Here is a 144,179-nt window from a genome sequence, read left to right as displayed (position 1 = left end):
CGCAGCTACACTTCCTGCCACATGCTATTTTATATTGGGAGTCTATTTGCTGTCTGTTCTGGGCAGCTTCTGCACCTATCCAATGCTTATTCCAACCCCTGACTCTGAAAAGTCAATTGATTAATTATTGTTCACTGTGATACTATTTTTATGTGAGTATCAGGAACTTACCTGTGCTCTGTTTGCTGTGTCTACCTGTTGCATTTGCTGCTGTTCCTTCTATCCTCCTTGAGTCCCAGTGCCTGCCTCATTCTGCTGTTGTGTTTGTTTCCTTTCCTGCAGTCATGGATAGCACCATTAGTGGCCAGTCCATAAAGGGCACAGGGGCACGGCCCCCCAAAGTTCCCAATGTTAGTTTGTCAAAGAAGAAAGCTACTTTAACATGTTAAAAATTGTTAGTCATATTATCATTTATTAAAAAAATAAATCGTTCATATGTGTGTGCACTGTGGGGGTAGCCAGACTAATGAGTGTCTATTAGGTCCTTAAATTTTTGAAAAGCATGTGATTTGAAGCTGAGGCTCTAATTGGCTTGTTTCAGGTTGTCTTTAAGGTGCCCCCTCCCACTTTTAATTTTAGCGAATCAATATTCGCCATTGCATCACTTCCGCAAGGCATCCTCTGATGAGTGCAGACCTAGAAGGGTTTGTTTGCGCACCCCCAAACTCCAGCCAAGCCAAACTCCAGCTAACACTTTATAAATAGTTACATTAAACAGTTATTCCTTTTGGGGTAAAAGTTTTGTACAAATAAATAAAAGCTGACCATTGTAAGCACCCTTGTCAGTGCTAAATGGTTTGACCATTTCAGGTCAGACGCTTTAAAGTCTCTTAAGCCTAGTACACATGGGCCAAATGTCAGCCAGCATTGGCCGGTTCAATAGAAACCAGCTTATGACCACAAAAGGTCTGCTGACTGGCTCTGCCGACCGGCTCAGAGTACAATAACACAGCAGGGGAGATCTCTGTACTAACATCGGATTGTTAGTACAGCGGCTCCGACCTGAGCTGTCAGATTTTTTTGGTAAACAAAAAAAAAACTTGTGGGGTGTACTAGGCTTTATCTATGTTCTTGCACAATTTATCTGTTCACGTGGTCTGTGCACATGCACTGATGTGGCTAAGGGCACACCTCCCAATTTCTCTGTATTTCTCTAAAAAGATTATCCATGATCCAGTTGCCCATTACAGCATCAAGTTAAGGGGTGTATCCCCGATCTCAGGTATCTATTTTGTACCCCATATTCTTGTCTTATTCCTAGTTCTGGCTCTTGTTGTCCTGTCATTGAAGCATTCCTAGTTCCATTCCCTGTACTCCTCTTAGTTTGTTTTCACTCCTGATTCCAGTCTAATTCTAGTCTTTGTTAGCTATCTTGCCTGTTATTCATGACCTGCTGTATTTGACCACCTGTAACTTGACCCCACTAATACTCCTCCTGCCAAGCTCCAAACTGCCTTAGTTGCTAAGCTGTTGTTATGGTAATGACTTTGGCTACTTACCTTGGCTAATCCAGTCCTTAGATCACCCCAACTTAACCCTTTTAAGTTCTAAAAAGCTGTCTGAGTCTGGCAATACATTTCTGAGGGTATCAAAATATGAGCTATTCACATAAAACGTTCCGGAACAGTGGCTGCTAAGTATGCATTGAATTGCCGCTGTTGTCATCAGACCTCAACAGAATTCCAACCCTTACAGGGACATATGTAACTTACTCCAAAACTATAAAAAAAATCAAGACCTGATTGTTAAATAGCTGGAGAAACAGATACATCTAAAGTGCCCCAGCACTTCATATTCCTGATATGTGGCTGCTGTACTATGTACTTGTATGAGAACGTATCCTGTTCTCTTTTAATGCTTCCTTTAGGTGAAATCCCTGGTGTTCCTGTCAGTCCCTCTGCTTTCCTACTAAGATGACCACACTAAGCAGGAAAGCACAATGTGGCCAGTTCTCTAACTATGCTGTGAACTCAGTGTATTCTCCTCCAATGATCAGACTTGTCCTGACACGCCCTCACTGCACAGCCTGTCACAGGGAAGCTCAGTGAGCTGCTGCTTCTCCCCCCCCCCCCAGCTCTTATGCAGCTGGTTACAGAAGAATGTGATCACTTATAAAAAAAAGGGAAAAAAAGGTATTTATATTTTTTTATAGCTATACAAAAATGTTTTGCCTTTCATTTCTACTTTAAACTGAATGGGTCGTTTTACAAGGTGATTGTTTACAATCACTTTAAGAACAAACTAAAGTCCATCAGGTATTAAAGCTAGTAGGTACAGCAGCTTTCTTACACAAATCCCTTAACTTAAAAAAACACACATTAGGTAAAGAAAAAAATACAGAAATAGACAAAATGAGCACTCAAGTTCAACCAAGAGAGCCAAACCTCTAATGAATAAAAAATAAGCTGAATGGTTCTCATTCAAAAGTGTTGTATTTTATAGCAGAACCTTTCATCCAATGCATTTCAGCCAATTAATACATCCCCTTCATCAGAACTGTAAATTTAAATATTGGCACACTGCCATACTTAAATGTTCTGAAAACAAAAGCAGATTTATCACCATATTTTGATGCAGTTCTCTTTTATGATTTATATCACATTTTGTGATTCTACATTTTTGACATCTATTATAATATTTTGTTAACAATTCAGTCTAAAGACAATTCATTCATCATTTCAAATACTGATATAGTATTTTATTTGCAAGATGTCTACTTTTAATGCACGTTAGATGTTTTATTGTTTTCAGAAATACCCCAATTGCATATTTAATATTCTAAAAATAATGTATTCCAACTGGTAGAGTAGCTACTGTTGTAATGACCAGGACAAGTACAAATATCTGAGAAGTTTTGGTGTGCTGTCAGAAAGTGCACCACACCTGCAGGATATAATAGAAGTCTATGGCAAAGTGCAGCTAACCCAGCAGCGTTATAGGGGGCTGAGAACAGTAAGGGTTCATTTACATTTTCAGTTTGGGGGTTGGTGTTTTTACCATCCCTGCCCCAATCTTACTCCCTTTAGCTGTAGCGGCCAGTGTACACATGTCGCAGCCGCAGCATGGGTTTTTCGCCTTGTAATGGTTGGTGGGTGTTGCACCTGCCAAACATGACCCATTCAAGTGAAGGAGACCACTCTGAAAATGCTCTGCAACTTTTTGCAGTACAGGAAATCAGGAGTTAAAGAACGCAGCTTTGTGTTGCTTTCTCACCACCTGCTTTAACTCCTTGGACCCTGCAGAAACATGCAGTTGCGGGGCACTTGCAGAGTGGCCCCATTTACTTGAATGGGTCTCGATTGGCAGGCGGTAGCACCCGGGGGTTTAATACCTGCTGCAGCATGTGTACAGTTTTGGCTGCTGCTTCAGCCTCACCTGATTTAAAACCATGATTGCCGTGCACTACACGTGATTGCGACACGCTAGTACGGTAAATTGAGGTTTAAATTCGGTGTGAGGAGGCAACACTGCTCGGTAATCTTTGACTTCTCCCATGTTGTTCAGATAGATCTCTACCTCTTTATCTCTCCACTTTCACTTTTAAATTGTTTTGAGTAGCTTGCAGTCAACTAGAAAGAAACAATTAGAAAGGCAAGGCATCTTTAAAAAAAAATAAATAAAAAAGAATATTTTTTGGTATTTTTGTAACTGAGAACACATAACAAGCACAAAGTGGGGGTTTCTCAAATTTGACTGGCAAAGGTGGAACTACATTTTACGAAAGCTTGCCCCATTTATATTACCCAACGCCCCCACTTCCTTTCATTTTCCAAAGAGCAGTGTCCATTCTTTCCGTCTTTCCTCCACCCTTTCCCTCTCCATTCACATAAAGGTTTGTGCTCAACCAAGCTGGCTGTACAAGTTTATGGAATGCTCTGCAGCACAATTATAATTATCTATGAGTATTTGTGCAATGCAGTAGCCTACAGATCATTTTGACATTGTATTTCTGCTTGATTGACAATAATTTGTTATATCTAGAACACTTGAGACAGGTACTTGAAATTCTTTTAGCAAGAGATTCATCATTTGGTGTAAGAGCTTCATGTATATCCTCTTAAGCTTGTGTGAAAAATGAAGTGCTTCTTCTATTTATTTACTATTTACTGAATTTCTGTGTATAAGCAGGCCATATTGAGTAATAGGGCAAAATGTCTCCCCGAAGCATACTTACATATAAGGCACCATCATCTTTTTGCTCATACAGCAGGGAAAAGACTATACCAGTTCAATAAACAAGTTGTAAAAAAGGTTTTATGCAACATTAAAAGGTAACATTAAAACATTTATTAAACAAGATACTGAACTGCCTGAGTGTTTTCTCTCAAATTTAAGGCGATTACTGTTCAATGATGACATTGTTTAACTCAACACATCAATATATTTATTTAAGTAGGTGAAACTATTACAGCTTTGTATATTTATTAGATGTATCTGAAACTTCATAATAAAGTAAATGACCTTCCCCAGAGCAACATCTTTATCTTGGTTATCTTCAGTTTTGCATAGCTTCTAAAATTTGCACACATATATCTGCAGATGTTATTATAGCAGACCTATGCTGTTCATTTCGCTATGTGTTGGTTTACAGCATCTAGAACCCAAAGCTGGTAGTTTTTGAAGTAGAGGATTTAGTGCTAAAATCAAGTGGGAAAAATGTGTTCCACCAGATTCACTGATCTCTAACCTTTACCTGACCCTTCACATTTAACTTCCCTACATCCCTAAGCCCTAAAGTGTATTTTAAAGTGATATTAAACCCTCGTTTTTTTAAGCACTTTCAGCAGCTGATTTAATCATCTACTGGTATGCAGTTTCTTTATAATTTAAGTCCTTCATATGTCCCAAATTAGGACGGTACCATGATTACTTCCCTATTGTTTCAGTGCGGCTCCTTTCTCTTGGAGTCACCTTAGCATGCAGGGACTAGAGTTGTGTCTGCCTACACTGTATGCATCAATAGAAACACACAATCCTGCTGCACTATAACCGAATGATGGCTACAGCACGACCGGCCAGTTCTGGGAGGGCGTCATATGATATCCTCCCGAAATCGCGCCCGCTGCGGCGCACAGGCAGTACGCTCTGTGATCACTGTGTCCTCTAGGCACAGCTGATCACAGATCGAGGTAAAGAGCCAATCAGCAGCTCTTTACCACATAACCAGCTGTGTCTACTCGCAGCTGATCATGATGTAAACACAAGCTGGTTATCAGCATTCCTTTCCTCACACTAACAGCATGAGGAGAGGAGAGTCGACAACCGGCTTGTGTTAAAGGGACATCTACACTGATAATCAGGGCACTGATTATCAGTGCAGTCCCAACAGTGTTGCCTATCAGTGCCCACCAGTGCTGCCAAACAGTCCCCACTAGTGCTACCAATCAGTGCCCATCAATGCTGCCAATCTGTGCCCATCAGTGCCTCCTCATTAGCGTCACCTATCGGTGCTGCTTATCAGTGGCCATCAGTGCCGCCTATCAGTGCCCATCGGTGCCACCTATCAGTGCCTACCAGTACTGCCAATCAGTGCCCACCAGTGCAGCCAATCAGTGCCCATCAGTGCCTCCTCATTAGTGTCATCTATCAGTGCTGCTTATCAGTGGCACCTATCAGTGCCCATCAGTGCTGCCTATCATTGCCACCTATCAATGCCCTTCAGTGCCGCCTATCAGTGCCCATCAGTGCCACCTATCAGTTCCTCCTATCAGTGCAGCCTCATCAGTGCCCATCAGTGCCGCCACATCAGTGCCCTTCATTGCCCATAAGTGCAGCCTATCAGTGCCCATGAGGGCAGACTCATCAGCGCACATCAGTGTAGCAGAAAAACTGCCTATTTGCAAAATGTTATAACAAACTGTGAAAAACAATTTTTTTTTTCAAAATTTTTTGACTTTTTTAGTTTATTTAGCAAAAAAAATAAAAACCCTGTGGTTATTAAATACCACCAAAAGAAATCTTTATTTGTGTGAAAGAAATTATACAAATGCCATATAGGTAGAGTGTTGCATGACCGCGCAATTGTCATTCAAATTGTGAGAGTGCTGAAAGCTGAAAAGTGGCTGAAAAGTGGCCTGGGCAGGAAGGGGGTAAGAGTGCCCAGTAGACAAGTGGTTAAGAGGGAATGAGGGAGAGATGAGGGCGCTCTGGTGAGGCTGTGTATCCAGTCCTTATTAACAGTGGAGAGATGGCACTGAAGGCAACACTTTGTAAAGAAGAAGCAGCTCTGGAGGGTCATAAAGGAAAGAGAAAAGCGCCTCTAAGTGCAGTGGATACAAGGTTTATTACAGGCACAATGGGATTAAAAACACTTACAAGATAGTAAGAGGTCATAGGCATATAATGATCTGTCCTCATGCGGATCGCTGTAATCCTCGTATTTCTGGGGGAGAGAGAGCCGCCCTGCATTCCCTGGTGACATGGATTGGCGAGGAGCTGAAGATGCGATGAGGCGGCTAGGGTTCTGGAACCAAGCTGAAACGCACGAAGTCGATGTGACATCAGGTGAAGGTGGTGGGCGGTAGCGCATTTCAGAGCATGCACAGCTCCTTCGTCAGAGGCCCGAAGGACCAGTTGTGCGACATTAGCGAATTAATATTCAGTAATGTCTTCTTGTTTCTCCTTCTGGTCAATCAGGAAGCGGGTCCTGAGCCGAGAGTCCTAAGACCCGATTGGCCGCAAGTCCTGATTGGCAAGGAGGAGAAGCGACCACCGGGACTCGGGAAGAGACACAGAAGGGGAAGCCACCAAAACTGCGACCTGGATGGGGTAAGAGCAAGGGGGCGGGGCTTTGAGTGAGGCACGTGGTAGCCGAAGAATAATTTTGTGAACATAATTGGAATTTATTGGTTTCCATTAGATACAAACAAGGTACATTGGATAAAAATACATTGAGGTAGTGCATAGGTAATACAGTACATTTCAATAATAACTAGAATATCATATGGAACAACACACAATACCTTCCAAAGTGCACCAAAAACATAAGGGTAAAATTGTAAAATGTGGTAATGCCTGCAAAAACTCAGGCCTCTTGGATCCTTGGGTAGGGTATAAGGTTAGCTAAAAAAGCTGTATGAGTATTGATGAATAACAGAGCGTATGGCAGGTCTACGCGTTTCGTGGCTGAAGGGCCACTGGTCAGGAGCCAGCACTTGATGTTTCTAGGAATAAAGATATTGACATTAACTTAAATAGTAAAGTGAATGCAATTGTGGACAGGGGTGAACCTAAAACCCCCCGTACCTCATGCAGTTCAACTTACTCAAGTTCATCAGATGGTGGTGTGGTGCCGGACAGTGCAAGCCGTCCGACAGTAATCCCCACCGGGAGCCGCGGCAGGCAATCCAGTGGGGGTGCCCCACAGGCACCAACTAGGGTGGGCACGAAACTAAGGCAACCTGGTTGAAAGTGAAATATAGGGTATTCACATGAGGAGAGTGAAGGCGTGAGGGAGTGGAGGAAGGGAAGGGTGGTAAAGGAAGGGAAGTGGTGGTGAAGGCTGACACTGGAAAAAGTAGTGGGATGGAAGAATGAAATAAACAAGATACCGCCAATGAAGAGGAATGGTGAAAGATGGGACAAGAAACAATTGTGGAAGCGACTGCATACCTGAGATAGAAAATTCAACTGAATGAAAAAAGAAAACCTGAGCTGTGTGTAGACCGGTGTGAAAAGAGCCTCGTGTGCCAAACACTGCCCAGAGGAGCCCATATGAGCGTCACCATGGGACCGCCCACCGGCGTCATACCGCGTAGCACGACAAGGGGAGGGGCAAGACAAGACGGGTATCAAATGTCCGGCCAGCTTGCACCAAATTGCCCCAGTCCGCTCGCGAGCGTAGCTCCCATGTGTCTGGGCGCAACGGCACCCACAAGGGCGCCACACGCCAAGCATGGCATGCGTGATGCTGATGCGCTGTGGTGGCGCCCACACCCCCCCAGGCGTGGCAAAGGCAGGGAGTGGGAGGAGGCCCGCCAGGTACATCATAGCTTCCGGGTACGGTAAAAACAGACCAGATGGCAAGATAGCCCGGCCACATTTCCCACCACCCCAGAAATGAACCGAGACATATTTGAAGGTACAATATGAAAATATAAAGGGGTACTGAAAATGAATTAAATTGTAAAAAAGTTACTACTAGTAAAAATGGTAAGTCAATGGATCTACAGAGGCTATCCTAGAGTCTAAAAATTGCATGATGGATAACAAAACTGAAAAATAGAGCGTTACCACGTGCTTCCATCCCTGATTCTAGTATTAATAGTGAAGCTGGTTTTTAGGGACTTTAAATGAAGGCATAACCTGGTAAGGCCAGTTCTTCCATCCCTCGGGTCTTTGAATGAAATTGTGGCCCGATAAGGTCACACATTTCCATCCCTGTTGTAGTAAAAAAAAAAAACCCCTCTCCTCCCTTTTTTTGACTACAACAGGGATGGAAATGTGTGACCTTACCAGGTCATGCCTTTATTTAAAGTCCCTAAAAACCAGCTTTACTATTAATAGTGGATGGGGTAAGTGTGGGGCTGGCTGGGGGCCTGGCGGATGCTGGGTGAGCGATGCGGTGATCGAACGATGGGAAGGGGAAGCGGCGATCAAGCGAGCGAGCGCCAGGGGGTTGTAGGGGGTGTTTATCTGGTTTGACTGGCTGGCTGGCTGCCCCCCCCCCAAGAAAATTGTGCACCAGCCGCAGCCCTCATCTCTCCCTCCTTTCCTCTTAACCACTTCCCTATTGGGCACTTTTACTCCCTTCCTGCCCAGGCCACTTTTCAGCTTTTAGCGCTATTACACTTTGAATGACAATTGCGCGGTCATGCAACACTCTACCCATATGGCATTTGTATTATTTCTTTCACACAAATAGAGCTTTCTTTTGGTGGTATTTAATCACCACTGGATTTTTATTTTTTTGCTAAATAAACTAAAAAAGTCAAAATTAAAAAAAAAAAAAAATAGTTTTTCACAGTTTGTTATAAACATTTTGCAAACAGGCAATTCTTCTCCTTCACTGATGTGCGCTGATGAGGCTGCACTGATGGGCACTGATAGGCTGCACCTATGGGCAATGAAGGGCACTGATGAGGTGGCACTGATGAGCACTGATGAGGAGGCATTCCTCTGCTGCCTGTTAGTCCCCGTGGGAAGAGGAATAGAGGAGAGAATACTGCAGCTGGGTACAGTGCTGGATCGATCCAGTTGTGAGGTAAGTGTTTAGAGGGGGGAGGGGGGCACAGCCAGTTCATTTTTTACCTTAATGCAGTGAATGCATAAGGCCAATGAGGATTATATTTAAAAGAAACGTTTGTGTGCCTGGAGTTCAAGTGCTTCTAAAGGCCCAAAAAATAACAAACATATTATACTTACAGAACCTGCATTGCACAGAACAGCCAGGAACCTCCTTTTCTGGGGTCCCCCACTGGCACTCAAAGCTTCTTCTGATCTGTGTCTGCCATCATAGCAAGCCACTTGCTATGTGAGAAGACATGCAGGCTCAATTCTGAGCTGGGCAGTGAATGCATAAAGGTAAAAACATTTAGCTTCAGTTTTAGCCACTAAAACCTCCATGTATACTAGTGTTTTTTTTAAGCACTTAGAATCTATTATTAGCATTTTTTTCTGCTCCTAGAAGCTAAATAGTGTTATCCTATGTGTCCATGCACACTACTTTAGGCTATTAGTGTTTTTTGAGCTTCAGCGCCTAGGAGCAGAAAAAAAATTGTTTTTGTAGAGTTTTTGGGAGTGTTTTCCCAGCAGAAAAAAAAAAACGCTAAACGCTTCTAAGCACTACTAAATGCTAAAACAGCTTTTTTTGAGCATTTTTTTTCTTTTTCTTCATATACTATAAAAACGCTATTAAAATGCTATAGCTCCTAAAAGCTACTAAACATCTACAAGAAGCCGGCACAAAAACGCTATTATCAGTGTTTTTCATCCAGCGTTTTTTACTAGTGTTTTTTTGAGCTTATAAAAAATGCTAGAGTGCATGGAGCCTAAAACTAATGCTTAAAAACTTAATTTGACTCTAACACATCCCTTAATCTGAACGATAGGTGAAAAGGCAAATACAAAGATGAAATACATATATGAAAGCTATTTTATTTGCCAAAAGAGTATTTCTGTTTATCCATTCTTCTTCTGCCAGACAGCACAGCCAGCCTGGAGAACTCACTTTTAATTGTGTTTATTATGAAATTGTTTAATTATTTCATAAATGAAATAGAGGATGCAATGCCGAGCTGCAGCAAGCAAAGCAAACAGAATATAACAATGCATAAAAAGGGGCATTTACTCAAGATAAATCGTGTAAACCACTTTAAAGGACTCTGGTCCAGCCGCATCTTGAGTATGCTGTCCAGTTCTGGTCACCAATTCTCAGGAGGGATGTGCTGGAACTGGAGCGAGTCCATAGAAGGAAACAAAGCTAATAAGGGGACTAGAGGACCTCAGTTTTGAGGAAGGACTACAAGCAGTATTCTCCCTGGAGAAGAGATGCTTGAGAGGAGATATGATAGTGATATACAAAGACCTCACACAAATACCTCAACGGTGATTCTAGTATAGGAAAAAAATGATTCCGTTTCAGGAAACTTAACAAGACATGCAGCCACTCATTGAAATTGGAGGAGAAGCGGTTTAATCTTAAACTGCCTAGAGGGTTCTTTACTGTCAGAGTGGTAAGGATGGGGAACTCCCTTCCACAAACGGTGGTGTTAGCGGGGAGTGTAGATGGGCATCTTAGCGAATGCAATATACATGGATATGGGAATTATTATTGTCTAAACATTAATAATTATTACTGCTCACACATATACACTCACACCATTCATCCTTACCAACTACAGTATGTAACTATGTTACGTTTCTCTACTGCATTTAAATAATACAACTAGGCCTCCTTCCCTACCTCCATCCTGGGACTGGACAGTAAAGGAGAATAAGCAGGCTCTGTTATTCTGTCCTTAGCTTCTGTCAGCATTCCTTATTGGCATATCAGCTCTTCGGTACACCTGGCTCTTTGTGTTGCTTTTTCCTCTCCCGATCTAAAGTAAGGGATTCCAAGAGGCTAATACCAAGTTGCCTTCAAGTATTTACACTAATTGCTTTAAAAATACACTTATTCCATTTTTAATAAATACATACCTTCATGAATATTTGCGTTTTTATCTACTTGGAGTTCAGCTAATCCTCACTGTAATCCTTTACCCTACACTTAAAGTGGAAGTTCAGCCTAAAACAAAAATCTCTAAATCTAAATCTAATCTAAATCTATTTGCAGCCACAATCTAAGACTAACCTATCTATCCCTGTAAAGCAAAAATCACTATATATACCTTTTCCAAAGCCACTCCAGTCTCCAGCTGCGGAAGATAGCCGATAACGGTTGGGAAATGCCTGGGAAGTGACATTACCCATAGAGTTACTATGGGGCTTCCATTGTCTGTTGCGTCTTCTGCACACTCCCACACAGAGAAGCCACCACTGACAGGTCAGCATGGGACCAGGCCAGAGTGGCTTCAGAAAAGGTATGTATAGAGATTTTTGTTCTACAGGGCTAGATTAGGTTAGTGTTAGATTGTGGCTGCAAGTAGAATTAGAGATTTCAGTTTTAGCCTGAACTTCTACTTTAACCACTTCAGTCCCGGGAGAATTTACCCTCTTCCAGACCAGGCCATTTTTTGCGATACGGCACTGTGTCACTTTAACCACTTCAGCCCCGGAAGGATTTACCCCCTTCCTGACCAGAGCACTTTTTACAATTTGGCACTGCGTCGCTTTAACTGCTAATTGCGCGGTCATGCAATGCTGTACCCAAACGAAATTTGCGCCCTTTTCTTCCCACAAATAGAGCTTTCTTTTGATGGTATTTGATCACCTCTGCCATTTTTATTTTTTGCGCTATAAACGGAAAAAGACCGAAAATTTTGAAAAAAAATTATATTTTCTACTTTTTGTTATAAAAAAATCCAATAAACTCAATTTTAGTCATACATTTAGGCCAAAATGTATTCGGCCACATGTCTTTGGTAAAAAAAATGTCAATAAGCGTACATTTATTGGTTTGCGCAAAAGTTATAGCGTCTACAAACTAGGGTACATTTTCTGGAATTTACACAGCTTTTAGTTTATGATTGCCTATGTCATTTCTTGAGGTGCTAAAATGGCAGGGCAGTACAAAACCCCCCCAAATGACCCCATTTTGGAAAGTAGACACCCCAAGGAAATTACTGAGAGGCATGTTGAACCCATTGAATATTTTTTTTTTTTTTTGTCCCAAGTGATTGAATAATGACAAAAAAATACATTTACAAAAAGTTGTCACTAAATGATATATTGCTCACACAGGCCATGGGAATATGTAGAATTGCACCCCAAAATACATTCAGCTGCTTCTCCTGAGTACCAGGATACCACATGTGTGGGACTTTTTGGGAGCCTAGCCACGTACGGGGCCCCGAAAACCAAGCACCGCCTTCAGGATTTCTAAGGGCATAAATTTTTGATTTCACTCCTCACTACCTATCACAGTTTTGAAGACCATAAAATGCCAAGATGGCACAAACCCCCCCCAAATGACCCCATTTTGGAAAGTAGACACCCCAAGATATTTGCTGAGAGGCATGTTGAGTCCATGGAATATTTTATATTTTGACACAAGTTGCGGGAAAGTAACAATTTTTTTATTATTTTTTATTTTTTTGCACAAAGTTGTCACTAAATGATATATTGCTCAAACATGCCATGGGCATATGTGGAATTACACCCCAAAATACATTCTGCTGCTTCTTCTGAGTACGGGGATACCACATGTGTGGGACTTTTTGGGAGCCTAGCCGCGTACGGGGCCCCGAAAACCAAGCACCGCCTTCAGGATTTTTAAGGGCATAAATTTTTGATTTCACTCCTCACTACCTATCACAGTTTTGAAGGCCATAAAATGCCAAAATGGCACAAAACCCCCCCAAATGACCCCATTTTGGAAAGTAGACACCCCAAGCTATTTGCTGAGAGGCATGTTGAGTCCATGGAATATTTTATTTTTTGACACAAATTGCGGGAATGTGACAATTTTTTTTTTTTTGCACAAAGTTGTCTCTAAATGATATATTGCTCACACAGGCCATGGGCATATGTGGAATTGCACCCCAAAATACATTTAGCTGCTTCTCCTGAGTATGGGGATGCCACATGTGTGGGACTTTTTGGGAGCCTAGCCGCGTACGGGGTCCCAAAAACCAAGCACCGCCTTCAGGATTTCTAAGGGCATAAATTTTTGATTTCACTCCTCACTACCTATCACAGTTTTGAAGGCAATAAAATGCCAAAATGGCACAAAACCCCCCAAATGACCCCATTTTGGAAAGTAGACACCCCAAGATATTTGCTGAGAGGCATGTTGAGTCCATGGAATATTTTATATTTTGACACAAGTTGCAGGAAAGTGACAATTTTTTTATTATTTTTTTTTTTTTGCACAAAGTTGTCACTAAATGATATATTGCTCAAACATGCCATGGGCATATGTGGAATTACACCCCAAAATACATTCTGCTGCTTCTCTTGAGTACGGGGATACCACATGTGTGGGACTTTTTGGGAGCCTAGCCGCGTACGGGGCCCCGAAAACCAAGCACCGCCTTCAGGATTTCTAAGGGCATACATTTTTGATTTCACTCCTCACTACCTATCACAGTTTTGAAGGCCATAAAATGCCAAAATGGCACAAAACCCCCCCAAATGACCCCATTTTGGAAAGTAGACACCCCAAGCTATTTGCTGAGAGGCATGTTGAGTCCATGGAATATTTTATATTTTGACACAAGTTGCGGGAAAGTGACAATTTTTTTATTATTTTTTTTTTTTTGCACAAAGTTGTCACTAAATGATATATTGCTCAAACATGCCATGGGCATATGTGGAATTACACCTCAAAATACATTCTGCTGCTTCTCTTGAGTACGGGGATACCACATGTGTGGGACTTTTTGGGAGCCTAGCCGCGTACGGGGCCCCGAAAACCCAGCACCGCCTTCAGGATTTCTAAGGGCGTGAAGTTGTGATTTCACTCCTCACTACCTATCACATTTTTGAAGGCCATAAAATGCCCAGATGGCACAACCCCCCCCAAATGACCCCATTTTGGAAAGTAGACACCCCAAGCTATTTGCTGAGAGGCATGTTGAGTCCATGGAATTTTTTATTTTTTTTTTGCACAAAGTTGTCACTAAATGATATATTGCTCAAACATGCCATGGGCATATGTGGCATTACACCCCAAAATACATTCTGCTGCTTCTCCTGAGTATGGGGATACCACATGAGTGGCACTTTTTGGGAGCCTAGCTTCATACGGGGCCCCGAAATCCAATCACCGCCTTCAGGATTTCTAAGGGCCTAAATTTTTGATTTTTTGATTTCACTCCTCACTACCCATCACAGTTTCGAAGGCCATAAAATGCCAAGATAGCACAAAACCCCCCAAAATGAACCCATTTTGGAAAGTAGACACCCCAAACTATTTGCTGAGAGGCATGGTGAGTATTTTGCAGCTCCCATTTGTTTTTGAAAATGAAGAAAGACAAGAAAAACATATTTTTTTTTTCTTTTTTCAATTTTCAAAAGTTTGTGACAAAAAGTGAGGTCTGCAAAATACTCACTATACCTCTCAGCAAATAGCTTTGGGTGTCTATTTTCCAAAATGGGGTCATTTGGGGGGGGGGGGTTTGTGCCATCTGGGCATTCCATGGCCTCCGAAACTGTGATAGGCAGTGAAGAGTGAAATCAAAAATTTACGCCCTTAGAAAGCCTGAAGGCGGTGCTTGGTTTTTGGGGTCCCGTACGCGGCTAGGCTCCCAAAAAGTCTCACACATGTGGCATCCCCGTACTCAGGAGAAGCAACAGAATGTATTTTGGGGTGTAATTTCACATATTCCCATGGCATGTTTTAGCAATATATCATTTAGTGATAACTTTGTGCAAAAAAAAAAAAAAAAAATTTGTCTTTTTCCCGCAACTTGTGTCACAATATAAAATATTCCATGGACTCGACATGCCTCTCAGCAAATAGCTTGGGGTGTCTACTTTCCAAAATGGGGTCATTTGGGGGGGTTTTGAACTGTCCTGGCATTTTATGCACAACATTTAGAAGCTTATGTCACACATCACCCACTCTTCTAACCACTTGAAGACAAAGCCCTTTCTGACACTTTTTGTGTACATGAAAAAATTATTTTTTTTTGCAAAAAAATTACTTTGAACCCCCAAACATTATATATTTTTTTAAAGCAAATGCCCTACAGATTAAAATGGTGGGTGTTTCATTTTTTTTTCACACAGTATTTGCGCAGCGATTTTTCAAACGCATTTTTTGGGGAAAAAACACACTTTTTAAAATTTTAATACACTAAAACACACTATATTGCCCAAATGTTTGATGAAATAAAAAAGATGATCTTAGGCCGAGTACATGGATACCAAACATGACATGCTTTAAAATTGCGCACAAACGTGCAGTGGCGACAAACTAAATACATTTTTAAAAGCTTTTAAAAGCCTTTACAGGTTACTACTTTAGATTTACAGAGGAGGTCTACTGCTAAAATTACTGCCCTCGATCTGACCTTCGCGGTGATACCTCACATGCATGGTGCAATTGCTGTTTACATTTGACGCCAGAGCGACGCTTGCGTTCACTTTTGTGTGAGAGCAGGGGGGGACAGGGGTGCTTTTTTTTTTTTTTTTTTTTCTTTATTATTTTTTTGCTTTTTATCTTATTTTTAAACTGTTCCTTTCATTTTTATTTTTTTTTAATCACTTTTATTGTTATCTCAGGGAATGTAAATATCCCCTATGATAGCAATAGGTAGTGACAGGTACTCTTTTTAGAAAAAATTGGGGTCTATTAAAACCTAGATCTCTCCTCTGCCCTCAAAGCATCTGACCACACCAAGATCGGTGTGATAAAATGCTTTCCCAATTTCCCAATGGCGCTGTTTACATCCGGCGAAATCTAAGTCATGAAATGCTCGTAGCTTCCAGTTTCTTAGGCCATAGAGATGTATAGCCACTTAAGGACCAGCCTCGTTTTGGATTTTAGGTGTTTACATGTTTAAAACAGGTTTTTCTGCTAGAAAATTACTTAGAACCCCCAAACATTATATATGGTTTTTCTTCTAACACCCTAGAGAATACAATGGCGGTCATTGCAATACTTTTTTTTGCACCGTATTTGCGCAGCGGTCTTATAAGCGCACTTTTTTTGGAAAAAATTCACTTTTTTGAATAAAAAAAAAAACAACAGTAAAGTTATCCCAATTTTTTTTAATATTGTGAAATATAATGTTACGCCAAGTAAATTGATACCCAACATGTCATGCTTGAAAATTGCGCCCGCTCGTGGAATGGCGTCAAACTTTTACCCTCAAAAATCTCCATAGGCGACATTTAAAAAATTCTACAGGTTGCATATTTTGCGCTACAGAGGAGGTCTAGGGCTAGAATTATTGCTCTCGCTCTACCGGTCGCTGTGATACCTTACATGTGTGGTTTGACCACCGTTTTCATATGCGTTCGCTTCTGCGCGCGAGCTCGTCGGGACAGGGGGGTTTTAAAATTTTTTTTTTATTTTTATTATTTATTTTAAAATATTTTATTTATTTTTACACTGTTTAAAAAAAAAAAATTGTGTCACTTTTATTCCTATTACAAGGAATGTAAACATCCCTTGTAATAGAAAAAAGCATGGCAGGACCTCTTAAATATGAGATCTGTGGTCAAAAAGACCTCAGATCTCATATTTACACTAAAATGCAATAAAAAAAAAAAAAAAAAGTCATTTAGAAAAATGACATTTGAAAAAATATGCCTTTAAGAGGCGTGGACGGAAGTGACGTTTTGACGTCGCTTCCGCCCAGCAGTATCATGGAGACGAGTGAGCGCCATCTTGGCCTCACTCGTCTCCAGACACACCAGGCAGAAGGACGCGATCGCCTCCACCGCTACCGACGGCTCCGGTAAGCGGCGGAGGGCACCGGATCGCGGCGGGAGGGGGGGGCCCCTCTCCCGCCACCGATAAAAGTGATCTTGCGGCGAATCCGCCGTAGAGACCACTTTTATCTGAAAGCCAGCCGCCGCACGAAAACGGGGATACTGGGGTTATGGCAGCTAGCTGCTGCCATAACAACGATATCCCCGTTCAAACTTAGGACGTATATAGTCGTGCGGCGGTCGGGAAGTGGTTAAAGCCATTCTGGTCTCTGATCAGCTCTATGGTCAGCTGGCTGAATCACCGGCTGCATTCTCAGGTTCCCTGTTGGGACAGGAGAGCCAGAGAAAAACATGGAAGAAGGTGGGGGGGCATTCCCTCCCACTGCTTGTAAAAGCAGTCTAGAGGCTAATTAGCCTCTAGGATTGCTTTTACATGAAAGCCGACCGCTGGCTGAAAAGAATGATACCAAGATGATACCTAAACCTGCAGGCATCATTCTGGTATAACCACTCAAAGTCCAGCAACATACCAGTACGTTGCTGGTCCTTGTTGGGCATACATTGTAAACTTTTTTTTCATGCAGCTTGTGGGCTGAACGAAAAAAAGATATTGATCGGTGGGTATGCCCACCATTAGAATACCTCCCTTCATCCACCCACTTCTAATGATGGGCATACATGCACCATATATATATGCCGAAGCATGGGGGCATCCTCTCGCAAAAGGCAGGAGCAAATCGCTCCTCCACCCACTGCTGCCCCCATGCTTTGGTATATATGCTGAAGTATGTAGCTGTGGTGGTGAAATCACCTCCGACAGCGCTGGAGTCACGGCTTTATGTATTGTGGGAGCAAACGCTGTTGCTGTCAAGATAAATAAATCCGTGCTGCAACTGAATGGCGTACCTGCTAAGCAAATGATGGTTAACAAAAAAACTAAGTAACATTACAGTATAACAGTAATACTTACCATACCTGCAAAGCAAAATACAAAAAAAAAACATAGTAAAAAATAAAACATTTAACGCAACCTGTGCCTACCTAAAATATATATATGCCAAAGCATGGGGGCATCCTCCCGCAAAAGGCAGGAGCAAATCGCTCCTCCACCCACTGCTGCCCCCACGCTTCGGCATATATGCTGAAGTATGTAACTGTGGTGGTGAAATCACCTCCGACAGCGCTGGAGTCACGGCTTTATGTATCGTGGGAGCAAACGCTGTTGCTGTCAAGATAAATAAATCCGTGCTGCAACTGAATGGCGTACCTGAAAACAAAAAAGTGGTTAACAATAAAAAAACAAAGTATAAAAAAATTGCATACCTATAAAGCAAACATGATAAAAACATAACAATAAAACATTGCAGTATAGAATGCAGAACAATAGAGAGAGAATAGTGAGAGAACAATAAAACAACAACTATTTTTGTTTTTTTTTATTTTATATATTTTTTTGTGTTTTTTTCTTTTTTTTTACTTTTTTTTGTTTTTTTTACACTTTTTTTTGTAACTTTAACTTTTTTAACTGGTACCAGGTTTGGGTCTCTCAAAATGCGACAGCATCTTGGGAGACCCTGTGAAAGTGTGTCCTAGTCTGTGCAGTGCTGTACCCTACGCTAATACTCCACTAATGTATGGTAGCATTCAAAACATTCACCAATACAAAGACCAGGATTGCCAGGACAGAGGGGACAATAATACCGGGTGTCACGCCTAAATCCGCGCTTGCTGCAGACACGACATCTTTTTGGGGGGGTTCGTTGGGTAGGGGTACTCGGGAGGGCATAAAGAAAATGCCTCTCATGCAGCCGGAAGGTGGGGAAGGTGAGGTGGAGCACCGTCTGGAAACAGAAGGGCTCTGACGATCTCTTCCTGGAATTTAAGGAAGGATCCAGTCCGTCCTGAAGCTCTGTATAGCACATGAGCGTTCAGCAAAGCCAATAGAAATAAATAAACAGACACTTTTTTGTACCAGCGTCTGGCCTTACGGGCAATTAGGTACGGCGCCAACAACTGGTCGTTGAGGTCCACCCCTCCCATATTAAGGTTATATTCGTGGACACAGAGGGGTTTCTCCACAACACCAGTCGCCGTAGGAATTTGGACCGTCGTGTCTGCATGAAGGGAGGTAAGAACGAAAACATTCTTATTGTCCCTCCACTTCATAGCGAGCAAGTTATTACACTGCAAGCAGGCTCTCTCCCCCAGCCTAAGACGGGAATCTACAAGCCGCTGGGGAAAGCCCCGGCGATTAGGTCGCACAGTGCCACATGCTCCAATCTGATGATCAAAAAGGTGGCTAAAAAGTGGCACGCTCGTGTAATAATTGTCCACGTACAAGTGGTACCCCTTTCCGAATAAGGGTGACACCAAGTCCCACACTATCTTGCCAGCGCTTCCTATGTAGTCAGGGCAGTTTGTCGGCTCTACATGACTATCTTTGCCCTCGTAAACCATAAAACTACATGTATAGCCTGTGGCCCTGTCACAGAGCTTATACATCTTGACCCCGTATCTGGCACGCTTGCTGGGAAGGTACTGTTTGAATGACAAGTGGCCAGAAAACTTAACCAGGGACTCATCAACGCAGACAACTTGATGGGGAGTAAACAAGTCTGCAAAACGTTGGTTGAAGTGGTTTACGAGGGGCCGAATTTTGTAGAGCCGATCGTATCCAGGGTCTCCACGAGGACGACCCTGAACCACAAAATCTGCTCGTATCGTGCCCTGGCCATGGAAGCAGAGAACAAGGGCGAATGGTAAATTGGGTCAGTGGACCAATATGACCGCAACTCACTCTTTTTATTCAAGCCCATGAGGAGGGAAAGGCCCAGAAAGATCTTAAATTCGGAAACCTTAATTGGTTTCCAATCTCTGGCAAGGGAAGACTGGGTATTAGTGGCGATGTGTTGACCAGCGTATAAATTGCTTTGGTCCACAATAGATCTATAGAGATCTTCGGTGAAAAACAGCGAATAAAAATCCAGTGGCATAAAGTCAACTGTTTCCACCTGAATTCCGGGTTGGCCAGTGAAAGGGGGAAGTACGGGTGCTGCAGAAGTGGTGGGTACCCAATTCGGATTGGTGAATGCAGCAGGAAGGGCACTATGGGCACGACGGGCCTGTGTTCGTCTTCTTGGTGGCAGCGGGACACTACTTGTGCTTGCCACCTCGCCAGCTTGAACTGCACTTATGGGACTCCCCACGTCACCAAGTGTTACTGCAGTGCTGGATGTACGACCAGGGTGTACTAGGCCGCTGGTGCTTGCCAGTTCACCAGAAGGAATAGCGGCACTAGTACTTCTCTGCTCCATACGAGAGCCCTGCGGTTCTTGCACTTTAAGGACAGAAGAAGTTCAGGGTCTGGTACGCCTGACCTTAGCAGGGACCACAACTCCTAACTAGCGTCACCTGTGTCACTAATACAGCGATCAGAAAAACGATCGCTTAGCGACACTGGTGACGGGGGGTGATCATGGGGTTAACCTTTATTAGGGGGGGTTAGGGGGGTACCCTGGACCTAAAGGGGGGTACCCCAGACCTAAATGGGGCTAACCTAACTGTCCTAACACTTATAACTGTCACAAACTGACACCAATGCAAAAAAAAAAAAAACTGCTATTGGTGTCAGTGTGACAGGGGGTACAGGGGGGTGATCGGGGGGTGATCAGGGGGTGAAGGGGGGTGAAAAGTGTGCCTGCATGTTCTACTGGAAGTGTAGTGTTGGTGCAACTTACTTGGATGTCTTCTCTCCTCGGCGCCGGATCGAAAAGACCGGCTCGAGGAGAGATGACATCACTTCCTCTCCCTCTGTTTACATTACAGAGGGAGAGGAAGCATTTGATTCGCTGGGAGCGATCGGGAGGGGGTGGCCATCAATGGATGGCCTCCCCCTGACCTCTCATCGCCCGCGAACAAGAGCCGACCGCCTATGGCACCGGGGGGGTCCGATCGGACCCCCCGCCCGCGGGAAGGCATCACGTATCAGGTACGTGATTTTGCCTGCCCGTGCCATTCTGCTCACGTATATAGGCGTGAGGCGGTTGGCAAGTGGTTAACTGACAATTGCACAGTTGTGCAGCACTGTACCCAAACAAAATTTACATCCTTTTTTTCCCACAAATAGAGCTTTCTTTTTGTGTTATTTGATCACCTCTGTGGTTTTTATTTTTTGCACTCTAAACAAAAAAAGACAGACTATTTTGAAAAAAAGCAATATTTTTTACTTTTTGCTATAATAAATATCCTCAGTTTAGGCCAATATGTATTCTTTTACATATTTTTGGTAAAAAAAAATCGCAAAAAGCCTATAGTGATTGGTTTAAAAGTTATAGCGTCTAGAAAATAGGGCATTTTTTATGGCATTTTTATTATTATTATTAGTAATGGCGGTGGTCTGCGATTTTTATTGGGACTGCGACATTGCGGTGGACAGATCGGACACTTTTCACACTATTTTGGGATCATTGACATTTATACAGTGATCAGAGCTATAAATAGCCATTGATTACTGTATAAATGTGACTAGCGGGGAAGGGGTTAACACTAGGGGGCGATCAAGGGGTAAATGTGTGTCCTAGGGAGTGATCCTAACTGTGGGTGGGATGGGACTGCCTGGGGGAGGCGACCGATTGTTGTTCCTAAGCAGTAGGAACAATAGATATCTTTCCTCACCCCTGACAGAACGGAGATCTGTCTGTTTACATTGACAGATCTCCGTTCTCTCCTTCTTAGGAGCAATCGTGGGGTACGGCCGCCGGCCACGTGCATGGGCTACTGCGTCACGCGGAGCGCGCGCACGCTATAATCCTTAAAGCGCCTGCCATACAGCTACTGCAATTCGCGCAGGAGTGCCATTCTGCCACCATCAATTGATGGTGGGCGGCAAACAGTTAAAATTAATACATAGTTCTAAAAGGTAGCACAACACTAAATCCCCCTACAACCCAACATTTACCATAATCCTGAGAGACTTACTTTAGAGTGGGCAAGAATCTCCTCTCAAAGGGACAACCATACATGGAAAGAGTTTTAGTTGTGGCCAAAACATATAAAAAGAAATCAGAAATCAGAAATTTCTTTTCTATTGTACTAATTATGTGTTTTTGTCTTTGTCCTCTTTGGAAAGATTTCCAGGAAGGAAAGGCAGATCTGCCCATTAAAGACTAAAAAATTATAATCCTCACAGAGTCTCTAATCCTGTCAGCTCTATCCAAAACATAAAAAAAATCATAAACATAATAAAACATTTGGGATAGTGTTGGAATGTAATTGTAAGCCCTAAACCCTGATCCAAACCCTAACACAAACCATCAATGGCCAAAACAAAGCAAGATTCTGATTCAGAAAATGATTGCTTATTCTCATAAGCACTTTGTTTGGATTCCTTTAAACTTGTCTCCCATTAGAGGCCTTTCATGTGCCTAAATTTTGCCACATGATTTCAGCTGTAGTTGGTTTTTTGGCGTGACATTTGGCAAAACCCAGCTAACTGGTGCCTTGCTGCTCACTAATTGCACTCCTGTGACCCATAGGAGAAGCCCAGCCTAAAAAGCTAAGGCGGCTGGACTTCTCCTTTAGGCCTTTAAGGATCATGAGAAGTATTTGGACCCTGGGTCTCCTTTTCGAATAGAAAAGGTTTTGATTATACCGATTGTGCCTCACCACTGAAAGCATCAATAATATATATTTTTTTTACTTATTAACACAACATATTCTGCCACTTTACATAACATAAAAAAATAAAAGCATCTTGTCATGCTCACTGGAAAACAGAGATGGCTCCAGACACTGATCAGAGGGAAGTGTTGAAATTTTAATATGTACAAGCCCTTATTATGAAAGAAATCATAGGACATGCTATATGAAAGATATGTAGGGTGGCATATAATTCATTTTGGTGAGGCATCACCTTCCTATGACTTCAACTGTTGGGATATGCACCAATGTCTTCACCTGAACTTAATTTTCTCTCTTGTGTGGGTGATATTTGTACAACTGATTTTCAGTTGGAAAGGTTAAGGGCCCTCTACACCTCTGGGCCCTGGGCTATGACCTAGATTGCCCATGTTGTAATCCACCACTATTCCAAACATTCCAGTGAAAATGTCACAGAATGACAGTTCTTGAAGTAGATAATCTCCTGTGCATTATATGTGACATTTTTAAATTTTGAAACATAAAATGTACCTTTTCTAAACACTTATACCAAAATAAACATAGCTACACACACACATATATATAGATATATATATATATATATATAGATATATATATATAGATAGATATAGATCTATATCTATCTATATCTACATAGATATATATAGATATATCTATATACCGTATTTATCGGCGTATAACACGCACTTTTTTCCCCTTAAAATCAGGGGAAAGTCGTGGGTGCGTGTTATACGCCGATCCCCGCTATCGCTATGTGAATGTCGGCGATCGCCGCCGACATTTACATAGCGAGTAGTTTCAAATATGGCGCCGCGGACTTCGGAAGGACTGAAATCACAGAGCCGAGATACACATAGTCGGGTGTATTTGGCTCTTTCCGGTGCCGCTCACTGTCACGCCCAGTCCCGCCATTGGACCTGTGTTATGTCCATCATAGGGCGGGACTGGGCGGGACTGTGAGCGGTGCCGGAAAGAGCCGAGAACCCTCGGCTATGTGTATCTCGGCGGCGTTCGTTCACTTCCGCCGGCGCCGAGTCTCTCCGAACTCCGCGGCGCCATATTTAAAACTACTTCTATGTGTATGGCGGCGGCGGCAGCGGCAGGAGGCATGGACACTAGGCTGCACTGGGGACAAGGCTGCATTGATAAGGCTGCACTGGGGACAAGGCTGCATTGATAAGGCTGCACTGGGGACAAGGCTGCATTGATAAGGCTGCACTGGGGACAAGGCTGCATTAATAAGGCTGCACTGGGGACAAGGCTGCATTGACAAGGCTGCACTGGGGACAAGGCTGCATTGACAAGGCTGCACTGGGGCAAAGCTGCACTGACAAGGCTGCACTGGGGCAAAGCTGCACTGACAAGGCTGCACTGACACTGAAAAGGCTGCAATGACACTGAAAAGGCTGCAGATGAACACTGATGAGGCTGCATTGATGGGCATTTTAATGTAAGTTTCTTTTCCTTAAACTTCCCTCCTAAAAGTTTTTTTCCTTAAAATTCTCTCCTAAACTTGGGGTGCGTGTTATACGCCGGCGCGTGTTATACGCCGATAAATACGGTATATAGATATATATAGATATATCTATATATATAGTACCTTGAACAAGTATTCACACCCCTTGAAATTTTCCACATTTTGTCATGTTACAACCAAAAACATAAATGCATTTTATTGGGCTTTTATATGCTAAAGTCAAAACAGTCCGGTGCTAAGAATCAAATGTTGAGTATTGACATATCAACATACTGTGATATACAAAATAAATTGTGATTAGCATATACAAAAAACTCTAACACCATCATCTGATTGAGAGGTGTCTCTAAATAAAGTGCACTGTTCAAATTGTAAATCAACATTAGTAGTATAGTCCCATTGGTGATTAAAACATTAATCCATAGTATATATTGATGGGAAGGAATCCAGGAGTGTAGGACTAAAGGAGTCACCGCTGTGTGTGCATCCACCACCCAGGGGAAAAGATTAAATATGCTTACCAGAAGGTAGCATCAATCAGGCATGTGATATCAAAGCTCTGAATAGCGAATGCTGCAATTCCTCCTCCTCAGCTGAGCCACCTCAGGCATCCTCGACCCGGCATGTGAGAATATGGATCAGGATGGCAATGTCCCAGATGGTAAAAAACCTCCTTCCACCACAAAACCGTTTGGTAGGTTTATGGTTAACAGCATCCATAAACAACAGAAAGCCTCCACATAGTGAAAAAACGTATGGTTACGGGTTTATTTGGAATAAAATAGCCTTTTTAGATTCCAAGATGTATTGCATCAAGTAAAAAATCTCCTCTGTGTTCACAAAAGATAAAATTCAAAAAGGCGCAATGGCATGGAAAGGACTCATCAAACCAGATGCGTTTCGTCTACAAAGACTTAAACTGATGTATGCTGTTATATGATAGACCAGCACAAAGTGGCACGTAATTGTGATGTAGAAGGAAAATGATAACAGTTTTTTACATTTTTTTACAAATAAATATCTGAAAAGTGTGGCATCCCTTTGTATTCAGCCCCCTTTACTCTAATACCCCTAACTAAAATCTAGTGGAACCAATTGCCTTCAGAAGTCACCTAATTAGTAAATAGTGTCCATCTGTGTGTAATTTAATCTCAGTATAAATACAGCTGTTCTGTAAAGCCCTCAGAGGTTTGTTAGAGAACCTTAGTGAACAAACAGTATCATGAAGGCCAAGGAACACATCAGACAGGTCAGGTATAAAGTTGTGGAGAAGTTAAAAGCAGGGTTAGGTTATAAAAAAATATCCCAAGCTTTGAACATCTCATGGAGCACTGTTCAATCTGTCATCTGAAAATGGAAAGAGTATGGCACAACTGCAAACCTACCAAGACATGGCTGTCCAACTAAAATGACAGGCCGGGCAAGGAGAGCATTAATCAGAGAAGCAGCCAAGAGGCTCATGGTAACTGGAGGAGCTGCAGAGATCCACAGCTCAGATGGGGGAATCTGTGTACTCCACAAATCTGGTCTTTATGGAAGAGTGGCAAGAAGAAAGCCATTGTTGAAAGGAAGCCATAAGAAGTCCCATTCGCAGTATGCGAGAAGCCATGTGGGGGACACAGCAAACATGTGGAAGAAGGTGCTCTGGTCAGATGAGACCAAAATTTAACTTTTTGGTCTAAAAGCAAAACTCTATGTGTGGAGGAAAATTAATACTGCAAAGCACCCTGAACACACCATCCCCACCATGCAGCATCATGTTGTGGGGATGCTTTTCTTCAGCAGAAACAGGGATTTGGTCAAAGCTGATGGGAAGGTGAATGGAGCCAAATACAGGGCAATCTTAGAAGAAAACCTGTTAGAGTTTGCAAAAGACTGAGGGCGGAGGTTCACCTTCCAGCAGGACAATGACCCTAAACATACAGCCAGAGCTACAATAGAATGGTTTAGATCAAAGCATATTAATGTGTTAGAATGTCCAAGTCAAAGTTCAGACCTAAGTCCAATTGAGAATCTGTGGCAAGACTTGAAAATGCTGTTCACAGAAGCTCTCCATCCAATCTGACAGAGCTTGAGCTATTTTGCAAAGAAGAATGGGCAACAATTTTACTCTCTAGATGTACAAAGCTGGTAGAGACATACCCAAAAAGACTTGCAGCTGCAATTGCAGTGAAAGGTGGTTCTACAAAGTATTGACCCGGGGAGGGGGGGGGGCTGAATACAAATGCACGCCACATTTTTCACATATTTATTTGAAAAAAAAATTGAAAACCATTTATCAATTACCTGCCACTTCACTATTATGTGCCACTTTGTGTTGGTCTATCACATAAAATCCCAATAGAATACATTTACGTTTTTGGTTGTAATATGACAAAATGTGGAAAATTTCAAGGGGTATGAATACTTTGTTAAGGCACTATATTATATATATATACAGACAGACAGACAGACAGATAGACAGATAGATAGATAGACAGACAGACAGACAGACAGACAGACAGACAGACAGACAGACAGACAGACAGACAGACAGACAGACAGACAGACAGACAGACAGATAGACAGATAGACAGATAGACAGATAGACAGATAGACAGATAGATAGATAGATAGATAGATAGATAGATAGACAAATAATTAAATAAATATACATCTATCTAACAGTACATATATGTACCATATATCTGACTTGATATTCCACAAAATGTGAATTTTGGTATGTTATTCAATGAGTACTAGCCATAGTTTATATTTATTCATAATGCATCACTATTTAGTACCAGATGCCAGATTTTCAAATGATCTTTACAATAACTATGTGAAAAGCTTGTGAATGGCTAAGAAACATAGATAAAGATACAGGGTAGGGTTGTTCTGCCCCTTAGAAACCAATCAGATTAAAACATGCACTGGAGAATTGCATTTGAAAAATGTAAGGCAGAATCTAATTGGTTGCTATGGGGCAAGACAGACAGCTTATATTTCAGACTGTGATAAATGAGGCTGGTCATTTTACATACATAAATAAGCCTATGTTTTTGTATAATCTGTCTTGAAAAAAGATCCAGACCTATGACTGAAATATCAATTGTTTTAGTGCTGTAATAAAGTTTATACTTTATGGCGTCATCAGCCATTTATTTAATGTGCTGATAGATCTGCACCTTAGAATGAAAATGAGACAAGTCTTTGCTATTTGTGGAGCTGATTTTGGTTGTAATTGAAACCAAATGTAACAAACATTGAGCAAAGTAAAGGAGGTTTTTTTACTTTCAAATAGAGAATGGAGAAACTGTTCACATCAACTACCTCTCCCCCCAACACCTACTTATACCAGCCTAAAGTGCAGTTTTATGTTAGGCACAGCACTAACCCTGTTTGAACCCACCTTTAAGTGTATCTAAACCCAAAAATAAAAATGTATTTTACTGCAGCCTACCAGTTCTTAGATGTGATGGCTGCATTTCCTAGAGTGCAGTGGCGGCCCGTGCACTGTGGGCGAATGGGCGCCGCCCCCCCATCCATGCGCCCGGCCCCTTTCAGGATGCTGGACATATGGATTCCTATGGTGGGGGTGGGAGGGGGTGATACTTTTCCAAGCACCTGATTAGAGCCAGAGGCTCTAATAGGCTTCAAAATAGGGTGGGCTCAGGGTGCAGAGAGTGTGCTCTGATCCCACCCAATTGTATGACGATAGCAAATTAATTTTTGCTATTTTCACACTAATCCTCCTCCCCGCCAATTAGGAGGCAGGGTGGCAGACCTGTTTACTGATTGGCCAAAGCACCAGGCCACCCCCAAGTGCGGGGGGGTGCTGCCAGAGCCACGGGGGGTTGGGTGCCAGAGCCATGAGTGGGGGGGTCCGTGGGCACAGTGGCTGCATATGATGGGCACAAATGGCTGCATATGATGGGCACAAGTGGCTGCATTTGGTGGGCACAAGTGGCTGCATATAATGGGCAAAAGTGGCTGCATTTGATGGGCACAGTGGCTGCGTTTGATGGGCACAGTGGCTGCATATGATGGGCACAAGTGGCTGCATATGATGGGCACAGGTGGCTGCATATGATGGGCACAAGTGGCTGCATTTTATGGGCACAAGTAGCTGCATTTGATGGGCACAAGTGGCTGAATATGATGGGCACAAGTGGCTGAATATGATGGGCAGAAGTGGCTGCATATGATGGGCACAAGTGGCTGCATTTGATGGGTGCAAGTGGCTGCATTTAATGGGCACAAATGGCTGCATATGATGGGCACAAGTGGCTACATTTGGTGGGCACAAGTAGCTGCATATGATGGGCACAAGTGGCTGCATATAATGGGCACAAGTGGCTGCATTTGAAAGGCACAGTGGCTGTGTTTGATAGGCACAGTGGCTGCATATGATGGGCACAAGTGGCTGCATATGATGGGCACAGGTGGGTGCATATGATGGGCACAAGTAGCTGCATTTTATGGGCACAAGTAGCTGCATTTGATGGGCACAAGTGTCTGCATATAATGGGCACAAGTGGCTGCATTTGATGAGCACAGTGGCTGTGTTTGATAGGCACAGTGACTGCATATGATGGGCACAAGTGGCTGCATATGATGGGCACAGGTGGGTGCCTATGATGGGCACCAGTAGCTGCATTTTATGGGCACAAGTAGCTGCATTTGATGGGCACAAGTGGCTGAATATGATGGGCACAAGTGGCTGCATTTTATGGGCACAAGTGGCTGCATATGATGGGCACAATTGGCTGCATTTGATGGGCACAAAATGGCTGCATATGATGGGCACAGTGGCTGCATGTGATGGGCACAAGTGGCTGCATATGATGGGCACAAGTGACTGCATTTGATGGGCACAGCGGCTGCATATGATGGGCACAAGTGGCTGCATATGATGGGCACAAGTGGCTGCATATGATGGGCACATTGGCTGCATATGATGGGCACAAGTGGCTGTATATGATGGGCACACGTGGCTGCATATGATGGGCACAATGGCTGCATAGGATGGGCACAATGGCTGCATAGGATGGGCACAGTGGCTGCATATGATGGCCACAGTGGCTGCTTTTGATGGGCACAATGGCTGCAATTGATGGGCACAGTGGCTGCATTTGATGGGCACAATGGCTGCATTTGATGGGCACAGTGAGGCTGCAATTGATGGGGGGGGGGTTTCAGTATTTTTCAGTTTGTTTGCGCCCCCCCAAAAAACATTTGAGCACCAGCTGCCACTGCTAGAGTGACAATGCTCATATTCTGTATCTACAACATGAAACACTTCCCCTTTACCTTATATCTAGTATATGCTTCTTTGTAGTTTATAAAAGATAGTAAGGGAGTTGAAAAAGCTGATAATATTATCTAATGATTTCAGTTTAGCCCACAGGAAGTTACAAGGATACATGCTTCTAGGAAGATCAGCAAGTATGTTTCTGTACTTACAGAAAGTTAAAGCAGGCCATAGATGATGCAACTTTCTTTTCTGCAACCATGGGTTGCAGGAAAAAATATTGCTTGACTCCCCCATCAACACAGTAAGTAGGAGCAAAGAGTTCAAGGTCCAGCAGAAGTCAAGGAACAAGGCAGGTTTGTCCAATGGTACAGAGAGGGCACTGTCCAGCTTCTCAGGTAGCTCAGCGAGAGGAGTCATTGCCAGACACAGCAGAGGGCCCAGGTTCAAATCCAGTCCCTGACACCATAGATGGTTCAAATCTAGGTCTGTCCCTGCTGAACCGTCCAAGGTCCAAACCATCTATGGCCTGTGGTACTTACCCTAACCCCTTGCTGCAAGGCTGAGATCTCGGTCATTGCTGCATCGATGACCGAGATATATCTTTTTTTAGAGCCGGTGATGCTGAACAAAGTAAAATGTTGTTCATCCCTTGTGATAGCAATAAAAGTGATAAAACAAATTGAAACGACAGTGCAAAAATAAAACAATTTAAATAAAATAAATAATATTTTTTTTAATTGTTAAAGTGCCCCATCCCCCCGTGCTTTCAAGCAAATGAAAACACGTGCATCAGTCCCACACACAGTGTAAATGGCAATTGCATCACACATGTCAGGTATCACCACAAATGTCAGAGTGAGAACAATAGTTTAAGCACCAGACCACCTGTGTAACGCTAAACTGGTAACCTGAAAGGTTATTAAACCATTGCCTAGGGAGATTTTTAGGCACCATCGTTTGGCAACGTTACATGGGTGTACATACTTTTAAAGTTTGTTTGGTATCTATTTACTCAGCGTAACATTATCTTTTATGTTTTGCCAAACAATTGGGTATTATATAGTGTTTGTGTGTACTAAAATTCATCAAAGTGAATTTTTTTCCAAAACATTGTGTTTGAAAAGCCATTGCACAAATACCGTGTGATATAAAAAATTGCTACACCCCCATTTTTTTCTGTAAGAAGAAGAAGAGTAACAGCTGCCATTGGAGTAAGGAATAAAGCAAGTATTTGTACTTCTTATACCCGTATAAAATAAAGGTCCTTTCACACTGGGGCGGTTTGCAGGCGCTATTGCGCTAATAATAGTGCCTGCAAACCAACCCGAAAGTGCCGCTGCTTTGATTCCAGTGTGAAAGCCCCGAGGGCTTTCACACTGGAGCGGTGTGCTAGCAGGACGGTAAAAAAAGTCCTGCTAGCAGCATCTTCGGAGCGGTGAAGGAGCGGAGTGTTTACCGCTCCTTTACCGCTCCTGCCCATTGAAATCAATGGGACGGCGCGGCTATACTGCCGGCAAAGCGCCTCTGCTGAGGCGCTTTACGGTGGTTTTTAACCCTTTCTCGGCCGCTAGCGGGGGGTAAAACCGACGGTAAAGCGCCACTTACAATAGCGGCGCTTTACCGCCGACACCGCCCCCGCCTCAGTGTGAAAGGGCCTAACTGTTAGACAAAGAACACATTAGATACCAGATACAAAGTACAGCCTGCAAAGTTTAGCATTAGCAGCCAGGACTAGGTCAAATACAACATAGCATACAGACAGTAATGTACATAAGTATGTAAAGTACAACATAGCATATAAAGTAGACAACATATCATGAGGAGCAACTTTGAAATTATTAATTACTTTGCCCTTGCAACTTCAGCAGACTAGAATATACACACCAGTGCATATACACATGCACACATACATTCTCTACATGACAGTGGGAAACTCTTATGCCCCGTACACACGATCGGACATTCCGACAACAAAATCCACGGATTTTTTCCGACGGATGTTGGCTCAAACTTGTTTTGCATACACACGGTCGCACAAAGTTGTCGGAATTTCCGATCGCCAAGAACGCGGTGACGTACACCACGTACGACGAGACTAGAAAAGGCTAGGTCAGAACCAAGCGTGGCACCCTTTGGGCTCCTTTTGCTAATCTTGTGTAAGTAAAAGTTTGGTGAGAGACGATTCGCTCTTTTTCAGACTCGTGGTTTTCAGATCGTTTTCTGCTGTTCAATTTGTGCTTGTGGGTTTGTATCTGCTCTTCAGTGAGTGCAGTCAGTTTGTATTGGAATTTTCTGTGCGATCTTGTCCGCTCGTTGCTGTTTTTCAGGTCGCTCTTCACAAGCCTTGCTGTTCTTCAGTGCGTTCTGTTACTTCGTTCTGAGCAGCCGACCATTTTTTAGCCATGTTGCATATACATATTCCTTGTAGAGTTTGTGCTGTGCGGGGGCTTGGTGTTGGGGGTTCTTACCTTGATACAAGTCCAGTCCATGAACAGGGTGGGGAGGAGTTCATGGACCAAGAATTGGTTGCTCCAGCGTGACCAGTTCTGTCATATGCCTTTGCTCCATGAGATCCGTGAGAATAATTCCGACGATTTCAGGAACTTTCTCCGGATGACGGACCCCGTATTTCACCGTTTGTTGGCTTTGCTGACCCCCTATATCAGCAGGCAGGATACCTGCATGAGGCAAGCCATCACTCTGGAGCAGAGGCTAGTCGCCACCCTGCGGTACTTGGCGAGGGGGAGAAGCCTGCAGGACCTCAAGTTCTCGACAGGCATCTCCCTCCAGGCTCTGGGGATCATTATTCCAGAGACCTGTTCTGCCATCATCCAGATCCTGCAGAAGGATTATATTAAGGTAAGATTTTTATTCTTTAATATCACATTTTATTGTACAGAATGTTTGATAATATATTGTATTTCTTTTCTCATTCCCTAATTACCATGATTGGAATATGCTGTGAATGTCCCCTTTGTCCTCATGCATGCTGGATTTTTATGTAATTTTTTTTTTTGTCCTTCATACATATTTGCCTTCACTTACCTCCCCAGCATGGTCTGCTGGCCCTATATTCACCTCATGTAGTCACTTAACAATGTATTTTGTCAGCTCCATAGTAGTGCTTTACCCTAAATACCCCCTAAAACGTGTCAAAATGTGATTTGTGCTTTAAATTCAGGCAGAGTGTTCGAGGCTTTTTTTTGGGTCTCCAAATCATTTGGAACCCTCCCTCCCCCCAACTGCTAAGTCAACTGATACCAATTCTCTATCTATCCTCAATCATCTATCTGCTGACTTTGCCAAACCCATACACACTATACCCATCTCTTTTGTGGTCAGATTTATGGATGAATTCCCCAAAGCATGTAGTGCAAGGGCCCGCCTGTATACTTTCAAATGGTACTGTTTCAAGTTTTTTATTCTATTAGTATCTTGATTGGTAATAGCAGAATGTCCAAATGTGCTAAAATGTGTACAGTATGTATTTATATCTTTCCAATATGACACTTCTTACCTGTCCAGTGGGCTGTCAATAGTGTAAGTAAGGAGGGGCTGGCCAACGTAATATACATTATTTAGGCATTCATCTCTCAATGAAGTGGAGAGGGTTACCTGTCCAAGAGCCCCCCCCCTAAAATGTTAGAAATGGCCCATGAGAGGGTGGGGGTGGATCTTATACCTTGGTCTTTCCAAACTCCCTAAAATAAATGTTATACTGATGTTGGCCAAGAATGTTTGTGTCTAATCTGCTTTCCCTGTTTAGGTGCAAAATGATTAATTGTTTTTCTTGTTTGACTCCACAGTTTCCTTCCAACCCACAGGAATGGCAGACTGTGGCCTCCCACTTTGCCCAGTGGTGGAACTTTCCTAACTGCAGAGGGGCAATTGATGGGAAACACGTCCACATCATCCCACCACCCAACTCGGGGTCATACTATTACAACTACAAGGGGTTCAATAGTATTGTGATGTTGGTAGTGGTGTCAGCTACTTACGAGTTCCTGTATGTGGACGTGGGGAAGAATGGCCAGATGTCTGACGGTGGAGTCATCGCCCAGACGGAGTTCTACAGGCGTCTGCAGAATGGCAGCTTGGACTTGCCACTTCCAGAAGACAATGTGGAAGGACTCCCATTCGTCTTCGTTGCTGATGAAGCGTTTGCACTGGGGGACCATCTTATGCCGCCATTCCCGATGAGGACCCTCACCCCGGACCAGAGGGTTTTTAATTACCGGCTGGCCAGAGCCAGAAGAGTGGCGGAGAACACATTTGGAATCATGGCCAGCCAGTTCCGCCTATTTCTTACACCCATACACATTGCGGAGTACAAACTGAATCATATTATCCTGGCATGCTGTGTTCTACACAACTATGTAAGGCAAAATTCTGCCAACTATGTTGGCTCAGTTGGGCCTGAGGCCGGAATTCATAATGAACCAACTCTGATGGCGTTTGAAAGTGCCCGTCCTGGCTTGCCCGACCTGAGTGCCCGTGAGGTCCATCTAAGATACCTTGATTACTTTGCGGGTAGGGGGGCCATCAATATGCCAGACAATGTCTGAAACATTTTTAAAATAAAAAAATCATTTGAACTACTAAAATCTTTGGTGACATTTACTGCTTGTGTTTATTTTAACTGACCCTGACAGAAATGTATGTGAGTCCTGAAAATGGCGTGATTGTGTAACATTACAAAGCACTGTTGGGTGTTATTTACTAAAGGCAAAGAAACTTTGCACTACAAGTGCAGTTGAAACTGCACTTGTAGTGCAAAGTGGATTTTCCCTTAGGAAATAACCCCCATTGTCACAGAAAACACCAATTTGAGCACAACAAAATTTTAGGAGCGTTGAAACAATAATCCACACATTCTTGAGTATAAATCTTTTTAATACCAGCACAATCACATGTGCATTTAAAAAAGGTTTTTAAAACAAACCAACATGTTTGTTGTATAACAATTTTTGTGGTCACATTACTAAAAAAAGAAATGTCCATTTAGGATAAAACAGGCATGTTTAAAACCAACAAGAAAGACACAAATCTGGAACTTACAAAGTTCAACCTTTCAAGAAATTGAAGGCAATATCAGACATGAGTATTTATAAACTGTTTGATATTACGTTCAGATGGGGTGAAGCCACCCCTGGAAAAGCCAAATTTTGAAGATGCACACAAATTTGCGAATGTCAACATGTGCTCGGGTTGTGGGGATCAAGGGATATGTTTTGGGGGTGCAACCCCTTCCTCCCATCTACTTTGTTATTGAGGAAGGGGCTGAACCCCCAAAACGCGCCCCGCCTCCCGTGATGGCAGATAGCACATGTTGACACACTGTGTGCATCTTCAAAATTTGGCTTTTCGAGAATGTCAAAAAATGTTAGAAATTTTTTTAGCCCAAAAAGCACAAAAAAGGGAAGGGATTTGGAGGGGTTTTAAACTCTCCCTAAAACATCAATGATGTTCTTCATTTTTTTTGAACATCATTGATGTTTTTCTGGATGTTTTCCAAGTCCCTATTACACCCCATGATCTCCCCAATCAGGATCTGTGCACTTTCTGAGGTGAAATGATCTGGATCCACAACATCACGATCACCTAAAAAGATAGAAACAAAAACACACCATGTTACATAGTTACATAGTAGGTGAGGTTGAAAAAAGACACAAGTCCATCAAGTCCAACCTATGTGTGTGATTATGTGTCAGTATTACATTACATATCCCTGTATATTGCGGTCATTCAGGTGATTATCTAATAGTTTCTTGAAGCTATCAATGCTCCCCGCTGAGACCACCGCCTGTGGAAGGGAATTCCACATCCTTGCCGCTCTTACAGTAAAGAACCCTATACGTAGTTTAAGGTTAAACCTCTTTTCTTCTAATTGTAATGAGTGGCCACGAGTCTTATTAAACTCTCTTCTGCGAAAAAGTTTTATCCCTATTGTGGGGTCACCAGTACAGTATTTGTAAATTGAAATCATATCCCCTCTCAAGCGTCTCTTCTCCAGAGAGAATAAGTTCAGTGCTCGCAACCTTTCCTCATAACTAAGATCCTCCAGACCCTTTATTAGCTTTGTTGCCCTTCTTTGTACTCGCTCCATTTCCAGTACGTCCCTCCTGAGGACTGGTGCCCAGAACTGGACAGCATACTCCAGGTGCGGCCGGACCAGAGTCTTGTAGAGCGGGAGAATTATCGTTTTATCTCTGCAGTTGATCCCCCTTTTAATGCATGCCAATATTCTGTTTGCTTTATTAGCAGCAGCTTGGCATTGCATGCCATTGCTGAGCCTATCATCCACTAGGACCCCCAAGTCCTTTTCCATCCTAGATTCCCCCAGAGGTTCTCCCCCCAGTGTATAGATTGCATTCATATTTTTGCCACCCAAATGCATTATTTTACATTTTTCTACATTGAACCTCATTTGCCATGTAGTCGCCCACCCCATTAATTTGTTCAGGTCTTTTTGCAAGATTTCCACATCCTGCGGAGAAGTTATTGCCCTGCTTAGCTTAGTATCGTCTGCAAATACAGAGATGGAACTGTTTATCCCATCCTCCAGGTCGTTTATGAACAAATTAAATAGGATTGGTCCCAGCACAGAACCCTGGGGGACCCCACTACCCACCCCTGACCATTCTGAGTACTCCCCATTTATCACCACCCTCTGAACACGCCCTTGTAGCCAGTTTTCAATCCATGTACTCACCCTATGGTCCATGCCAACGCACCTTATTTTGTACAGTAAACGTTTATGGGGAACTGTGTCAAATGCTTTTGCAAAATCCAGATACACCACGTCTACAGGCCTTCCTTTATCTAGATGGCAACTCACCTCCTCATAGAAGGTTAATAGATTGGTTTGGCAAGAACGATTCTTCATGAATCCATGCTGATTACTGCTAATGATATCATTCTTATTACTAAAATCTTGTATATAGTCCCTTATCATCCCCTCCAAGAGTTTACATACTATTGATGTTAGGCTAACTGGTCTGTAATTCCCAGGGATGTTTTTTGGGCCCTTTTTAAATATTGGTGCTACACTGGCTTTTCTCCAATCAGCTGGTACCATTCCAGTCAATAGACTGTCTGTAAAAATTAGGAACAACGGTCTGGCAATCACCTGACTGAGTTCCCTAAGTACCCTCGGATGCAAGCCATCTGGTCCCGGTGATTTATTAATGTTAAGTTTCTCAAGTCTAATTTTAATTCCGTCCTCTGTTAACCATGTAGGTGCTTCCTGTGTTGTGTCATGAGGATAAACACTGCAGTTTTGGTTACTGAAGCCCCCCGATTCACTCGTGAAGACTGAGGAGAAGAATAAATTCAATACCTTTGCCATCTCCCCATCCTTTGTAACCAGATGTCCTTCCTCATTCTTTATGGGGCCAATATGGTCTGTCCTCCCTTTTTTACTGTTTACATACTTAAAGAATTTATTGGGATTTTTTTTGCTCTCCTCCGCTATGTGTCTTTCATGTTCTATCTTAGCCATCCTAATTGCACCCTTACATTTCTTATTGCATTCTTTATAAATTCTGAATGCTGTGGATGATCCCTCAACCTTGTATTTTTTGAAGGCCGCCTCCTTTGCTTTTATATGCATTTTTACATTGGAGTTAAGCCATCCAGGATGTTTGTTCGCTCTTTTAAATTTATTACCCAATGGGATACATTGGCTAATGCCCTTATTTAATATGCTCTTAAAGCAAACCCATCTCTCCTCCGTATTCTTTGTTCCTAATATTTTATCCCAATTTATGCCTTTTAGCAAGGTTTGTAGTTTAGGGAAGTTGGCTCTTTTGAAATTCAGTGTCTTTGTGTTCCCTTCATGTCTCCTATTTGTGTGATTTATACTGAAACTAATTGACCTGTGATCGCTGTTACCTAAATTGCCCCGTATTTCCACATCTGTTATCAGGTCTGTATTGTTGGTAATCAGTAGATCTAGTAATGTTTTATTTCTAGTTGGTGCGTCTACCATCTGACCCATAAAATTGTCCTGCAAGACATTAAGGAACTGGCGAGCCTTAAATGAATGCGCGGTTCCCTCCGCCCAGTCTATGTCTGGATAATTAAAATCCCCCATTATGATAACACTTCCCATCCTTGCTGCTAATCCAATTTGTGATAGGAGATCCGTCTCCACTTCCTCCCTCAGGTTAGGGGGCCTATAGCATACTCCCAGTATTATTTTCCCCTTAGCTTCATCCCTTTGGAGCTCTACCCATAAAGATTCCACCTCCTCCCTAGCCCCCTCAGTGATGTCATCTCTCACATTCACTTGTACATTATTCTTGATATATAGGCATACCCCTCCCCCTTTTTTACCCTCTCTATCCTTGCGGTATAGGGTATACCCTTGAATGTTTGCCAGCCAATCATGAGAGCTGTTGAACCAGGTCTCTGAAATTCCCACAAAATCCAAATCCTCCTTGTACAACAGTATCTCTAGTTCACCCATCTTGTCCGCCAGGCTCCTGGCATTGGTGAACATGCCACATAGTTTAGACCGGTCGCATATTGTCCTCGTATTGGGTGTTTCAAGATTGCAACTTGGACTTGCTACTATACTCACCTTGTGTTTTTGTGCTTTGGTTAACCTACCACTAATGCCCCCAATACTACCCTCTGGAATATCTTCCGCGCTGGCTATCACTGTCTCTGGACCCTCCCCCCCCATCGCCTAGTTTAAAAACCCCTCTAACTTTTTGGCCATCTTCATTCCCAGCAGATCTGCACCCTCCTCATTTAGGTGCAGTCCGTCCCTTCTATAGTACCGGTTACCGACTGAGAAGTCGGCCCAGTCCTCCAGGAACCCAAACCCCTCCTTACTACACCAGCTCTTCAGCCACTTGTTTACTTCCCTAATCTCCCTCTGCCTCTCTGGTGTGGCTCAATGTACCGGTAGTATTCCTGAGAACACTACCTTGGAGGTCCTTTTCCTCAATTTAGCTCCTAAGTCCCTAAAATCGTTCTTTAGGACACTCCATCTGCCTCTGACTTTGTCATTGGTGCCAACGTGCACCATGACAGCCGGGTCTTCCCCAGCCCCTCCCAGTAATCTGTCCACAAGATCCGTGATGTGCCGAACCCGAGCGCCCGGTAGACAACATACTGTTCGGCGCTTCAGGTCTTGGTTACAGATTGCCCTCTCTGTCCTTCTAAGAATTGAGTCCCCTACCACCAGAATCTGTCTTTCCTTTCCCTTTGCTGCCCCCCCACTCTCACTGGAGGAGTTCTTCCCCTGGCAGCTAGGAGAGTCCCTCATCTCCAGCAGTGCTGGTCCCTGACTGGTAACACCAATGTCACTCAATGGAGCGTACTTATTGGGATGCTCCACTCCTGGATCGGCCTCCCTGGCACTTCCCCCTCTACCCCTCCTGACTGTCACCCATCTACTCTTTGCTAGTGCCTGCACCTCTTTGTCTCCACCCGCCTCTGTGCTGGCCCCTGCCGGCACCTGCCGTGTACATTCCTGGCTCACCTTTAGTATGGAGGGACTTCTCAGTGCTGACAGTTGCTTCCCCAGATTCAGAACCTGGGCTTCCAGGGAAACAATGTGCTTACATTTTGCACAGCAGTATTCGCCCTCGATCGGATGATGTATTATAAATATGCCGGCATCCATCTCTTACCTGAGCCTGTGGTCGCAGACACTCACCTGTTGTGATGACAATTTCCACCACATCTCCTTCCTCCTCCTCCTGTTGTCTTTGGTGGGTCTCCACTTCCTCATTAGGTGGGGGGTCTGTTATCTCCTCGGATGAGGGGTGTCCTCCAAGTCTTTTATCCCCTATGTAAAAAAAAAACGTATACTTAGCACACAGATATTTGATGGCAGAAATAGGAATCTTAAACATTGTTTGGAAGTGGGGTACAATTGTCTATTTTGGAAGAGTTCCAAGATTAAGAATTTTTTTTGCCTTTGTCAAGCTTGAATACTTACCTGTTTTGTACAAGCTTCACAGATGGCGACCCCCCCTATAGTATACACTGGAGCACCTGTGTGGGACCCCCTAATAAAAAGGGTGTTCTTGTGTCCCACACTAGTGCTCCTGTGTCCAGATGTGAAAACTGCTGCTGAGTGTCCTCTCCTTACCCAGAATCTAGTTTGCATTTCATTCTAGTTACAAACCCATCTACACAACCAAATTATTTTAAGAGAAGTAGGCTATAAAAAATGTATTCAAATGCATATGGCCAAAAAAATGGTGTTTTCTAGGCCGAACGAACAATGTGAAAGCTGCCATTTTAAACTGTACAACAGTTAAGAAAAGCACATGGAGCAGCACGAACGTAATAAAAATAAAGAATAGGAACACAGCACAACTACTTACTTTTTTGCAGCACTCTCCTGATCCTTCTATACTGCTCGTGCTCCCTTAATTTCAGGTCCGACCACCGCTTCCTGAGCTGGTCCTTCGATCATCGTGCCCCAAAATTCCGGTGCAGACTCTTGACTACTTTCGCCATAATCTTGGCCTTTCGGACATTGGGGTTGGGGTAAGGTCCATACTTCCGGTCATAGTCGGCCTTCTTCAGGATGTCCAACATCTCCCCAAAGGACATATTTGAGGCCTTAAATCGTCTCCTCCGGGATCGTGACGTTTCTGGCTCCGGGCTTTCCTCTTCCTCCTCCTCGTTGCTGTAATTAGCACGCACCTGCTGTGTCTCCGCCATGTGCTCTTCCCCCACTGCGCCGAATGAGAAGGGGCGGGGAATAGACTAGAAAGAACGTCAGGGGCGGACAGAGTCTCACACATGCGCAGTGTATATAAAGCGTAACATGCGTGCGTAGTACGTACGATCTGTGAGCGGAGGAAGGAGTATCGGAGGCGCCGATCGTGATAACGAAGGTAAGATCTAAACTTGGGCCTATACTGCTTCTAGATTGAGGCCTATATTGTAACAAGATTAGGAGAGTTTCGCCTGACATTAGGGTTTGTGTTGTCTTGTGTCTTGCAGATAAAATGGATGGCTTCAATGACCACAACTTCCTCCCCCTCTTCATAGACAAGTACAGGGAGCTGCCCTGTCTGTGGCACATTCTGTCCTGTCTGTCCACATTATAATCATAAACAAAAGAGGCAAACAGCACTGGAGAAACTGCTGGAGTTGGTGAAGCCGGTGGTCCCCACAGCAACCATCCCCTATTTAAAAGCCAAAATTGGTGGCCTGAGGAGCACTTATCTTAGATGGGAGCGCAAGAAGGTCACGGATTCCCAGAGATCCGGAGCTGCAGCAGATGACATTTATGTCCCCAGGCTGTGGTACTATGAGAGACTGCGATTTCTGTCAGACCAGACTGAAGTCAGGGAATCCCTCTCAACCCTTCCTTCCACTCTTCCTTCCACGCCAGCTGAGGCTTCCGATGTCCAACCTGGGACTTCCAGCCAGGAAGAAGTGAAGGAGCCCAGCTGGAGTCAGGTATAGCATTCTTCTACAGATTTCTGGTCAATAAATAAATGATGTTTACTAGATGTTATTATTGATCACTAATTGCTGATTTAATAAAGTGTTTTACATATCAATAGACAGTAGTGGGCAAAAATAATTGGGACAAGAATGAAAAATGCTGGGCTCAGAATGATAATCTGTTATATTTGTTAACATTCAATTTGCAACAATCATGAGGTGAAATTTGTGTGTGATTGATGAAAAAACTAAAACTATGTCCCTTTTTCATACACAGGAAGACCTCAGCCAGGACGAGGCTCTGGAATGTGGCACACAGGAGGGGGCTGTGGAATGTGGCAGCCAGGAGGAGGCGGGCCTTAGTGGCAGCCAGGAGGAGGCAGGGCTAAGTGGCAGCCAGGAGAAGCTGGGGCCCAGTAGGAGCCTGACAGAATCGCAGGTCTCTCCCCTCCGCCTTCCAAACAAAAGACCCAGGAAGGGGAGTCATGTGTAGGATTCAGCACTCAGGCTGATTCAGGAGGCTTCTGCGTCCCTCAGAGCCACGCCCACTCCTGAAGAGGCCTTTGCCTGCATGGCTGCCACCAAACTGCAGGGCATGCAGGAGGGCCAATGCCTCCTGTGTGAGGACCTTATTTATAAAGGCTTAACTAAGGGGGTGAGGGGCGAAATCACACCCAATACCCACCTGAGTGAGTTGGACCATCCTCCTCCTCCTGCCACAACTCCACCACCACAGCCACAGCGTGGAAGGAAGCGTGGAAGGAAGACCAGAGAGTGATGACCTGGGTTCAGTCTGGTCTGGCAAAAGATGCAGCCTCTTGTATGACCACAGCCTGGGGACACAGACGTCATCTGCTGCTTTCATGATCTCTGGGACTTCTGGACCAGACTGCACTCCCTTAGATATGGACTCCTCAGGCCACCAATTTTGCCTTAAAATAATTGATGTGTGCCCTGGGGGCCAAAGGCTTCACCAACTTCTGATGTTTCTCCAGCGTTGCTTCCCTCTTTGTTTGGTTCTGAGCCCTTAATAAAGGAATTTTTGTTTCAATTATACTCGCCTATGTGTGTTTTCCTTCAAAAAGGACAGTTTGTTTGTGAGGAGGCAGGTACATTTGAAAAATACAATGTGAAATTAACAAGAGACACCAACACCAAGCAACCTCCTTGAGATTAAAGATTAAATAATACAAGATAATAATGGTGTTGTGGTAACTTGACACACAAAACACACACACAAATATTCAGGATGTAAAATAAAAAATAAAAAAAATTAAAAGATCAGGCTTAAAAACAATACAAACCAAAAAATATATATATATTTTTTTTCAGATGTGACAAATCTAAATATATTGATGAAATCACGATAAATAAAAAAAGAAAGAAGTTTGTGAAAAGTCTATGTGAATATGAGCAGAAAAAATACTTCATTCTTCTAGCATTATAAAGAAGAAGAGAGTGCACTGTATTAAACAATTTTAAACATTGCAGCCTGACGAAAGTGCTCTATCCATTCCGAATGCTAATTTTACCTGACTGAGCTGTTCCGTCTCGGAATTTCTTCTGAGCATGCATGGCACTTTGTGCGTCGGAATTGGCCACACACGGTCGGAATTGACGCAATCAGATTTTGTTGTCGGAAAATTTTATAGCCTGCTCTCAAACTTTGTGTGTCGGAAAATCCGATGGAAAATGTCCGATGGAGCCCACACACGGTCGGAATTTCCGACAACAAGCTCCGATTGCACATTTTCCGTCGGAAAATCCAACCGTGTGTACGGGGCATTAAGTTTACAAATAGATATGTAACAAAGTTGCAACGCTAGAAATGAGTGCATCATTCAGATCTTGAAAGATGGTTCTTCTTCTATATAGCTTTCAATGTAATGATCTTGAGCAATAAAGGAGGTCAAAGTGAAAAAGAGATATAAAACATCCAATTGTGACTAGAGTCCACAATGTAATCGTGTCAGGTCACCACGTCCACCACGAATCAGGACAGATCAACAGATCAACTTGCGCTTAGTGATCTCAGCAAGCAGAACACACAACCAGTCATCCACAATCTTCCTAATAGTGTTATACATATAAGAGAAAAATATTCTGAAAGTGTAATAAAGTTTTATTTTAAACATCTCCATAATGATAAAATAACTGTATAGGTAAAAAGCTAGCACACAGTTACTCATATGAGATGCTGCCACTTTGAGTGTGCCAACAGCGTTTGACATTAGTACGCAAATCTCTTCCCAAAATGTTTCATCCTACGGAACATCATTAGGGGTTGGTGTTACTGACCATTGCCATGGTTAGCCACTTGCGGACTGCCCACCAAACATATACGGCGGCAGGGCAGCCACTCTGCTTCAGATCACGTACCTAGTAAGTGACACTTCCAGTCTGGGGCACGCTGGCCACCTGCTTCTGCTGTGATTCTACACAGTGGGAACCCAGCAGCTAGTACCACAGACTCGATGTTTGCCGGCGCCCGCCGATTAGACAGGACACAGGCAGAACAACAATCTGCCTATGTAAACAAGGCAGATTGTCGTTCTGTCAGAAGGGAAGGCACTGATCCTGTGTTTCTGCTAAGTAGGAACATGGATATTTGCCTAGTATTAGTGAGACACCACTCCGGATGAATGAGAACAGGAGGCACAGTAGAAAATGACAGTGTCAATCTGGGGGGAGGGGGTGTTAAATGTATTAGCAGATTTAAATACACCAACAGACTAAAGCCAAACTCCAGCTAATACCTTACAATCAGTTACAGCTGTTTTTTTTCCTTTTGGGATAAAGGTTTTACATGAATAAATAAAAGCTGACCTGATTTTGAAAAGCAACAGACTTGATGGCTGGATTACCAGATGAAAATAGACAAAAGCCTACAAAAGAAAATGACTGCAACCATCACATTTAAGAATTGGTAAGCTGCAACATTATGAATGTTTGCTTTTGGGTTTAATACCACTACGCAAATAAATACATATAACATAAATGAAACCAACGCTCATAAGGTGAGCCACTTATGCCAAAAAATTATATCATCAATGGTATTTTTTAAATATTTACTAAATATATGTACCCTTTAAAATTTAAGTTTACAAACAACTTCAGGTTTATTTAAAAAGGCAATGCAAAGAGTAAAGAAAATGTGGAAAGTGTACATACTTATAGCAACCAATCTGATTCCAGCTCTTGCCATTATCCTTCTATACTCTGTCTTTTCAGAACAGCAACAAAAGCTGAAAACCCACTGTGAGATTCTACTATCTCTAGGGTACTTGCACTTATCATACCCATGGTGGTACACATTTGATGGAAGATGCAAATAAATTCAACACTCCTTTGATCTTATTTTAGCAAATAAAATGCATTAGAATTTCAATGCAGTAGAAAGCTGTGATATGAGGACCCCTTTAAGGCCTCTGGACGTTATAACAAAGCCAGTAGTGTTAGCTGTAGAAGGTTGCAGCTGTAGAATGAGTTTTTTAGTGTTTTTGCAGTAGCATTTTTCAGTGTTTTTTTTAGCGTTTTTATGCTGTAGCGTTTTTTAGCTTTTTTTTAACAAAATTATACTCCCACAAAGGGTTATGGTTTAAAGACGCTGATAAATGCAGAACAGCCACATTTGTCGGCATTTTTTATGGCGTACAGTTGAAAAACTCCTCTCAAAACACACTAGTTCTGGGGGGTTTTTCCAGCCAAAAAATGCCCCCTGTCAAAAACTGCTGATAACAGCCTATGTGAGCATAGGATAACATGCTGGGGAGTTTACTGGCTGCAGAAAAAGTGTCTGAAAAAACTGTAAAAACATACAGTGTGCATGAGGCCTTAAAGGCAACATAATGTCAAAAGAGAATGTAATAACAACAAAGAAAAGTAATGAACCAAAAGAAAAATTGTTTCCGACATTATATTGATATCATAATCACAACTCAGGATGGTCTTATTCAATTTTCTTCAAGATAATACGTAGCTACAAATGTTCTTATTCTTTCCAAAAAAAATTTGATATTTGCTCATTCATGTGTTTGTTTTTTTTCTAATTTGCTTTTCTCAGTAAATTGGACAAGAGCTCTGAATCCAACTCATAGCAAGTTAAATATCGGAATTTAAAACAATTGGTACAAAAGCTCCTTTTTGCCTGACTGTTGCACAATCTACATCTTATTTCTGTGGACAGTTAATTGGCCTTGCTGATGTTTGCAAGCTTGATATATTGGTGTGTATCATTAGTATCAGGACCCAAACATTTTGCCTATTCCCACAATGATGCATGCTGGGATGACACCAGCTTAATGACTTTTGAACTGGAGTTCCAGCTGGCGAGAGCAGCAATCTCATCTTGGGTTGCTGATTCTTGCAATAGCTGCTTCTGCGGGAATATCATTTCCTGGATTACTAATGTAAATACAACTTAAAATAGGTAGTATTTCAAAAGCTGGCACCGTCTGGCCTATGCTAATAATAAAATACAGTCATCTTTCATGGTATATTTAAGAGTCATCAAACAGGAGGGAATGCACCTGTAATCATATTCAGCAGCAGAGTTTTCTCAACAGACCTCATATAATAATCATTTAACAGCCTCGACTGTAAATCCTTTACTTATAGCAGAGGTAACAGCACACAAGCAGGTAACCTGGGAATGCCAAACCATAAAGAGAGAAAAGTATGAATCATGATACAGAGCAGATAGAAAGGTTTTGAAAAGGTTACAGCAACACAAAAACTGAGTTCTGAGGCTTATGCCATCATAAGTTACATGTGTTAACAAAAGCTGAAACATTATTCAACATCCTACCACTGGACTCAATTTTGCAATAATTTTGTTACATCAAGCCAATTAACTTTCACAGCAATGATTATTAAAGAACTCCACCCAAAATGAGTCATTTTTTCAGCAGAAGTGAACAGTTAGGGTGGCTTTTGTGTTAACACTGATTTTCAGCCTTCATCTCATTAAAGAAGTTCCACTAGAAGCTGAAAGACCTTGTTCTATTCCCCAGGGGACTCATAGCAGATAGCATTGGGACCCCTTCAGATCTGTGCAGTGATTTTTAGGCAAGTGTGGTCAGCAGCTCCCCCCATTTCTGTGTGACTATTCTACCCACAAGGAGACAAATACATAGTTCAACTTCTGAGTAACAGGCACAGAGAGGAGAGGGGGCAAGACAGATGTGCACAGAGAAGAGCCTGCATAAGACCCACCACCAGGTTTGGACCCACACATTACTCTGGTGGTAGAATGTAACACTGAGATTCTGTATAGCTAGTAGAAGGAAGCAAGGGAGTTTCAGTGGTAGGATCCCAGGGCAGAGGTGAGTAAAATGTATCTATTGCTGTCATTCTGCAGAAATCCTCAAATTACTTTCTAAGAGAGTTGGATAGGTATTACAGTACTAACTGGCTGCTTGTGTTGTGAATAATGGTGCTCTGGAGAAGAGCGGTGTCATGCATAACAACACAAGCCCACAGCAACACATGCCAGCTAACACATGTAGTCTCTTTCAGACAGGCACCTGAGCCCAAACCTGCTAGCTTGATTTTCTTGGGAGAGAGAATAGAGTAATGACATCAGAAATGTAAAAAAACGTAGACGCACTCTTGAGTCTGTGGCATATAAATCTGCCTTCCAAAAATACAATTCTAGCCCCCACACTGCCAAGCGAACCTATTTTATAATTCTCATTAACACCTTCTCAACCAGTCCCTGTCAGCTCTTCTCTACCTTTAACTCTCTACTTTGTCCTCCACTGCCCCCACCCACTAACTCACTTGCTGCCCAGGAGATTGCAATCACTTAAAAAATAAGATTGATATGATTTGTGATGAAATCTCCACTCTACAGATATCCCCTCCCACCCTTAACACCTCATGTCCACAGGTACACTCAACACTTCCCTTATTTAATCCTGCTACTATAGATGAGGTTGCTAAACTTTTTTCTAATGCCCACCTTACCACCTGCCCCCTAGACCCTATTCCTTCCCAAATACTACTGTCACCCTCTGGTGTATCCTACACTCTCTAACTCACATCTTTATTTTCTCCCGCTCTTTTAGTATATTCCCCAACTCTCTAAAACATGCACTAGCTGTCGGCTAATTGCCAGCTCCTATCTCTCCACAGTGACTCACCTGTTGATGATATCCTGCTCGTCAGTCCTGCCTACTTAAGCCGTCCAGTCCAGATGATCTCTGCCTTCGCCTTAGTCACATCTCTAGAGTTACTCTTCTGTGTTCCTGTTAAAGACTTGCTTGGCTGACATTCCTTCTGGCTCCAAATCCTGCTTGTTGCTCTACTACACTGTTCTCTGGCTCCCTGATGTTTTGGCTTTCTGACTATCCGTTCCGGTTCCTGAACTCTGGCTATGTTTTGACTACGTTTACTCTGTTCACCTTTTTTTATTAATATTAAACAAGTGTGATTTAACTGTACTTCTGTCTCAGTCTAATTCATGGTTTCTGACAGTAGGTGAAGGCCATGAATTCAGAAGATGCAGTCAATCCACTTGTTGGTAATATTTTTTCCAGATTGGATGAGCAGGATCACTGCATGGATCAGTTTGCCATGGTGTTACAAACGCTCCTGAGTCACACGGCTCACCTGGAATCTCCCACTGTGGCTGCTCCGGTACAACCTGTGTTGCAGGCAATTCCTGCTGCTGCTCCAGTCTCTGTGCAGGCACAGGCCTCGAGTATTACCTCTATAAGAGGTATGTGTGGTTCCGCTCCACTTCCCCAGCGATTTGGGGGCAAACCAGTCCAATGCAGAGGGTTTCTCAACAAGATTGAGATATACTTTGAGATGCTGCCCAAGGTGTTTCCCATGGATAGAAACAAAGTAGGTTTCGTGATATCTTTGCTTTCTGAGAGAGCCTTGGCCTGGGCAAACCCTCTATGGGAGATGCAAAAACCTGTTGTCTTGAGTTATCTTGAATTTGCAGCTTCTTTTAAAAGGGTATTTGATGTTCCCGCATGCTCTGCTTCTGCTGCCAAGTGCCTCATGTCCATCAAACAGAGTACGAGAACTGTTGCCGATTACGCCATTGAATTCCGTACTCTGGCAGCAGAGGTTGAGTGGAACAATGAGGCCCTCGTGGCTGCTTTTTCTCATGGTCTGTTGGATACCATCAAGTATGAGAAAGCAGCCTGAGATATACCCACTGAGCTGGTGAAGTGGATCACGTTTGCCATCCTCATTGACTTCAGACTCAGAGAAAGACTTCCTTTTAAGGAGCGCTTGCAGAAGCCTCCTGTACATTTGTCTCTAAACTTTGCAGCCCCACCCTTGCCTCCCTCACCTCCCATGCCTCCTGGTACCGAGTCGGTCAGTGAAGATGAACCCATGCACTTAGGCTTCACGGATCTCTCTGAGGATGAGAGAACCCTTAGGAGGAGGGAGAGATTGTGCCTTTATTGTGACCAGGCAGGTCACTTTTTGAAGTCTTGTCCTATCCATCTAGGGAACGTCTAAACCTTGAGGTCCTGTCACGGACAGACCTTTGGTGGCATTGTTTCATCCCCAGTTATCCTGGAGGATAAGTCCCTAGTTTCGGTTACCCTTTCTTGGGCTGAGTTGTCCGTCGAGATACAGGCTGTAATCGACTCTGCAGGCCTGTTCATTGATGCTGTCTTTGTATCAAAGCACTCGATTCCGCTGCAGCTGCGTGACACTCCACTTGCCATTGAGGCTCTAGATGGGAGACCTCTACAGCCTGCCCATGTGACTCATGAGACTGTTCCGTTGTCCATGGCCATAGGGGCTCTTCACCATGAGATAATCCAATTCCAAGTTATTTCCTCACCTAAGTTTCTGCTGGTTATTAGTTATCCTTGGTTACAGAGGCACAACTCCTCTTTTGATTGGCTCCATGCTGAGGTTCTCTCCTGGTCGCCACAATGCAGTAAGACATGCTTCCAGAAGGTAGCCAAGGCCCTGTGCAGCTCTTCATTCTCCTCCCTGCTGGAGGAGTACCATGATTTTAGCAATGTCTTTGACAAAGGTCAAGCTGGTAGTTTGCCTCCACACCGGTTAAATGATTGCTCAATTGACCTTCAACCTGGCGCCATACCCCCTCATGGCCGGATTTACCCCTTGTCGGTTTCGGACGATAAGGCCATGGAGGAGTATGTTGCAGACGCACTTTCTTGAGGTTTCATCCACAAATCCTTGTCTCCTGATGGTGCTGGTTTCTTCTTTGTGAAGAAGAGGAGTGGTGAACTGAGACCTTGTATTGATTATAGGGGTCTCAGAATTAGTCATTTCTTTCATGAATAAGAATGACTATCCGACTCCGTTGATTACGGAGTTATTTGACCTCCTCAAGGGAGCAACGGTTTTCACGAAGCTTGATTTAAGAGGGGCATATAATCTTGTGAGGATTATGGAGGGAGACAAGTGTAAAACTGCGTTTAATACAGAACAAGCTATTATGAGTACCTCGTAATGCCTTTTGGCCTTTGTAACGCCCCAGCAGTTTTCCAGGAATTTATTAACGATGTCCTCTGAGTTATGTGTGGTGGTTTATTTAGATGATATCCTCATATTTTCCAAGTCCCTGAAGAGCCACCACACAGATGTCTGTCGTGTGCTTCAGAAACTAATAGAGAACAATCTCTATTGTAAATTGGAGAAGTGTGAATTCCATAGTGAACAGGTTAAATTCCTGGGTTATGTCATTTCCACTTCTGGTTTTTCGATGGACCCAGAGAAACTTTCAGCAGTCCTACAGTGGCCCCGACCCGTGGGCTTACATCCTCTGCAGTGTTTTCTTGGCTTTGCCAACTATTATCGGAATTTTATTCGTAACTTCTCGTCTCTGGTCAAGACCCTGACTGATATGACCAGAAAGGACTGTAACCCACAGAGTTGGTCTCAGGAGTCCATTAAGGCCTTTGAGAGTCTCAAGGCTGCCTTGTTTCTGCTCCTGTGTTGGCACATCCTGATCCTACGTTACCTTTTATCCTTGAGGTTGATGCTTTGGAGATTGGAGTTGGCACCCTTCTGTCTTACCTCGGAGAGCGCTATGCATCCTTGTGGTTACTTTTCCAAGAAATTGTCACCTGCAGAGTGCAATTACAAGATTGGTAACAGATATCTGTTAGCGATCATTTTAGCCCTGAAAGAATGGAGACATCTCCTTGAAGGTACCACTGTGCCGGTTCTCATTCTTACTGACCATAAGAATCTCACATTCTTGTCTGAGGCTAAACGTCTCTCTCCCAGGAGGGCGCGATGGGCTCTTTCCTTGTCTAGTTGAAATTACATTGTCTCATTCTTACCCGATACTAAGAATGTAAGGGCTGACGCTTTGTCACAACAATTTTCCTCCACTTCCAAGATGGAGTCGGTTCCGGTTCCTGTGATTCATCCTGCTCGTATTCTGGCTACGGTTCGCACCAGTCTCACTTCTCCTTTGGGTGACAAAATTCTTGCTGCTCAGGTCCATGCTCCTACTGAGAAACCTTGTGACCGCTGCTTTGTCCCAGAGAGTCTCTGTACTGCCGTGATCCAGACTTACCATTCTCCCAAGGCTGCTGGCCACCCTGGGAAGAATCAACTCTTTTGGGCCATTTCCCAACAATTCTGGTGGCCTAGTCTACGTGCTGATGTAACTGCCTTCGTAGCTACCTGTTCCGTGTGTGCTCAGAATAAGACTCCACGAAACCTTCCAGTGGGCCTCCTACAACCCATACCCAATGGAGAGAAGCCCTGGATCCACCTTTCTATGGATTTCATTGTGGAGTTACCCAACTTCCAGGGCAACACAGTTATCCTTATGGTGGTTGACCGGTTCTCAAAGATGTGTCATTGTATTCCACTTAAGAAGTTGCCCACTTCTAAGGAACCGGCTTCCATTTTTTCTCGGGAGATCTTTCGCTTACATGGGCTACCCAAGGTGATTGTCTCAGACAGGGATAGTCAGTTTGTGTCCCGGTTCTGGTGAGCCTTTTGCGCACAGTTGGGAATTCAGCTTGCTTTCTCTTCCGCGTATCACCCGCAGTCTAATGGGGCCGCAGAATGAGCCAACCAGTCCTTAGAGCAATTCCTACGTGGCTATACTTCTGACCATCATAACAACTGGTCAAACCTATTATCGTGGGCAGAGTTTGCTCACAACAGTGCCTTGAATTCTGCTTCCCAATTGTCCCCGTTTATGGCGAATTATGGTTTCCAACCTTCCATGTTGCTTGACTCGTTTGTTCCACAGAATATTCCTGCGTTAGAGGAGCATCTCCATGGTCTTCGTTCCACTTGGGCACAAGTCCAGAAGGCTTTGCGGCATGCTAATGATAGGTACAGACTCCATGCTGACCGCAGACGCCTGCCTGCGCCTTTCTACCAGGTTGGGGACAGGGTCTGGCTGTCATCTCGCAACCTCCGACTTCGTGTTCCCTCACTGAAGTTCGCACCCCGGTTTATTAGGCCTTTCCGTATTCTTCGCAGGATTAACCCAGTGGCTTACGAATTAGACCTTCCTTCTAATATGCATATTTCAAATGTATTTCATGTCTCCTTATTAAAACCTTTGGTCTGCAACCACTTTACCACCTCAGTGCCACATCCTCACCCTGTACAGGTTGAGAACCATGAGGAATATGAAGTACAGTCCATTGTTGACTCCCGTAGGTTTCGTGGGCGCATACAGTGCCTGGTGCATTGGAAAGGGTACAGTCTGGAGGAACTCTCTTGGGTCTCATCCTTAGATGTACATGCCCCTGTCTTCCTCTGTGATTTCCATAGATGTTTTCCCCTCAAGCCTGGTGGTCCTCCAAAGGGGGAGGGGTCATTGAGGAGGGGGTACTGTCAGGGCTGGGCTCAGCCCTTCCTTCTCTGAGCTGGCAGCTCAGCTGTCAGCTAATTGCCAGCTCCTATCTCTCCACAGTTACTCAGCTGTTGATGATATCCTGCTCGTCACTCCTGTGATCCTGTTCAAGACTTGCTTTGCTAACATCACTTCTGGCTCCAGATCCTGCTTGCTGTTCCACTACATTGATCCCTGACTTCTGGCTTGGCTGACTATCCGTTCCGGTTACTGAACTTTAGCTATGTTTTGACTATGTTTGTTTTTTTTACTTTTATTATTAAGCAAGTGTGATTTAACTGTACTTCTGTCTTGGCCTGATTTCATTGTTTCTGACATTCTGGTTCCTGCAAAGTCCAAGTCTCTTCAGTTTTTCTGCTTGTTTGGCTCCTTGCTGCTGGCAGGGGGCTCACACAATTTGGTAAGATCATCTTGTATGGTGGTGGCTGCACACTGGATGGTGAATTCTTTCCATGGTGGTTTCCTTTCCCAAGGGGCATAGCGGATTTTTTCCATGGTGGCTCTCCTTCATAGAGGCAGAACATTCATCTTCTAACATTTTTTAACTGTTTTTCTCTTCAAGTCACTTTTACCCGTTCCAAACCTTTCATTTCCACTGTCTCTGAAATATCCTTTAAGCAAAACTAAATGCTTAGTATGTAATGTTTGCTGCTAAGAGGGAATACTTTATTAGTGGCAGAGAATATTTTCTAAATAAATCAGGCCCAAATGATCTAGAAGTAATTCTAAGAGCTCAAAGAGAGTGTCTATTTGGATGTGGGCTTTCTTCTATCACTGATCTTCTGGAATTCTTAATGAAAGATCACCAATAAAGACGATTAATTGTTTTAGGGTTGTGGCATGGTATTAAGTTAATTGGTGATTATACATTTACTGGAAGTGAGTTGTGGTTAAGTTCATAATTGGAACCAATGAAATCGTAAACAGTGGGATGGGACCAATGAGGTTATAGATGGATTAGAAGTGAATAATAACAGATTTATAACAACTGAAGCAAAATGCAAACTCCAATGGGTATTACAATGGAGGTTTCAATAGCAGGATGTTCAAAATAAATGTACATTTATTATCTCATTATATGAAAATTCATTCTATATTGCTGTTCTGGTCTTCAAATATTTGCATACCCATCACTACATAAAAACAATTGGTCATTAACCTTAAAGTATTTCTAAAATCTAAACATTTTTACTATAAAAAATTCCCTGCATTAAGATTAAAAAAATGCCCCGCTACCTGTCCTACGTTCTCCACCTGTCCTTAAACACCTGAACCCATCTGCTATGGTCAGTCAAGAAGCAGGTGTGTGCTTACTGCCGATGGGAGTGCGCTTGCATGGGTGCCTCCTTAGCACCTGGCTTGCTAAAGAGGCACCGGAAGGAAGAAAGAGCCTACAACAGAGGAGGAAAACAATATTTCTGTGCATTATCGTGGCACAGAGCAGGTAAATGTTACTTCTAGTTTTATTTATTTATTTTATTTAGACTTTACCGTCAAAAAAATTGTTATAGAAATTTCTGGGGTGTGACATCTGAAAATTCTTGGCTGTCTGTGGCTTGTTCCAGGTTAGTAACTCAGTACTTATGAAACCACCAAATCAGCAAGATAGCCAGGGACCTGACATTATTGGAAGTAGAGGTCATCAATAAAAACTTGCATACACAGTATAATTTTCCTTTAGAGCAGGGGTCTCAAACTGGTGGCCCTCCAGCTGTTGCAAAACTACAAGTCCCATGAGGCATTGCAAGGCTGACAGTTACAAGCATGACTCCCTCAGGCAGAGGCATGATGGGACTTGTAATTCCACAACAGTTGGAGGTCCACCAGTTTGAGACCCCTGCTTTAGAGAGACGCTGTCACCAACTTAAAGTATAACTAAAGCAAAAACTTTTTTTTTTAGTTTTGGACAGAGTGGAGATGGATTAGAGCACCTCTCAGATTTCATTGCTGTCCCTGCCCCCGTTATGGAGAGTCTCCCTCTCTGTTTGTCCTGTTTACAATTATTATTGAAAGTAAAAGTAAAAGAAAATCCCACATTTTGGGTTGTTCAGAGAACAGTAATAGAGGGGAAATCTTCCAATGGTAACACTAGTTCCAGGGACCCGGGAGTCCCCAAAAAACTCCCTTAATTTGCAGGGATTCCATCTAAATTCCTTTTTGGCTATGATACAGGAAGTGAAGGGAAATCTCCGCAATGGGACACAGATGGCAAAAAAAAACAAATCTGATGGGTTAAAACTCTTCCTTACTCTATTCAAAATGAAAAAAAAATGCCTATAGTTCTACATTAATACTTGCAAGTAACAGTCCACAAAAATCAAGCATTTTGTAAATTGTAAACTGAAAACCGTATAAATCTATTGTACTTACAGATAGGACTCTTTACTCTGTAATTGATACATGGCTAACTTCTGTACGAAGAAAACTCTAATTTTAATAAATTGTTTTTGGGGAAAAAAACAAGAATTTTAAATGCCTACTTGCAGTATTTTTCATTTGCATAAATTATTTTTTATTCACTTAATATGTGTTAGCACTTGCTTGAAAATATGACTACTCCAGGAAGAATCAAATCCCTAGCACAGCCCCCTCCCTCCTTTCAAGTCACAGCCTTCTCCTCTTCTGAGAGTTCCTAATTAGGTTGTGTGCTGGCCCAACTTCTCTGCATCTCACCTGTCAACATATCATTTGTGTAGCAGCCAGGGGAGGAGCAAAGGTAAATACTACAGAGTGTTATCTGAGTTACATCTTTGGGGCTGCTAATATCACATCCAAGATGGCTGTGCCCAGCAACAGTCCTAGGGCTTTTGAATGTCCACACAAGAGAAGTTTTTGGGGTAAATTGAATGCATAAAATACAGTATGTTAAATGTGTTAAGAATTACTAGCACTGTGAATTCTTCTGGCATTGGATATAACCTTGAGATTTCGTTTCATAACTTATCTACAGACACCATCTTGTCATTTCTTATTTCCATTTTACCTCTGCACATGTATCTTTGAAGGATGAGAATCACGATCCCTATCTCTATTTCAGGAATATCTGAGTACTGTCCGTGATACTTTTTTTTTTTTGTTATTTGCACTAACATACAATTTTTCAGGACAAGCTTTCGGTTATGTCCCCTTCTTCAAGGCCCAAGCAGTACTGATTCACAAAGTAGTCAGGAATATCTAAAAGTCACGCTTCTTATATTTAGCCTATACAGTACATTGGGTTATACAGTGCCTTGAAAAGTATTCATACCCTTTAAAATGTTCCACATTTTGTCATGTTACAACCAAAAATGTAAATTAATTTTATTGGGCTTTTATCTGATAGACCAACACAAAGTGGTACATAATTGTGAAGTGGAAGGAAAATGATAAATGGTTTTCAATTTTTTTTTTTTACAAATAATTATCTGAAAAGTGTGGCATGCATTTGTATTCAGCCTCCTTTACTCTGATACCCCTAACTAAAATCTAATGGAACCAATTGCCTTGAGAAGTCACCTAATTAGTAAATAGTGTGTAATGTAATCTCTGTATAAATACAGCTGTTCAATAGTGCCCTCAGAGGTTTGTTAGAGAGCCTTAGTAAACAAATAGCATCATGAAGGCCAAGGAGCACACCAGACAGGCCAGGGAGAAGTTTAACCACTTCAATACAGGGCACTTATACACCTTCCTGCCCAGACCAATTTTCAGCTTTCAGTGCTGTTGCAGTTTGAATGACAATTGCGCGGTCATACAACACTGTACCCAAACTAAATTTTTATCATTTTGTTCCCACAAATAGAGCTTTCTTTTGGTGATATTTGATCACCTTTGCGGTTTTTATTTTTTGCGAAAAAAATAAAAAAAGATCGAAAATTTTGAAATAAATAAAAGTTTTGCTTTTGTTTCTGTTAAAAAATTTTGTAAATAAGTAAGTTTTCCCTTTCACTGATGGGCACTGATAAGGCGGCACCGATGAGGTGGCACCATTGAGCGGGCACTGACGATGGGCACTGATATGCGGCACTGATGGGCATTGGTAGGCGGCACTGATGGGTTGTCACTGATATGCAGCACTGATGGGCATTGATAGGTGGCACTGATGGGCACTCATGGGTGGCACTGAGTGGCACGGGTGGGCACTGGTGGGCACTGATAGGCGACACTGATGGGCACTGAAAGGCTGCAAAGATAGGTTCTTATGGGTGGCACTGAGGGGCACTGATAGGCGGCACTGCTGGGCACTGATAGGCGGCACTCCTGGGCACTGATGGGTACTGATATGTAGCACTGATGGGCACGGATAAGCGGCACTGATATGAGGCACTGATAGGCATCCCTGGTCTACTCGGTCTAAAAAATATCCCAAGCTTTGAACATCCCACAGAGCACTGTTCAATCCATCATCTGAAAATGGAAAAAGTATGGCACAACTGCAAACCTACCAAGACATGGCAGTCCACCTAAACTTACAGGCCGGGCAAGGAGAACATTAATCAGAGAAGCAGCCAAGAGGGCTATGGTAACTCTGGAGGAGCAGCAGAGATCCACAGCTCAGGTGGGATAATCTGTCCACAGAACAACTATTAGTCATGCACTCCACAAACCTGGCCTTTATGGAAGAGTGGCAAGAAGAAAGCCTTTATTGAAAGAAATCCATAAGAAGTCCTGTTCTCAGTTTGCGTGAAGTCATGTGGGGGACACAGTAAACACGCAGAAGTAGGTGCTCTGGTGAGATGAGGCCAAAATGTAACTTTTTGCTAAAAGCAAAATTATATGTTTGGCGGAAAATTAAACACTGCACATTACCCTGAACACACCATCCCCACCGTGAAACATGGTGGTGGCAGCATCATGTTGTGGGGATGCTTTTCTTCAACAGAGACAGGGAATTGGGTCAGAGTTGATGGGAATATGGATGGAGCCAAATACAGGGCAATCTTAGAAGTAAACTTTTTAGAGTCTACAAAAGACTTGAGTCTGAGGCAGAGGTTCACCTACCAGCAGGACAATGACCCTAAACATACAGCCAGAGCTACAATAGACTGCACGCCACACTTTTAACATATTTATTTGTAAAAATTTTTGAAAAACATTTATCATTTTCCTTCTACTTCACAATTATGTGCCATTTTTGTTGGTCTATCACATACAATCCTAATAAAATACATTTACGATTTTGGTTATAACATTATTATTATTATTATACAGGATTTATATAGCACCAACAGTTTGCGCAGCGCTTTACAACATGGGGCAGACAGTACACTTACAATACAAATCAATACAGGAGGGATCAGAGGGCCCTGCTCGTTAGAGCTTACAATCTAGAAGGGAGGGTCAAGTGGAGACAAAAGGTAATAACTGTGGGGAATGAGCTGATGGGAAAAAAAAAAAAAAAAGTACAGTTGTTAGGTGTGGGTAGGATAGGCTTCTCTGAAGAGAAGGGTTTTCAGGGATCTTCTGAAAGCTAATAAAGTAGGAGATAAGCGGACAGATTGGGGTAAGGAGTTCCATAGGATTGGAGAGGCTTTAGAAAAGGCCTGGAGGCGAGCATGGGAGGAGGTGACAAGGGAGCTAGAGAGCAGGAGGTCTTGAGAGAAACGAAGAGAGCAAGTAGGTTGGTATTTAGAGACTAAGCAAGTGATGTAGCTGGGGGGCGAAATTGTGGATGGCTTTGTACGTAGTTGTTAGAATTTTGAATTTAATTCTTTGGCCGAGCGGAAGCCAGTGGAGGGATTGACATAGAGGAGTGGCAGACACAGAGCGACTGGTAAGGTGGATGAGTCTGGCAGCGGCATTCATAATGGTTTGAAGAGGTGATAGACTATGTAGAGGTAAGCCAATGAGAAGGGAGTTGCAGTAGTCAAGGCGAGAGATGACCAGCGAGTGAATTAAGAGCTTTGTTGTGTCATTGGTTAGAAAGGGGCGTATTTTGGAGATGTTGCGGAGGTTGAGGCGGCAGGATTTGGACAGTGATTGGATGTGTTGCTTGAAGGAGAGTTCAGAGTCTAGGACTACACCTAGAACCTTGGCATGTGGGGATGGGCTTATAGTTGTGCCATTGATTTTGACAGAGAGATCAGGGGAAGAGGCATAGGGGGGAGGGAAAATTAGAAGTTCGGTTTTGGCTAGATTGAGTTTAAGGAAGTGGTGAGACATCCAGACTGATATATCTGAGAGTAAATTACTGATACGCGAGGAGACAGAGGGAGTGAGCTGAGGGGTAGAGAAATAGATTTGGGTGTCATCAGCGTAGAGGTGGTATTGGAAGCCATGGGAGGCTATCAGTTGACCCAGGGAGGCAGTGTAGATTGAAAATAGTAGAGGTCCAAGAACAGAACCCTGAGGGACCCCAACAGAGAAAGGAAGAGGAGAGGAGGAAGTAGAGTTATAAGAAACGCTAAAGGTGCGGTTGGATAAGTAGGAAGAGAACCAGCGAAGTGTACAGTCACGGAGACCAAAGGCGTAGAATTTTTTGAGGAGGAGGGGGTGGTCAACCGTATCAAAGGCAGCAGAGAGGTCCAGGAGTAGGAGTACAGAATAGTGTCGATTGGTTTTGGCCGTTAGTAGATCGTTTGTTAGTTTTAGGAGAGCAGTTTCTGTGGAGTGTTGAGGACGAAATCCAGACTGAAGGGGATCGAGAAGGCCATTATTAGAGAGGTGGACGCTCAGTCGGTTGTAGACCAGACGTTCGAGGAGTTTGGATAAGAAGGGGAGCAAGGAGATGGGGCGTAGGTTGTTAAGATTGGATGGGTCCAGTGAGGGCTTTTTAAGTATGGGTCTGACAAGTGCATGTTTTAGAGAGTTAGGGAAGATGCCAGAAGAGAGGGAGAGATTGAAGATGTGGGTTAGAGAGTGTAGTATAGGGCCAGAGGGTGAACGTAGCATTTGTGAGGGAACAGGATCCAGAGGGAAGGTGGGAAGGTGGACATTAGCAAGTAGCTTAGCAACTTCGTCTGTAGTGGTGGGGTTGAAAGAGGGAAATAATGATTGTGCCTGTGGGCATGAAGTGTAAAGCGTGGAGGGTGTCGGCACAGTAGAGATCTCAGCGCGAATAGTATCAATCTTCTGTTTGAAGTGATTGGCGATCTCCTGTGCAGTGAGTGAGTTGGCGGGTGGAGGCGGTGGAGGACGAAGTAGAGAGTTGAAGGTGGAGAAGAGTTGACGGGGACAGGATGATAAGTTGCTAATGAGAGTGGTAAAATAGGTCTGCTTGGCAGAGAGGAGGCTGGAGTTGTATTTTTGGAGGGCAGATTTATATTGGTAGAAATCTCTCTGGGACTTAGTCTTACGCCACAGGCGCTCCAGAGCACGACTACGTTTTTTAAGACTTCTAGTATCATCTGTTTGCCAAGGTTGAAGGGGTCTGGGCTTGATTCTGTGTGTAGTGGGGGGGGCAAGTGAGTTCAGTGAGGCTAGAAGTGAAGCGTTGTACACAGAAGTGGCTAGGTTGGTGCAGGATAGGGGAGAGATTTTGTCGTAGAGGTTGTTGATGGCAGAGTAGAGAAGAGAAGGGTTGAGATGACGTAGGTTTCTGCGGGTAACTTTAAGGTGGTTGGAGGGAGAGGAGGTGAAGGAGAGGGAGAGAGTGAAACTAATAAGGTGGTGATCAGAGAGAGGGGATGGATAGTTAGAGAGGTTGCATGGAGTGCAAAGGCGAGAGAACACGAGGTCAAGGATATTGCCTTCTGAGTGAGTTGGAGCATGTATCCACTGCTTCAGGTCAAAGGAGGATGTTAGGCTGAGAAGTTTGGAAGTGGAAGGAGTGTTAGTATTAATAGGGATGTTGAAGTCCCCGAGAATGATAGTGGGGATTTCAGAAGAAAGAAAGTAGGGTAGCCAGGCAGAGAAGTCTTCAAGAAAGGTTGATACTGGTCCAGGGGGCCTGTAGATCACAGCTATCCTTAGAGAAATTGGAGAGAAAAGGCGAATACAGTGTGCTTCGAAAGAGGAGAGTGACAGAGAGGGAGGTGGCTGAAGTACCTAAAAGGTGCTATGTGGGGCTAGCAGGATTCCGACACCTCCTCCTTTACGTCCGCGGGATCTGGGGGAGTGAGTCCAGAGAAGACCACCATGGGATAGGGCAGCAGAAGATGCAGTGTCGGATTCGTGGAGCCAGGTTTCGGTAATGGTGAGTAGGTTAAATGAGTTGGCAATAAAGAGGTCATGGAGAGAGGTGAGCTTGTTGCAGACAGAGCGCGAGTTCCAAAGGGCACAGGAGAAAGGGAGTCTGGATTTGGGAAGAATAGAAATTAGAATTAAATTGTGTTGATTGCGGTGGCTGCTGCCAGGGGGTGCAGGGTGATGGGCGCATGGGGTACAGTTAAATGATGGAGGCCCAGGGTTTGGGGATATATCTCCAGAGGTTAGGAGAAGCAAGAGGGTGAGGGAGGTAATATGGGAGTGGGATTTATATGAAGTGACATGCCCCAGGGTCTTGGAGATTTTTAGTGTATGTGGATTTAGAATTAGCAGAAGTTGGTGGGTGCAGTAATAAGGACAGGACAGGAGTGAGGGTGATATATATATGCTGTGGGGGGGAGAAGAGGGGTGAAGGAGAGATAGTTTAAGGATGGAGGACAGAGTTGTCAAAAGCAGTGGTAGAGAAAGCATGTTCCAAGGAAAAAGAGCTAAAGGAGTAAACAAGTTCACCTGATGTCTGTGTGCTGGTTTTCAAAGTGTTTATCTTGTGTACTTTCGCTTTGTGCCTTCGCTGAAGTGCAGAGTCAGAAGTGCATTTCACTTGTAGAAATCGCCACTTTGAGAAAGAGCCAAGTTGCAAATGTGTACCCCCTGCAAATGCTTCCCCCAAGAGAAGCTTAAATATATACTGATAGGGGTAGTGTGTGGACAAAATATGGAAAATTTCAAGGGGTATGAATACTTTTTCAAGGCACTGTAGTTTCACTATCACCAATGTATAATGTATAAAGAAGAGTGTTTTTGCCCAATATACAGTCAGGTCCATAAATATTGGAACATCCACACAATTCTAATTTTTTTGACTCTATACACCACCACAATGGATTTGAAATAAAACGAATAAGATGTGCTTTAACCTCCCTGGCGGTATTCCCGAGTGTGGCTCTGGGTTAAAATTCAGTACCATTAGCGGTAACCCCGAGCCACACTCAGGATCGCATTGCAGGATCCTGGGGCGGCTTTACTTACCTTGTCCCCGGGATCCTGCGATGTCCCCCGCAGTGTCCGAGGGCTCCGTCCTCCTCCGAAGCCTCTCCGTGCCAGGCTCCGTTCCCTACGAGCGGCGCGACGCACGGGGGCGGAGCCTGGCGGCAAATTCAAAAAAATGTCAAAATCATAACACATACAGTACTGTAATCTGTAAGATTACAGTACTGTATGAAATGATTTCACATCCCTTTTGTCCCCAGTGCTCTGGCCCATGCCCTGCATGCAGTTTTACATGATATACACTGTTCTTTCTGCCTGGAAACTGGAGATTGTCCATAGCAACCAAAAAGTGTCCCTTTACGTCAAAAGTGGCTTTAGACCAGCTAGAAAACAGCGATAGTAAATTAGAACACTTGCAGAATTGAGCGATAGTGAATTGTGGGGAAATTTATTTTATTACTATTTTTTTAAATTTTTTTAAATTATTTATTTTTATTTATTATATTATAATTTATGTTTTTGTGTTTCAAACTTTATCATACCCGGGATATCTACTAGACTCTGGTTTGGACAGATTTAAGTGTGTTATTGTTAAGATTTACAGACCTACAATATAAAACGCCAAATTTCCATGCAAAATAATTGTACCGCTTTCAGCACCTAAAATCCGAAAGAATCATCCCGCCAGGGAGGTTAACTGCAGACTTTCCGCTTTAATTTGAGGGTATTTACATCCAAATCAGGTGAACGGTGTAGGAATTACAACAGTTTGCAGATGCTCCTCCCACTTTTTAAGGGACCAAATGTATTGGGACAGATTAACAATCATCCATCAAACTTTCACTTTTTAATACTTGGTTGCAAATCCTTTTGCAGTCAATTACAGCCTGAAGTCTGGAACGCATAGACATCACCAGACGCTGGGTTTCATCCCTGGTGATGCTCTGCCAGGCCTCTACTGCAACTGTCTTCAGTTCCTGCTTGTTCTTGGGGCATTTTCCCTTCAGTTTTATCTTCAGCAAGTGAAATGCACGCTCAATCGGATTCAGGTCAGGTGATTGACTTGGCCATTGCATAACATTCCACTTCTTTCCCTTAAAAAACTCTTTGGTTGCTTTTGCAATATGCTTCTGGTCATTGTCCATTTGCACTGAGAAGCGCCGTCCAATGAGTTCTGAAGCGTTTTGCTAAATGTGAGCGGATAATATTGCCCAAAACACTTCAGAATTCATCCTGCTGCTTTTGTCAGCAGTCACATCATCAATAGGGATGAGCTTCGAGTTCGAGTAGAACTCATGTTCGACTCGAACGTTGGCTGTTCGCAAGTTCGCCGAACAGCGAACAATTTGGGGTGTTCGCGGCAAATTCGAATGCCGCGGAACACCCTTTAAAAGTCTATGGGAGAAATCAAAAGTGCTAATTTTAAAGGCTAATATGCAAGTTATTGTCATAAAAAGTGTTTGGGGACCCAGGTCCTGCCCCAGGGGACATGGATCAATGCAAAAAAAAGTTTTAAAAACGGCCGTTTTTTCAGGAGCAGTGATTTTAATAATACTTAAAGTCAAACAATAAAAGTGTAATATCCCTTTAAATTTCGTACCTGGGGGGTGTCTATAGTATGCCTGTAAAGGGGCGCATGTTTCCTGTGTTTAGAACAGTCTGACAGCAAAATGACATTTTGAAGGAAAAAACTCATTTAAAACTACCCGCGGCTATTGCATTGCCGACAATACACATAGAAGTTCATTGATAAAAACGGCATGGGATTTCCCCAAAGGGGAACCCCGAACCACAATTAAAAAAAAAAAATGACGTGGGGTTCCCCCTAAATTCCATACCAGACCCTTCAGGTCTGGTATGGATTTTAAGGGGAACCCCGCGCAAAAAAAACCAAAAAAAAACGGCGTGGGGTCCCCCCAAAAATCCATACCAGACCCTTATCCGAGCATGCAACCTGGCAGGCCGCAGGAAAAGAGGGGGGGACGAGAGTGCGGCCCCCCCCTCCTGAACCGTACCAGGCCACATGCCCTCAACATTGGGAGGGTGCTTTGGGGTAGCCCCCCAAAACACCTTGTCCCCATGTTGATGAGGACAAGGGCCTCATCCCCACAACCCTGGCCGGTGGTTGTGGGGGTCTGCGGGCGGGGGGCTTATCGGAATCTGGAAGCCCCCTTTAACAAGGGGACCCCCAGATCCCGGCCCCCCCCTGTGTGAAATGGTAAGGGGGTACAAAAGTACCCCTACCATTTCACTAAAAAACTGTCAAAAATGTTAAAAATGACAAGAGACAGTTTTTGACAATTCCTTTATTTAAATACTTCTTCTTTCTTCTATCTTCCTTCATCTTCTGGTTCTTCTGGTTCTTCTGGCTCTTCCTCCGGCGTTCTCGTCCAGCATCTCCTCCGCGGCGTCTTCTATCTTCTTCTCCTCGGGCCGCTCCGCACCCATGGCATGGGGGGAGGCTCCCGCTCTTCTCTTCTTCTTCATCTTCTTCTCTTCTTCTTTTCTTCTCTTCTTCATTTTCTTCTCCGGGCCGCTCCTCACACATGCTAGCATGGCGGGAGGCTCCCGCTGTGTGAAGGCGCTCCTCGTCTGACAGTTCTTAAATAACGGGGGGCGGGGCCACCCGGTGACCCCGCCCCCTCTGACGCACGGTGACTTGACAGGACTTCCCTGTGACGTCACGGGGAATGCCACAGGGAAGTCCCGTCATGTCCCGTGCGTCAGAGGGGGGCGGGGTCACCGGGTGGCCCCGCCCCCCGTTATTTAAGAACTGTCAGACGAGGAGCGCCGTCACACAGCGGGAGCCTCCCTCCATGCCAGCATGGATGCGGAGCGGCCCGGAGAAGAAAATGAAGAAGAGAAGAAGAGAAAAAGAGAAGAAGATGAAGAAGAAGAGAAGAGCGGGAGCCTCCCCCCATGCCATGGGTGCGGAGCGGCCCGAGGAGAAGAAGATAGAAGACGCCGCGGAGGAGATGCTGGACGAGAACGCCGGAGGAAGAACCAGAAGAGCCAGAAGAACCAGAAGAACCAGAAGATGAAGGAAGATAGAAGAAAGAAGAAGTATTTAAATAAAGGAATTGTCAAAAATTGTCTCTTGTCATTTTTAACATTTTTGACAGTTTTTTAGTGAAATGGTAGGGGTAAGTACCCCCTTACCATTTCACACAGGGGGGGGGCGGGATCTGGGGGTCCCCTTGTTAAAGGGGGCTTCCAGATTCCGATAAGCCCCCCGCCCACAGACCCCCACAACCACCGGCCAGGGTTGTGGGGATGAGGCCCTTGTCCTCATCAACATGGGGACAAGGTGTTTTGGGGGGCTACCCTAAAGCACCCTCCCAATGTTGAGGGCATGTGGCCTGGTACGGTTCAGGAGGGGGGGGCCGCACTCTCGTCCCCCCCTCTTTTCCTGCGGCCTGCCAGGTTGCGTGCTCGGATAAGGGTCTGGTATGGAATTTAGGAGGAACCCCACGTCATTTTTTTTTTTACATTTTGGCCGGGGTTCCCCTTAATATCCATACCAGATCTGAAGGGCCTGGTATGGAATTTAGGGGGACTCCCACGTCATTTTTTTTTTTTAATTTTGGTTCGGGGTTCCCCTTTGGGGAATTCCCATGCCGTTTTTATCAATGAACTTCTATGTGTATTGTCGGCAATGCAATAGCCGCGGGTAGTTTTAAATGAGTTTTTTCCTTCAAAATGTCATTTTGCTGTCAGACTGTTCTAAACACAGGAAACATGCGCCCCTTTACAGGCATACTATAGACACCCCCAAGGTACGAAATTTAAAGGGATATTACACTTTTATTGTTTGACTTTAAGCATTATTAAAATCACTGCTCCTGAAAAAACGGCCGTTTTTAAAACTTTTTTTTGCATTGATCCATATCCCCTGGGGTAGGACCCGGGTCCCCAAACACTTTTTATGACAATAACTTGCATATTAGCCTTTAAAATTAGCACTTTTGATTATTCATGTTCGTGTCCCATAAACTTTAACGGTGTTCGCGTGTTCGAACGAACTTTTTTCCTGTTCGCATGTTCTGGTGCGAACCGAACAGGGGGGTGTTCGGCTCATCCCTAATCATCAATAAATACAAGAGAACCAGTTCCATTGGCAGCCATACATGCCCACACCATGACACTACCACCACCATGTTTCACTGATGAGGTGGTATGCTTTGGATCATGAGCAGTTCCTTTTCTTCTCCATACTCTTCTCTTCCTATCACTCTGGTACAAGTTGATCTTGGTCTCATCTGTCCATAGGATGTTATTCCAGAACTGTGAAGGCTTTTTTAGATGTTGTTTGGCAAACTTTCATCTGGCCTTCCTGTTTTTGAGGCTCACCAATGGTTTACATCTTGTGGTGAACCCTCTGTATTCACTCTGGTGAAGTCTTCTCTTGATTGTTGACTTTGACACACATACACCTACCTCCTGGAGAGTGTTCTTGATCTGGCCAACTGTTGTGAAGGGTATTTTCTTCACCAGGGAAAGAATTTGGTCATCCACCACAGTTGTTTTCCGTGGTCTTCCCGGTCTTTTGGTGTTGCTGAGCTCACCGGTGCGTTCTTTCTTTTTAAAGATGTTCCAAACAGTTGATTTGGCCACACCTAATGTTTTTGCTATCTCTCTGATGGGTTTGTTTTGTTTTATCAGCCTAATGATGGCTTGCTTCACTGATAGTGACAGCTCTTTGGATCTCATATTGAAAGTTGACAGCAACAGATTCCAAATAGCACACTTGAAATGAACTCTGGACCTTTTATCTGCTCCTTGTAAATGGGATAATGAGGGAATAACACACACCTGGCCATGGAACAGCTGTGCAGCCAATTGTCCCATTACTTTTGGTCCCTTAAAAAGTGGGAGGCGCAGGGAAGTGTAAATACCCTCAAATTAAAGCTGAAAGTCTGCAGTTAAAGCACATCTTGTTCGTTTCATTTAAAATCCATTGTGGTGGTGTATACAGCCAAAAATATTAGAATTGTGTTGATGTCCCAATATTTATGGACCTGACTGTAGTTTCTATACCATATAGGGAGACCACGGGGGAGTTACCAGAAAATATAGATTTCTGTTGGCCATAACAAGAACTGTGCATCATGTCTACGTCATTTTCTGGTATACATGTCATTCTGAGAGCTACTGAGCAGCAAGCATTACTACATTACTATCTGAAGTTACTCACATGCTGCTATGTCATTCCACTATGTTAAAGAATAAATCAAGCCAGATGACAACATCTGGAGCTGAGCTATCAACAAAGAAGTCTTGAATCGAGTTTGATTGACATTAATAACATACACATATAATCTTAAGGAATGTTTTTTTTTTAAATGTATGGTCTGGCAAGAGGATCTCTTTAAGGTTTCTCCCTTAGGTTTAGTAGCACCTTGTGATCCCTTATACTAGGTGTAGTCATTCAGAAAACATAAAAAAAATTTAAATAAATGACATCAGATGAAGAGGGTGCTGGTTATAACTGACACTAACCAGTGTCATCCAGAATATTCTGAAAATGAATATATAACAGGATGGCTTGAGATTCAGAATGCATAATGTGTTTAGAAATGACCAGAAGAACAATTTAGTTAGAAGAGAATGAAATAGTGTAGTTTGTAAATAATGGAGGTTTTTGGAGACTAATAAGGATGAGCTTGTGTTTACCCAGTAGATTGTTATGCAAGCTCAGTGTTAGGTAATAATGTAGCCTTTAATGACTGGATGATGGAGCTGCCAGATAGTAGCTCCTGCTATAGACTGCTTGCATTTTCCTGCTGGTGACTACAAAGATATCCATCTGGGAGTTATTACCATACCCTCGTCAATTCAGAACGGCTTCAACATAATCCATATTTGCTGGAAAAACTCCAAGAGCAGCCAGTCACATGACAGAATGACACATATCAGGCTGCACACACATAAAGTATGCTTGGGCGGCTAAGCAATTCAGTAATGCAAATTGAGTAGATGTTCCCCTGACTAGATAAAAAGGACAAATCCTTTTCCTAGACATACATTTGTGTGTATTCTAAGTACTCTATGGGTCAAGGAATGACTGAGGAGAAGAATGAGATACACTGTTAGTTACTGACTTTATTTTTTGCAACTTGCTTATTCTGAAATTATTCCTGGAGTGTCAGTCGTGTGTAAGTGCATATTGTATACTGTCAGTGAGTCTGGTGCTGGTACTGTGACAAACAGAAATTATTAGCAATGTGACCTTGTATGGGTACATATGTACAGTATGACAGCAAAATGTGCATGAGCCTTTTCAGATTTTTTTCTACTGCAAGCAAAGTCTACATTTTAAATGGTCTTGGAAATCAATCATCATAAACGTGGAAATAGTGGTTACATTTGGAATTACTTTGTCTCCAGATTAAAGCATGACTATGAAACATTGTTTAGATGGTATACAAATATTCTGTTGATATCACTTACCAAGACTGTAATGCAAAGATTAAAACAAGTGATATTAATTGATGCGGTTCTTTACCTATGGATTAATTGCAGAATTTCTTAACTGATTTATTATATCTTTTTAGAATATAAACATCCAATGAATTAATTTAAAGTACTCCCAAACCCTATCCAATTTCTTGAAGGTATACCCTAAATACTGAAAGTATTTTTTACTTTAAACAATTAAAATATAAATCGATGAGGTATGTGTCTTCCAGTAAAACAGTTTGCCATTTTTGCTAATATGTTCAAATAATACACGCAAATATTGGTGTGTGTATTATTTGAACATATTAGCAAAAACGGCAAACTGTTTTACTGGAGGGCACATATCTCGTCGATGAAGATACACCTGCTCTAAGTTCCCACTATGTTCTTGAGAAATTTGATGGCTCCAGCCATTTAGTGCTAACCTTGTGCACTGAAAAAGATACCAAGGATCAATTGCTAGATCTGCAATTGATCCTGTGCCACAGAAAGGCATACCGCAGTTTTCCAGATGAGACTTTTGCTTGTCATGCAACCTTAGCTCTTTTTTAGCTTTTCTTCAACATATCACAATGATGTACGGCATATGTTATACCCCTTCATCATCTCACAGGTCTTTCTTTAAATCTACTTTTGACCTTTTTTTGAAAGTTATTATAGAAAGGCAGCTCTTGGAAGTAATAAAACATTCATGTATAAATTATTGCCAGGCAAAAACTTTTGCACTAATGTTTCCACATTAAAAATATTAGCCAGATTTGAGAAGACGAAAAGTTGCATTCCACATACAGAACATAGTGCCCGGTCTTTCACATGTAAGGCATAATGTTGCTGTCCAAAATGGCTTCCAATCCAACATTTAATTCCTGGTACAGAACAAAAAAGGACAGCGGTAACAAAATGATCACATTCATCCTCCTATTAGATTTGGCTTTACATTCATGCTCTAAACTTGTCCAAATATACTTGCCTCATACAAAAAATAACAGTATAATGCCGCGTACACACGATCGGACTTTACGGCATACTTGGTCCGGCGTACCGGATTTCGTCGGACAATTCGATCGTGTGTGGGCTCCAGCAGACTTTGTTTTCTCAAAAGTTTGACGGACTTAGATTTGAAACATGTTTCAAATCTATCCGACGGACTCGAGTCCGGTCGAAAAGTCCGCTCGTCTGTATGCTAGTCCGACGGACGCTAGGGCAACTATTGGCTACTGGCTATGAACTTCCTTGTTTTAGTCCGGTCGTATGTCATCACGTACAAATCCATCGGACTTTGGTTGATCGTGTGTAGGCAAGTCCGTTCATTCGGAAAGTCCGTCGGAAAGTCAGTTGAAAAGTCTGCCAGGCAAAGTATGCCGTAAAGTCCAGTCGTGTGTACGCGGCATAAGTCAGACTAATGACACTTCAAGGAATCAGCCATTAGAACTAGAATGAGGTATTGCTGTTTTGCTTTGAATCTCTTGAATTCCTTTCATTGCTAATTTCAAACCAATAACGTATTTTCTTCTGCAAACTATACCACAGGAGAACTGTACCCAGTTTTAGCCAAATTAACAAAGACCTACATTCTACGTTTTGCATATAGTGGTTGCAAAGGGAAAACTTTTTTTTACCTTAATGCATTATCTGAATTAGGGTAAACATCTTTTAATAGTAGCACATTCCCTAGCCCTCCCTTAATACTTACCTGAGCTTGTTCATGATCCAGCATTGTGGATGTCTGCAGCAGCTCTTGTCTCGCAGGCCTGGCTGAGAGCAGCAGGAGTCATTGGCTCCTGCTGCTGTCATTTAAAACTTGTGAGCAGAGTGAGGCCCAGTTCACACTAGTGCGACATGCACTCCGATTTTGAGAGCACTTGTCGCATTACATATAAAAATCAATGTTTCCCCATGAGAGCCGTCTTAACTGGTCCGACTTGTATCTGTCCGACTTTGGAAAAGGTTCCTGCACTACTTTTTTACAATTTCAGCCCATAGAATTGAATAGAAGTCGCATCCAAGCCTGGTTCTCATCTTAATTGATGTAATTTGGATCCGACATTACAGGAAGTTTACATTCCCTAAAGTTGCTTTGAAGTTGCTTCTAATGCCGCGTACACACGATCGGATTTTCCGACGGAAAATGTTGGATGTGAGCTTGTTGGCGGAAAGTCTGACCATGTGTATGCTCCATCGGACAATTGTTGTCAGACTTTCCGCCAACAAATGTTAGCTAGCATGTTCTCAAATTTTCCGACTTTCCGATCCTGTTAATTTGGACAAAAGTCCAAAGTACAAACATGCATGCTCGGAATCAAGGACGAGCCAGAAGCACTCGGTCTTGTAAAACTAGCGTTTGTAATGGAGATATCACATGACTATTGAACTTCCTTTTTATTGGCTCGCCGCACATCTTGTACGTTACTACGTTCATAATTTTTGGCCAACATTTGTGTGACTGTGTGTATGCAAGACAAGTTGGAGCCAACACCCTTTGAACAAAATTCCACTGTTTTGTTGTTGGAAAGTCCAATCGTGTGTACGGGGCTTAAGTCGTGTCGAAGTTGTCCCGAAGTCGCCTGGCAAAATCACGCAACTGCTCTGATGTAACTCATGTCAGAGCAGTGTAAACCTGGCCTGAGAGGCAGGGTTCAGCCGGGCTGTGTGTCTGAATAGAAGCAAACAGCCCAGCTCTGGATCGAGCATGCATGACTAACCCCATAGGAAGTAGCTTCCTATGGGTGCACTTGGCAGAGGGGGTAAGCCAAGAGTGCTGGCGGGGGGACGCCAGAAGAGGAGGATCGGAGCTGCCCTGTGCAAAACCATTGCACAGAGCTGGTAAGTATAACATGTTTGTTGTTTTTTTTTTAAGGGCTTTATAGTCACTTTAATAAACATTTAAAATGTCCATACCACCTCTCACATCTGCTATCACTGTGTGACACGATGAAAATAACAAATATCCTATCCTCCATCTCTTCAACCTAGTCATTTATGTTTTAGACCAGTTTTTGTTTAAATGGGGAGAACTGGGAATGGTCCGGGGTGGAAAGTGGGGTCCCCCAGTGTTCTGTGCTAGGACCAATCCTATTTAATGTATTCATAAACAGGTTAATCTCTGTATTTGCGGACTATACTAAGCTAAGCAGGGGAATAACTTCTCCGCAGGATGTGGAAACCTTGCAAGAAGATCTGAACAAATTAATGGGGTGGGCAACTACATGGCAAGTGAGGTTTAATGTAGAAAAATGTAAAATAATGCATTTGGGTGGAAAAAATATGAATGCAATCTACTCACTAGAAGGAGAACCTCTGGGGGAATCTAGGATGGAAAAGGACCTGTGAGTCTTAGTAGATGACAGGCTCAGCAATGGCATGCAATGCCAAGCTGCTGCAAGCAAAGCAAACAGAATATTGGCATGCATTAAAAAGGGGATTAACTCCAGAGATAAAATGATAATTCTCCCACTCTACAAGACTCTGGTCCAGCCGCACCTGGAGTATGCCGTCCAGTTCTGGGCACCAGTCCTCAGGAGGGTGTGGTGGAACTGGAGAGATTCCAGAGAAGGGCAACAAAACGAATAAAGGGACTATGATTTCAATGTACAAATACCATACTGGTGACCCCACAATAGGGATAAAATGTTTCTGCAAAAGGGAATTTAATAAGACACATTGCCATTCACTAAAATTTGAAGAAAATTGGTTAAACTTTAAACTGCATAGAGGGTTCTTTACTGTAAGCGCGGTTAGGATGTGGAATTCTCTTCCCTCGGCAGTGGTTTCAGCGGGGAGCAACGATAATTTCAAAAAACGATTAGATAAGCACCTGAACGACCACAACATACAGGGTTAAACAATGTAATACTGACATAAAATCACACACATAGGTTGGACTTGATGGACTTGTGTCTTTTTTCAACCTCGCCTACTATATAACTATGTAACTATGTCTAGTTTTTGTATTGTTTTGTATTCTTACTGGTGGCACCAGTAATTGTGTTTTGTGTGATGTTTGTTGGTTACTTAATACCCTGTTTTATACTTTTGATTGTAAAACCAATAAAAAATAAATAAAAAAAAGAAACCCTAAAGCTTTATGTCAATATAGTTGAGCCATGACATTTTAGTTGTATTCATTCCATCTTTGCAAAACATGGGATGACATCTTTGCTCTCATACATCCTTCAAGATGTACCTCAATCAAGACTTACCTCTCAAATGAATGTCTAGGGGCGACTCTTGAGCAAAGTACCCCTTGGTATAATGCTTAAGAGGCGGAACTGAGTATCTCCAAGTATTGAGGACATCTAAATATTGTAAACAATGTGTACAATGGTCAAGAAGGAAATTAAAAAATATTATGACAAAATATACTGTAGGCCACTACAGGTGTCCACAAATACTGCCTTTCAATATCAGACAATAGTTGGGACATGCTATAGTAGGAACAATGTCCCACATTTGATGAGAATGTCCACTTTTAAATACCTTTTCAGAAAATTAATTGTCAATTAATATCATAATCAGATCTCATAATGAGCATAATGAGCAATTGTGAATGACTATCATATTCAGATCTGTGGAGATTATTTTCCAGTACCCATGTGAAAATGTATTATTATCTATCATACCAGGCTTGGTTGCCCTATCAAAGGAAGTATTAGGCAAACACTTTCCCACAGCAGCTCACAGTTTTATATCACTGGAGCTTTTCTGTAAGACTGATTGTTGCAAAATATGCTTTTCAACCAGATAATGCAAAGCTCATCTTGAATATGCAGTTCAGTTTTGGCCACCAATCCTCAGGAAAGATATTGCTGAATTAGAGTTCAGCAAGGACAACAAAATTAATAAGGGTGATAGAGGACATCAGCTATGTGAATCGATTGCATAGGTTATATTTATTCACTCTGAAGAAGAGGCGCTTAACAGGGGATATAATTACAATCTATTTATACAGGCATTTCATATAGCACAGCACACTCAACGCTTTATATATACAGTATTTATTGTACATTAACATCTGCCCCTCACCTCAAGGAGCTTACAGTCAAAAGTCTCTAACTCACATTCATACATACACATACTAGGGTAATTTGGACAGGAGACAATTAATCAGCATTTCTTTGCAGTGTCGGGGAAACCGGAGTACCTGGAGGAAACCCACTCAGGCACTGGGAGAACATGCAAACTCCATGCAGGTTACAAATATATCAAAGATGACTCCAGTAATTGTGATCAACTGTTTACTGTAAGGTATGTGAAGAGGTAATGTGGCCACATTTTGAGGTTAGAAGAAAATAAAATTAACCTTAGATTATGTAAAGGGTTCTTTACAGTGATAGCAGTAAAAATGTGGAATTCTCTCCCCAGGGAGTGATACTAGCTGAGCGTGTTGAAGCAGATTTGACAGGGTTACAGGAATTGTTGTAATATAAAGCTCATATGCATATTCACGCTCATAGATTGAACTGGATGGTCCTGTGTCTTTTTTTCAACTTAAAAGAGAAGTTCGGTATTTAAAAAACAAAAATTATATTCACCTAGGTGGATGTAGCATCGATTCGATGCTGCATCTGTCCCCTGCCAGCTCGTCAGTGAGAACTGAGCGATCAAACAGTTCCCCCCTCTACTCTGAGCAGAGAGCCGTGAGTGTCAGACAGCGGCTTTCTGCTCTCCCTTCCAGTGCTCACTGGAGTGCTGGGCTGTGGAGGGGTTGGGAGTGGCTGACTCAGCCTCTCAGTGGATCACTGAGAGGCTGAGCCAGGTGCTGGTCCAGGGTTCTGGGTGGATCCAGAACATATGATCTGGATCTTTCCCAAGCCTGGACTGGCTGAGTGACATCAGCCGACAGCTGACTAAAGCGAACTGTACTCCTGTGATCCATAGGAGAAGTATGGCCAAAATAGGTTTGGCCATACAGTACCTCTCCTTTAATAAACTATTAAATCTGTAAATAAAGACTTTGCCCAATTTTGAACCTGTTTAAACTACCTTGAATTAATTTCATGCCTCCCAGATGGTGACCGGTCTTGAACTGTTATAGAATAAATTATTACACTTGTCTAAGAAAAGGGTTTATACACCTACCACCCTCCACCCTTTTTTCTGTCCACTTTGCTTGTTTTTTTTAATTTACTCTTCCCACAGTTTTTTCATTTTTTCAACACTGCCATTATGCATACATTTTTTAAATAGGTTCTTGCATCTTGTTCATTATCATTAGTAACCAGCTAATCAATTTGATCTGAACTAGGTCCTTTTGCAGGAAGAAGAATTATGTGAACTTTTGACAGTTTTCTTGAATTGATATTGCCATTTTTGTCTCTGCACATAGTTTTGGTACAGTGGGTTCTTTGTGATATTCTCTTCTTCCTCCTGCTTATGCAGCAGCCAATCAGTAAGGGTTGTGTCATGAGGATGCATCATTTTCTATGTGCATTGGAGGAGGTTACAAGTCAGAGTCTGCTCAGGGATGCATTGCTGCACTATAGGGGCAAAGAGTGTATGGGGTGTCTGCTTCCACTCCTCATGATCATCCTTAGCAGCAGCATTGCTTTGCTCACAGCAGGAAGCCATCACAATTTTATATCAGATTGTCAGTCTCTAGCACAGGGTTTGCTGGGCTGGCTAGTGCCACACACAGAGGTTGGCAGGTGACAGGCAGGGAACATTTTTGTGTCTCCTAGTAACAGAATCAGTGCAAGCAAAAACTGAATGTGGAAAGAAGCTTAAGTGAATAAAGGAACATTATATGCTCAGCCTTTTGCTTTCAATCCCAGAAAAAAAAAATAACTGACTGAGCTGTGTGTGCCAGCAGGCGTCAGTATGTCAGAACAAAGCTACCATATCTTTTTTGGCTCTTTGCATACATACAGTCAACACATTTATAGTGCTCTTTCACTTTTTACACTATGCTGACTATAACAATAAAAATAAAATAGAACGGTGCATGTAAAGGCTTTAAAGGTCTGGCCAACATTTAAGTTTTTTTGGTTAAAAAAACAGTGCTTTTGAACAGAGCCACTCTAGTCCTTTAGTAAATGCTGTATGAACACAATCATCATTTCCATTTTTCATATTTTATTGAGTATTGGTGGAAAAAATGAATTTGTATTGCAAATTAGTAAAAACCATTAAAAATCATATATTATTTTACATTACTGTTGTGTACTGAGACATGCCTATTTGTTTTGTGTTAAAAGTTGCTATTTGAAAAGTTCAGTGTAATAAAAACGAACTTTACCTATTTTGCATGTAATTATTGTCATGCTCACATTATCAGTATTTATTGTCAGCCTAAATATTTAGGCATAATATACATATAGCAGTAATTATGATTTAACAATTCCCATACCCCCTTATTTTCACCTAAAAAGAAGGGTGGTAGTGCAAGTATTACCAGCAGATGTCATGCCAGTGCCCATTACTCCAAAAGAAATATTGATAGTGTGAGAAAAAAAAAGAAGCAAAAAAGTGAGGTTCCATACCAATTGGTCACAACTAAACATCTGACAATGTCAGTTCAATGCAGAAGGAAGATAATGATGATGATGAACACTATACTTTGACTTGGAGCAAGGGAACTACTCATCCTTACTCCTTATTTAACCAAGGAAACCTTACAATAGTCTAGGTCAGTGTTTCTGAACCAGGGTGCCATTTGGGTTCCCCCAAAGTGCTGCAGGGAGGGGACTTTGTTGTGATGGGGGGCTCTGACTCTGTAATGGGGGAACTTTGACATGATGGGGTGACCTCTGACGTGATATCAATTTTATCAAGGTGGTTGTATCCTGTTGCCTTATGAGTTTATGTGAAATCTCCATTAATAGCTGTAAAATAATTGTAATTATGAATATATTTCATTTAGATTTGTATCTATGTAGGTGTGTAACATAGCTTCCCAGAAGGCCCTGTTATACAGACGATTCAGTGCTTAAGCTTGTGTATATAAACAATGGGACCCAAACCTCTTTGTTCTATGAATATTCACTTGAAAGGACCCCTCATTTAGATGTGCAATTAAGGTGGCCAGTTCGTCATCAATACTTACCTTCCCTGAAAAGGTCAAGTTAAATCTCCCGCTCAAAATAGTCTGTGCCAAGGATTTGCATTTAAGGGGGCTGACTTATGCAAAGTATAGGGATTGGAGATGTAGCCAATCCTTAACCAGGAATAGGGAGGCCCACCAATCAGAGCCACACCATGCCAACCAATGAGGCATCAGCCTGTAATGATATACACAGACTAGATGGGAGGGGAGAGCACACACTCCCTGGTAGAGCAGTTACCAGAATGGAACCTTTGTGGGTAGTAGCATGGTAATGGTAACTATGGGAAATCTCCCTTCAACTTGTATCTAAATGTTTGTCTTATGACTTTTCTGTCCTGTTGTTTTGTAGATTAATGTCTTGAGTATTATACTCTGTATTCTTTTTTTAACCTAAGATTTTCTTCTTTTGTGTAGGCTATAGATAGATTGCTGTGTATTAGTTTAGACTTTCTTACTACTTACCAATACATTTTTGTTATTGTGTTAAAGCTTTCACTCATGGTCAAAGAACTCTCATTAACTCAAATCATATCTGAGAGATATTAAATATCAAATTTAACTTACAGTTAACAATCCATTGTCCCAGACTCAGGTTTTCTATTATTATTATACAGGATTTATATAGCGCCAACAGTTTATGTAGCGCTTTACAACTTGAGGGTAGATAGTACAAATACAATACACTTTAATACAGTAGGAATCAGAGGGCCCTATTGACAAAATAACATTTATGTTTTTTACATTTTAGACTGAGGTGCCTCGAGAATTTGCATACTTTTAAAGGGTACTTATATGTATAAACCTATAGAGGATACAGTGCTTCCAAATTCCACATCACCAGTAACATATACAACTCAATTAATATGAATGTGCGCTGTAGCAATCACTTTCCATTCAATAAAGAGCAATCACTCAGTTCTCAGTGTTGTGTGTTATTCTCCATCCATCCACAGGAAGTGTAACCTCTCATAATAAAGTTCAATTGTGAAAGTTGTGTCCGCGCACAAAAATCCACTCCATGTAACCCCCCCAACTTCTCCTGCACTCACTGGAGATATTTTACGCCTTACTTTAACAAGAGGTTTGACATGTGCCTGATAATCTCCAAAGATGGACAGCGCCAACATTCCCACTTTACTCCAGCACCACTGCACTCACAGATCCAGGAATTCTTACATTAGGTAGAAGAGGGTATGATATGCACAAAGGAAAGAGAGAAAGCATCAAATTTGAATCCAGGTATGATAAATAGGAGAAGGCAGAGAGCCTTATTTTGCCATTGGTGGCAACACTTGTAGGAAAGGTGAAGAGAAGCAAGTTGAATATGATGCCACAACTGCTGCTTATGACACACTATGGGGTTGATTTACTAAAACTGGAGAGTGCAAAATCTGGTGCAGCTGTGCATGGTAGCCAATCAGCTTCTAACTTCAGCTTGTTCAGTTAAGCTTTCACAAAAAAACCTGGAAGCTGATTGGTTTCTATGCAGAGCTGCACTAGATTTTGCACTCTCCAGTTTTAGTAAATCAACCCCATCAGTTGATGTTAATATACTGGTGTAAGGAACGTAGAAACCAGTTCAAAGGGATGATGATGAGGCTCTACTATTGATCAATTAACAGTTATAATTATCTGAGGGTATAGTTCCTGCTGAGATGTGCAGCACTTGCACTGATGATGCTGATGTTGTCTCTCACAACTTTGGGTGCCAGTTTGGAAGATCAGAGAAAGGTTTGCCTCTTCCATTCATAGATCGCTTTTTATTGATAGAAGCAATAGTACAGCTTCTATGAATGGAGAAGAGGGATTGGAAAGCGCGTACATAGTAGGCTCTCTTGTGGCAAGTCTAGAACTGGGTTTAACCCCTGCAGCACCTGAAGATTACAGCTGCAGGGATATGAGGAGGCAGAGGACTTTGGGTTTCAACTAGGGCAACCGGCATCAACAAAAGGGACACTTCTCATTAAATGTAAGTACCATTCCGTATGCTGGCCTAAGTTGGCTATAGATGGGTAGAATTTTGAACAAAAATTCTTAGTAAAATAATTTTCTAAAAAAGTTAGTTAATTTTTCTAATCATTATTGGGTCAAATCAACATTCATTTTCAACCACAATGATGAGAAAATTCAAAGGAGCAAAATGGAAAAATTTTCTCGAACAAATTTCTTACAGTGTATGTGGATTTCATTCGGTAAAGTAATTTCATTCCAAAATCAAATGTTAAAAGCAAAAGAAATCTTTTCAGCAACAATTGCATGTTCAGAGAATTTTTATAAGACTTTTCCTAAGAATTTTCATTTGTAATTCTATCCGTCTATGGTCAGCTTTAATCTTTAGGTCGGGTTCACATATGTGCGGCCGCAGGTTTGTGCCTGGGGTCCGGCGCGTGCCTGTTCCGTTTAGGTGCAATTCAGGTCTGAATTTTTGCCTGAATTTGCACCTGAACCGAATCCAAACACGCACTGGACCCTTTTTTAATCTGGATCGCGGCCGCCCCGGACATGTGTGAACTGGCTCTATTGAGAGCCGGTCACACATGCCTGTTATGCAAATTGGATGCAGGGAAACCCACATCCAATTCACATATGTGTAAACCCAGTCTCAGGCTTTAAAATAATAATGTAACTTTAGGTGCAATGTTCTATATTTTAAGTCTGCCGCTTTCAATAAAATAATACCCAGTGATCCTGCCATGAAGCTCCTGGTATAGTGTGACAACGCTCTGTCCCTGTTTTCCAGTTTTGCTCCTGTGTTATCATTGGATTGGTCTACAAGTGGCTATGCTGAGGCACATTGCAGAGGTAAGGTTCACTGTCCTCACAATAAGATCCCTTTCACACTGGGGTGGTTTTCAGGTGCTTTAGCGCTGGAAATAGTCCTAGCTAAGCACCTGAAAAACACCCCCCATTCATTCAAGTGGGACTTTTCACACTCGGGCGGAGCGCTTGCGGGACGTCCCAAAAAGTCCTGCAAGCAGCACCTTTGGGATGGGTTGGTTGCACTGGATTTAGCGCTCCCAAAATGCCCTGCCCATTGAAATGAATGGGCAGCTCTTCAGAAGCTCTGTAACATGGGTGTTTTTAACCCCTTCTTTGTTAAAGGCACCCCACTAGTGTCCGAAAAGCACCACCTAAACAGCGATAAAGCGCAGCGAAAACGAGCGTCACTTTACTGCGAACGCGGCCGCGGCCCCAGTGTGAATGGGGTCTTAAGAACCCACAATTAGTAATGCCATGCAGACATCACTGGAGAGCAAGCCTGGAGACAGAAGATGGCTGCATAGAGGATGTAGAAGATCAGCAGCGCTGATATGCAACAAAGAATGAAAAAATTGTAAAAACAGTATTTCATTAAAAAAAAAAAGTCAATTGTTTATGCTACACATTACTTTAACCTCCCTGGCTGTTTTCCCGAGTGTGGCTCGGGGTTAAAATTCAGGACCATTAGCGGTAACCCCGAGCCACGCTCGGGATTACATCACAGGATCCTGGTGTGGCTTTACTTACCTTGTCCACGGGATCCTGCGATGTCCCCCGCTGTGTCTGCGGGCTCCGTCCTCCTCCGAAGCCTCTCCGTGCCAGGCTCCGTTCCCTGCGAGCGGCGCAACGCACGGGGGCGGAGCCTGGCGGCAAATTCAAAAAATTGTAAAAACATAACACATACAGTACTGTAATCTTACAGATTACAGTACTGTATGAAATTATTTAAAATCCCTTTTGTCCCCAGTGCTTTGTCCTATGCCCTGCATGCAGTTTTATGTTATGTATACTGTTCTTTCTGCCTGGAAACTGCAGATTGTCCATAGCAACCAAAAAGTGTCCCTTTACATCAAAAGTGGCTTTAGACCAGCTAGAAAACAGCGATAGTAAATTAGAACACTTGCAGAATTGAGCGATAGTGAATCGTGGAGAAATTTATTTTATTATTATTATTTTTTTTTTTTTAATTATTTATATTTATTATATTATAATATATGTTTTTGTGTTTCAAACTTTATCATACCCAGGATATCTACTAGACTCTTATTTGGACAGATTTAAGTGTGTTATTGTTAAGAATTACAGACCTACAATATAAAACGCCAAATTTCCATGCAAAATAATTGTACCGCTTTCTGCACCTAAAATCCGAAATAATCATACCACCAGGGAGGTTAAGGCCCATACACATGATAAGAATATCGAAAGTAAAATTTCGTCCGAACGATTTGCCAATTTTCAGATCGTAAGTTATGGTGCTTTCAACAGCCGGTTACGACTTTTCGGACGACAAAACTGTATGGGCAGGCTATAAAATTATTATCGTACATGAACACAACATCCGATTTTCATTTAATTAGTACAGTTTTCATCCAAATAAAATCGTAAGAGCAAGACTACACATGCTCAGAAACATAAAAATACATACAAAACAATTCAACACATGACATCACTTCTGACTTTGAATTCTGTCGTAGGAGAATTTTCGTATGAACGTAACCTCTTCACTTTCGACATGAGACTAGCATGCAACAAAAACAACACATATCTATTACATTGGGGTTGATTTACTAATCTACAAAATCTGGTGCAGCTGTGCATCATAGCCAGCTTTTAACTGCAGCTTGTTTAATTAAGCTTTGACAAAAAGAAAACTGGAAGCTGATTGGTTTCTAAGCAGAGCTGCACCCAATTTTGCACTATCCAGTTTTAGTAAATCAACCATTGTGTTAGTATTGTCAAATGAAGGTAGAGCTGTCTGTTTGTAGTATCTCCGTAATATGTACGAAAGCTATTTTGTGGCTATTATGTGTTTTGTAGGCTTCAGTAGCCTAAACATTCCCCATTTAGGTCTTACAATGATAATCATTTATTAGAGGCTACCAATTTATTTATGCTATTTATCCAGCAAGCTTGGCAGTTTAGTCACATATTTCCGTGTAGGCTGGCATGCTTTATGTTCCAGGTTCTTTTTCAGTTTCAGTTTGGTCCTAGCTTAAAAAACTTTAAACCTATTGCCAGTTATGATTCATGATGATCATGTTCTGTCTGTAGTGATTATTTTGTGCAATCCCCAATACTTCTGCATGGAAATCCCCTACAAGTATATGGTACAGCAGGCACATATCAGGAATATGAAGTGTTGGGTTAACCAACGCTATTAGTCATTTTAAGGCCTTTTGCACACTGCAGCTTGAAAAAGCTCAGCACAGCTTTTTTTTTTTACTGAGCTAAGATACAGTCCATTAATTGTAATGTGCCTATGCACATAGGCAATTAAACAAGCGCCGTGCATTCTTCAGTAAAAAAAAAAAAGAAAAAGAAAAATCTGCATTTTTGGTCAGTTATTTATGCCTAATAGGCGCAAATGCCCATGTACAGTATTGTGTGCAAGAGGCCTTATAGTTATGAGTCCGTATTCTTTTGTTAGCTTTTATTTACCCATTCATGCCAACGTCATTTTCTGACACTTGTTGCTTACAAGGTAAAATCTGTATTTTTTGCTATAAAATTACTTAGAACTCCCAAACATTATTATATATATATATATATATATATATATATAGCGCTGGTAGATTTTTAATTTACTGCTGATAGGTAAATCTAGTGGGTTACTTGTTAGGTGAAGTTAGATTTGCCTCTGTTTCAGCTTGGCTGAGTTGCGTGTAGTTCCACACTGCACCGGTGGGTGTCGTTGTCCCCATGGGCCAGTGTTGGAAAGGCAACGTGTTGAAGCGTATGAGTGCTCCTCTGTCCCGGGGACAATTCGGTGGAGGTGGTCCTCCGAGTTGCATTCTGGAGGAGGGTATTTATGGGACAGACGCCATGTTTAGGGGTTCGTTTTCAGCCACCTGCTGGCCCTCCTGGCTGACAGGTGTGCATTAGGAATACCACCCCGTGGTCCTCCGTGCCGGAGGCCCACATCGCTGCGGCGTGTGGGTGGGCCCAGGAGCCTGTCTGGGGCCTACCACAGCGGCACAGGAATGGTCCTGAGCTGTCTATCCTGAGTGAAGAAGCTGGACAACTGAGGAGATCCCAGGGGAGGACCCGTCATGAACGGATCATGCAGAGTGCTGGTCTGGAGAGGGGCCTGGTGACTCGGTTGGAGGACATATCCTGAAGTAATCTTACTGCATAGTACTGCCGGGTTGGCTTAAAGGTTCAAGTGCTGTGGCTAATATTCATCGTAAACCATTACATCCTGTGGCAGAGGATCGTACCAGTTTTGTTCCAAACAAGTCTGTGGCAGAGACTTTTGTTTGTGCTACGTACTGGCTGCTAGGCAAGTGAAAGAGGCCTATCCAGGCGGGCAAAGATTGAATTCCACAAGGGGAGTGCATTCGACTACAAGTGTTCAATTCCTAATAATGTTCTAAAGAATACTAAGGAAAGGTATTTGAGCTTCCCTGCAACTTTCCTTCTGCCTCTTTCCTGCTACTTCCTTTATTACTTGTTCATTAAAGCATTGGAAAAAATACTCAAGTGTTTGGTGCCTACATCGTCCAGAGGTAAACTCAACGGGACCCTAGACCAGATGCCGGTGAAACAGAGGTGGCGAGAGTGAAGGTAACAGCCCGCTTTAAACCAGCAGCTCCACCGTGAGTTATTGCTACATATATATATATATATATATATATATATATATATATATATATTTTTTAGCAGAGACCCTAGAGAATAAAATGGCGAACATTGCAATATTTTATGTCACACTGTATTTGTGCAGTGGTCTTTCAAACGCTTATTTTTGGAAGAAATACACTTTCATGAATTAAAAAAAAAAAAAAACAGTAAAGGTAGCCAATTTGTTTGTATAACATGAAAGATGATGTTACACCGCATAAATAGATACTTAACATGTTATGCTTTAAAATTTCGCACACTGGTGGAATGGCGACAAACTACGGTTACAGAGTTACAGAGGAGGTCTTGCACTAGAATTATTGCTCTCAGTCTAATGCTCAGGGCAATACCTCAGATATATGGTTTGAACACACATTTGTGGGTGCGACTTACGTATGCGTTTGCTTCTGCGCGTGAGCATGGAGGGATGGGGCCTTTCTATTTTTTATTTTTGATCACTTTTATTGCTGTCACAAGGAATGTTTACATCCTTTGTTACAGTAATAGGCAGTGACAGGTACTCTTTATGGGGGGGATCTGGGTCTATAAGAAAACTCCAAAATTGGCTGTTTTGAATACTGTCATTTTTTTTTTTTAAGTGATGGAAGTGATGTCATGACATCGCTTCTGGGTTACTAGATCCGAGACCCAATCAAAGCCAATTCCGCTCTGGCCTCCCGGTGGGACGGGAGAGGGGTGGGACATCCCCTCCCACTGCTTGTTATAACAGCCGAGTGCTGATTAGCCACATCAGTTGTTATTACAAGAAAGTAGACCATCCCCACTAAAAAAGAGTATTGGGGTGATGCCTGCGGCTGCAGGCATCTAGACAAAACACTGCAGGCATCACCCCGGTACAACCCCATGAAGTCGAAGGCCGCATATTTGCGTTAGGCCAGCGTCAATGGGTTAAACATACCTTGTAGGCACAAATAACTACAATTGCTTTGACTCAAGTGTTCTGTATCATGATCTACACATGCCTTTTTTTAAAAGAACATAGGAGACTATATTACAGAGAACATTTTAGACCCCATTTGCTGAGCTAAAAATGTCAATCAAACTCGAGCCAAAAATGTTACAGTATCAGACTGTATCCTGTGGGGATAAAAATCATTGTGCTCTTGTACCAAGAATCATGAGCATCATTTCACAAGGGATGCTGCAAGTGTTATTGTTCTAGAGACAGAGGACGGTGTAAAAATTATTGCTGCTCTCCAGTGCTAGAATTCTTTTCTTCTAATAGTTTCCTTCTAGCGGGGGGGCTCTTCTGAATCCAGAACAGAGTATGTTATTTGAGTTTATACAGGCTCACACTGGGACGATGTGTATAAAAGCAATAAAAGAGAAAAACTGTGGTGTGGGTCATTTGCAAACAAACCGAAGTGCGCTTTTGTAAACTCACATCTACTGTCTCATTGATTGCTATGCACTTTACTACCATTACCTTTCCTTAAAGCGCTATTAAACCCAAAAAAATAATAATATACTGCATTATATATATTGCAGCTTACTGGTCCTTAACCCCCCTGGCGGTTTTCCCGAGTGTGGCTCGGGGTTAAAATTTAGTCCCATTAGCGGTAACCCCGAGCCACACTCGGGATCGCATTGCAGGATCCTGGGGCGGCGTTACTTACCTTGTCCCCGGGATCCTGCGATGTCCCCCGCAGTGTCCGAGGGCTCCGTCCTCTGCCCGAAGCCTCTCTGTGCCAGGCTCCATTCCCTGCGAGCGGCGCGACGCACGGGGGCGGAGCCTGGCGGCAAATTCAAAAAACTGTAAAAAGCATAACACATACAGTACTGTAATCTTACAGATTACAGTACGGTATGAAATTATTTCACATCCCTTTTGTCCCCAGTGTTTTGTCCAATGCCCTGCATGCAGTTCTATGTTATATATACTGTTCTTTCTGGCTGGAAACTGGAGATTGTCCATAGCAACCAAAAAGTGTCCCTTTACGTCAAAAATGGTTTTAGACCAGCTAGAAAACAGCGATAGTAAATTAGAACACTTGCAGAATGGAGCGATAGTGAATCGTGGGGAAATTTATTTTATTATTATTTTATTTTTATTTTTTTAATTATTTATTTTTATTTATTATATTATAATTTATGTTTTTGTGTTTCAAACTTTATCATACCCGGGATATCTACTAGACTCTTGTTTGGACAGATTTAAGTGTGTTATTGTTAAGAATTACAGACCTACAATATAAAATGCCAAATTTCCATGCAAAATAATTGTACCGCTTTCAGCACCTAAAATCTGAAATAATCATACCGCCAGGGAGGTTAAATGTGGTGGCTGCATTCATTTTCTTTTAGGTTTTTTTCCCTTTATTTCAGCCTGAGGATCAGGCCAGTACCACACTTCTTGTCTTAGGGTGGCTCCACTCTGGATGGAGAAGCAATGGGTACAAGGGCACAAAATGCCATGAGTGCCTCGTAGTTCGTGCCAGCAGCTGTCATGGGTAGATAGGCTGAATGACAGCATAGTCAGACAAGGCAGCAGGCAGATTGTCAGCAGAAACTAGCAAGGCAGAAGGCAGGTGATCAGCAGAGACTGGCTGGCAGCAGGCTGAAGATCAGCAGAAACTGGCTGAGCAAAGGGGAAGATGATCAGTGGAGACAAGCTGAGCCCAGAAGATAGATGATCAGCAAAGTCAGGCAAGCCTTCTTAGAAACTGATGATGGAATTGAGTATAACTATGTAAGCAGAAGAGTTGAATTCAGGCTGGGGGAGTTGGCAATGGCTGAGCAGGTCAGAAACAGAGCCAGGCAGGGGTGTAGTCCAAGTGCAAGCCAGGGATTGTATGGGTTTGTATGGGTGGATATCAGAAGTAGTCAAGCCAGGCTATGTCAATAACAGATAGTCAGATACAGAGTTGCAAATAGCAGGTTTCAGAGAAAGACAGCACTGGCCATGTGCAGCAGATCGGTTTAAAAAGCCTGCTTGGTGCCAACATTAGTGACAGACATGTGCACACATGATCATGCATGCAACTTGTATCAGCCTGCACACATATGTTCATCCAGATGCACCATTATATATACTGGCATGGAGAGAGAGTAGTGTTAGACTAGCAGATTTAGATGTACTTGACTAACAAATCAAAGTGATACTAAAGGATTTTTTTTTTAATAACAAACATATACTTACCTGCTCTGGGCAATGATTTTGCACAGAGCAGCCCCGATCCTCCTCTTCTCAGGTTCCCTGCCGGGGTTCTGGGCCCCCCCCTGCTGAGCAAGCTGTCCCATAGCAAGCTTGCTATGGGGGCACTTATGGGGGCTTGCTCCTGTCCTGCCCTTGCTCCCTCCTCACTGGCTGTGATTGACAGCAGTGGTAACGAACGATTCCACTGCTGTGTCTGAGCAAATGAGGAGGGAGAGAGTCGGGAGATCAGCTGTTCTCATGCACATCGCTAGATTAAGACCAGGCTCAGATAAGTATAAGGGAGACTGGAGAGGGAGCTGAACACAGAAGGTTTTTTTGCAGATAAAGAAATGTGCATTTATTTTTTACTTGGAGCCTGGAAAGCTTTGCAGACTTTGTACCTCGTACGGCAAGGCAGATAGACACTGACAGGAAGAATCAATGAACTACCAGCTCTCAACAGCGCGATGGTAGGTCATTGAAATTTACAAGCCAACAGCTACAAAGGCTGTCGGGACTTGTAGTTTCCCATTCACAGGGGACTGTGAACGGATGATGTGGACAGGCAAGCGGAGCCATGTTTTTTTCAGTGACAGTGGGCTCATGGAGAAGATGCCTGCCCACTGTCACTAGGGGGGAGGGGGAATGGGCTCAGATGTTGAAACATGTTACATCCCCCCCCTTAGATAAGGGGGGGACTTGTAACATGTTCTAAAAGGTGAACTTATCCTTTAAAGCCTTAGTAAACTCCACTTTTTATCTTGTCCTCACAGGTAAGCCTATGATGAGGCTTACCTATAAATACAGTAATTATCTAGTAGATATTTACATGTGTAGCAGCCAGTAACATCATCAGCGCATGCACACTGTGCTCTCAATGAATGGCATGCTACCCATGTCCTTTTTTACAAAGTTTGCAAATTGGCAACTTTTTTGTGAACATTCACTGCTTGGTTAGCTTATTACTAGTAGTTATCATATTTTGATATTCCAATTACTATAAATGTAATGGCAGTTATTATGATAAGTCTAATCTTTCCTTACTTTATATATATATTTATGATCAGAAAACCATATCAGTATGTGTTAATGTTTTAAAAATCTTATATTCATTTACATACCCACTATAGTTAGGGATGAGCTGAACTGTTCTGGGTCTGGTTCGAACAGTGCAGAACCAAAACACCATTGAAATCAATAGGAGTCCAATCTGTCAAATCAAAATTGCCCATTTTCTTGACTAATAGGCAAAAACTTGTAAAAAAAATATAGACTGAGAGGTTGGAAAGGGGGGGGGGGGCACAGTGCTGCCAAATGTAATTTCCCATCTGCCTTCCACTACAAAAAAACACATACACAGATTCAAAGATCTTTGTAAGGTGTGTTTGTTTTTGTTTTTTTGTTTTTTGTTTTTGTCATTTCATTTTATTCTTTATAAATGCCACTTTTGCTGTAGCACATCCTACAACAAGAATGCAAAAAAAAAATTACACAGTGTTACCATTTGAGTCTGGTTCAAATTTTAAGAGTGCTTTATTGAAAAACAACAAAAAAAATGTGTGAGGTCTGCCAGGAAATCCTTACCAGACCGTTTGGGTTAAAAGGGAAAAAAATGTATGAAGCCCCTATAAAAAAAATCGATAACAGACCCTTAACCTCCCTGGTGGTATGATTGTTTCAGATTTTTGTGTCTCAAAGCGGTACAATTATTTTGCATAAAAATTTGGCGTTTTATATTGTTGGTCTGTAATCCTTAGCAATAACACACTTAGATCTGTCCACCAAGAGTCTAGTAGATAGTAGGTATGATGAAGTTTGAAACACAAAATCATAAATTATAATATAATAAATAAATATAAATAATTTAAAAAAATATATATAATAATAATAAAATACATTTCCCCAAGATTCACTATCGCTCAATTCTGCAAGTGTTCTTATTTACTATCGCTGTTTTCTAGCTGGTCTAAAGCCACTTTTGACGTAAAGGGACACTTTTTGGTTGCTATGGACAATCTCAAGTTTCCAGGCAGAAAAAACAGTGTATATCATATAAAACTGCATGCAGGGCATGGGCCAAAGCACTGGGGACAAAAGGGAAGTGAAATGATTTCATACAGTACTGGAATCTGTAAGATTCCAGTACTGTATGTGTTATGATTTGGAATTGAAATTTTCCAACAACAAAATCCGTTGTTGGAAATTCCGATCGTGTGTACACAAATCCGACGCACAAAGTGCCACGCATGCTCAGAATAAATTAAGAGACAAAAGCTATTGGCTACTGCCCTGTTTATAGTCCCGATGTACGTGTTTTACGTCACCGCGTTCAGAACGATCGGATTTTCCGACAACTTTGTGTGACCGTGTGTATGCAAAACAAGTTTGAGCCAACATCCGTCGGAAAAAATCCATGGATTTTGTTGTCGGAATGTCCGATCAATGTCCGACCGTGTGTACAGGGCATAATAGGTTCTTTGAACTAGGTGAAAATATTTAAAAAAGTGAAAATATTCAATAAAACAGCACAAAGTGGCTGAATAAAGCACAGTAATCTATGGCAACCAACCAAAAATAATTTTGTACAACAAAACAAACACTCTTGCGCATAAGTGTGTAGGCCCGACAGTTCAAAGTTCAGGATAGATGGTAGCTTTCGGCCTTGCTACCCTCAAGGATAGGGATATCCTAGCAATCTAACAAAAACAAAAGAGAGGGCGCACCGGCCTAGTGCATTATCCTTAAAAAAGTTTATTAAAACGAACACAAAAAACAACTACTCACAAAGGTAGATGAAAGACACGCTAGAATAATCTTTTGGGCAGTGTTGATCAATCCACTGATAGCAGTCTCCAGATCCTACAGGGAAGATGTGCAAATCGCTGGTGGCTGACGCGTTTTGAAGGTAGCACCTTCTTCTTCAGAGCCTAAAAGTATTCATCTCTTACAGCTACTTATATATAGATGCTCATCAGGGAGGCACAAATCAGACTGACTCAAAAGCGGTCCAGAGGCGAACCCTGACATTGCACCATGGAAACAGCCTGTGTACACATATACACACATCCACATATAGGGATGCCCAAGGGGCATAACGTCCACAACACATAACGCTTCCACTAAAAAGGAAGGAGGGAAAAGGGGAAGAGGAAGGAGGGGGAGGGGGGAAAGAGAAAGGAAGGAGAGTCTCCCTGTAACCAGCCACCAAACAATGATCATAAGGGTTGCACACATAGGCAGATCTACACATAAACACCCAGCGACACATCTAACAGCCAAGCAAGCTCATAGAAACGGTCTCTTACAGAAACTAAAGCAAAAATATGTATATGGGTGTTGTACTTCAGTTTGCACATAGAAGACAATAGAGGAAGACCTGAAATGCCTGAAGACAGCAGGGGCACTTGTACTGGCATCAGTATGAACCCAGCACGGCCACATAAAACTGACATCAAGGGGAACTAGACACTTAATCTCCAAAACGAAACCGCATGCTTTAAATAGCAGATGTGTCTTACCTAGAGGACGCTGTGATGGCTGTAGGCGGCGGGTGGAACGCACGCCATATTTGTTGTGATGCTTTGTTGTCCAAGGGGCGGAAGTGGAGACCCAGTGTCACTTCCTGTGCGCCCGCTGTCGCGCTGATGTGTGTCAGCAATGGGAAATGCTTTCCACCATATTGATGAAGGCATACTATTGAGGCTTGGAGAGGACACATGGCTGAACGGACAGCGGCGAAATCGTTACATCAAAATAAAGGGATAATGAAAGACAAAGGAAAAGGAAAGTATAAGTGAATGGTTGAAGGGAAAAATAATCTAAAAAAATATATATAAAAATGATATTAACACAAAGAGATAAAAAATATGTGTGTATGTATAGGACAGAATAGACGACTGGGATTGATACCAACATCATCCATGCATTCATAGACAAACACAACCCCATACATGGAATGTGTGTACACATGCACACAAAAAAAAAAAAGGCTTATCTGTCAGTGGTAAACTTATAAAATCGCGCTAACCAAAACTAAATCAATATCAAAATAGTGGTATATAAATATAAGCCAAAAGCAATATACAGACAGATAGTGAAATGAATAAACAGTGCAGATAATGCAGACCATGAAATAAATATTTGATATCAACAAATACTCTATAGTCAATGCATAATGTGATGTACTGAACACCAGTGAATAACTATTTAAAAGTCCATCAATGGGTGAACAAACTGTGGATGAATTCTTATTTTCAAATGTTCAGTGAAATCCACCACCACAATCACCAGGAATGCGCTCTTACCAGAGTGCCATGATCCCCCATCACAGGGGATCAGGGCAAGCGTGTGTTATGTTAACAGCTTCATGGAACAGCAGGCAGACTCCAGATGGTGAGGGGTCGCTTCACAACAACTCGATTCAGCAAGGCAATACCGCAGTGCATAGAAGAGAATAATGCTCCAATAGTGTAAAACCAATGACTAATTTAATTAAAAAAAGAGTAATGCACTTACACAATAGCAGATGTAAAAACACAGAAAGTCTGTTGCGCCGGCCGGAGCATAAACAGACAGCCCGTTCCTACTGGATACACGAATGGAGTACGAGGTGACGTCAGCGCGTCGCTACGCCCTACGCATTTCATAATAACTTACGTCGTCCAGGGGCACGGGCGGCACGCTGTGTCACCTCTTAAAATACAAACAGGGAGCGTGTCAAGCCTCATTCCGAGCCGTCACATAAACATACGCATGCGCTGTTATACAGCAGCACTACTCCGCAAATAAATAGACCCGAACATTTGGGCCGCTGAGAAGCATAACCCTGAACATGCCCATAAAAGACAAAGCGGATTTACCCAGATAGGTGGGTAAAAATTGATCAAAAAGATGTTAAAAAATAGACAAAACGTCTCCCTCACCGGAACAAGTTCCAATATATGTGAAGGTGTCACACCCAAAATTAACACAAGCTACCTCTAGTGGTTGACAAAAAGATTAATTAGTATGTTGAAAAGATATGTGTATAGGGAGTGGTTAAAAGCGCCTCAGGTAATGTAGATCAATAGCAGTGATCCACACCACCCTAATCAGGACCACCGCAAAAACGACATTGCTCCTGGACGACGTAAGTTATTATGAAACGCGTAGGGCGGAGCGACGCGCTGACGTCACCTGGTACTCCATTCGTGTATCCAGTAGGAACGGGCTGTCTGTTTGTGCTCCCGCCGGCTCAACAGACTTTCTGTGTTTTTACATCTACTACTGTGTAAGTGCATTACTCTTTTTTTAATAAAATTAGTCATTGGTTTTACACTATTGGAGCATTATTCTCTTCTATGCACTGCGGTATTGCCTTGCTGAATCGAGTTGTTGTGAAGCGACCCCCCACCATCTGGAGTCTGCCTGCTGTTCCATGAAGCTGTTAACATAACACACGCTTGCCCTGATCCTCTGTGATGGGGGATCATGGCACTCTGGTAAGAGTGCATTCCTGGTGATTGTGGTGGTGGATTTCACTCAACATTTGAAAATAAGAATTCATCCACAGTTTGTTCACCCATTGATGGACTTTTAAATAGTTATTCACTGGTGTTCAGTACATCACATTATGCATTGACTATTGTGTATTTGTTGATGTCAAATATTTATTTCATGGTCTGCATTATCTGCACTGTTTATTCATTTCACTATCTGTCTGTATATTGCTTTTGGCTTATATTTATATACCACTATTTTGATTTTGATTTAGTTTTGGTTAGCGCGATTTTATAAGTTTCCCATTTATCCTTGTATTGATGTTGTACATATTAATTGCGGCTTCCAATATGATGGATAGTTGTTAAACACTTTGCCATCACCGTTTTAGTTTGGTTTTTTTTGTTTCTTTAGCACGGTTTTTTATATTCTTGTCCAATATCTGTCAGTGGTGATCCCTAGATGAAGGCAGACAAAATGTGCACACCTATTCTCGAGACAAATTAAACAAACGCGCATCAGCACACATGTTTAACAGTGTGCGTGTCAATTGACATGTGTAGGTAAGAGATGAAGACCTGCACTCTAAATCAACTATATGAAATGAGTGCATAATTGTACATTAAAATGGTATATAATGACATTTTCATAAATAGAATAGAATAGAGTGAAGGACTCCCTGATTAAATAAATACGTTCTAGAGGATATATATGTGTACATATATGTATAAATATTATCCACATATATTCCTTAAATGTCCATGATAGCAAAAAGATCACAATTGATAAATTGTTGGAAATGCACATATATACACATATACATATATACACACATGCACATACAACAAACACGTAACGTAAAAGAACCGTAGTGAACAACAATATGTGAATATCTATATGAATAAGACCGCACAAACTGTGCATGCTAACAATCTATATAAAAACGACCCTCCAAAACAATATATAAATTATGTAGAAAAATAAAATGAGATGAAAAAGTATAAAAATGTATATATATATATATATACATGTATAAAAAATACCTAATAGAGTCTAAAGGAAGATGACAGTAAAGATACAAACAACCAGCCTAAGTCCCATACTCTACAGGGAGGATATTACCATCTACTGCTATCACACTATTTTGTGTATTTCGGGGTCTTCATTGAGACCTCCGGGGGAGAGACTGCCAAAGGTGAAAATCCAGTAGGCCTCGCGTTTGCATAGTCTCTGGTGTTTCCTCCCCGAGTCAAGTTCCCCCCCAATAGCCTCAATTCCAAATACCCTTATACCTGCAGGGTTTCCTTGGTGAGCTTCTAGAAAATGGCAGGGAACAGGGTATTTGTCCCTTAAATTTATGATACCACACTTATGTTCTCCTATTCTGACCCTCATAGGGTGCTGGGTTCGGCCGACACAGAGGCGACCACAAGGGCAAACGATGCCATATACTATATACTCTGTCCCGCAGTTCATAAACTGTTTAAGTTTATGGACCCTTCCATCTCTCCCTTCTACAGTTTTCTTTCTGTGCCACATGTACATACATGTGCCGCAGTTTTTAACGCCGCACCTGTAGCTCCCTTTTTGGTCAAATATTGTAGTCCAAAGACTGGTGGGTCTGTTGGTCATTGTTTTAAACCTACTAGGAGCAACAAGACTCCTAAGGTCACGTGCTTTACGAAAGACAATATTAGGATGATCCAGAAGTGTGCCACCTACCACAAGATCATGTTTGAGAATATTCCAATTTCTTTTGAGGATATTCTGGATCTCAAAAGCCTTGTTGGTATACTGGGTGGAAAATCTAGCCTGTTGAGTATTGGGGGTGGTATGGCATAGAGCTTCAATAGTGTCATCTGATGGATTATCATAGAGGACTAGATATTTATTGAAAGCTGTCTCAATATGGCTTGCGTCATAGTCCTTTTCTCTAAATTTCTGTATAAGGAGACTACTCTTTTCTACGTAGTCTTCTTTTTTCGTACATGTACGCCTCAGACGACAAAATTGACCATAAGGGACATTTTGTATCCACCTTGGGTGGTGATTACTTTTGGCATACAAGTACGAATTACCTCCACTAGGTTTAAAGTGGGTTCTAGAACAGATATTACCATCAGGATCTCCCTGAAGTTCTAGATCTAAAAAGACTAGACACTTGTTATCAATAACGTGTGTGAATTCTATGCCAAAGGAATTGTTTTTACAATACTCTAAGAAATTATTGAGATCATCATCTGACCCATCCCATATAATCAAAATATCGTCAATATATCTGGCGTACAACACCAGATTCGCCCCGATGGGATTGTTTTTCCACATATAGGTGTTCTCCCAAAGACCCATAAATATATTGGCGTAGCTAGGGGCAAACCTCGTCCCCATAGCTGTGCCCCTAGTCTGCAAATAATATTCACCAAAGAAAGAAAAGTAGTTGTGTGTAAGGGAAAATCTGACACAGTCCACAAAAATTTGGCTTGCGAGGGATTAAGACTATCGTCCTCTATTAAAAAGTGATTAATGGCTCTAAGGCCATGTGTGTGGTCAATGGATGTGTATAGCGAAGCCACATCAAGAGAAAGCCATTTGTTGCTAGGCTGTCATTTGTAGTTGGACAGAATATCAAGCATATGGCTGGAGTCTCTTACGAAAGATGGTAAATTGGTCACAGTGTCTTGCAGAAAGTAGTCAATATAGGAGCCCAAATTACTAGAGAGACTATCCATCCCAGCTATTATTGGCCTACCCGGAGGGTTGGTTAGGCTCTTGTGCACCTTGGGTATATGATAAAAATGCGGGGTCACAGCATGCCTATTATACAGGAAGAAGTATTCATTTTTTGTGATAACCCCCTCTAATAATGCCTCATCTAAGAGTATCTTGAGCTCCTTTGTATATTCCACTGTAGGGTCTTTACTTAATTTGGTATAAGTATCCGTATCGCCCAGGAGTCTCCTTGCCTCAATGATGTACTCATCTTTATTCTGAATGACAAGGCTTCCCTCTTTATCGGCCTTTCATATAATAATATCCTGATTTTGTTTTAGACTATCTATAGACTTAAAAAGAGGGTCTGTATTTTTAGCATTACTTGACTTATTATTTGAGTAATCAAACTTTGTTTTAAAAGTGTTAAAAACTACATCATAGAATGTGGAGATGAATTTTCCTTTTGCCCAATGGGGTTGTGCTTTAAGATATATATATATTTAGATATATATATATAGTCCTCATCTAGACTTGTTTCAGAGGGTACGGACGCCTCCAGCTCCACTCCAATATTCTTATCATCATCAGTATCACTTCTCGCTTTTTTAAGGACATAGTATCTTTGGATGGTGAGTTTGCGTATGTACTTATTGAGGTCAATAAATAACTCAAATAAATTAGGTACACTGGGTGGAGCGTAGTTAAGGCCTTTCCTAAGGAGCTGGAGCTGGATAAGTTAAACATTTTGATGGTAGAATGGGTAGTGTCTAGAGTCTGCCTCTTTTTATGTCCCTTTCCTCCTCTTGTACCTCTTCTTGTTCTTCTTCTCTTTTCCTTTTTTTTTTTCATCATTGATTGGTTATCACTAGAGGGGCCGGTATTTTGTTGCTCGTTGCAGGGCCCTCCATCAGTGCAACTTCCTTATCTAAAAAAACCAAAGGCGGTGTAATGTCTGATATATTGCTATTGTCATCCGACTCTAAATTACTGAGGACTGTAAAGGCATTATGAGATTGTAGGCCAATGAACGTCTTAGGATCTATATCTAGTTCTGTAGTATTACTTCCAAATGACACTATCGAGGTGCTGGCCATTGGTGGAAGCATACTACAGTTACTGTTAGCCATTGATATGGCAGATCCATCTCCTCTAGGCTGTATAATTGTACCTTTCTTACTTGCATTAGTGGAATTTTTAGTGGATGGGGTATTTTCTCTTTTTGTATCTTTATATGGATTATCGGATCCATGGATATATAAGTAGCTGTAAGAGATGAATACTGTTAGGCTCTGAAGAAGAAGGTGCTACCTTCGAAACGCGTCAGCCGCCGGCGATTTGCACGTCTTCCCCGTAGGATCTGGAGACTGCTATCAGTGGATTGATCACCACTGCCCAAAAGATCATTCTAGCGTGTCTTTCATCTACCTTTGCGAGTAGTAGTTTTTTGTGTTAGTTTTAATAATCTTTTTTAAGGATAATGCACTAGGCCGGTGTGCCCTCTCTCTTTTGTTTTTGAAAAATAATTTTTTAACTGACCCTATAACAGTTATGCCCTGTACACACGGTCGGACATTGATCGGACATTCCAACAACAAAATCCTAGGATTTTTTCAGACGGATGTTGGCTCAAACTTGTCTTGTATACACACAGTCACACAAAGTTGTCGGAAAATCCGATCGTTCTGAATGCGGTGATGTAAAACACGTACGTCGGGACTATAAACGGGGCAGTAGCCAATAGCTTTCGTTTCTTAATTTATTCTGAGCATGCGTGGCACTTGGTGCGTCGGATTTGTGTACACACGATCGGAATTTCCGACAACGGATTTTGTTGTCGGAAAATTTTATAGCAAGCTCTCAAACTTTGTGTGTCGGAAATTCCTATGGAAAATGTGTGATGGAGCCTACACACGGTCGGAATTTCCGACAACAAGGTCCTATCACACATTTTCCATCGGAAAATCCTATCGTGTGTACAGGGCATAATGGTAATTAAATTGATAATGTGTTTTAAAGCATGTTTCATATTGGGTTCTGTCCTGCTCTATATACTGTATAATACCCCCAAAGAAAAGCTATTAATTGCTATATTTCTCACAGGAGGAAAAAAATGAAGTTTGTGCATGACCCTTCCTCTCAGTCCATGATCCTCTCTCCTCTCTCACATGCTATCCCAATAGTTCTTTGATGTACTTTCTATGTGTGTTGCTTTTTAACCCGTTTCCAGAATACATAGTTTTACATCATGTGGATTGTTTTACATCTTATTGTGAGCTATACAGTTATGAAGATACTGTATATGTTGGATGGGAATAATTGTCAGATTGGAGGAAACTACTGCTGCACTATACCTGCACACTGTTTAGACCTTCTGTAATAATAGGTCTTTTTCCTGGTGAGTTTAGCTTACCTTTGGGTGGTGGTTGATTGCTTCACCTGGGAAGACACACGAGAGGATTTTGGAAGCACTGCATACAGTTGTTTTCACTTTATGGAAATGTGTGTTTGCATTTTCAGAATTTTGAATTTGAATCTTTACACTCATTTGTGGTTAGATTTTTATGTATTCATATGTATGATTCGGAAAGCCCTGTTTTATTAAGGTCAAATTCTTGAGCATTTATTTCAAGTTTCAAAATTGCTGCACATCCCCAATTTTATTGGTTGGCGTACACCTTAATATTATCTCAAATTATATTTGTTTTTTTTTCAGTTAATTATGCACACTGTTTTAAGTTTCAAATATATATTGTAGTTTAGACTTCACAATGTTTTTCGGGTATATATTTTCTTTCTTGGTTATTTTATATTTTATCGCTAGAACCTTAATTTTGGGTTAACCTTTTTTTAATAGGCTTTTGATTTAGGAGTAGTATTATAGGGGTTTTATTTATTTTGTGGGTTTTTTTGTGGGTTTTTTTTAGGTTAATATGGTCTTTTTTTAAGTTTAGGGTGCTTAAAGGGAAATATCCACTTGTTACTGTCCATCTGTTCTTTAGGGTGCCTTTTGTCTGCAGCATGTTGCTGCATCATTGTAAAGGGAAAAAAATCAGTGCAAGAACAGTGTAAATTGAAACCACTTCACATTAAATTACTTACATTCCGAGTACCCTCTATTCCCTTTGATCAAATTAAAGTTAGGTATAGCCCAGTTAGGCCTATTATCCCTGAATTAAATTGTCCTGCTGATGGCTATTTTAACACTGTTGTATCCTCTGTATTATCTTTTTTTCTTGTAATATAGCTGCAGCCTGCTATTTTTGTTGCTAGTAAATGTAGGACAAGTCATGATATTTGAAATTGTCCTGCTGACCAATTTTATACTTCTGTGTCATCTGCAGTCTTTAACTCTTGTAACAAAACACCTGCCTGAACTCTTTTTCTATAGCACATTTTAGCCAATACTCTCACATTAAAAATAGTGTCTTGCTGGCCAGTTTTACACTGCTGTATCATCTGCAGTCTCTCAATTTATAATGAGAGCTTGACAGGAATTAGCCAACAGTTTGGACACTTGTATATCACTGAGAACAATGACAGCTACAGGGAACTGCTTGCCAAATTCTGTATGCTAGTCAAAGCAGGCTTATTACCATTTGATGAAAAAGCATGTTTTGCAATTAAAGCTACCTTTAAAATTAGATAGGGTGGCTGTTGCTGTATGTAAGCTAAACTAATTGTATAATAAAATACAATTAACTTGACAGTTAGTTATGCCCTGCCAGTGTACGCTGTTGGTGAGACTGGCTGAGAAAACCATACTGTTCTATAACACCACATACAGCTTTAAGGCATCCCCAATGCATGGTATTTAAAGGATTAGCGTGTTTTCAATGCTACCCTCAAAGCTACATGAAAAAGGCCCTCTCCCTGTTGTATAGTATTTTTGTATATTTTTTTGCATTTGTACCTGACCCTACTTAAAAATGACCGTAATTTAACCTCAGGATTTGCCCCCCATAGATTTCATTGGAATTACCTCTAAGTTAGGGTTTGATATAATATGTATAAAATTATATATATATATATATATATATATATATATATATATATATATATATATATATATATATATATATATAATGCACAACAGGAAGGAAATCTGTATAAACTGAGGTAAATCTCCTCTTAGACAATTGTCATAGGTACAAATGTAAAATTCCCCCCTATTCCTGTTCTGGTGACAGCTCAAAATTGAGAATTTTCCTTAATTTTTAGTCCTCCTGTGACAATAGACAGACCAAGAGTGACTCTCCCTAGTGAGGACATAGACAGCAATAAAAACCTGACAGGGACCCCAATCCGTTTTTTTCCTTTAGGTAAACTTTAATATGTCATTTTTTATAAGTATATAAACAATTAAAAATTCAACACAGGGAGCAGCCAGTAGAAAAGGAATGGATTGCTTCAATAAAACTGGGGAAAAGAACATGAGCACAAAATTCTTGCCAGTAGCAACCATTTAGGTTCTAGCTTTTGTGGTAAAATTAGGCAACACGTCTGATTGGTTGAGATAGCCATTAGCTTCACTTTTGCACTTGTGTTCTTTTTTCCAATTATAATCAATCAGTCCCAGTACCTGAAAGCTATTGCAATGTCAGGAGTAAAACTTATAGCATCCTAACCTTGCTACTCAACTTTTTCAGAGCACTTGGTTAATGTATTTACTTGGGCAAATCACTGATGCATAATATAGGGCTATGATTGTAATGACATAGACCTCTAGATGAAAGATTTAAAGCAGCTTGCTACAGAATCTGCTGCACTTTCTGCTTTTGATGTCAACCCATATGTCAGTATTCAAGGGTGCATTCTTTCTTGGCAATAACATTCTCTTTTATTAGCTGTCATCTACTGGACATCAGCTTAAGTTTTATAGTACAAGGGATGATCGGGTCATGTTAACCAAATGATGTGTCTCTCGAACTTCTAATATTTCATTCTGATGTCAAGGATTATTTTACAAGTTTTATAAGTTTAAGACTTTAAGAAAAGAAGAAAATACAAAAGTCTTTGAATTTTACAATCAGATTGAGGGAGTGGTCATTTATAGTTTATGCTTTACCTTGAAATTAAAACTCCATTACATCAGCTAAATAGTAATTGTTAAAAGGTGATGTTTCCTTTTAATCCTTCTATTTCAGCTGGCAAAACACAATATTCCTTGTCAAAAGAAGTTTATTGAGTATACAATGTTATAAAGATACATAAAGTAAGTTTACAAGGATCTATAAAGTAAGCTCATTGTTTTACAGTAGGGTTTCTATAGGTAAATATAATAAAATTTCAAATATTAAACATTGGGTTTACGTAAACCTAAATTAAAGATATATATCATTTCCTTAGTTACTTTTGTAGGTATTTAAATGATTTATACCTACTATACATATTGTTTACAAGTAGAGTGTATATAGGTCAAATAAATTCTGATAATGAGCTTTAATCGTAAGGTGGAGAAAAGGAAAGAAAAAGAAGAAAAAGGGTTGAAAGGTAGAGGTATGGTCCACAAGGTTGTCCCGCTCGTCAGTTTATTATTCTTTTTAGTTCTCTTTGAAGCCTTAGAATGGGTGTCTCTGTAAGTCATTTAATCTGTTACCATGGCAACAGGACAGAGTCATTGAAGTTTGACAGGAACTGTTGTTTTATCCAAGGATGCCAAAGTTTTTCAAATTTTGGAATTTGATTTTGATCGATGGCTACCATCTTAGCATGGGACATTGTATTATTCATTCTGTGAATTGTTTCTGCTAGTACCAATGTAGGAGATTTCCATGCCTTGGCCACTGTTTGTTTTGCAGCCGTTATTAGTTGGATCATAAGTTTGAATTGAGAGAGTGTTAACCATTCCGGTTTTAGATTAAGTAAAGTTAAATATGGATCTGGTTGTATTATTTTTTAAAATATTTTAGATGCAATCACGAAGACTTCCTTCCAGAAGGTTTGGATTACTGGGCACGTCCACCATATGCGTAAATATGTGCCTATTTCTGGGCATCCTCGAAAACAAAGAGCTGAGGTATTAGGTGAATATTTTGCCACTCTAGCGGGTACAAGTTACCAGCGAGTTAGGACTTTATAATTTGTCTCCAGTGCTAAGATGTTGGGTGAAGATGACTTAGATGTGAGCCATATGTTAGACCAGTCCGTGTCTTCTAAAGTTCGTCCCAGGTCCTCCTCCCACCTCTGAACGTAAGAGGGTCTATTAAGATTTGCTACTCCATATAATTGATTATAAAGTGATGAAATTGTACCTTTAGCAAATGGATCTTTTGTACAGATTGATTCAAAAATGGATAATTGGGATAATGGTGTATCCCCCTTTAGGAATGGTGTATAGAAATTTTTGATTTGGAGATATCTAAATATCTCAGAGTTTGGTAGATCATATTTTTCTCTAAGCGATGGGAATGAAAGGAATGATTTAGATGCTATGAAGTCATTTAGTGTCTGAATGCCTGATGTTGTCCAAGCTTTAAAAGAATTTGGGTAGATCCATGCCGGATAAAAGGCCGGATTTCTGATAAAAGAAAGGAGAGGATTGTGTGGAGATTGTAACTGATATTTGGTTTTTAGTTTATCCCAGAGAGATAAGAAGTGTTTAGTTATGGGATTATGAATTTTAAAGCAGTCTTTAGGATCAAGCCATAATAAATTTGATATTAATAGTGGGTCATTTTCTGAAGCCTCTATAAATACCCATAATGGGATTTCCTGTTTTGCATGGTATTTGGACAGACTGGCCAAATGTGCTGCTCTGTAGTAGTTAGTAAAATTAGGGTATCCCAGGCCTCCTTTATTTTTGGGAAGATGTAGTGTGTGTATAGGTATACGTGGTTTAGAAGAGCCCCATATAAACGAAGTTGCTCTTTTTTGTACTATTCTCAAAAAATAGGAAGGAATTGGAATAGGGAGGACTCTGAATAGATAAAGCAATTTGGGTAGAATAGTCATTTTGATTGCATTAATCTTCCCTATCCAGGATAAAGGAAGTTGCGACCATTGTTTTATTAGATTTGTGATCTGTCTTAATACAGGAGGATAATTGGTTGAGAATAAGTCAGAATGAGATGCTGTTAAATGAATTCCAAGATATGGGATTGATTTTTCTGCCCATGTGAATGGGAGTGCAGCCCTAGCCGGGATCAATTCCATGTTTGTGAGTGAAATATTAAGCATTAGGCATTTCTTAGGATTAATCATAAGGCCGGATAGGGCTGCAAATCCATCAAGAGCTGGTATTAAGTTAGGACCAGAGACCTGTGGTGATGATAGAAAAAGTAATATATCGTCTGCAAATATACATAATTTGTGTGTAATACCTCCTACTTCAATGCCAGTTATAGTTTGGTTTGTTCTGATGTATTGGGCCATGGGTTCGAGTATAAGGGCAAATAATAAGGGAGATAATGGGCAACCCTGTCGGGTACCTCTTTCGATATTAAAGGCTTCAGATTTGTATCCAGCATATTTTATATAGGCTTTGGGTTTATTATATAATGCTATGATCCATGTTAAAAAGTGGGGTCCAAAACCCCATTTTTGTAATGAATATTGCATATATTGCCAGGATACTGTGTCAAATGCCCTCTTAATATCGAGAGATAGAAAACATAAAGGGATTTTCCGTTTTTTAGCAATATGTGCCAATAACACTGCCCTGCGTATATTATCGCCTGCCTGTCTATTTGGCATGAAGCCTACTTGATCTCTATGTATTAATTTTCCTATAATGCTATTAAGGCGTTTTGCTATTATTTTTGCTAATAATTTAATATTGAGGTTTAACAGAGAGATAGGCCGATAATTCACACAGGAAGTATCATCAGAAAGGGGTTTTGGGATCATACAAACAATTGCCATTAGTGTTTCTTGCAAAACACAATATTCCAACCAGTGAAAATATTTCTATTGTCTGCAAGGTACAAAGATAAGCACACCTGTAAATGCCTCCTCCATGATGATCATATACATATACAAGATATACATTTCTGGAACCATCGGTCAAAAAATATTTAAGCCCGCTGATCATTATTTTTTTTAAGAGACTTCTTGTAAAGATATCCTCTGAGGCATGTGGCATCAAAAGAAATACTAAACTGGCAGGAAATTACAATTTAATATGCATTAACTTTTGCTATCATCATCACTTAGTCTGTGTGTTAGTCAGGAAAAACAATGTACTATTAACTATGATAATATATAGCAACTGGACTGCGGGACCCTCCTATGACCACAAGCTCCATAGTAATGACATGCAAGCATTTGTTCCCCAAATTAAGCTCTAGATTGGGGTTTTGAACAAAACACAGAGCTTGCTGGAAACAGATAAAACCAGAAACCCCCCTGGATCCATTTATGAACTTCATTGTTAAGATATCATAGGAATTGGATGGTTGATTTTCCACTGATCCCATGGACTAATTACTATCATGGCTACACTGGGTGACTGCATGTACAAATTCGTTGCCATGGCAACAGAGGGGTTGTTATTGGTTATGTCGTTATGGCAAGAGAGGGATTAGTAATGAGGGGATCAGTACCATTGTTGCTGTTACATTGGATGACTACCCATACATACTAAGGATAAACACTACATGCATGGGTGCACACTTCACTACCATGGTTACTAACTCTGGGGTGACAGTGCACTGTCAATCTAAGGTGACATTGCCTTTTCTTCCTGTCCTTAAACCAAGATTCACAAAAACTGCATACTGGAAGCTCTCCTGTACCTACTCTTCTATTTGGGTCTTGGGAAGATATCTACCATCTAAATCAAGAAAAAACTTCAGTAGTGCCCCCTCCTTCCTTCTGGTTGGCTATGACAGTGAAGAAAAATGCAGCTATCAAATAATCAGTGGAGCCTTGTGTAATCCAGAAAAAAAAAAAAGATAGATGGCACCATAGATCTAGTGTCAATAATACATAATGGATGGATGGACATCAATCAATAATAACCCACAAAAATAGTGATGCAATAATAGTAAAAATAATGATGATAATAATCACAATAAAGAAAAAATATTCTGCTATGATTAAACCTCACATGGGAAAAATGCATTAGGAGGGTTCTTCTATGGCTGGAGAACCAAGCTGAGGACAATTCTCATCACCTTTCACTACTTTAGCCTTGCAGTCTGCTGATCCCATGTGCAGCTGGGCAACATTGTCATGTAGTCTCAGCAGAAACATATGCCACATATATGTAGCACAACAGAAGTCCTCTTCTGTGGTGCTGCATTTGCGCCATCGCCAGGGGTGCTGTCGTTTGGGGGCATCCCTGACAAATTCAGATAACAGCCTAGCTGGCAGTCCTCTTCATGTCACTTGGGATGCAGCAGCAGCATGGACACAGCCGCTACTCCTAATTTGACAACTGTGAGGGTGCTTGTAGGTGTGGGTCCCAAAACACACACTGTCTGTGTTCGGGTACCCGTACTAGGGATGCACAATACCATTTCTTTTACAATAAGTACAAGTACCGATACTTTTTTTTTAGTACTCGCCGATACCAATTACCGATACCTATCGCAACTGTTTTGTTTTAACTTCAGCTGTCAGCAATGGTACAAAGCATTGAAAAGTTATTTACAAATTAAATAAATTGATTTTTTTTTTATTTAGCGCTTTTTCAATGTGAAATGTGTAAATATATGTTAATATATATGTGTAAAAATATTCACTAACAAAGCAAACAAAAAAAAAGTTTTCATTGTTTATCGTTTATAAAGTAGACATGAACAAAAGAAAAAAAGCAGGAAAATAATAATTAAATGGAGGAGAATAGGGAGTTAATTAAGGCTGATTAGAGTAAATTAAGGGTTATTAAGGGGATAAACAGAGGAACATTTTTTCATCCCTTTGACCTGCAGATGAAGAAACAGAAATATACAAAAAGAAACAATGTTTCTTTTTATTTTAGTGTTTCAGGGCTGAGCAATGTTGTTAATAAACATTGTCGGCTGCTTTTTTTTTTTTGACAGCTCCAATTACTGGACTTCTTTAACACTGGGGAGACCCACTGACAGCTCAAAGAACCAAGCTGAAAGTATTGGTTTCAGGTATCGGTGCATTTGCTTGTGCAAATACTCGGTATCCGCACCGATACCGATACTAGTAAAGGTGCAACCCTAACCCGTCCCCAAATGGCATTCAACTTGGCAGCAGCAGCTGTTTCCATACAGTTGCTGCATCCCAACTGACAGGAATGGAAATGCCTGCATGGAGATTTTTGGATCACCTGTACATCCCCATGTGAGCAAACACAGCTCCTGTTTCCTACTGCTCACTATTAGGGATGGGCTATCTGTTCGAGTCGAACATGAGTTCGACTCGAACATTGGCTGTTCGCCCGTTCGCTGAACAGCGAACAATTTGGGGTGTTCGCGGCAAATTCGAAAAGCCACTTTAGACCCTTTAAAAGTCTACGGGAGAAATCGAAAGTGCTAATTTTAAAGGTTAATATGCAAGTTATTGTCATAAAAAGTGTTCGGGGACCCGGGTCCTGCCCCAAGGGACATGTATCAATGCAAAAAAAGTTTTAAAAATGGCCATTTTTTCGGGAGCAGTGATTTTAATAATGCTTAAAGTGAAACAATAAAAGTGAAATATTCCTTTAAATTTTGTACCTGGGGGGTATCTATAGTATGCCTGTAAAGTAGCGCATGTTTCCCCGTGTTTATAACAGTTCGAGAGCAAAATGACATTTCTAAAGGAAAAAAAAGTAATTTAAAAGTACTAGCTCTAGTGCTGGCTATTAATGAATTGTCGGTCCCGACAATACACATAAAAGTCATTGAAATTCATTGAAAAATAAAAAAAAATGTGTGGGGGTCCCCCAAAATTCCATTACCAGGCCCTTCAGGTCTAGTATGGATATTAAGGGGAACTCCACGCCAAAATTTAAAAAAATGGCGTGGGGTCCCCCCAACATGCACAGGATCCTGCCTCTACTGGAGGCACCCAGCCAATGATGCGGCGCCAGCTTGACATCTCTTATGTAGCTGAGGGCAGGGCCGCCCGTCACGTGACCCCATCCCCCTCTGACAAGGGGAAACGCAGGGGTTTCCCAGTGATGTGTACGGGTGACCCCACCCCCCTCTGATGCAATGGGAATCCTGCGTTACATCAGAGGGGGCAGCGCATACTCTGTATACCCATCCATACTTAGCATACCCATCCATACTCAGCATACTCATCCATCCATCAATGCTCACCCATCCATACTCAGCATACTCATCCATCCAACCATGCTCACCCATTCATACTCAGCATACTCATCCATACCCAGCATACTCATCCATCCATGCTTACCCATCCATACTCAGCATACTCATCCATCCATCCATGCTCACCCATCCATACTCAGCATACTCATCCATCCATCCATGCTCACCCATCCATACTCAGCATACTCATCCAACCATACTCAGCATACTCATCCATCCATACTCAGCATACTCATCCATCCATCCATGCTCAGCCATCCATACTCATTATACTCATCCATCCATCCATGCTCAGCCATCCATCCATCCATGCTCAGCCATCCCATCCACCCCATCCATAATTAGCCATACCTATCTATACTTAGCCATACCCAGCAATACTAAGCCATACCCAGCCATACCCAGCCATACTCAGCCGTACCCAGCCGTACCCAGCCATACCCAGCCGTACTCAGCCATACCCAGCCGTACCCAGCCGTACTCAGTCGTACCCAGCCATACTCAGCCGTACCCAGCCGTACCTAGCCATCCTATCTATACTCAGCCATACCCATCCATACTCAGCCGTACCCGGCCATACTCATTCATGCTCAGCCATCCCCATCCACGGTTCATCCATCCCCATTCATGCTCATCCATGCCACATCAGTTCTCATCCATGCCACTACAGTGCCTCACAAAAGTGTAATAGGTAGTCAAATTAGATTTGAAACTTATGTCCCTAGAACACCCGATGGTGCTCCCTGCATGTTGGTCCTCTGTATGTGGCCACGCTGTGGAAAAGTCTCACACATGTGGTATCGCCGTACTCATGAGTAGGAGAATCTATTTTGGGGTGTAATTTTTGGTATGTACATGCTATGTGTTAGAAATATTGTTAGAAACGTTGTGTAAAAAAAATGCGTTTTCATTTTCTTTACATGTTTTCCAAAAACTTGTAGAAAAAAAATGACATGTTCAAAAGACTCGCTATGCCTCATATATTATACATTGGGTTGCTTTCTTTCCAAGATGGAGTCATTTTTGGGGCGTTTCCATTGTCCTGGTTCTCCAGGGCCTTCAAAAGTGTAAGAGGTAGTCAAGAAATTATATGTGTAATGTATGCTCCAAGAACACCTGATGGTGCTCCCTGCATGTTGCGCCTCTGTATGTGGCCACGGTGTGTAAAAGTCTCACACATGTGGTATTGCCATACTCAGGAGGAGTAGCAGAATGTGTTTTGGGTTGTAATTTGTGCTATGCATTTGCTGTGTGTGAGAAATAACCAGATAATATAACAATTTTGTGAAAAAAAAGAAAAAAAAATCTTGATTTTGAAAAGAATTGTGGGAAAAAATTACAACTTCAAAAAACTCACCATGCCTCTTACTAAATACCTTGGAACGTCTACTTTCCAAAAAGGGGTCATTTGGGGGGTATTTGTACTTTCCTGGCTTGTTAGGGTCTCAAGAAATGAGATAGGCCGTCAGTACTTCCGGTGTGATCAATTTTCAGAGAGCATGGCACCATAGCTTGTGGACTCTATAAATTTCACACAGACCAAATAATATACACCGATTTGGATTATTTTTTTTTTTTTTAACCATAGATTTTTATTATAGATTTTCAGTTTATACATAAAGTACAAAGCATTGTTTACAGTATATGACATAAACAGGGTGAGAATTGACTGACAGTCATAATTCCACAAAGAGATAAATTTACGTGAGCCACCCATAACCACGTAGCTAACGACCTCAACAGGAGGTAGGCCCTGTCACCCCGACTGGGTACAGACTGTGAGCAGGAACCTCTAGTAGTCTTAAACAAGGCAGCCCTCTAATGACCTTAATGAGGGTCAATAGTGAGGGAATACAATGTATGTTCATTTCGAACTTTGTAGACAGCTATCTTATGAACTTCAAACGTAGATATATTCTTAATACATTAATAACAGAAAACACATACCTTTTAGAGCAGTCACTAAATAATACAGTCTGGGTTGGTTCTTCTGGTTTGACTACTTCTAGTAATGTCGATTGTTTATTGATATTCTGATTGCTTTATCTAATTATTTAAATACTTTTACCACTATAAGCCTAGTCGTTTAGCCTAAATATCATGAAACATAATACTCAGTTTCACAAGTGAGAGTGAGCATACTGAGAAGATTTCGATTTGGATTATTTTTAACAAAGAAATGTAGCGGTATAAATTTTGGCCAAAATATATGAAGAAAAATTACTAATTTGCTAAATTTTATAACAGAAATGAAGAAAAATGCATTTTTTTTTACAGAATTTTCAGTCTTTTTTCTTTTATAGCGCAAAAAATAAAAAACCCAGCAGTGATTAAATACCACCAAAAGAAAGCTCTATTTGTGTGAAAAAAGGACAAAAATTTCATATAGGTACAGTGTTGCATGGCTAATTGTCATTCAAAATGTGAGAGCACCGAAAGCTGAAAATTGGTCTGGTTAGGAAGGGGGTTTAAGTGCCCAGTGGTCAAGTGGCTAAATTACTTTTTTTCCTTTAGAAATGTCATTTTGCTCTTGGACTGTTATAAACATGGGAAACATGCACTACTTTACAGGCATACTATAGATGCCTCCAGGTACGAAATTTAAAGGAATATTTCACTTTTATTGTTTCATTTTAAGCATTATTAAAATCACTGCTCCCGAAAAAACGTCAGTTTTTAAAACTTTTTTTTGCATTGATACATGTCCCCTGGGGCAGGACCCGGGTCCCCAAACACATTTTATGACAATAACTTGCATATTAACCTTTAAAATTAGCACTTTTGATTTTTCATGTTCGTGTCCCATAGACTTTAACGGTGTTCACGTGTTTGAACAAATTTTTTGCCTGTTCGCATCTTCTGGATGCGAACCGAACAGGGGGGTGTTCGGCCCATCCCTACTCACTATGAAAAAAAAATAGAATTTGACATTTGGTCCATTATTGGGAATCCAATTTTTTAAGCCATACGGTAGTAGCGTTATATTAGTTGTATCCTCATTGTGGCACCATCCCAAACAATTGTCTTCACAAAAAAAGAAAGAATAGAAGTGGAGAAAAACTTAATAAAAATTTATTGAAAAAGAAGGGGAGAAGAACTGCACCTTAAAGCAGAAATCCCACTCTAAACAAAAAAGGGACCTTAAAACGTGCCCAACAATGGAAAAGGGATCAAGAAAAATGTTATATAAAAACAAATATATATTTCATTTTATTCAAAGGAAGCACCATCTCAATAAAGACATATCATGAAAGTAGCCAGTTATATCAAACAATTACAACAAAGGGCAGAAAGCGCATGGAAACTACCGCGTTTCACAATATTTTGTTTCTTCAGAATTCCTGCTGAGAGGTGATCAACCACTACAGAGAGCAGTTTACTGTGAATGGCCCTGCATAACTACATAAGAAAGAGCAACCCCCTGTAATAGCCCAAAATGTAGGATATATGATGTTATAAAGATAAGGGAGGGCAGCAAAAATCTTGCTTAGATGAATCAAACAAAAAGGTAAGTGGAGCACCAGATGAGATCTCTACATATCTATTTGAGTGGTCACAATAAAAAAGTGCAGTTCCATCAAGCATCAGCAGTTCCAATGTAGTTAGAGGCATACAACCGAATAATCAATATACAGTATGTCAAAAGACAATACTCTGTGTGGCATACCCGGAGTAATGGTATGATACATAGGGCCCTTTTAATTTTATTTTATTTTTATAGTTTAATCCTATAGATTCATGAGTCAGAGTATAGATTTCTAGCCAGCAGCCCGACAACCAACTCCCACATATTTTGTGCACAGGCTGCTATTGGCAATAATTGTATAGTGCCAAACATTTCACATGTAATACTCTCCCCAACCACAAGATGGCAGCCACAAATTGGGCTAGTATTAAGGGGTGGCAAGGGATATGTATATGCCTGCATAATATATTTTTGTGAATCCTAGTATCATTTCCCTGTTTTTTGGATGAGCTAAGGAACTCCAGGATTGCTATTAATATTTACATCAAGTTTTTCATGTACAGGGGAATAGGTGGGATTCTGGGTAGCGGAGACTGTGTAAAGAATTGGGACATGCACTGTGACCTCCATCTTCTGAAGACGTCAGGTGGTGACGAAATGTGTCAAGTTGGAACGCACTGTGATTAACATTAGTGCAGGTGGAACGCACGCCGATGCCCAGCGGCTCCCTGCTTTCATAACACAGTGTGGATGCCTATGTTTGGAACTTTTATGTACACTAACCTACCACAGAGGATTTTACAATAAATGCAAAACAATTTTACACTATGAGATACATGCTCTTCTCTTTCTTTCTCCACTACTAAATCTAGCTACTGGAATTATTGGGCACACCACCACGAGGAAAAGACACCGGAGAGTGGCCAGAGGATACACCTTGGTCATGGGTGACTACCTAAGCAAAATTTGACTTATTTTGTTATACAAAAAGAAGGTCAACTCCATCTGGTGAGTGGGGATCTTTACTTCACACATGCTGATTTGGTTACACTGAGTGATTGCTATTGTTGCAGATATTTCATATTGGACATCATTGCACTTTGTTGGGACTGAGCACTTTCATTATTATATGGACTTTCATTTCTTTCCTTTTGTTCAACTTGTATGTTGTATTACAGTGAATTATTTTTTAGAGGCAAGCGCTGTTTACATACAGAGCATACTACTCTTGTGGGTTATGTTTGATTATACTGGGAGTTATAACTGTCTGTCAGCAGCACAACCAGCATAAGTGTTGAATCACAGTGGTTGGTCATCTCTCAGCAGGAATCCTGATGTCAGGGAAGAATCCGGAGAAGAACTGGCAGATATGCCATTTTCCAATATGGCCGCACCAGTCCGTGCATAGGCATTAGTGACTGTCGTGCAACGGCGAACGTACGTCCGCGGCGACGACGAGTATACGTACATAAAACGTCCTAATTACCAGTGTTTGCTGGCCTATATAAGGGACTCCTGTGGCTCTCACAAATTGCTGGATTATTGTCAGCTCTGTATCCCGTGTTCCTTGCTCTTGATTCATTACCTGTTACCGACCCGGCTTACCCTGACCTGCTTCTGGCTTCTCTCCTGGCTCTGAACCCAGCTTATTTCATGGACATGCTCTTGCCTGTTCCAGATTGACTTCCTGTGTTTGACCCCAGCTTGATCTCAACTACGCTTCCTGCCTCTCCTTATGACTGCCTTCCTGTGTTTGACCCCCGGCCTGGCTTCTGACGTTGTCTCTGCTTATCCATCTGTCAAGACCCGCCAGTACCCCCAGAGAATCATTGGCTGTGACCACCTTCCCTGCTCCGGGGCGTCCCGCTTCTGGAACCATCAGACAGCTTCATCAGCAGGCAACCCGTGCATATCTGGGCATAGCACCCTCTGTCTCCAACTCCAGAGGTGCTCCACACTCAGCCGTAAGGGGAGCCCTCTCGTCACCTCAGCCTCCAGCGTGGTACGTGACAGTATAATCCAGCCAGAATGTCTGAGACTGAAAGAAGTGCTTCCCCATTAGAGACTCTATGCCAGAAAGTTACCGCCCTTACCTGAGCAGTGAAGAACCTGCAAGAAGGTTACTTTCAACTGGAAGGTTACCTACAGAACCTTGCTGTGTCTTCTGCACCTGTTAGTCAGAATCCCTCTGCTGCTCCCTCTGCTTCAGTGGCTCCTGCCCAAGAACGTTCTGCCTCTGCTCCCGCTGTGGTGATACCACCTCCAGAACCCAGGGTACCAGTCCCCGAACGCTTCTCGGGGGACCGAAAAAAGTACAGGGCTTTTCAGAACCCGTGCCTTCTATATTTTGCACTACAGCCAAGGACTTTTTCTCTGGAACCTGTAAAAGTCGGGTTTATCATCTCCCTCCTCTCAGAGGAACCCCAGTCATGGGCACACCACCTACTGGAGCAGAAAAGTCCTGTGACCAATACTGTTGCCATGCTCCTCGATACTATGGCACAGTTCTATGATGATTCTCAGCGCGTGGCCATGGCAGAGACTACCCTTCATACCTTGCAACAAGGGCGATGCCCCGTTGAAGATATACCATTGATTTCCATAAATGGTCTGCAGATACCAGATAGAATGAGACCGCCCTTAAGTACCAATATCGGCTCTGCCTGTCTGAAGCTCTTAAAGATGAATTAGCCAGACTTGAGGCTCCCGCTACCCTTGAAGGCCTCATCAAACTGGCCATTCAGCTCAACCGCCATCTGCGGGAGCAATGATCAGAAAGGACTAATTCCTACAGACCCACCTGGATGCTGCCCAGGATTCCATCCGCACCTACACCTATGCCTGTTTCCTCGCCTGCTTCTGCTACTAAAGGAGAACCAATGCAGATTGGACTGGTATGCAATGCTTTATCTCCAGATGAAAAGATGCGAAGGCCTCAGGCTAATCTCTGCCTCTACTGCAGAGGTACTGGACGCTTCCTACGTAACTGTCCAGTGAGACCCAGTAAGTTCTTCCCTCCATGTCCTGTCTACTTCCAAATATCCGGATCTTCTTCAGCTTACCTTGTTTTACCCAGCTTACCTTGTTTTTGTTGGCACCTCAGAAATTGCCACAGGAGCCCTTCTGTCACAACGTCAGGGATCCAAAGCTCTGCTTCACCCAGTGGCTTTCTTCTCCAAGAAAATGAGTTAGCCTGAGAAGAACTATGATGTGGGTGACCGGGAACTGCTGGCTAATAAATCAGCCCTGGAAGAATGGCGATACCTGCTGGAAGGTGATGCTCACCCCATCCTGTTTTTTATTGATCATAAAAATTTTGAATATCTCAGAACTGCCAAGTGATTAAGACCACGACAGGCCCGATGGGCTTTGTTCTTTTCAAGATTCAATTTTCATCTTACCTATCCCCCAGGGTCCAAGAACGAAAAAGCGGATGCTCTTTCTTTTATGTTCCCAGAGACTCCCGAAATAGCTGAATCCAGTACCATTTTGTAAATAAACAAAAGGCGCCTCTAAGTGTAGAAGAAAAACTTTTTAATATCCCAACTGGGTTTAAAAGCACAACCGGCTCCCACAGCGTTCCAGTGTCTCATTGGGCTGTTGACGGTGACAGACCCAGTGAAACATACATACATCACTCTGATGATTTTCCTCTGCCGTGACCCCTTCCAATGCCGTTTTTTACCACTTCCATGATGTGCCCGGTTTATTCCTTCATCTTGTAAGTGCTTTTAAACCCAGTTGGGATATTAAAAAGTGTTTCTTCTACACTTAGAGGCGCCTTTTGTTTGTTTATATCTCCATAGATCTTGCTTTGTTCTGTTAAGCTGCAGCCATTAGTGTTGAAGACTTCTCATACCATCATCATCATTATATTGAATGGACTTTTTATATAGAGACTTTTTTAGATATAATGAGGTCTTGAGCGCCCTAATCTCCTTACTTTTCGGTACCATTTTGTCACCACATAACTTTTTACTAATTCAACCTGATCTAGGTACATCAATCAAGCAAGCTTCTTCTCTATCTCCTGAATCTGAAACCCTCTCGTTGAGGAAACATGAGGGACTCTTATGGCACGAGGACAAGATCTTCATCCCTCAGGAAGTAAGAACTCAAGTCCTTAAGGGCTGTCATGATCGTCTGCTTGCAGGTCACTTTGGAGTCCGGAAAACATGTGAACTCGTTCAAAAATCCTTCTGGGGGCCCAATCTGAGAAGATTATAAGGACTATGTAAACTCTTGTGTAACATGTCTTCACAGCAAAGGTAGTAATACGAAAGCCTGGGGCCTGCTGAGACCTCTTCCCATTCCAGAACAGCCCTGGACCATGCTGTCAATGGATTTTATTGTGGACTTACCCCCTCAGAGGGATTCACCACCATCCTGGTAGTCGTTGATGGATTTTTCAAGATGGCCCACTTTTTACCCATGATAAGCACTCCCTCATCCCCAGATATGGCACACCTTTTTATCAAAGAGATCGTATGGTTGCATGGATTACCCAGCAGTATTGTCTCCGTCAGAGGGGTGCAATTTCCTTCCACATTTCAAGAAGCCATGCAGAAGGCCCAGGAGGATTACAAAAAAACACTTTGACAAAAGGAGAAGAGAAAATCCAAAACTGAAGGTTGGGGACAAAGTTTGGATTTCCACAGCAAATCATAGACTCATGTGTTCCTCTCGGAAATTGGGCTCAAGGTTTAGTGGACCTTTCAAGATTAAGAGAGAAATCAACCCTGTGGCATTTGAACTGGACCTACCAAGCTCATATAAAATTCTTCCAGTCTTCCACATCTCCTTACACAAACCAGCAGTGTTCAGCTCATTTCCTGAAAGAGAAGAGCTACCTGCACCACCAATTACTGAAGGAGAGGACATGGAGTTTGAGGTGGAGGCCATTGTAGATGGTCGAAGGAGGGGGAGACAAGTGCAATATCTTATTAAATGGAAAGGATATCCACCTGAAGAAAACTCATGGGAACCAGCAAATAACGTGCACGCTCCTAAACTTCTTCAGGAGTTCTTCAACAGATTTCCAGAAAAATAAGCAGGCCTGGGCATCCAGAGGTTGCCTCTGGGGGGAGGGGGGGCTTGGGGGCACTGTCAGGGAAGAATAAGAAGAAGAATTGACAGATATGCCAATATCCAATATGGCCACACCAGTCCGCACATGCGCATTAGCGACCGGCACGCGAAAAAGCGCGCACGTATGTAAAACATCCTAATTGCCAGTGTTTGCTGGCCTATATAAGGACTCCAGTGGCACTCACAAATCACTGGATTATCGTCAGCTCTGTATCCTATGTTCCTTGCTCCTGTCTGATTACCTGTTACCGACCCGGCTTACCCTGACCTGCTCTGGCTTTTCTCCTGGCTCTGAACCCAGCTTGTTTCATGGACCTGCTCTTGCCTGTTCCAGATTGACTTCCTGTGTTTGACCCCAGCTTGATCTTAACTAGGCTTCCTGCCTCTGCTTCTGACTGCCTTCCTGCGTTTGACCCCCTGTCTGCCTTCTGACGTTGTCTCTGATTAACGATCTGTCAAGATCCACCAGTACCCCCAGAGAATCATTGGCTGTGACCACCTTCTCTGCTCCATAGTGTCCCGCTTCTGGAACCATCAGACAGCTTCACCGGCAGGCAACCCGTGTATCTCTGGGCATAGCACCCTCTGTCTCCAACTCCAGAGGTGCTCTGCACTCAGCTGTAAGGAGAGCCCTTTCATCACCTTAGCCTCCAGTCAGGTACGTGACACCTGAAGAAGCAAAATATTGTGAAATGCTTCAATTCCATACGCTTGTTGCACTTATATACCTGGCTACTTTCATGATATGTTTTTATTGAGATTCTTTTAATTGAAATGAAATAAATATTTGTTTTTGTATCAAATTTTTCTTGATTTTCTTCCCATAGTTAGGCACGTTTAAGTCCCTTTTTTGTTTAGAATTGGATTTCTGCTTTAAGGTGCAGTCTTTCTCCACCTCTATTCTTTCTTTTTTTGTAAAATGTAATTTTATAAGCCAAAAGTCAATCATCCACCAAGAAAATTATAATAACTATTTCAAGTAGACCCACATTGGTATGAAGCAAGCAACAATGGCATAACCTGTACCTTATCACTTGCTTATTAAAACTACAAAACTACAGGGGTATTCAGTAAGATAACACCCTCAGCACTTTCAAGGTTTACTTTATCATTAATACCCTGTGTGAACCTTTTACTTCCAACCTACAGACACCATGGAAAACGTCCAACTCAAGTCTCCAGCTTCCAATAAGACAGTGTAAACAGCGTCTCATGGTGAGGTTCAGTTAAACATTGTGACCGCTGTCCAGAGATGAAACACAGAGATAACTGCTGAGCTCCTATATTCCTTTGTGCACTTCAGTCATGACCCTAATTAATGTACCTTGTTTAAACATGCATTTCTCCAGCTAATGGGTGGCTCTGTTTAGACAATTAGGAGTAGCTGACAAGGAAATATTCCATCAAACCTGGTCATAAAAAGTACATTATGCTGTATTATTATGAGTCAAGTAGCATTTATTACCTGTTCGCTACAATACAGGGCTATCAATCATTACCTGCCATTGAGCTATGTTAACATGAGATCAAAGAGTGAAAGCCAAGTTATACAAACAAGGGCACATAAAAATCGCCTTAGCATTTTACATATATAGTAAAGTGAACATATTTGAACCTCCCATAGAAATTGATTTACATTAGCTGGGATAGATAGATAAAGTTTAAGGTTACAATTGTAAACAATTACTAAATGATCTCTGTGCATGTATGTATAAGCAGTATATAGAAAAGTTCAGCTTAGAAAGATTTTTAAGGTACAAGTGCACACTGGATTCTGTTTAAATATTAGCTATTTATGCTTGAAGTTATGGTCGGTGCTACAAACTTCTCTGATGGTGGTCGCATCTCGAGAGGTTAAAGCAGATATTCTATGTTGCACAATGCAAAGAATAAAGACATATGTTACAAAAAACTTTATACAGTTTAAGTATATGTAAAGTTAGAATTTTTTTTAAGCTTTGGATAGACTAGGAAGAGGTTAGACCAACCATACTCAAGCCAGCTGTACGACACCAGTGATCTTTTTTTCTGCCTGTAAGGCATGTTTACAAAGGGCACATTACTGTGGGCACTGTGCAGGTCCATTTTTCCTGGCATGGGGAAGCACAAGTGTTGCATGCATCCCTATGCCAGCATCCCATTCATTTCTATTGGGACATGCGGCTGCATGATCACAACTGTTGTACCCTAATATAACATGCAGGTGAGTGCGGGTGCGAGTCCCTGAATGCACCCTGTATGCATTCGGAGACCCACACTCACCCACATGTCATATTAAGACACAGCAGCTGTCTCCATGCGGCCACATGTCCCAACAGAAATGAATGGGATGCCAGCACTGGTATGCATGCAACACTTGTGAATCCCTGTGCTAGGAAAACGCAATCCTGTATGGGGCCTGAACCTCGTGTGTACGAGCCCTATGGGTGGCATTCTGAATACCACCGTAAGGGGCCCTTCTTCCTGTATTTTTCCCACTGACCTCCAATGAATTGGTTTTAGCAGGAGTTCCCCAAAACCTAAAAGTATTCCAAGGGTTTCTCTAGGTAAAAATGTAGAGAAAGGCTAGGTTAGACTCTAATTCAGGTTTATCTTATTGCTATCAGTGTCCCTACTGGGGAAATTCACCACTCTATTCGCCCTTATGACCATAGTCAACAAGACAGATAACACCAGAAAAAGGTGAGGGTAAATCCTCCAATGGGGACACATGCTTCAGTGACAACTGCTTAAAAGGTTATACCTTTAACTTTGGAGAGATTTCCTTACACTTTTTGTTGTGTCTACGGGATAGGAAGTAAAGAGAAATCTCCCTAAAGAGACACATCAAAGATTAACTGAAGAGGGAAATAGTGATAATAAAGGCTATTTTTTTCTTTTTGAAAGCAATAAAAAAGAGGTAATACCTGCTCTGTGCCACTATATTGCACAGAAAGGTCACTCCCCTTCACTTCTGGCAGTCCCCATCAGCTCTCTTTTGGGTGCCTTCTGTAAGCAGGCTGGGTGCTAAAAAGGCACTCACATATGAGAAATCCTATTGGGTCTCAAGAATAAGGGGGACATTTTCCAGTGGGGGAAATGGAGAAAAGGGGATTTCCCTCACATTTCCTGATGAATCTAGAGGCCAGGAAGAGAAATCTCTCTAAAGAAAGACAGATGGAAAAATATAACCTGAACACAGTTTTAACCTTTCCATACTCTTAAAAAAAAACAGTTTTGTCTTTTATAATACCTTAAACTGCTGGTTGTGCACAGGTTAATGTATATTAATTACATTTAGCACTCTATTGAGCTAATCTGAAAATTCTTCAGCCTCGTGGATTATGTATTTTTGAACAAAGCAGACAGGTTTACAAAACTCTCAGAATAAAAAAAAAACTTTTTAAGCTCATAAAGGTAAAATCTATGGATTTCTGTTGAGAGATTATATTACAGTATAACTGAAACCTTATTTTAGAGAGTGGAGAGGGATTAGAACACCTGTCAGGTTTTTATTGCTGTCCGTCTCTCTGTTAGGGAGACTCAACCACTCCATTTGTCCTGGTCACCATTACCACTGAAAGTGAAAGTGAGAGAAAATTTCAAATTTTAAGAACAGCAATAGAGTGTACATACTAGCTCTGGGGACCCCGGTGGTGGGGATTTCCCTTACCTGCTCTGGCTATGGGACAGCAAGTGAAGAAAAATCTTCCCAATGAGAAACAGATGGCAAAAAAAAAATGACAGGGGTGATAAAATTCTACTTTAACATTGAAGATACACTCCACTCCAATTAAAATATAAAGTATTAAAGCGCATACTGGGGACCCTTTTTTCATTCTAGGATGCCTGTACTATTGTCATTCCTAGTTGACAGCTCTAAGACCTGGCAATTGACTGCTTTGAGTGTTGCATTTTGGTTGAGGCAATTGGCATGTCACATGTTTTCCTGTACCTGGAAGCACCTGTTTTGTTTGCAGACTGACAGTGGAGTTTGGCAGGGTCAGGGAGAGGCAATAAAAATAAATATAGGCACCAAAAGTTGGCGGTTTTGGCCTTTTGCTAAAGTTTAGTTTAAAATATGCTAACCCATGTTTGCGTAATATATAAGAATTGAATTAAAGTACCCATTCAGCAAAAGATTTATAAAGTCATTCGAAAATCCCAAATATTGACAGTGATATTGTTTTCTATGCCTGATGTTAGTAGGGTCAATTCACTAAGAGTTAAATACTCCTTTGCTTTAAAAAAACAAACTACTTCCGGTTCCGGCACCACATGAGGAGGTAGGCAGAGCAAGCTCCCACTGCACACCTCTCTAAACCCGCTTCTAAAGCCACTAAACACCTTGGGGACATCCCCCTCCTTCCCCGGTATGAGGCGAGACCCACATGGATTGGTTTGTGGAGCGTTTCCGCAACCGATTGTTCTCCACCAGTATGCAGCCCTCAGCAGATGTGGCGGCAGCCAATAAGATGGTGCCTGCACCCAGCCCCATAGATACGGTGCAGTCTCCCACAGGCATAACAGCCAGCGATCCTACCTCCCCTGCAGGCATAGCCCAGGCAGTAGTAGCCCTTCTGACACCTATTGGCTGCCACAGTAGATGCAGCAGTGCAGAGGGCAATGGAACAGTTTCATATTTAATTCCAGAACCAGGCTCAACGTATTTCTCACACAGAGGAGTGGATCTCCTCACTGGAGGATGACACTACAGCTCATGCTGCTGTTCTTGCACGCCTTACACACTCAAATAAAGAATTGTGGGATAAATTGGACGATTTAGAGAATCGTTCGAGAATAAATAATCTACAGATTATTGGACTGCCAGAATCATTCCCTAACGCACAGCTCACAGATATATGTGCCAAAACTACCCCTAAGCAACTGGCCCTCCGCACACGTGCATCATTGAGTGTGCTCACCGCATAGGCCAGCACACTGACCACTGTGCTAAACCCAGAGCAGTCATTGTCAGACACCTCAATTACGCTGACAAGAATGTCACCCTGCAGAAATTCCATAGCACGCGAACCCACTCTATTGATGGCGCAGACCTGCTGGTGTTCGCCAATTACTCTATGGAGGTGATGAAACAGCGTAAAGCATTTTCATCAATCTGCTCGACCTTGTTCAACAACCACGTCAGGTTCACCTTGGCCTACCCGGCTGTTCTCCATATCATATCTCCTACAGGGGCACATCACACTTTCTCATCCCCAGCTGAGGTGGAGCACTACCTTAATCACCCTACAGACATGGATACGGAACACAATAATTCTGCTGGGGGCTCTCCCTCAAGAGCCGTTAAGGACTCCCGGACCTCAACTAAGAGCCAACCCAGTCCTGAAAAGCCCCCATACAAGCGCAGTCATTCCACCAATCAAGCTAACCGCTCAGAAATTTGCGGAAGTATTCCTGATGCCACCCGAACTCCTGAGTTCTGCTGGGAGCTGGTAACTTAATCTCCTACTCCTTTTAAACTTCCTGATTAGGGATGAGCTTCGTGTTCGAGTCGAACCCATGTTCGACTCGAACATCGGCTGTTCGATCGTTCGCCGAATTGCGAACGATATGGGCCGTTCGCGCCAAATTCGTGTGGCGCGTCACGGCCCATAATTCACTGCGGCATCGCAGTGCATTGCTTGCTGATGATTGGCCAAGCATGCACTATGACCCGCATGCTTGGCCAATCACAGCGCCGCCTTAACAGAGAGCCATAATTGGCCAAAGCCAAGGAGGCTTTGGCCAATTATGGCTCAGGGGATTTAGTACACGCCCCACACTATATAAGGCCGCCTGCACGGCGGCCCTGTGCAGTGTGTTCTGGTGTGCTTAGAGAGAGAGAGAGAGACAGTGTCATTTCATTTGAGTTAGCTAGATTAGGCAGGACAGTCAGTCAGTTAGCTGCACTTAAAGTGTATTGTGTATATATATGCATCCCAGGTGTTGCATATATATATATATACACTGTATTCAGTTTAGCTAGATCCATTCCTGTTATCTTCTAGACTATTTACATTTAGTGCAGTGCGTCCTGCTCACAGTGTTCAGCTAGATCCGTTCCTGTTATATTCCTACTGACAGGCAGGCTTGTCTTGTTACAGTATTTTGAAGAAAATTACTGGTGTTCTTTTGATCCTATTAGTACCACAGTCAGGCAGCTAGACTATTTACATTTAGTGCAGTGCGTCCTGCTCACAGTGTTCAGCTATCTGTTATCTTCTTACTGACAGGCAGGCTTGTCTTTTTACAGTATTTTAAAGAAAATTACTGGTGTTCTTTTGATCCTATTAGTACCACAGTCAGGCAGCTAGACTATTTACAGTTAGTGCAGTGCGTCCTGCCCACAGTGTTCTGCTAAACCTACAAGTAAGTGGGGTGCGTCCTGCTCACAGTGTTCAGCTAAACCTACAAGTTAGTGGGGTGCGTCCACCTCACAGTGTTCAGCTAAACCTACAAGCTAGTGGGGTGCGTCCTGCTCACAGTGTTCAGCTAGATCCGTTTCTGTTATCTTCTTACTGACAGGCAGGCTTGTCTTGTTACAGTAAATACAGCTACCTGAAGAAAATTGCTGGTGTTCTTTTGATCCTATTAGTACCACAGTCAGGCAGCTAGACTATTTACAGTTAGTGCAGTGCGTCCTGCTCACAGTGTTCTGCTAAACCTACAAGTTAGTGGGGTGCGTCCTGCTCACAGTGTTCAGCTAAACCTACAAGTTAGTGGGGTGCGTCCACCTCACAGTGTTCAGCTAAACCTACAAGCTAGTGGGGTGCGTCCTGCTCACAGTGTTCAGCTAGATCCGTTTCTGTTATCTTCTTACTGACAGGCAGGCTTGTCTTGTTACAGTAAATACAGCTACCTGAAGAAAATTGCTGGTGTTCTTTTGATCCTATTAGTACCACAGTCAGGCAGCTAGACTATTTACAGTTAGTGCAGTGCGTCCTGCTCACAGTGTTCTGCTAAACCTACAAGTTAGTGGGGTGCGTCCTGCTCACAGTGTTCAGCTAAACCTACAAGTTAGTGGGGTGCGTCCACCTCACAGTGTTCAGCTAAACCTACAAGCTAGTGGGGTGCGTCCTGCTTACAGTGTTCAGCTAGATCCGTTTCTGTTATCTTCTTACTGACAGGCAGGCTTGTCTTGTTACAGTAAATACAGCTACCTGAAGAAAATTGCTGGTGTTCTTTTGATCCTAATAGTACCACAGTCAGGCAGCTAGACTATTTACAGTTAGTGCAGTGCGTCCTGCCCACAGTGTTCTGCTAAACCTACAAGTAAGTGGGGTGCATCCTGCTCACAGTGTTCAGCTAAACCTACAAGTTAGTGGGGTGCGTCCACCTCACAGTGTTCAGCTAAACCTACAAGCTAGTGGGGTGCGTCCTGCTCACAGTGCTCAGCTAGATCCGTTTCTGTTATCTTCTTACTGACAGGCAGGCTTGTCTTGTTACAGTAAATACAGCTACCTGAAGAAAATTGCTGGTGTTCTTTTGATCCTATTAGTACCACAGTCAGGCAGCTAGACTATTTACAGTTAGTGCAGTGCGTCCTGCTCACAGTGTTCTGCTAAACCTACAAGTTAGTGGGGTGCGTCCTGCTCACAGTGTTCAGCTAAACCTACAAGTTAGTGGGGTGCGTCCACCTCACAGTGTTCAGCTAAACCTACAAGCTAGTGGGGTGCGTCCTGCTCACAGTGCTCAGCTAGATCCGTTTCTGTTATCTTCTTACTGACAGGCAGGCTTGTCTTGTTACAGTAAATACAGCTACCTGAAGAAAATTGCTGGTGTTCTTTTGATCCTATTAGTACCACAGTCAGGCAGCTAGACTATTTACAGTTAGTGCAGTGCGTCCTGCTCACAGTGTTCTGCTAAACCTACAAGTTAGTGGGGTGCGTCCTGCTCACAGTGTTCAGCTAAACCTACAAGTTAGTGGGGTGCGTCCACCTCACAGTGTTCAGCTAAACCTACAAGCTAGTGGGGTGCGTCCTGCTCACAGTGTTCAGCTAGATCCGCTTCTGTTATCTTCTTACTGACAGGCAGGCTTGTCTTGTTACAGTAAATACAGCTACCTGAAGAAAATTGCTGGTGTTCTTTTGATCCTATTAGTACCACAGTCAGGCAGCTAGACTATTTACAGTTAGTGCAGTGCGTCCTGCTCACAGTGTTCTGCTAAACCTACAAGTTAGTGGGGTGCGTCCTGCTCACAGTGTTCAGCTAAACCTACAAGTTAGTGGGGTGCGTCCACCTCACAGTGTTCAGCTAAACCTACAAGCTAGTGGGGTGCGTCCTGCTCACAGTGTTCAGCTAGATCCGTTTCTGTTATCTTCTTACTGACAGGCAGGCTTGTCTTGTTACAGTAAATACAGCTACCTGAAGAAAATTGCTGGTGTTCTTTTGATCCTATTAGTACCACAGTCAGGCAGCTAGACTATTTACAGTTAGTGCAGTGCGTCCTGCCCACAGTGTTCTGCTAAACCTACAAGTAAGTGGGGTGCGTCCTGCTCACAGTGTTCAGCTAAACCTACAAGTTAGTGGGGTGCGTCCACCTCACAGTGTTCAGCTAAACCTACAAGCTAGTGGGGTGCGTCCTGCTCACAGTGCTCAGCTAGATCCGTTTCTGTTATCTTCTTACTGACAGGCAGGCTTGTCTTGTTACAGTAAATACAGCTACCTGAAGAAAATTGCTGGTGTTCTTTTGATCCTATTAGTACCACAGTCAGGCAGCTAGACTATTTACAGTTAGTGCAGTGCGTCCTGCTCACAGTGTTCTGCTAAACCTACAAGTTAGTGGGGTGCGTCCTGCTCACAGTGTTCAGCTAAACCTACAAGTTAGTGGGGTGCGTCCACCTCACAGTGTTCAGCTAAACCTACAAGCTAGTGGGGTGCGTCCTGCTCACAGTGTTCAGCTAGATCCGTTTCTGTTATCTTCTTACTGACAGGCAGGCTTGTCTTGTTACAGTAAATACAGCTACCTGAAGAAAATTGCTGGTGTTCTTTTGATCCTATTAGTACCACAGTCAGGCAGCTAGACTATTTACAGTTAGTGCAGTGCGTCCTGCTCACAGTGTTCTGCTAAACCTACAAGTTAGTGGGGTGCGTCCTGCTCACAGTGTTCAGCTAAACCTACAAGTTAGTGGGGTGCGTCCACCTCACAGTGTTCAGCTAAACCTACAAGCTAGTGGGGTGCGTCCTGCTCACAGTGTTCAGCTAGATCCGTTTCTGTTATCTTCTTACTGACAGGCAGGCTTGTCTTGTTACAGTAAATACAGCTACCTGAAGAAAATTGCTGGTGTTCTTTTGATCCTATTAGTACCACAGTCAGGCAGCTAGACTATTTACAGTTAGTGCAGTGCGTCATGCTCACAGTGTTCTGCTAAACCTACAAGTTAGTGGGGTGCGTCCTGCTCACAGTGTTCAGCTAAACCTACAAGTTAGTGGGGTGCATCCACCTCACAGTGTTCAGCTAAACCTACAAGCTAGTGGGGTGCGTCCTGCTCACAGTGTTCAGCTAGATCCATTCCTGTTATCTTCTTACTGACAGGCAGGCTTGTCTTGTTACAGTAAATACAGCTACCTGAAGAAAATTGCTGGTGTTCTTTTGATCCTATTAGTACCACAGTCAGGCAGCTAGACTATTTACAGTTAGTGCAGTGCGTCCTGCTCACAGTGTTCTGCTAAACCTACAAGTTAGTGGGGTGCGTCCTGCTCACAGTGTTCAGCTAAACCTACAAGTTAGTGGGGTGCGTCCACCTCACAGTGTTCAGCTAAACCTACAAGTTAGTGGGGTGCGTCCTGCTCACAGTGTTCAGCTAGATCCGTTCCTGTTATCTTCTTACTGACAGGCAGGCTTGTCTTGTTACAGTATTTTAAAGAAAATTACTGATGTTCTTTTGATCCTATTAGTACCACAGTCAGACAGCTAGACTATTTACAGTTAGTGCAGTGCGTCCTGCTCACAGTGTTCTGCTAAACCTACAAGTTAGTGGGGTGCGTCCTGCTCACAGTGTTCAGCTAAACCTACAAGTTAGTGGGGTGCGTCCACCTCACAGTGTTCAGCTAAACCTACAAGCTAGTGGGGTGCGTCCTGCTCACAGTGTTCAGCTAGATCCGTTTCTGTTATCTTCTTACAGACAGGCAGGCTTGTCTTGTTACAGTAAATACAGCTACCTGAAGAAAATTGCTGGTGTTCTTTTGATCCTATTAGTACCACAGTCAGGCAGCTAGACTATTTACAGTTAGTGCAGTGCGTCCTGCTCACAGTGTTCTGCTAAACCTACAAGTTAGTGGGGTGCGTCCACCTCACAGTGTTCAGCTAAAGCTACCTGTAGAAGGTTGGTGGTGTTCTCATACTACAGGCAGGCAGTTGATTTTGCTAGCTGCAGTATCAGTATATATATATATATATATATATATATATATATATCCCAGCTTAGTGCAGCTACAGGACATTAGTATGTCTGGAAGGCCAAGAAGGAGAGGCAGACAGTCACAAGCCAATAAGAGAGGGCAAGCAGGCTCTGTGTTTAGTGCTGGTCATGGAGACGGTGCATCCTCATCAGCACGTGGCCATGGGACACGCTTGGCCTTTTTTTCGGCAGCTGGCCATGTTGAGCCGCAACATGCGGAAGACTTGGTCGAGTGGATGACCAAGCCGTCCTCATCCTCCTCATCCTCTCTCACCCATGCCCAGGGTACTTTGTCTGGCAAAGCAGCGGCCTCTTCCCTCGGCTCAATGTCATCAGTGACTCCTTCCCTAGCCCCACCATGTCCTCCTGAGGAGTCCCTCGAACTGTTTGACCACAGTGTTGGGTACATGCTCCAGGAGGATGCCCAGCGTTTGGAAGGCTCTGATGATGATACTGAGCTCGATGAAGGCAGTAACACGAGCACGGACAGAGGGGGTGCCCAAGAAGGACAGCAATCTGGCAGTCATGCTCCCCCTGCTGCAGCATACTGCCAGGTTTGCTCCAGTGATGAGGAGGGAGGGGATGATGAGGTCACTGACTCAACGTGGGTGCCTGATAGGAGAGAGGAGGAGGAGGAGGAGGAGGCGGCACATCACCAACGAGGCAGGATGCCCTCCAGGGGCCAGCCTAAGGGCAGCACATTGACTGCATCACACCCCAAAGCTCCACATGTGCAGGGTGCTGCAGTCTCTGCGCGTTATTCAAAAAGTTCTTTGGTGTGGGCCTTTTTTGAGACGAGTGCATCAGATCGCACCGCTGCTATTTGCAACATATGTCTCAAGCGTATCTCGCGTGGCCAAAACATCTCCCGCTTGGGTACCACATGCTTGACCAGACATATGTTGACCTGCCATGCAGTTCGTTGGCAAGCGTATCTAAAAGACCCACACCAAAGAACAAAGAGGACCTCTGCTTGCTCCTCATCAGCTGAGATTTCCAACCCCACTAGACCTTCAGTCCTCTCTGAGACCTGCACTGAGAGGAATGAAGGTGTAGAATTAGGTGTGTCACAGCCACGTACTTGTGGGCAATCTGATTTTGGTACACCGACGTCAGATTGTACCAGGCAAATTTCCCTGCCCCAGCTGCTGCACCGCCGAAAGAAGTTTGCTCCCAGCCATCCACATGCCCAACGGTTGAATGCTAGCTTGGCAGAATTGCTAGCACTTCAACTGCTGCCTTTTCAGTTGGTAGACTCTGCCCCCTTCCGTGAGTTTGTGGAATGTGCGGTTCCTCAGTGGCAGGTACCCAAACGCCACTTTTTCTCACGGAAGGCGATTCCGGCTCTCTACCAGCATGTGGAAGGCAATGTCCATGCCTCGCTGGACAGAGCGGTCAGCGGTAAGGTGCATATTACCGCTGACTCATGGTCCAGCAGGCATGGACAGGGACGTTACCTAAGTTTCACGGCGCATTGGGTGACTCTGCTGGCAGCTGGGAAGGATGCAGGACAAGGTGCAGTAGTGTTGGAGGTTGTTCCGCCACCACGCCTCCACAATGCTAATGATTGTGACACACCTCTCTCCTCCACCCCCTCCTCTTCTTCTTCCTCCATGGCCTCTTCCTCGGAACCAGCGGTGCTCCGTAGTCGTTCAAGGGGCTACGCAAGTACGCAGGCCAAAAGATGCCATGCGGTGCTTGAGCTGGTGTGCTTAGGGGACAGGAGCCACACTGGGGCAGAGGTTCTGTCAGCTCTGCAGGGGCAGGTTCAGAGGTGGTTGAAGCCACGCCAACTTAAGGCAGGAATGGTGGTTTGCGACAATGGCACCAACCTCCTCTCTGCCCTCCGACAGGGACAAATGACCCATGTGCCCTGTTTGGCTCACGTCCTTAACTTGGTGGTGCAGCGGTTCTTGGGCAGGTACCCAGGCTTACAGGAAGTCCTGAGGCAGGCCAGGAAAGTCTGTGTGCATTTCCGCCGGTCATATAATGCCAGTGCTCGGCTGACGGACCTCCAAAAGGAGTTTAACCTGCCCAAGAACCGCCTAATCTGTGACATGCCCACCAGGTGGAACTCAACGTTGGCCATGCTGCAGCGGCTGCACACGCAGCAGAGGGCCATCAATGAGTACCTGTGCGACTATGGCACCAGGACAGGGTCAGGGGAGCTTGGTTTTTTTTCCCCACGCCAGTGGGCCATGATCAGGGATGCATGCACTGTCCTGTCACCATTTGAGGAGGCCACAAGGATGGTGAGCAGTGACAGTGCATGCATCAGTGACACTGTCCCCCTTGTCCACCTGTTGGAGCACACGCTGCGTGGAATAATGGACAGGGCACTTGAGGCAGAACAGAGGCAGGAAGAGGAGGACTTCCTTAGCTCTCAAGGCCCCCTTTATCCAGACAGTGTTCCTGTGTGCCCGCCGATCACACAGGAAGAGGACGAGGAGGAAGAGGAGGAGGAGGAGGAGGAAGATTGTGTCAGTATGGAGGTGGAGCCTGGCACTCAGCATCAGCAGCAGTCTTTAAGGGATCAGTCCCAAGAAACACATGGACTTGTACGTGGCTGGGAGGAGGTGGCTGCGGACCATGTCGTCCTTAGTGACCCAGAGGACTCTGGACCGAACGCCTCAGCAAACCTACGCTGCATGGCCTCCCTGATCCTGCAAAGCCTGCGTAAGGATCCTCGTATTCGTGGTATCAAGGAGAAGGACCAATACTGGCTGGCAACCCTCCTTGATCCACGTTACAAGGGTAAGGTTGCGGACCTTATCTTGCCATCGCAGAGGGAGCAGAGGATGAAACATCTTCGGGAGGCCTTGCAGAAAGGTCTGTGCAACGCGTTCCCAGAGACTGGGAGGTTACAAACTCCTGTTTCTGGACAACGTGTTGCTGAGGCTTCGGTCAGTCAAAGGAGGAGCGGTGGAGAAGGTGGCTGTCTGACCGATGCGTTCAGACAATTTTTTGGTCCGCAGCCCCAAGGTATGATCGGTTCCAGCAACCATCGCCAGCGTCTGTTTTACATGGTGCAGGAATACCTAGGGGCAAGATCAGACTTGGACACTTTTCCCACCGAAAATCCTCTGGGTTACTGGGTCTTGAGGATGGATCACTGGCCAGAGCTTGCACAGTATGCAATTGAGCTACTGGCCTGTCCTGCATCCAGCGTTCTTTCGGAACGCACATTCAGTGCTGCTGGAGGCGTGGTAACCGATCACAGGGTGCGTCTGTCCACTGACTCGGTCGATCGACTGACCTTCTTAAAAATGAATGAGTCTTGGATCACCACCAGCTACCAAGCACCTGATGCTGATGTAACCGAATAATTTTTTTTGAAATCTCAGATCCCTTCAAAGACTGCCTATGCTGATGCTGAGTGACTATCCCTGAGTAATTATCCTCTTCCTCCTCAATCATCACGCTGATAGCTTGTAAGAACATTTTTGGTTCTGGGTGCCACCACCAGTGCCTAAGGCACAATTTTTCAGCCCCTGTTTAACAGGGGCGTGTAATTACGATTTTTGATGTAATACTTTGCAGCAGGGCTCGTTCCTGCATTCCAACTAGAGTGTCTGTGAGGGGTTGCAGTGTTGTGGCACCAGCACCAGTGCCTAAGGCCCAATTTTTCAGCCCTTGTTTAACAGGGGCGTGTAATTACAATTTTTGATGCAATACTTTGCAGCAGGGCTCGTTCCTGCATTCCAACTAGAGTGTCTGTGAGGGGTTGCATTGTTGTGGCACCAGCACCAGTGCCTAAGGCCTAATTTTTCAGCTCCTGTTCAACAGGGGCATGTAATTACAATTCTTGATCTAATATTTCACAGCAGAGCCCTGTGAGGGCTTACAGTGTTGTGGCCACAGCAACACCTAAGGCCCAAATTTCTGCTGAGTATATAGGGCAGGACCCTACTTTCAAACAACTAACTTACAAACAACTCCTACTTGCAAACGGAAGGAGACAACAGGAAGTGAGAATAAATCTACCCCTAGGAAGGGAAATTCTCTCCTGTAAGAGTTAATATGGGAAAAACATTTCTCCTTTCCACTGATGCTTTCCAATCCATTGGGACAAAAAGTGAGGTGAAATCTTCTGAAGAGGAGGAAAGACAGCAAAACAAATGTCACAGGGGTGATAACCCTTCCCTATGTTTTCCAAAAAGCTTAAAAAAGATTTTTTGGCTGGAGCTAAACACGTTAAAAATGTACCCGTTCAAAATTACAAAGAGATTCTACTTAACAACAAACCTACAGCCTGTATACTGCTGTTCAGAGTATATAGGGCCTGGTGGCCCCACACCTTTCCTTATTTTAATTTGGGTGCGGGGTTCCCCTTAATATCCATACAAGACCCAAAGGGCCTGGTAATGGACTGGGGGGTACCCATGCCGTTTGTCTCACTGATTTTCATCCATATTGCCAGGACCCGACATTACATTAAACCCGCAAGCAGTTTTAAATGAGATTTTTTCCTTTAAAAATGACATTTGGTGCAGGGACTGTTCTAAACACGGGAAACACGCGTCACTTTACAGGCATACTATAGACACCCCTCAGGTACGATATTTAAAGGAATATTTCACTTTTTTTTTTTTTACTTTAAGCATCATTAAAATCACTGCTCCCGAAAAAACGGCCGTTTTTAAAAGTTTTTTTTGCATTGATACATGTCCCCTGGGGTAGGACCCGGGTCCCCAAACCCTTTTTAGGACAATACCATGCAAATTAGCCTTTAAAATGAGCACTTTTGATTTCGAACGTTCGAGTCCCATAGACGTCAATGGGGTTCTAACGTTCGTGCGAACTTTCGGTCCGTTCGCAGGTTCTGGCGCGAACCGAACTGGGGGGTGTTCGGCTCATCCCTATTCCTGATATGTTCTGAACAGTGTAACCAGTACCTTAGTTGCTGTTTGATATGCACTGGTTTAGTAGCACTTAGTTTATTAATCACATTTAGGGATGAGCTTCGCGTTCGAGTCGAACCCATGTTCGACTCGAACATCGGCTGTTCGATCGTTCGCCGAATTGCGAACGTTATGGGCCGTTCGCGCCAAATTCGTGTGGAGCGTCACGGCCCATAATTCACTGCGGCATTGCAGTGCATTGCTGGCTGATGATTGGCCAAGCATGCACTATGACCCGCATGCTTGGCCAATCACAGCGCCGTCGGTAGGAGAGCTGTAATTGGCCAAAGCCATGGTGGCTTTAGCCAATTATGGCTCAGGGGGTTTAGAACACGCCCCACACTATATAAGGCCGCCTGCACGGTGGCCCTGTGTAGTGTGTTCCGGCGTGCTGAGAGATAGGGAGAGAGACAGTGTCATTTCATTTGAGTTAGCTAGATTAGGCAGGACAGTCAGTGAGTTAGCTGCACTTACAGTGTATTGTGTACATATATGCATCCCAAGTGTTGCATATATATATATATATATATATATATATATACACTGTATTCAGTTTAGCTAGATCCGTTCCTGTTATCTTCCTACTGACAGGCAGGCTTGTCTTGTTACAGTATTTACAGCTACCTGAAGAAAACTGCTGGTGTTCTTTTGATCCTATTAGTACCACAGTCAGGCAGCTAGACTATTTACAGTTAGTGTAGTGCGTCCTTCTCACAGTGTTCAGTTAAAGCTACAAGTTAGTTTAGTGTGACCTCTGCACAGTGTTCAGCTAAAACTACAAGTTAATGTAGTGCACAGTGTTCAGCTAAAACTACAAGTTAGGGTAGTACGTCCTCCTCACAGTGTTCAACTAAAGCTACAACTTAGTTTAGTGTGACCTCTGCACAGTGTTCAGCTAAAGCTACAAGTTAGGGTAGTACGTCCTCCTCACAGTGTTCAGCTAAAACTACAAGTTGGTGTAGTGTGTCCTCCTCACAGTGTTCAGCGAAAACTACAAGTTAGTGTAGTGCGACATCTGCACAGTGTTCAGCTAAAGCTACAAGTTAGTGTAGTGCGTCCTCCTCTAAAGCTACAAGTTAGGGTAGTGCGTCCTCCTCACAGTGTTCAGCTAAAGCTACAAGTTGGTGTAGTGTGTCCTCCTCACAGTGTTCAGCGAAAACTACAAGTTAGTATAGTGCGACCTCTGCACAGTGTTCAGCTAAAGCTACAAGATAGTGTAGTGCGACCTCTGCACAGTGTTCAGCTAAAGCTACAAGTTAGTGTAGTGCGTCCTCCTCTAAAGCTACAAGTTAGGGTAGTGTGTCCTCCTCACAGTGTTCAGCTAAAGCTACAAGTTGGTGTAGTGTGTCCTCCTCACAGTGTTCAGCGAAAACTACAAGTAAGTGTAGTGTGACCTCTGCACAGTGTTCAGCTAAAGCTACAAGTTAGTGTAGTGCGTCATCCTCACAGTGTTCAGCTAAAACTACAAGTTAGTGTAGTGAGACCTCTGCACAGTGTTCAGCTAAAGCTACAAGTTAGTGTAGTGCGTCCTGCTCACAGTGTTCAGCTAAAACTACAAGTTAGTGTAGTGCGACCTCTGCACAGTGTTCAGCTAAAGCTACAAGTTAGTGTAGTGAGACCTCTGCACAGTGTTCAGCTAAAGTTACAAGTTTGTGTAGTGCGTCCTGCTCACAGTGTTCAGCTAAAACTACAAGTTAGTGTAGTGCGACCTCTGCACAGTGTTCAGCTAAAGCTACAAGTTAGTGTAGTGTGTCCTCCTCATAGTGTTCAGCTAAAACTACAAGTTAGTGTAGTGAGACATCTGCACAGTGTTCAGCTAAAGCTACAAGTTAGTGTAGTGCGTCCTCCTCACAGTGTTCAGCTAAAGCTACAAGTTAGTTTAGTGTGACCTCTGCACAGTGTTCAGCTAAAGCTACAAGTTAGGGTAGTGCGTCCTCCTCACAGTGTTCTGCCAAAGCTACAAGTTGGTGTAGTGTGTCCTCCTCACAGTGTTCAGCGAAAACTACAAGTTAGTGTAGTGCGACATCTGCACAGTGTTCAGCTAAAGCTACAAGTTAGTGTAGTGCGTCTTCCTCTAAACCTACAAGTTAGGGTAGTGCGTCCTCCTCACAGTGTTCAGCTAAAACTACAAGTTGGTGTAGTGTGTCTTCCTCACAGTGTTCAGCGAAAACTACAAGTTAGTGTAGTGCGACCTCTGCACAGTGTTCAGCTAAAGCTACAAGTTGGTGTAGTGCGTCCTCCTCACAGTGTTCAGCTAAAACTACAAGTTAGTGTAGTGAGACCTCTGCACAGTGTTCAGCTAATGCTACAAGTTAGTGTAGTGCGTCCTGCTCACAGTGTTCAGCTAAAACTACAAGTTAGTGTAGTGCGACCTCTGCACAGTGTTCAGCTAAAGCTACAAGTTAGTGTAGTGAGACCTCTGCACAGTGTTCAGCTAAAGCTACAAGTTAGTGTAGTGCGTCCTACTCACAGTGTTCAGCTAAAACTACAAGTTAGTGTAGTGCGACCTCTGCACAGTGTTCAGCTAAAGCTACAAGTTAGTGTAGTGCGTCCTCCTCAGTGTTCAGCTAAAATTACAAGTTAGTGTAGTGTGACCTCTGCACAGTGTTCAGCTAAAGCTACAAGTTGGTGTAGTGTGTCCTCCTCACAGTGTTCAGCGAAAACTACAAGTTAGTGTAGTGCGACCTCTGCACAGTGTTCAGCTAAAGCTACAAGTTAGTGTAGTGCGTCCTCCTCTAAAGCTACAAGTTAGGGTAGTGTGTCCTCCTCACAGTGTTCAGCTAAAGCTACAAGTTGGTGTAGTGTGTCCTCCTCACAGTGTTCAGCGAAAACTACAAGTTAGTGTAGTGCGACCTCTGCACAGTGTTCAGCTAAAGCTACAAGTTAGGGTAATGTGTCCTCCTCACAGTGTTCAGCTAAAACTACAAGTAAGTGTAGTGTGACCTCTGCACAGTGTTCAGCTAAAGCTACAAGTTAGTGTAGTGCGTCATCCTCACAGTGTACAGCTAAAACTACAAGTTAGTGTAGTGAGACCTCTGCACAGTGTTCAGCTAAAGCTACAAGTTAGTGTAGTGCGTCCTGCTCACAGTGTTCAGCTAAAACTACAAGTTAGTGTAGTGCGACCTCTGCACAGTGTTCAGCTAAAGCTACAAGTTAGTGTAGTGAGACCTCTGCACAGTGTTCAGCTAAAGCTACAAGTTTGTGTAGTGCGTCCTGCTCACAGTGTTCAGCTAAAACTACAAGTTAGTGTAGTGCGACCTCTGCACAGTGTTCAGCTAAAGCTACAAGTTAGTGTAGTGTGTCCTCCTCTTAGTGTTCAGCTAAAACTACAAGTTAGTGTAGTGAGACATCTGCACAGTGTTCAGCTAAAGCTACAAGTTAGTGCAGTGCGTCCTCCTCACAGTGTTCAGCTAAAGCTACAAGTTAGTTTAGTGTGACCTCTGCACAGTGTTCAGCTAAAGCTACAAGTTAGGGTAGTGCGTCCTCCTCACAGTGTTCTGCCAAAGCTACAAGTTGGTGTAGTGTGTCCTCCTCACAGTGTTCAGCGAAAACTACAAGTTAGTGTAGTGCGACATCTGCACAGTGTTCAGCTAAAGCTACAAGTTAGTGTAGTGCGTCTTCCTCTAAACCTACAAGTTAGGGTAGTGCGTCCTCCTCACAGTGTTCAGCTAAAGCTACAAGTTGGTGTAGTGTGTCCTCCTCACAGTGTTCAGCGAAAACTACAAGTTAGTGTAGTGCGACCTCTGCACAGTGTTCAGCTAAAGCTACAAGTTGGTGTAGTGCGTCCTCCTCACAGTGTTCAGCTAAAACTACAAGTTAGTGTAGTGCGACCTCTGCACAGTGTTCAGCTAAAGCTACAAGTTAGTGTAGTGCGTCCTCCTCACAGTGTTCAGCTAAAACTACAAGTTAGTGTAGTGAGACCTCTGCACAGTGTTCAGCTAATGCTACAAGTTAGTGTAGTGCGTCCTGCTCACAGTGTTCAGCTAAAACTACAAGCTAGTGTAGTGCGACCTCTGCACAGTGTTCAGCTAAAGCTACAAGTTAGTGTAGTGAGACCTCTGCACAGTGTTCAGCTAAAGCTACAAGTTAGTGTAGTGCGTCCTGCTCACAGTGTTCAGCTAAAACTACAAGTTAGTGTAGTGCGACCTCTGCACAGTGTTCAGCTAAAGCTACAAGTTAGTGTAGTGCGTCCTCCTCATAGTGTTCAGCTAAAATTACAAGTTAGTGTAGTGTGACCTCTGCACAGTGTTCAGCTAAAGCTACAAGTTGGTGTAGTGTGTCCTCCTCACAGTGTTCAGCGAAAACTACAAGTTAGTGTAGTGCGACCTCTGCACAGTGTTCAGCTAAAGCTACAAGTTAGTGTAGTGCGTCCTCCTCTAAAGCTACAAGTTAGGGTAGTGTGTCCTCCTCACAGTGTTCAGCTAAAGCTACAAGTTGGTGTAGTGTGTCCTCCTCACAGTGTTCAGCGAAAACTACAAGTTAGTGTAGTGCGACCTCTGCACAGTGTTCAGCTAAAGCTACAAGTTAGGGTAATGCGTCCTCCTCACAGTGTTCAGCTAAAACTACAAGTAAGTGTAGTGTGACCTCTGCACAGTGTTCAGCTAAAGCTACAAGTTAGTGTAGTGCGTCATCCTCACAGTGTTCAGCTAAAACTACAAGTTAGTGTAGTGAGACCTCTGCACAGTGTTCAGCTAAAGCTACAAGTTAGTGTAGTGCGTCCTGCTCACAGTGTTCAGCTAAAACTACAAGTTAGTGTAGTGCGACCTCTGCACAGTGTTCAGCTAAAGCTACAAGTTAGTGTAGTGAGACCTCTGCACAGTGTTCAGCTAAAGCTACAAGTTTGTGTAGTGCGTCCTGCTCACAGTGTTCAGCTAAAACTACAAGTTAGTGTAGTGCGACCTCTGCACAGTGTTCAGCTAAAGCTACAAGTTAGTGTAGTGTGTCCTCCTCATAGTGTTCAGCTAAAACTACAAGTTAGTGTAGTGAGACATCTGCACAGTGTTCAGCTAAAGCTACAAGTTAGTGTAGTGCGTCCTCCTCACAGTGTTCAGCTAAAGCTACAAGTTAGTTTAGTGTGACCTCTGCACAGTGTTCAGCTAAAGCTACAAGTTAGGGTAGTGCGTCCTCCTCACAGTGTTCTGCCAAAGCTACAAGTTAGGGTAGTGTGTCCTCCTCACAGTGTTCAGCTAAAGCTACAAGTTGGTGTAGTGTGTCCTCCTCACAGTGTTCAGCGAAAACTACAAATTAGTGTAGTGCGACCTCTGCACAGTGTTCAGCTAAAGCTACAAGTTAGGGTAATGTGTCCTCCTCACAGTGTTCAGCTAAAACTACAAGTAAGTGTAGTGTGACCTCTGCACAGTGTTCAGCTAAAGCTACAAGTTAGTGTAGTGCGTCATCCTCACAGTGTACAGCTAAAACTACAAGTTAGTGTAGTGAGACCTCTGCACAGTGTTCAGCTAAAGCTACAAGTTAGTGTAGTGCGTCCTGCTCACAGTGTTCAGCTAAAACTACAAGTTAGTGTAGTGCGAACTCTGCACAGTGTTCAGCTAAAGCTACAAGTTAGTGTAGTGAGACCTCTGCACAGTGTTCAGCTAAAGCTACAAGTTTGTGTAGTGCGTCCTGCTCACAGTGTTCAGCTAAAACTACAAGTTAGTGTAGTGCGACCTCTGCACAGTGTTCAGCTAAAGCTACAAGTTAGTGTAGTGTGTCCTCCTCTTAGTGTTCAGCTAAAACTACAAGTTAGTGTAGTGAGACATCTGCACAGTGTTCAGCTAAAGCTACAAGTTAGTGCAGTGCGTCCTCCTCACAGTGTTCAGCTAAAGCTACAAGTTAGTTTAGTGTGACCTCTGCACAGTGTTCAGCTAAAGCTACAAGTTAGGGTAGTGCGTCCTCCTCACAGTGTTCTGCCAAAGCTACAAGTTGGTGTAGTGTGTCCTCCTCACAGTGTTCAGCGAAAACTACAAGTTAGTGTAGTGCGACATCTGCACAGTGTTCAGCTAAAGCTACAAGTTAGTGTAGTGCGTCTTCCTCTAAACCTACAAGTTAGGGTAGTGCGTCCTCCTCACAGTGTTCAGCTAAAGCTACAAGTTGGTGTAGTGTGTCCTCCTCACAGTGTTCAGCGAAAACTACAAGTTAGTGTAGTGCGACCTCTGCACAGTGTTCAGCTAAAGCTACAAGTTGGTGTAGTGCGTCCTCCTCACAGTGTTCAGCTAAAACTACAAGTTAGTGTAGTGCGACCTCTGCACAGTGTTCAGCTAAAGCTACAAGTTAGTGTAGTGCGTCCTCCTCACAGTGTTCAGCTAAAACTACAAGTTAGTGTAGTGAGACCTCTGCACAGTGTTCAGCTAATGCTACAAGTTAGTGTAGTGCGTCCTGCTCACAGTGCTCAGCTAAAACTACAAGCTAGTGTAGTGCGACCTCTGCACAGTGTTCAGCTAAAGCTACAAGTTAGTGTAGTGAGACCTCTGCACAGTGTTCAGCTAAAGCTACAAGTTAGTGTAGTGCGTCCTGCTCACAGTGTTCAGCTAAAACTACAAGTTAGTGTAGTGCGACCTCTGCACAGTGTTCAGCTAAAGCTACAAGTTAGTGTAGTGCGTCCTCCTCATAGTGTTCAGCTAAAATTACAAGTTAGTGTAGTGTGACCTCTGCACAGTGTTCAGCTAAAGCTACAAGTTGGTGTAGTGTGTCCTCCTCACAGTGTTCAGCGAAAACTACAAGTTAGTGTAGTGCGACCTCTGCACAGTGTTCAGCTAAAGCTACAAGTTAGTGTAGTGCGTCCTCCTCTAAAGCTACAAGTTAGGGTAGTGTGTCCTCCTCACAGTGTTCAGCTAAAGCTACAAGTTGGTGTAGTGTGTCCTCCTCACAGTGTTCAGCGAAAACTACAAGTTAGTGTAGTGCGACCTCTGCACAGTGTTCAGCTAAAGCTACAAGTTAGGGTAATGCGTCCTCCTCACAGTGTTCAGCTAAAACTACAAGTAAGTGTAGTGTGACCTCTGCACAGTGTTCAGCTAAAGCTACAAGTTAGTGTAGTGCGTCATCCTCACAGTGTTCAGCTAAAACTACAAGTTAGTGTAGTGAGACCTCTGCACAGTGTTCAGCTAAAACTACAAGTTAGGGTAGTGCGTCCTCCTCACAGTGTTCAGCTAAAGCTACAAGTTGGTGTAGTGTGTCCTGCTCACAGTGTTCAGCTAAAACTACAAGTTAGTGTAGTGCGACCTCTGCACAGTGTTCAGCTAAAGCTACAAGTTAGTGTAGTGTGTCCTCCTCATAGTGTTCAGCTAAAACTACAAGTTAGTGTAGTGAGACATCTGCACAGTGTTCAGCTAAAGCTACAAGTTAGTGTAGTGCGTCCTCCTCACAGTGTTCAGCTAAAGCTACAAGTTAGTTTAGTGTGACCTCTGCACAGTGTTCAGCTAAAGCTACAAGTTAGGGTAGTGCGTCCTCCTCACAGTGTTCTGCCAAAGCTACAAGTTGGTGTAGTGTGTCCTCCTCACAGTGTTCAGCGAAAACTACAAGTTAGTGTAGTGCGACATCTGCACAGTGTTCAGCTAAAGCTACAAGTTAGTGTAGTGCGTCTTCCTCACAGTGTTCAGCTAAAACTACAAGTTAGTGTAGTGCGACCTCTGCACAGTGTTCAGCTAAAGCTACAAGTTAGTGTAGTGCGTCCTCCTCACAGTGTTCAGCTAAAACTACAAGTTAGTGTAGTGAGACCTCTGCACAGTGTTCAGCTAATGCTACAAGTTAGTGTAGTGCATCCTCCTCACAGTGTTTAGCTAAAGCTACAAGTTAGTTTAGTGTGACCTCTGCACAGTGTTCAGCTAAAGCTACAAGTTAGGGTAGTGCGTCCTCCTCACAGTTTTCAGCTAAAGCTACAAGTTGGTGCAGTGTGTCCTCCTCACAGTGTTCAGCGAAAACTACAAGTTAGTGTAGTGCGACCTCTGCACAGTGTTCAGCTAAAGCTACAAGTTAGTGTAGTGCGTCCTCCTCACAGTGTTCAGCTAAACCTACAAGTTATTTTTTTGCGAGCTCTGCACAGTGTTCAGCTAAAGCTACCTGTAGAAGGTTGATGGTGTTTTCCTGATCCTATCACTACCACAGGCAGCTAAATAAGCTACAAGTTAGTGTAGTGCGAGCTCTGCACAGTGTTCAGCTAAAGCTACCTGTAGAAGGTTGGTGGTGTTTTTCTGATCCTATCACTACCGCAGGCAGCTAAATAAGCTACAAGTTATTTTTTGGTGAGCTCTGCACAGTGTTCACCTAAAGCTACCTGTAGAAGGTTGGTGGTGTTTTCCTGATCCTATTACTACCGCAGGCAGCTAAATAAGCTACAAGTTATGCCGTGTACACACGATTGGACTTTCTGGCATACTTGGTCCGGCACACTTTCCGATGGACTTTGTCCGCCAGGTGCGCCGGACTTTATGACGGACGGACTTGCCCACACACGACCGGACTTTCCGTCGGGCTATGTCCACCTGTCTTTTCGACGGACTTCCGCTGGGGGTTACGACGGACTTTCAGAATGAACGGACTTGCCCACACACGGACAAGTCCGTTCATTTTGAACGTGACTCAGGTTCGACGGGACTAGAAAAGGAAGTCAATCTTGCCGCTTTTATCGGCGAGATTGACACTATGCAAGCCCCGTCGTGGGTCATCCCAGGCCCTTAGGTCTGGTATGGGTTATAAAGGGAACCCCCTACGCCGAAAAAACGGCGTGGGGTCCCCCCTAAAATCCATACCAGACCCCGATCCGAGCACGCAGCCCGGCCGGTCAGGAAAGGGGGTGGGGACGAGCGAGCGCCCCCCCTCCTGACCCGTACCAGGCCACATGCCCTCAACATGGGGGGGGTGCTTTGGGGGAGGGGGGCCCTGCGGGGCCCCCCTCCCCCAAAGCACCTTGTCCCCATGTTGATGAGGACAAGGGCCTCTTCCCGACAACCCTGGCCGTTGGTTTCGGGGTCTGCGGGCGGGGGGCTTATCGGAATCTGGGAGCCCCCTATAATAAGAGGGCCCCCAGATCCCGGCCCCCCACCCTATGTGAATGAGTATGGGGTATGGTACCCCTACCCATTCACCTAGGGAAAAAGCGTCAATAATAAAACACACTACACAAGTTTTTAAAATAATTTATTAAACAGCTCCGGGGGGGTCTTCCTCCGGCTTCGGGGGTCTTCTTCCAGCTTCGGGGGTCCCTCAGGTTCCTCTTCTCCCGGCGTCCGGTTGGTTCTTCTCCGCTCCTTCCGGCCTCTTCTCCCGGTGTTCCAGTTCTTCAGCCGACTCCTACGCTGTCTTCAGGCCACTCTTTTGCCAGTGGAGGTCCGGACTTCTGGGCTTCTTGTCTTCTTCCCTCTTCTCCAGATGTTGACATGACGCTCTCTCCGGCTGGACTGCTCTCTGAGCGCTCCGTTGTGACTTATATAGGTGGAGACCCCGCCCCCTTATGATGTCACAGTCCCTGGGCATGCTGGGACTGTGACGTTTTAGGGGGTGAGGTCACCGGGTGATGTTGACCACGCCCCCTAAAACGTCACAGTCCCAGCATGCCCAGACCCCCGAAGCCGGAGGAAGACCCCCCGGAGCTGTTTAATAAATTATTTTAAAAACTTGTGTAGTGTGTTTTATTATTGACGTTTTTTTTCCTAGGTGAATGGGTAGGGGTACCATGTACCCCATACTCGTTCACATAGGGTGGGGGGCCGGGATCTGGGGGCCCTCTTATTATAGGGGGCTTCCGGATTCCGATAAGCCCCCCGCCCGCAGACCCCGCTCGCTCGTCCCCACCCCCTTTCCTGACTGTATATATATAGTCATATATATATATATATATATATATATATATATATATATATATATCCCAGCTTAGTGCAGCTACAGGCCATTAGTTTGTCTGGAAGTCCAACAAGGAGAGGCAGACAGTCACAAGCCAATAAAAGAGGGCAAGCAGGCTCTGTGTCTAGAGGCAACAGTGCTGGTCGTGGAGACGGTGCATCCGCATCAGCACGTGGCCGTGGGACACGATTGGCCTTTTTTTCGGCAGCTGGCCATGTTGAGCAGCAACATGCGGAAGACTTGGTCGAGTGGATGACCAAGCCATCCTCATCCTCCTCATACTTTCTCACCCATGCTCAGGGTACTTTGGCAAAGCAGCTGCCAACGCGGCCTCTTCCCTCGGCTCAATGGCATCAGTGACTCCTTCCCTAGCCCCACCATGTCCTCCTGAGGAGTCCCTCAAACTGTTTGACCACAGTGTTGGGTACATGCTCCAGGAGGATGCCCAGCGTTTGGAAGGCTCTGATGATGATACTGAGCTAGATGAAGGCAGTAACGTGAGCACGGACAGAGGGGGTGCCCAAGAAGGGCAGCAATCTGGCAGTCATGCTTCCCTTGCTGCAGCATACTGCCAGGTTTGCTCCAGTGATGAGGAGGGAGGGGATGATGAGGTCACTGACTCAACGTGGGTGCCTGATAGGAGAGAGGAGGAGGAGGAGGAGGAGGAGGAGGAGGAGGCGGCACGTCACCAACAAGGCAGGATGCCCTCCAGGGGCCAGCCTAAGGGCAGCACACTGACTGCATCACACCCCAAAGCTCCGCATGTGCAGGGCGCTGCAGTCTCTGCACTTTATTCAAAAAGTTCTTTGGTGTGGGCCTTTTTTGAGACGAGTGCATCAGATCAAACCGCTACTATTTGCAACATATGTCTCAAGCGTATCTCGCATGGCCAAAACATCTCCCGCTTGGGCACCACATGCTTGACCAGACATATGTTGACCTGCCATGCAGTTAGTTGGCAGGCGTATCTAAAAGACCCACACCAAAGAACAAAGAGGACCTCTCCTTGCTCCTCATCAGCTGAGATCTCCAACCCCACTATACCTGCAGTCCTCTCTGAGACCTGCACTGAGAGGAATGAAGGTGTAGAATTAGGTGTGTCACAGCCAAGTACTTGTGGGCAATCTGCTTTCGGTACACCGACATCAGATTGTACCAGGCTAATTTCCCTGCCCCAGCTGCTGCACCGCCGAAAGAAGTTCGCTCCCAGCCATCCACATGCCCAGCGGTTGAATGCTAGCTTGGCAAAATTGCTAGCACTTCATCTACTGCCTTTTCAGTTGGTAGACTCTGGCCCCTTCCGTGAGTTTGTGGAATGTGTGGTTCCTCAGTGGCAGGTACCCAAATGCCACTTTTTCTCACGGAAGGCGATTCCGGCTCTCTACCGGCATGTGAAAGGCAATGTCTTGGCCTCGCTGGACAGGGCGGTCAGCGGTAAGGTGTATATTACCGCTGACTCATGGTCCAGCAGGCATGGACAGGGACGTTACCTAAGTTTCACCGCGTATTGGATAACTCTGCTGGCAGCTGGGAAGGATGCAGGACAAGGTGCAGTAATGTTGGAGGTTGTTCCGCTACCATGCCTCCAAAATGCCACTACTAATGATTGTGACACACCTCCCTCCTCCACCCCCTCCACTTCTTCTTCCTCCATGGCCTCTTCCTGTGCTTTGTCCTCGGAACCAGTAGTGCTCCGTAGCCCTTCAAGGGGCTACGCAAGTATGCTGGCCAATAGATGCCATGCGGTGCTTGAGCTGGTGTGCTTGGGGGACAGGAGCCACACTGGGGCAGAGGTTCTGTCAGCTCTGCAGGGGCAGGTTCAGAGGTGGTTGACGCCAGGCCAACTTAAGGCAGGAATGGTGGTTTGCGACAATGGCACCAACCTCCTCTCTGCCCTCCGACAGGGACAAATGACCCATGTGCCCTGTTTGGCTCACGTCCTTAACTTGGTGGTGCAGGTACCCGGGCTTACAGGATGTCCTGAGGCAGGCCAAGAAAGTCTGCGTGCATTTCCGCCGGTCATATAATGCCAGTGCTCGGCTGGCAGACCTCCAAAAGGAATTTAACCTGCCCAAGAACCGCCTAATCTGTGACATGCCCATCAGGTGGAACTCAACGTTGGCCATGCTGCACACGCAGCAGAGGGCCATCAATGAGTACCTGTGCGACTATGGCACCAGGAAAGGGTCAGGGGAGCTTGTGTTTTTCCCCATGCCAGTGGGCCATGATCAGGGATGCATGCACTGTCCTGTCACCATTTGAGGAGGCCACGAGGATGATGAGCAGTGACAGTGCATGCATCAGTGACACTGTCCCCCTTGTCCACCTGTTGGAGCACACACTGCGTGGAATAATGGACAGGGCACTTGAGGCAGAACAGAGGCAGGAAGAGGAGGACTTCCTTAGCTCTCAAGGCCCCCTTTATCCAGAAAGTGTTCCTGCATGCCCGCCGATCACACAGGAAGAGGACGAGGAGGAGGAGGAGGATTGTGTCAGTATGGAGGTGGAGCCTGGCACTCAGCATCAGCAACAGTCTTTAAGGGATCAGTCCCAAGAAACACATGGACTTGTACGTGGCTGGGAGGAGGTGGCTGCGGACCATATCATCCTTAGTGACCCAGAGGACTCCAGACCGATTGCCTCAGCAAACCTATGCTGCATGGCCTCCCTGATCCTGCAAAGCCTGCGTAAGGATCCTCGTATTCGTGGTATCAAGGAGAAAGACCAATACTGGCTGGCAACCCTCCTTGATCCACGTTACAAGGGTAAGGTTACGGACCTTATCTTGCCATCGCAGAGGGAGCAGAGGATGAAACGTCTTCGGGAGGCCTTGCAGAAAGGTCTGTGCAACGCGTTCCCAGAGACTGGGAGGTTACAAACTCCTGTTTCTGGACAATGTGTTGCTGAGGCTTCGGTCAAAGAAGGAGCGGTGGAGAAGGTTGCCGTCTGACCGATGCGACAATTTTTTGGTCCGCAGCCCCAAGGTATGATCGGTTCCAGCAACCATCGCCAGCGTCTGTTTTACATGGTGCAGGAATACCTAGGGGCAAGATCTGACTTGGACACCTTGCCCACCGAAAATCCTCTGGGTTACTGGGTCATGAGGATGGATCACTGGCCAGAGCTTGCACAGTATGCAATTGAGCTACTGCCCTGTCCTGCATCCAGCGTTCTTTCGGAATGCACATTCAGTGCTGCTGGAGGCTTTGTAACCGATCACAGGGTGCGTCTGTCCACCGACTCGGTCGATCGACTGGCCTTCATAAAAATGAATCAGTCTTGGATCACCACCAGCTACCAAGCACCTGATGTTGATGTAACTGAATAATTTTTTTTGAAATCTCAGATCCCTTCAAAGACTGCCTATGCTGATGCTGAGTGACTATCCTGAGTAATTATCCTCTTCCTCCTCAATGATCACGCTGATAGCTTATAAGAACATTTTTGGTTCTGGGCGCCACCACCAGTGCCTAAGGCACAATTTTTCTGCCCCTGTTTAAATTACAATTTTTGATGCAATACTTTGCAGCAGGGCTCGTTTCTGCGTTCCAACTAGAGTATCTGTGAGGGGTTGCAGTGTTGTGGCACCAGCACCAGTGCCTAAGGCCTAATTTTTCAGCCCCTGTTTCACAAGGGCGTGTAATTACAATTTATGATGCAATACTTTGCAGCAGGGCTCGTTCCTGCGTTCCAACTAGAGTATCTGTGAGGGGTTGCAGTTTTGTGGCACCAGCACCACCACCACCACCAAAGGCCCAATTTTTCTGCCCCTGTACAACAGGGGCATGCAATTACAATTCTTGATCTAATATTTCACAGCAGGGCCCGTTTCTGCTCCCACAAAGAGCGAGTGAGGACTTACAGTGTTGTGGCACCAGCACCAGCACCACCACCAAAGGCCCAATTTTTCTGCCCCTGTTCAACAGGGGCATGTAATTACAATTCTTGATCTAATATTTCACAGCAGGGTCCTGTGAGGGCTTACCACCTAAGGCCCACATTTCTGCTGAGTATATAGGGCAGGCCCCTACTTTCAAACATCCAACTTACAAACGACTCCTACTTGCAAACGGAAGGAGACAACAGGAAGTGAGATGAAATCTACCCCTAGGAAGGGAAATTATCTCCTGTAAGAGTTAATATGGGAAAAACATTTCTGCTTTCCACTGATGCTTTATCACCAATCCTTGTTTCACAAAAAAACCCAAATTTTCAAAAAACATTTGTCATTGGGACAAAAAGTGAGGTCAAATCTTCTGAAGAGGAGCACAGACAGCAAAAAAAATGTCACAGGGGTGATAACCCTTCCCTATGTTTTCCAAAAAGCTTAAAATAGATTTTTTGGCTGGAGCTAAACACGTTAAAAATGTACCAGTTCAAAATTACAAACAGATTCTACTTAACAACAAACCTACAGTCCCTGTCTTGTTTGCACCGCCTGTATACTGTTGTTAAGAGTATATAGGGCCTGGTGGCCCCATGCCTTTCCTTTTTTTAATTTAGGTGCGGGGTTACCCTTAATATCCATACATTGTCTCACTGATTTTCATCCATATTGCCAGGACCCGACATTACATTAAAGCCGCAAGCAGTTTTAAATGACTTTTTTTCCTTTAAAAATGACATTTTGTGCAGGGACTGTTCTAAGCACGGGAAACACGCGCCACTTTACAGGCATACTATAGACACCCCCCAGGTACGATATTTAAAGGAATATTTCACTTTTTTTTAACTTTAAGCATCATTAAAATCACTGCTCCCGAAAAAACTGCAGTGTTTAAAAGTTTTTTTTGCATTGATACATGTCCCCTGGGGCAGGACCCGGGTCCCCAAACCCTTTTTAGGACAATACCATGCAAATTAACCTTTAAAATGAGCACTTTTGATTTTGAACGTTCGAGTCCCATAGACGTCAATGGGGTTCTAACGTTCGTGCGAATTTTCGGTCCGCTCGCAGGTTCTGGTGCGAACCGAACCGGGGGTGTTCGACTCATCCCTAATCACATTGTATGTCCTTTTTAGTCCCAGCTGTTCTCCTGCTCGCTCGTGGGTTAAAACTTAACACTCTGACCAGTTGCTCATATTCTGGCTGCTCCTACCTGCTATCAGCTGGTCTTCCTCCTCCATCCCCCCTCCCCCTCTCCCTTCCACCCCCTTTATGGGAGCTGTTTTTTAGACTCCCTCTCCCCCCCCCCCCCGAGGCTTTAGTTTCACCCCCGAGAGAGGAACGAGCACTAAGCAGGAGCTCTGCGTGTGTGATGATCCTCATGTGGAAAAAGGTGGAGTCAGCAATGTACACTAGGTGGATTTTCCACCTGGTTCTGTTATTTTTGATTTACTATTTTTTTTAATATGTTTTCTTGAGTTATCTACCTGTTATACCTGTATGCCCTCAGAAGATTTCCGATGTATGTATACCCCTCACTTCGCTAGTGCAATGACTGCCATAAGGTTTGATAACATGCTAACATCATAGTGACAGGGATTAACTAAAGATTATTTCCTGGAATGTTAAGGGGCTTTGTTCTCAAAATAAACATATGCAAATCCTTAGACATCTAAAGCGTCTTCGGGCTGATGTGGTGCTCCTTCAAGAAACCCATCTATCCACTGATGATTTACTACGTCTTTGTAAGTTATGGGTTGGAGATGTCTATGGATCTCTGGCGGTAGGCCGCAAAGCAGGGGTGGCTATTCTACTACATAAAAATCTGAGACACGCTATTCGAGATATCTGAGCTGACTTGACTGGACACAAAATAATGCTACGTCTCTCATTAGCTTCTAAAGACATCACTATCACTAACATTTATACCCCCAACTCCCCTGATAGTGTCTTCTTCCAGGTCATGGTGTCTTGGATCTTGGACGCTCCTAAGGCTCTCCACCTGGTTGGAGGAGACTTTAACTCTGTCATGCGTCCATCAGAAGGCCGTGCAGGTCGTCGATCCCAAACACCACGAAACCCTGCAGACATTACAATACTTGCCGGGCCATCTCATCAATAAATTTTATAGACTTTTGGCGCCTAACTCACCCAACTGACCGAGATTTTACTCCCCCCCAATTCTTTTTCACGAATAGAT

Source organism: Aquarana catesbeiana, linkage group LG06 (genome assembly GCF_042186555.1).
Source record: "Aquarana catesbeiana isolate 2022-GZ linkage group LG06, ASM4218655v1, whole genome shotgun sequence".
Lineage (NCBI taxonomy): Eukaryota > Metazoa > Chordata > Amphibia > Anura > Ranidae > Aquarana > Aquarana catesbeiana.
Note: the sequence above shows the minus strand (reverse complement) of the source record.